At 42.8% G+C, this 144179-nt stretch overlaps 1 protein-coding gene across 4 annotated transcripts; it reads left to right on the plus strand.

The window, feature by feature from the left end:
- Window positions 1-11446: 11446 nt before the first annotated feature.
- On the plus strand, window positions 11447-105170 carry LRRC28 (leucine rich repeat containing 28). Of its 4 annotated transcripts, XM_075006975.1 has the most exons (11): window positions 12013-12091; window positions 19538-19764; window positions 24036-24076; window positions 27952-27989; window positions 28733-28870; window positions 70138-70344; window positions 85985-86087; window positions 93628-93803; window positions 96138-96297; window positions 96793-96859; window positions 104825-105170. In XM_075006975.1, the coding sequence occupies exons 2-10, from the start codon at window positions 19597-19599 to the stop codon at window positions 96812-96814; spliced, it is 1053 nt and encodes a 350-aa protein (XP_074863076.1). In that variant the 5' UTR covers window positions 12013-12091; window positions 19538-19596; the 3' UTR covers window positions 96815-96859; window positions 104825-105170. The 4 variants fall into 4 exon arrangements, with proteins under 4 accessions (XP_074863075.1, XP_074863076.1, XP_074863074.1 ...); XM_075006974.1 differs by lacking the exons at window positions 12013-12091; window positions 96793-96859 and adding an exon at window positions 11447-11684; XM_075006973.1 differs by lacking the exon at window positions 96793-96859.
- The last annotated feature ends 39009 nt before the right edge of the window (window positions 105171-144179 follow it).

The raw sequence follows: 144179 nt of genomic DNA on the forward strand, positions 1-144179 counted from the left end.
AGACCCAATAAATCAAACCCCAGAAGATCAACCTCTGGAGTGTCTAGACAAGCCCATAAATAAATAAGTTTTGATTTTATTGGCTCCAATGCACAAAGTGCTTAGATAGTCCTTTAAAACTACTAGCTGCATAAGTATTGCCACTTTCTGTAGGTAAAACGCAAAGCAACTGCAGTGAAGATAAAAGGGTAGCAGATCTTGGCCTAGGCAGAATGAAGAATAAAATTGGAGACAACCATTGTACAACTTCAATGACAGCAGAGGGCAGCAGTAAAAATATGACTGAGCTCATGTAAAAATAGCCCAAAGAATGTGTCCTGCCACTTGCAACCTGAAATTAACGAACCTCTCTCTATGTGTGATATAAACCTGCTGCTTAACTTGTGCTATTTCATGGATTAAAAGTGAAGGGGAAAGCTGAAGATAAAATTCTGAGTTGAGCACAACATAAATGGCCTTAATTCAGGGAAACCTGTAATATTTCAGGAGCTTCATAACCTAACATCTAAAAAGAAAGAAAAAAAATTCAATAAATGCACATGTGACAGGTAGCAAACTGCAGCAGTGCAGATTAGATAAGGAAAGATACTGGTTTATCTGAAACAAGTTTAGTGGCTTTAATTGACTTCCTAGTCAGCCAGTGTCCACATAGTAAAACCCCAGTCTCACTCTGAAGTGAGGCTAACAACTGGATAAGCCATGAAAACTGAGCCACTTTCCCCCCACCATAGCGATGGTCCCTTTTTGAGACACTCTGGCTGCAGTGAGTAAGAAGAGGGAGAAGGGAGCTTGTTCTGTCTTTCTTGCATTTGCTGTGTGTATTAACAATGGAATCTGGTCTCTAGGGATGTCAATCAGGCATCAATTCTTGCATACTTAATATGAATAATATCAATGGGAACTGGGATGAGTAGAGTGGAGTATGAAGCAGAAAATCTGCTCTTAGTAGATCATCTGCCAGGACTGTGTCTTTGGACTACTGCTAGTTTCTACCACTTCCTCAGGGAGTTCATACCATGGCCTATCTAAGCTCACTTTTGGGTAGTTGCAGTCAAATCATCAGCTCACCACAAATCTGGAGTGGACCTTGTTTTAAAAAGCTACTCTTTTTGAGTAATTTTTTTACTGAAACAAAAGGGCAAAATGTCCTTTTAGTTCAACCTAGAGTATTTCAGGTCTCTCATTCGAGCATGGAACTGACACAAATCAAAGTGAAAGAGAGTCAATTAAAGTGTAATAAATTTGAGGTAATTAAATAAAAGAACAATTTAAGCATAAAGGCAGATGTCACATAATCATTAACTACTAGACTATGGACACAAGGCATGCAAGGGCTCCATCTGCCTTCCAGTTCTGAGTACTGTTTGGAAGGTAACAGCTGATTTAGCAAAGGTTCAATGTAAACAGCACTGAAGCCATTAGCTGTAACAGTGTTATGCTCAGCTAAGTGGGTTCTTCTGCATCAACATTATTTGCTAATGAGATAAGCTGGACATTGGGAAACAATTCATAAATGATCTATGCTCTCAATTAAATGGATCCTTTTCTGCATCAGCAAAGACACAGATACTATAGGGAAGTCACACCTCTTTATTTTGGTGTATATTTCTAATATAAAGGAAACTGTAAAGGAGCAACATCTGCCAGAGGTCCAGAATGTAGTTTTGTTGGTTAATGCCAGCTGAGGATGTAATCTGTAGTGTATCTGAAATGAGTTCATAGCTGACAATTTCTCTGACAATACTACAGGTGCAAGAGCAAACTATTCTGAGGTGACAGAAAGACAGGAAGAATAGTAAGAGGTTAATACAGCTCAAAACAGCTCTTTAATGACCTGACAGATCAAAAAGAGATCCTACAAGAAGTGGAAATGTGGGCCACTTTTTACAGAGGGACAAAAACCAATACTACAAGCATGTAAGGGCAAAATCAGAAAGATTAAAGCACAAAACGAGTTACATGTAACACGGGATGAAAAAAAAAGGCAATAAGAAGTTTTATACATACATTAGGAGCAAGAGAAAGAGGGTGGTAGTTAATTGTTCTCCATGTCCAGACAAGACAAAAAGTAATGGGCTTAACCAGCAGCAAGGGAGATTTAGGTTTGATATTAAGAAAAATTTAGAATGATAGAAGATTAGGATTGGAAGGGATGTCAGGAGGTCATCTAGTCCAAACTTGGTCTTAAAAACCATTAAAAATGGAGATTCTACCACCTCCCATTCAAGTATTTAACCACCCTTCTAGTGAAATAGTTTTTTGTAATTTCATTTCTAACTGTAAGAGTGGTTAAACATTAGGATAGGCTTCCAAGGGGGGCTATAGCTACAGTAATCATAGCAGTCTATTGTGTAGCTAAAATTGACATCAGTAGTTGACAATAATGGCGGTCTATACGGAAGAAGGTCAATGGGAGGACCGCTCCTGATGACCTTCCTTAATCCTCACTGCTCACAAGGAGTTCCGGGGTCGACTATGACCACGAAAAGCTTTGTTTCATGCCTGCACAAAACAAAACCACAGAAGATCGACTCTGAGCAGGTCGATCTTCTGTGGCAATGTAAACATAGCTGGAGATTGTGAAATCCCTATCATAGGAGGCTTTTAAGAACACCTTTGTGAAAACTTCAGCAATTGCTCACATGGAAAATTAATATTAGGAAAATGTTAAAGGTATTTTTAGATTTATATAATTGAATTCAACAGTTGAAAAAAGAGAATTACATACTCTCTAGCCCGCCACAGACCACCATCAAGAATTTCCCCTCAAGGAAAGAGGCTCCACCCAATCCCTATGGGACCACCTCAGACCAAGGCTGACTACATGGGCTTGGTACTTGAGCAGTACTGCTGCCTTAAGGTACTTCTCAAAAGAGAAAGGTGTCCAAAAAACCCAGTTTTTGGTGTGAGCACAAGGTTAAATTAGTTAACAATATAATATTTCAATTACCACTAAAAGAGAAACCAATTCACTTTTCTGTGATATGTCACTAAAGCTAATGTTGTTGACTCCATTGCAGACAAGAGAGGCCTTTGCCTCTGGAGCGAACATTTTGGAATTTCAAAGCCTTATTTACAAAGTGCAATTAGTAAATGTGTTCCAACAGGAGTACTATCCACAATATTGAATGGAAAAGGTGTGTCCATCAAAACTAGTGATTGCAGAGTGGCAAAAGATTTAAATTGTGCAGGTTCAGCTCTAAACCAAAAGTTCAGATGAATTATCTGTGTTACTTGAATTCGCTAAACTGCGAGCTACAAATCTGGTGACAGTAACAACAAAACCCGAACGCTATTACGAGTACTTCTTGTTTCTATCTGATGCTATCGAAGCAAAACAACACATAATGACAACAAAAGGCTTTACTATTAGTGGTTTTGCTGTAAAAAAAGAGAAGCCAGTACTCAGCTGGCTCCTCACCCTCCCTGGGGTTCCTGCGGCTAGGGCTGCTGGTGGGGCTCAGTGCCCCAGCCAGCTCCCTGCTGCGGGGCTGCCGGGGATCCTTGCTCTGCACCCTTGATGTCTCTTAGCCCTGGTGCTGCCAGGGTTCCCTTCCTCCCCACCTGGGTCCGTACAGCTGGGGCTGCCAGCAGGGCTCCACACCCCAACTGGCTCACAGCCATGAGGCTGGTGGGTCCCCCATCCCCTAGATGGGGATCTTGTGACTGGGGCCACCGAGGTGCCTGTATAGAGTAATGGCCTGTACTGGCACAAAAAAAACACTGCTATTAGATTAGAGAAGCCACTACCTGCAACTTTCCAACCTTGTGCAACTAGTTGGGAAACATAGTACCACACATAATCCTTCAGGCATTTGAGTGGGGCCATATTTAGATTTGGCAAAAGAACATGCAATTCTAGTCAATGGAATTAAGCCAATTTATTCCATGAACAGAATTTAGCCCCAAGTCAATAACAGACTAGTTAGTGGAGCCTCTATGACTGGTATTCTCCTGCAAAGCTGCTGCACTTCAACGCAAACGTAATTGAAATGTGTGGCCACAAATAATATTATGCACTAGGAGGCATAGTGCTTTGAGTCAAGAAGTAATAAGTCTCAAGCTCCTTTGCTAGAACATAAGGTGAAAATGAAGCAGGGTGTGGGCAGCAAGATGATGATTACTTAGCAAGCCCTCCTCCGCCCCCTCCCTGTAGCTGGCCTTTTGCTATTAGGCAGCAGTAACAGCAGCTACAAAGCAGCACTTCCCTTAATGCAGGGTCAGGTTCCCAGCACTCCCTGTCCTGCTCACTACTTTTAACCTTTGCGGTTATAAAAGCAACATGCCACTTCTGTGGTATGTCTTGAGAGATCAGATGTCAAGCACAGATGTATGAATGCTGCGCAGAAAATCTGGTGACATACACTGAAGAGACCATGATAGTATCAAGGAAAAAAAACCCTGATATCATCTTTCAGTAGCATTACTACTGTAATCAAAACAACAGATAGAATAAGACCCAGGGTGAAATATCACAGAGCCTACAGGGCCCTCCAGCTAATGAATTCACGCTGCTGAGTCATTACTTTGCCAGGGCTTCTAGTGAAGAAGTAGTAGTAGACATCCTTCGATCCCCAGGGATCATGGGTTTGCGCCCCAGTTGGACTGATTCAAGCAGTGTCTTCTGTGGCTGTGCAATCCAATGCGGGAGTGGCAGTCCTTTCCGCACTGTGAGCAGCAGTAGGCAGATGTCACTCTGGTATCACGGGCATGGATCTTCCTGAGGGCTCTCCTGTCTTCCGCTTCCTTCACCAAGGTAGTTTTATACATAGCAAGAGCTTCCCTCACTCCCTGTTTCCAGGTATGCCTGTCTCAGGCGAGCGAATGGCAGGTGTTCACACTGATAGAGAGAGCGCTGAGGTCACGCTTGCACGTATCCTTGTAGCGCAATTTAGGTCGCCCTTTCGGCCTCTTTCCAGATGCCAGTTCGCCGAGGAGGAGGTCCTTCGATATTCGACCATCTGTCATGTGTGAGACATGGCCCAGCCAGCGCATACGCCTCTGTTTGAGAAGGGTGAACATGGAGGTGGTGCCTGCCCTCTCAAGCACTGCGCTATTGGGGACCTTGTCCTGCCACGAGATACCGACTATGCGCCTAAGGCAGCACATGTGGAATGTGTTGAGCCGCTGCTCTTGTTTTTAGCGCAAAGTCCATGTTCAACTGGCGTACAGCAGTGTGCTCAAAAGACAGGCTGTGTAGACCTGCACCTTGGTGTGTACAGTGAGCTTATTGTTAGCCCATACGCTCGTCATCAGCCTGTAGAACGTTGTGGCGGCTTTTCCAATGCGCTTGTTGATCTCGCTATCAAGTGACAAGTTGTCTGAGATCGTCGAGTCTAGGTACACGAACTCATGGATGACTTCCAGTTCGTAGTCCAGCATGTTGATAGATGGCTCGTTACCCACGTTTTGGCCCATCACCTGGGTCTTCTTTAAGCTGATTGTGAGGCCAAATTCCATACATGCATCCGCAAGGCGAGTTATGAGTGACTGCAGTTCTTGCTGAGTGTGAGCAGCAATAGCTGAATTGTCAGCAAAAAGGAACTCCCTTAGACACTTCGTAAGCACCCTGGTCTTCGCTCTAAGCCTCGACAGTTTGAAGAGGTTGCTGTCTGTTCTTGTGTGGAGAAAGATGCCCTCTGTAGCAGTTCCGAAGGCATATTTGAGCAAAACTGCAAAGAAGATTCAGAACAGTGTTGGAGCCAGCACACACCCCTGCTTCACTCCGCTGAGAATCTCAAAGGATTCGGATGTGGATCTGTCATATACAACTGTCCCCTTCATGCCTTCATGGAAGGCCCTAATAATGCTGAGCAGAATTGGGGGACAGCCGATCTTAGCCAGAATCGTGAACAGACCTTTTCTGCTGATGAGGTCGAATGCCTTGGTCAGGTTGATGAAGGCAATATACAGAGGTTTGTTCTGCTCCCCGCACTTTTCTTGTAGTTGCCTAACAGAGAAAACCATGTCTATGGTGGACTGTTCAGCTCTGAACCCACACTGAGACTCAGGGAAGACTCTCCGCAAGAACGTTGAGCCTCTTCAGAACAACAAATGCAAATAGCTTCCCCACGGGACTGAGAAGGGAGATGCCGCGATAGTTGTTACAATTGCTTTTGTCACCCTTGTTCTTGTAGACAGTAATGATGTTAACATCCTTCATATCTTGCGGTACGCTGCCTTCTCTCCAGCATTGGCAAAGTATTCCATGCAGCTCTGAAACTAGGGTGCTGTTGGCACATTTGAGGATTTCTGAGGGAATACCGTCTTTCCTTGGGGCTTTTCCAGAAAAGAGTGCTTTTAGTGCGTCACTGAGTTCCTCCAAGGTGGGCTCAGCATCGAGTTCAGTCATGGTGGGCAGAGGCTCGATGGCATTCAGAGCTCTCTCTGTAACTACGGTCTCTCTGGCGTACAACTGTGAGTAGTGTTCCACCAAGCATTCCATCTGCTTGGTTCTGTCCTTCAAGACCTCACCTGTGGCTGACTTAAGTGGGGCAGTCTTTCTTTGTGATGGACCGATGGCCTGCTTGATCCCATCGTACATTCCTCGCATGTTACCAGTGTCCGTGGCCTGCTGAATCTTGGAGCAGAGTTGGAGCCAGTAATCGTTGGCACACCGCTGAGCAACCTGCTGCACTTGACTCCAAGCAGACCAGAGCACCTGCAGGTTCATCTCACTGGGAGAGGACCTGTATGCAGCCAGTGCCTGTCTCTTCTTCTCAATCAGGGGCATCAGCACTTCAGTGTGGGCTTCAAACCAATCAGCAGACTTGACTGTCTTCTTCCCAAAGGTAGATATCGCAGTATTATAGATAGCGTCCCGTAGTTGTTCCCATCTCTTGCTGATATCAGCGTCGTCCGGGCGGGGCAAGGCCTCTTCAAGAACTTGGGCAAACTCGCATACTTTTGAAGGGTCATGAGTCTTGCCAGTGTCAATGCGTGGCCTCCCTTCCTTTTTGGAGCGAAAGAATCTTCGTGGCTGGATGTGCACCCTACTACACACGACCAAATGGTCAGTGTCACAGTCTGCACTGTGGTAGCTACATGTCACCCTGACATTACCTAAACAGCTGTGTTTGGTGAGGATGAGGTCAAGCTGGTGCCAATGTTTCGATTTTGGGTGTCGCCACGAAACTTTGTGCTGGGGTTTGACATTGAAGAAGGTATTGGTTAGGCAGAGGTCATGTTGGGAGCAGAGTTCAAGGAGGCGCTGTCCGTTTTCATTCATCTTCCCTGTTCCAAACTGTCCCAGACAGGATGGCCAGCTGTGGTGGTCACTGCCAATTCTGGTGTTGAAGTCGCCAAGGATGAATAGCGGCTCATGGGAAGGTACCTCACTGATGGCAACACTAAGTTCATCATAGAACTTGTCCTTAACTTCCTGGGCAGAAGTTAAAGTAGGCGCATAGGCGCTGAAGATGTTGACCATGCCCACTGGTGTTTGAAGCTGGATTTTCAGCATTCTCTCAGTTCCCACATTTGCTGGGTATGACTGAGCCAACTAGGCTGTTTCTGATTGTGAAGCTAACACCGTGTTCCCTGGTCTCTTCTGGAGGTTTCCCATGCTAGAAAAAGGAAAAGTCCTTCTCCCTGAGACAACCAGAGGATGATAGCCTTGTTTCCTGGAGGGCCACAATGTACATCCGCAGTCTTCTCAGGTCGTTGTTAATGATTGCTGTCTTCCGGGGGTTACTAATACTCTGTAGGTCTTCTCTAAGGCCCGGAGTCATGGTCCTTACATTCCATGTGCCCAGCCTAAAGGCTGGATTATTTTGTTGCTTGTTTGTTTTGACTGGTATAAGCATAATGATCCACCTGTCGGTGATTCCCTAAGCCCCACACAGCCAGTGGAGCAAGTGAACTGTGGCGAGGCAGCACCTACTTGGCTGGGGGCTGCCCAGCTTGAGGTGGGCAGTAGCTGCCCAATGAGATCCAAAGACCTCTCCCACCGTTGGAAGCAACCCCTGGAGCCTCACTCTACACCAATCGAGTGCAGTGGCTTAATACTGGTAACTGCTGCTTCCCGTGTTGTGTCACTGCTCAGAAAGCGATGCCGGAGTGTTCTCTCCAGGGCGCAGGCCTGGGCAAGTAAGTTTGAAGAACCAGCTGATGCCCAGCAGCAGGTTTCCCCTCTCCACGCCACTGATGTAATCCAAGGGAAAGGCAAAAGACAGTACAGCTTGGCACCAATGTCGTCGCAGGAGCTGCTAGAGTGAGATTGAGCACAACCTCAAGCTGCCTTAGGGGCTCCATCTCCGGATTTTTCCTCGGGGTTTACTCCCGAAGCCATTCCCATGACTAGGTATCGCCGCAAGGCAGCGGAGGTTTTAAATCAGAGTTTCCTTCTCCTAGGTGGGTGGCCTTCCCAGGCTGACGAGCCACATCTGCCTGAAGGAACTGGTTTTAAGGTGCCAGTCACCCGCCTTTGCCCCTTCTCCTGTCAGTGCAAACAGTTTCGCCGGGCTTAGAAACTAAGCCACATGTGAATGACAGGAGCTGGACTTCGATTGTCAGAGGCTATTAGAGACGCACACCATGGGAGCATTTTATAGATAGTGGGAGCTTATCCCCGCTACCACCCCCGGCTATGACAACCCTTGAAACCAGTGAAGAGGTAACTTCATCATAAACCTATGATTGATTGCTTAGGGAATACCATGAAAGTCCATTTAGGCTGAAGGGGACATCATAACATCATTGTAAAAAGGCATAAATAGTGGCAGGCCAGTGATATCGCTGTAGGCTGGGGCGGGGATTTCAAATCCTGGGATGGTCCTGTTTTGGCAAGAGAGGGTAGAACAGCTCACATCATTCCATAGTGACTGACACCTCCGCTAGCTAAGAAGCAGTATGTATGGTCTCCGAAGGAAGTCATATACTTTAATCTTTTCTTCCAAAGTGAAGAGTAAATTGTATAACTACTAGTAGCATTTCCCCTTAGTTAAAGTACAAGATGGTAGATTCATAAAACCACTTTCAAATCCCTTATTATGCACATATATCATTTATATTTTATTTATTATCTAAATTTCTTAGCTTTACATTGGATTGTTTAAAAAGTCTTTAACACAGAGATTCCCAATCTATGGGTTGGAATCCAAACATGGGTTGCAATTAGATTTGCTAAGGATCGCCAGCAGCTCGGAGCTCCATGTGACCCTCAAAGGAGCCATTTGCAGCTCCTTAATGCTGCCACATCCAGCAGTTATCTCTATCAATAGCGAAGCAATTACTCGTTACAAAGACAGCTTCTCCACCTTTGATATTCCTAGCCATCCCAGGCAAGCCACTTAACAGACTCTTGCAGTAAGTAATTTTTGCCCCCCCGCCCCTTCTCCATTCCCTGCTTTTGGCCCCCTTCTGCTCTATGTAGCTGATCTGTCAGTTTTCATTTTTTTGTTTGCATCTCCCCCCGCACCTGAGTGTGACTCACCCAGCCCCCCCCCCCAAGCCTGACTGTGACTCCTCTCAGTCTGAGTGTGATTCCTGCCCCCCCAGCCCCTCCAGCCTCAGAGTGTCGGGTTTAAGATGGGGGAGAGGGGAGGAGCAGTTTGGGGCTGAGGGTCTTTCCCCCTCCACAGCTCAGATCAACTATAATAAAAACATAATTAACTACAATAAAGATAGTGTTATTATTTTATCATTATTAATGTATTTTCCTTTTTTCTATGAAATAATTACTATGAATATATAAACATGAGTGGGCACATTTTTATATTGTTTCCTCAGGCACAAAATTAGCTAGTTACTGCACTGCTCCCTCATCCCAGTTTTTGAATTGCCTTGGGTCACCAAGTCATCCTGAATTGCCAAAATGGGTCCACGGGTGGAAAAGGTTGGGAACTGCTGCTTTAATAGAATCCAAAATTACTGTGCAAACAGCTCAGCTGGTGCTTTGATTTTCATCCATTTGTCCTGTGGCATGTGACCATTTTTTGTAGCCGCTCATCTGAAATTTGTGAGCTTTTATTAAATTTCTCTCTGAATCTTTTATTCTGAGTAGCATTAAAGATAACTGCACACATTTCATGTAGATTATTGAAAGAATTAGCATACTTTAAAGAATCTGGAAAAAGATACAGTACAATTTTGTGAATTAATTTCTGTAATGTGAGATGTTTCAAATTAAGAATTTCAAGTGTACTGCAGATATTTATGTTGGAAAAACAAATGCATTTGAGCATCCCGTGTGAAATATACAGACATCCATATGAACTCAAAACAACTTAAAAATTGACTCATAATGCAAGCCTTTCTAAAACTCTCATTGCGACTGCAAAAGTGTTAAAAGTGAGGTGTAGTCCCATATCTCTTATGCAGAGAGTGGACAAGAGAATTAGGATTCAAGAGTTCTGATTCCTACAATGTTTTGCCATACAACTTTATGTGACTTTTGAAAATAAACTGAATCAAACTGTCTTTTTACCCGTCAGATTGGTTGCTCAATCTAATAGTGTATTCTGAGGTTTAATTAAGGTCTAAAAAACCCCACTTTTATAATCAATAGAAATCTCAGTTCTGGATGAACAATCTGAGTTGTGTGTGTGGAGTTTTTTTCACTGCAGAGGCACCTGTATTCCTGACCATGACTGGGTATAAATGTTCTCTCATATCTTCGGTCTCCCTAGCTATTTTGTTCTTATAAAAAAGAGAACAGAAGTAAACAATTTTTTCTCAGGAAAGACCAGAGATTGGGAATCTTATCCACTTCCATACGTTATTGCTCACAACAGCGAGGAGAAGCATGGTATGAGAATTGTGTCTGAAGACAATACACTTGGCATCTTTGGCATGCTGTTGTTATGCTTAAAAGGAGTTAGCATATGCTCGCTCTCTCTCTCTCACACACACACACAGACCACACACTCACACAGACACACACACATGCACACACCAGTTTCAATTAGTTGGCCAAACTAATGAAATATGAGGATGGATTGGGATCACATTCTGATACATTTGTAGATACATACGATGTTTTCAGAGCTGTTACATCATTTCATTCATTCAGAATATTTAACATTGCTGGGTTAAGAAAGTTCTAAAAGCTGCCTTGTTTCTTCATGTCTTTGGAAGGGACATTCCTGTACCATAGCAAAATGCCCTTGAACTCCCAGTGATTACCAAAAAAAAACCCCAAGCAGTCCTGTAGCGCCTTAAAGACAAACAATTTTATTATTAGGTAATGAGCTGATGTGGGTCTCCTGTCGCGCCTTAAAGACAAACAATGTCATTAGACTAACGATTTTCATTGGTAAGACCTGTGGGGACTGCAACCCTGCTGCAGGGGACAGCGGGGGCAGCCGCGGCTCTCGGTTGCCCCATGGCTTGGGACACCGGGAACGCGGCTGCTGCCCTGCCAGCGAAGCTCCTGCCTTCTGCCCGCTGTGGGAAGCCGGCTGTGAGCCGCACCAATCTGGCTCCCGCCAGCCAGGGGTAGCCGGGTGACAGCCCTGCGGGTACGGCTCCCGGCTCGCCCAGCGGGGGGCAGCCACCTGCGCTGTAAAAAAGGGGAATACGGGGCAATTAGCCCCTTTGGCAAAATAAATCGGGATGGCGCCCGAAATACGGGGCTGTCCTGCCCCACACGGGACGGATGTCACCCCACTCAAGGGCCACAGGATGTGACTGCGAATGGTGACAGATGAACGGCGGCATCCAGCCCGCCATGCTAGCGGAGAAGGGTGAGCGACCGACCACTGACGCAGAGCGCAGGGAGGGTGGGGGCCGGGGCCGGGGGGGGTTGTATTGTGACGTCCGGTCCGTCCGGCCGGGACAGTGGCATCCCCAAGTGAGGGAGATCTCAGCCGGGGCATGGAGGGAGGGCTCGGGGCCTGGGCAGGCGCTGGGGGTCGGAGCCCCTGATAGGGGCGCGCCCAGCCCGGGATGAGGGGAGCAGGCCAGTCTCAGGCCTCGACAGAACCGGGAGCAACATTCCAAGTCACCGCGGCCGCCAGGCGCGGAGGGGGCGGGGGGAGGAGCCAGGACACGGAAGGGCCCCAGCGAAATCTCGCGATATCCTGGCCGAGGGTTGGAGTCGGAGTCTGTCCTGGGGCTGAGGGGAGGCCGCAGTGCCCGGGAGACAGCGCAGGTGAGTGAGTCGGACCTGGAGGGGGGTTGTCCGCTAGGCCGGAGGTCTGGGCAGCGCCGCTCCTGTCTCCGACCCCCATGAGCTCCTGGGGCTCCCCGCGCCTTCTGCAGCGCCCGACGCGGCGCGCCCCCTTCAGTTCCACGGCTCAGCCGCTGCCATAGTTACCGACGGGCTGCGACTCCTGCGGGGGAGGGGGCACCGGGTAACCGACAACGTCCTTTCTCCCTGCAGCCTCTCCCCCCGCAGAGCCTGCTGTCCCCCCTCGATTTGCGGCCCCTCCCCCCCGCAGAGCCTGCTATCCCCCCTCGATTTGCGGCCCCTCCCCCGACAGAGCCTGCTGCCCCCCTTGCCCTGCAGTCCTTCGCCCCCCCACAGAGCCTGCTGTCCCCCTCGCTCTGCGGCCCCTCCCCCCGCAGAGTCTGCTGTCCCCCTCGATTTGCGACCCCTCCCCACCGACAGAGCCTGATGCCCCCTTTGCCCTGGGGCCCCTCCCCCCACAGAGCCTGATGCCCCCCTTGCCCTGCAGTCCTTCGCCCCCCCCCCCGCAGAGCCTGCTGTCCCCCTCGCCCTGCGGCCCCTCCCCCCCGCGGAGCCTGCTGTCCCCCTCGCCCTGCGGCCCTCCCCCCCTGCACAGCCTGCTGTCCCCCCTCGATTTGTGGCCCCTCCCCCCCCGCAGAGCCTGCTATCCCCCCTCGATTTGCGGCCCCTCCCCTCCGCAGAGCCTGCTGACCCCCTTGCTCTGGGGCCCCTCCCCCCGCAGAGCCTGCTGCCCCCCCACAGAGCCTGCTGTCCCCCTCGATTTGCGGCCCCCTCCCGCCCCGCAGAGCCTGCTGTCCCCTCTCTCCTTGCAACCCCTCCCCAGGCTACTTGCCCCCCCGCCACCTGCAGCTTCTCCTCCTGCGCAGCCTGCTGTTCCCCCTCGTCCGCAGCCTCCCCCACACAGAATGTGCTGTTATGCAGAGGAGATATTGTTGTGGGGGGACAGCAGTTTATGAGGCTGTGCTGTATATTGTCAGGGTCAAGAAGTCATGTGGGGTGGAGAGATGCTGCACAGTGGGGGAACAACAGGCTGCTTATGTGTGTGTGTGGGCGGTGAGATGCAGTACAGAGGGAAAAACAGGAGGTTATATGGGGGGTGATGCTGTGTGGTTGTGGAAGGGAAGAGTAGGATATGCAGGGGTCGTTGTGCAGCAGGATATGCAGGGGTCGGTGCTCTCTGTAAGCTGAGCACTCTGGCAGCTGCCCAGGAGAGATTTGGGTGCCACCCAGTTGATGAGCAGAGCACTCTCAGTGGGCAGTATGTGTTTTGTACTAGTGGTGCACAGTCACACATGCTTTGGTGTGTATAACAAAATTTATTCTGCTTATGGATAGGAAAACTTAGAGAACATTGTAAGGGGGGGGATAGGAGGCTCTGCAATGGGGGAAGGGCTGCTCGGCAAAGGGGAACAGCAGGTTCTCTGGGAGGAGGAAAGGGCAGGAGGGGAACAGCAGGCTCTGTGGCAAAGAGCAGGTTCAGGGGAGGAGTGGGGCCTGCTGTCCAGACATGCCATACAGCACTTCCAGCTGCATAACCTGTCCCTCTGGCCACACACCATCTGCCACCTCCCATCTGTTCCCCTTTCTCCTGCATAACTGGTTCATATTCCATTCGCTCACATAGTTTGTTAACATCTTCCCCTCCCCATGGCCATATACCTCCTCCTCCATCAGCATATGATACGAAAAAAAGTCAGACTAAAAAATAAACAGCAACGTATAGAGCAAAAACAAAATGAAATAATATCATCAGCTATGATGGCAAGGAAGGCGTAACCTTGTATCTGGCTTTAATAATAGAAAATATGTATCATTAGTGTATGATATCAAAAATGTAAGGTGCTTGCAGCATACCTGCAAGTTGATCATGGAACACCAATGTTCTGTGGAACATAGACTAAGAAACATTGACCTATACAGCTTCTCTCCGATAGACTTTTGTCTACTCTACCGCTGATGCTTCTATGATGGGTTCAGTCACAGAGATCCCCTTGAGACTGTCACTCACATTGCTGAGCCTGCCTTCCTGCTATCTGAGGCACCTGACCACTCTGTTTTGCTGACCTAGAACCTTTGCCCTTCTTGAGCTCTGATACAAAGTTACACTCACATTCCATAGCAGAGTAACACAGGGGAGATCATCGCAGCTCTGGGAAGGCTCAGTCACGGGACTTGACACAGCATGCAGGTGTACAGCCCTAATGGGACCAGTACCCCAGATAAATCCATCATATTCTGTATAAAATTTATGCTAAGCAAGCTTGTGACTTGTTTGTCCCCTTTATCATTGGAAAAGCAATGTGCACAGCTGTTATCCCACACGTAACAATTATCTACATTGGGTTTCTTAAAAAAAGTGATTGTGTGAAAAGTAGGATTTAAATGTTTGCAAGTGATAGAAAGATCAAAGTAAGTTACTAAACGAAATAAAACATGCCAGCAAAACCTAATATGCTAAGAACACTTGTTACAAATCATAATTTGTCACTCTAGTTCTTATTTCAGGTAAAGTCCTTCTCAGACCAGAGAGATTTTTTCTGATCCAGATCCTGCAGTTCTCTACCATTGGCCTTACAGTCCTTTTATTTCCAGATGTCTTCATGTATCCACTCTGGTTGGGGAGGCAATCTATAAGATGACTGTAATTGTTTACTTCCCTTCCCTTGTATAGTATGTCCCCATGCTGGGAAGTGTTTGTTCGAGTCCATAAAACTTTGGCAAAGTACAAATTCATGGTGGATTCCAGCATCAGGTGACATGGACTCATGTTTGTAGAATGTCTTCAGGGAGACAGCTCTCATCCCACTTGCCTTTCTGTAGCTAATAGGCTATTAGCTCTGTGTGTGCCTTCTTCATTGTTCTCATTCATTCTCTCTGTTATTATTCTTCATTGTAGTTCCTGATGAGCTGGAGATAGGCTTTTCTTAATATGAAAATATTGGTAATGTGTCTACAGTCAGTATTCCTAATTTCAGATACAGAAATAGTACCTACATACAAACAGAACATATACATTCTGTGGCTTACAAGCTTTCCAGTGATGTTACATGAAAAATTTTGCAAAAAGCATATTCCTATTCATAAGCAGATTTCCATAAAGAATATGGGGTGCAATGTCACATACCTATTACTGCATCTTCCACCATTTCATTCACCTATTTGTTCTTGTCTCTTGGGCCATACAGCACTGTAACCATGCTTTCATGATCATAACTGAAAATGCCAGATTCATATCACGCTGCTGAAAAAAGGGTAAACCTGTCCCAAAATGTTGGTAGTTATTACCCATGAGATATACCAAACCAATTCCTTCTGCCCCTCCCCCCCCCACCAGTAACGTCTGTCTCAGCATATTGGCTTCTTAGTCATCGATCAGAGTAGTTCCTGAGTCATTCCAGTATTGTAACCCCATCAAAACTACTGATTTTAGAGATGAGTGATTCCTTATAACCAGTCCCATTTAGTACAGTAAAACCCCAATTAGCTGACACAAACAGGACTGATGGATGGTTGGATATCCCGAGATGTCAGGTGATTGGGGATGGGGTGGGGTGTGTGCATTGGATACAATGGACTGTTGGATTACTGGGTGTTGGATAATCGGGGTTGTGCTATAATAGGCCAATCTGATACACACCTAGGTAAATATACAGCTTAAGTCTTACCCAGAAATCATGTTGCCAGTCTTTCAGTATCTAAAATAGTATCTAAAATCGAAAGGTCTGTTTATAAAGAGAAGGAAAGGTGAGAGTTGAAATTGGTTGTACCAGTGCATTACCTAGACAGGTGGTAAGATCTCCATACCTAGAGGTTTTTACATCCCGACTTGATAAAGTCCTGGTTGGGATGATTTAGTTAAGGTTGGTTCTACTATGGGCATAGGGCTGGACTCCATGACCACCTGAGTTCTCTTCCAGCTCTAGGATTCTATGATTCTATGAATCACATACAGACATGAGTAAAGTTCTGCTGTCAGATTGGTAGTGTTATTGAGCTTTATAGTTGCAGACGGATCTTTCGGCATCAATCCCAATCTATGTCAATGTCTATTACAGGGGCACGTGGGCATCTGGGGATGTCATCCTAAATGGCTTGCAACTTGCCCTGTGAGCATCCAAGCAGATCTGAGGTGAAAAAGGATCTTATCCAAAAGACCCTTATACTTAATTTCTAGCAGCCTCTGAGCCTGGGATAACAATAGGCTTTTGTTGTAACCTTCTGTCTCCCAAACATTGAAGCAATTAGCATAGGATATCCATTAAACACTTCATATTCAGTTTACCACAGCCTTCAAAGACACAGAGACAATAATACTACTTCATCCAAGTTTCGCTGCAAATGTTCGGTATTCCCTTTTGAATTTGAATGAAGGCTGTCCTAATAGATGAGTTTTGCTTATTTATATAACAAGACTTGAGCAAACACCTACCATTCTAAAGCTCTAACCATGCAGATTTGCGTTTGAAGTTCTTCTCTAACTTAATGTAACAGCCCAACTCTCATTTACATATCTTCCTAACAAATCTTCCAAAGTAGACACAGAGTCATTCAGCCTGTGAGCTGGTTTATTCTTTCTGGCTGTGGCTACATGTCACATCTTCATTAGACATCTACCTTTTCGGTCAGATAATATGACAATCACCTGTTTACTGTCTAGCCATACAGAACCTCTTACACCTATTATTTCCCTTACACATACATATACAACCTTGTGTGCCTGCTTATACTCACATTTGGCTCTACCACACAGCAATACCTCCCACTTTCCATCATTCACCTTACCATGTAGCACTGTACATCCCTTCATATATCAGTTCATTCCTCACCTAGTCATAGAGCATGGCCTATCCTCTCACCTCCTCACTCAACCATTCATCCTCTCATCTAGCCTTAGTCACTTCCCAGTACTCCCTTGTACACTTCTTCATCTTCCCCGTATGGTGTTTCTGATTTCTCCATCACAGATCAAGTCATCCTCTTACCCAGCCATAGCGTACATCCTGTTCCCCCATCGAGCAGTTGAACACTTCTAACTCTCTCCACCACACATCTGTTCGCTGTCTCATGCAGCAATAAAGTACCTCCTACTCCCCCCATTCCATCCACTTATCTTCTCATTCCCCATCGATAGAGTTGTTTTTGGTGGGTTCCATTCATCTACTCCCCCACCCTGGGATACAGCAGCCTCCAGTTCCTCATTCCATTTGTTTTCTCCTTTCTCCAGTGATATAGCAGCTTGAGGTTTCCCAACCCTCTTCTCTCCCTCTTTCCTGGAACCTACATATATGTCTAGAATAGCCACCCTCTGTGGCCTGGGCTCTCATGCCCTCAGTTACTGTGCTTTGAAAGGAAGGTATTTTGTGATGAACAATTTGGAAGTTGGGAGTGGGAAAGGGTGGGAACCTCAAAACAGTGAGTTAAACTCCTGTCTGGTGTGAGTATACAAAACTGCTGAAATCCGTAATCATTATGCCATGGTTACATTTGATCCACTGTGGATATGGAGTCTGCTTTTCCACAAGTCCAGCATTTAGTAAAGAATATCCAGATGGCACACTGCAAAATATTTTAAGCTGTTTTTGGATGCTTTTGTGTGTTTGTTGCTTGTAAGAAAGACGTACACATTACAGACCAATTTATGCTTTCAGAAATATACACAATATAGAAGAAAAATAGAATCTACATGATTTATGATGTGAATAACCTATTTGTTCTGCACCAGACATAGTTACTTTTGATAGAGAGCTTTCTATGGCCCTGTCATCTAATTAAGAACATGTTATAGTGATGCTCAAATATATTCCTTCACTACATCAACTAAGTAACAGAGAGAAAGCTGTGCTAGTCTATACTATCAAAACAAAAAATCAGTCCAGTAGCATTTTAAAGACTAACAGAATAATTTATTAGGTGATGAGCTTTCGTGGGACAGACCCACTTCTTCAGATCATAGCCATACCATAACAGACTCAATATTTAAGGCACAGAGAACCAAAAATAGTAATCAAGGTTTAGGGGGAAAAGAGGCCTTGACCTGACCTGAAAGTTTGCATCTTACTGAAGAGGAATTTTCACATTACCACGAAGTAATGTGAAGTGTAAACAGAATTTGATGAGTTAACATTGTACAGCAGAAGTAAAATGGAGTCTGTGGTGTTCAGGCTTAGAGTGATTTTTAATTTTTGTTATCTTAGCACTTCTCGTTTTCTAGGGTTGTTTTCAAACATGAAAGCCCAGAGTTTTTTTAACTTTTCCTTAAGGTCAAATTTTCTAAACCGTTATTCTTGTTGCTGTCCTCTGAGCTCTCCAGTTTCTACGGCCATGTCTACACTATCCCGAAACTTCGAAATGGCCGTGCAAATGGCCATTTCGAAGTTTACTAATGAAGCACTGAAATACATATTCAGCGCCTCATTAAAATGCCGGCGGCCGCGGCACTTCAAAATCGCCACAGCTCGCCACTGGGTGGCTCATCCAGATAGAGCTCCTTTTTGAAAGGACCCTGGCAACTTCAAAATCCCCTTATTCCTATCTGCTGAATTGAATATTCTGTGCTTCATTAGCATTAGCACACTTCTGGACGCTGCACTTCGAAGGTGCCGCTTTCAAATGCTCGTGGCTTAGTGCGGCTACACGGGGGTTCTTTTCTAAAGGACCCCGTGCCTTTCAAATCCCCTTATTCCCCTTTGCTGAGAGGAATAAGGGGATTTTGAAAGGTGCGGGTACCTTTTGAAAAGAACTCTTGTGTTGCTGCAGCGAGCATTCAAAAGCGGTGCTTTTGAAGCGCTGTGGCCGGAAGTGTCCTAAGACTAATGAGGCGCTGAATATTCAATTCAGCACCTCATTAGTAATCTTCAAAATGGCCATTTGCATGGCCATTTCGAAGTTTCGGCCAAGTGTGGCCACAGCCTAAGTCAAAAGCCTTGTTAAAATGTAGTTATGTCACATCTGCTTTTTCCCCACGTTCAGTAGGCAGTAATAGTCTGTGCGGGCTACTGCTTTTAACTTTATCTCTTCAGTGCTTTCAAATTGATTGTTTAATAATTTTGGTATCTTTCCATGCTTAAAGATAGGCTTATGAGTCTAAAATTTCCCAGATCATCTTTGTTTCACTTTTCAAAAATTAGGTACAACTTTTGTCCTGCAGTTCTCTGGGACCTCAATCACACTTCATGAGTTCTTGAGGAAAAGTGCTAATGATTCTGAGATTGTTTCAGGTATTTCCTAAAGTATCCTAGGAAGAATTTCATCAGGACCTGCCAACTTGAATACATCTAATTTATGTGACTAGTCTTCAGCCTGTTCTTTCCCTGTTTTTTACTTTTGTTCCTTCCTCCATGTTGTTAATATTAATTAAATTGAGTATCTTGTTGCTACAATGTTTTCCTTCTTTTGCTTTATCTTTAGAAATGGGTATGCATTCTGAAGATGTAGAACTCTAACGTGGCACCTGGGACAAGTTCATAATGGCATCAGAGCTTTGTAAAACAATCTCAGAGGCAAAGCTGGAAAGGCACAAGAACTTGTTCTTAAATTACCGAAATCTGCATAATTTTCCTTTGGAATTATTGAAGGATGAAGGCCTACAGTACCTGGAGAGACTTTACATGAAAAGAAACTCCTTGACCACACTGGTATGATAAATTGTTTGTTGTATTACTTATTGTCCGTGTTTGTAGTTTGAAAATGTCTGATGTGAAAGGTGTGATGAAGTGCATTTTTGTAGCCTGTTATTTTCAGAAAGGCTTGTTTTGAGTGGTGCTAAACATCAATCAGGACCTAGCTCCATTGTGAAGATTTTAAACACAGATTTTGCCCACAAGTCGAATGCTCCATTTTCCTTTTTATTGTTTGGTAAAACTCTCCTGAGAGGCATCACACTTTGCAGATCTTCTTCGTTTGTCCAGCTGGATAGCGTTTTCTTTGCTATGTGTCTAATTGAAAATGCAGTAGGTGCTAGTCTTAGGCTGTGATCCTAAGCTGGCCTTTCAGACTGGTAGAACCCATGGCTATTGGCTACCCTATCCAAGGAATGTAGAAATGTCTGGGCTAACCTGAGGTTATATTTAAAATCTTCCTTAGAAAACAATTTAGTAAGGTTGTAGCTCTTCTTACTGCAAATCAGTGAATCAATACTTGGCAATTACTCAGTATGATTTGGTCTTTTCCCTGCAGAATACTGGCTATTGTGCACCTGCTTTGTGAAGCAAATTTCCTTTTTCCTAATTATTAACTCAAGTTATACTTATGTCACAGACTTTTAGTTGGTTCTTACTGAGTCAGCTGTGCAGTCTGTTTACAGTTACATCAAGTTTAGACGTTAAATGCTGTTTGTTGGAAGAGGCTGGAGTAATACCCTGTTGATGAGTATCGGAGAGGTAGCTGTGTTAGTCTGTAGCTTTGAGAACAACAACAAGTCTCGTGGCACCTGGTAGACTAACGGATATTTTGGAGCATAAGCTTTCGTGGGCAAAGGCCTGCTTCATCAGATGCAACCCTGTTGATGGTCATATACTCATTAATGTGCAAGATTTCTGCTCTGAGCTTTTAAAACTCAAATTGACTACCTCATTCCTTCTATTTTAGTGTAATCACACATTTTATTTTTTGAGCTGTTTCATGTTGTGAGGGAAAGATCAGTAATTTTTTATTGAGGGTGTAAACAGAATCTACTACAGGTTGAACCTCTCTCATCTGGCGCCTTCGGGACCTGACCTGTGCCGATGAGAGAATTTGCTGGATGATTGGAGGTCAATATTGTCTTGCACATTGCCAACATTTCCACTGCCTGCTGAACTCTTAGAAGACATTGGGGGTAAATTACAGCTAAGTAAGAGCCACGAGTTCTTGCTCTGTGTTTTGTGCTGTAAACAAACTTTATGGGACCATGGGAAACTTGGCCATATCCATGATAAATGGTCGTATGGCTAACTAAAATTGTGCTGGGCTTCCGAGTTTGACAGCGAAGAGATTTTCCAGTTAGAGAGGTTCAACCTGTACGCTAAAACAGACACATTGGAAGCATCTATTGGACTAATAAATAGTTTAGTGCAGGAATTCATTAGCATTGATCTAGAGATAAGTTAGACTGAAATGTTTTCCATGAGAATGCTTTAAAGCAAAAAACTTTTTTTTTACAGGTCAAGCTAGTTTCTGCATGTATTTAACATTGAGAAAAATATACAAGGAAAAGAATATTATGCAAAAACCTTTCTAGGTTACATTAGGGGACTGCATGCATATCATGTCGAAAATGGATGTAATACAGACTTTCCAGCAGGTGGCAATCACTGCTTAGCTTTTTCTTGTTTTCTTTTGTGACTTGAGTGAAACTTTCATTTAAAAAATTAACTCTGTTGTGGAGTTTCTGGTTACTACTTCATAGTTAAGGCTGAGCTGAGGTTTGTACTTAAGTATATGAGAAATATACCCATACTATCTGTTACATAATTTTTCCAATTATGAAGAAATAAGTGTGGGGAAGGAATATTGTTTAAATTTAGATGAAGAATGAACATGAAAATGAATCATGCTGTACATGATTATGTTGCCATACTGTGTGCTGTTAAATCTTCTTCATTAAAACTTATTTCCAGTTCTGCATATCTAAATTCTGCTTTCCATATAGTTAGTTATAACCAGATTTTTAAAATTAAAATGCAGTCACCCCTTTTAGAGTAGATTTCCTAAACAGTAACATTCTCTTAATCTTGAGTAAGCATTTTCAGTATGGAATCCAATGTAATACATTCTGTCCTCTAATACAATTCCCGTTAGTTGCTCTTTCCAAGAAAACGTATATCTGTCTTTATTGGCAAAATAGGGCATGTTTTTCAGTGTTAGCTTAACATGACTGAAAAGCCTTACTAAGCTTTAGGCTAACATGCTTCTCCAGTATGCTAAAATACACCCAGTTAATACAGATTCATACAAAATTCTGATGTCTCACTTGGCTCATTTGGCAGAGACCCACTTGGTCAGGTCTTTCCCCATGAAAGTTTACACTCCAAAATATCTGTTAGTCTACAAGGTGCCACAGGACTTCTTCTTGTTTTTGAAGATGCAGACTAACATGGCTACCTCTCTGATACATGGTTCCTTTGCACAACTCAGGCAATTCAAACATCCGATTTTGGCCACACTGGCCAGCTGAGATTTTTCTGTGTTACGAGAGGCCTTCAGATGGCATGAACCATTAGTTAGTTCCCACGCCAGTTTCCCTTCCCTCTGGGGCAGGGGTGCGCAAAATGGGCTCAGGGCATGAAATTTTGTAAAGGGGTGTAGCACGATTAGCTTCTGGGTCTCAGGCTCATCCAGCTCATTAAAAATGTTGAAATATGTTACTGTTCTTATGTATGTGTATTCACATTTATATACAGATTAATAACATTTTTACATTTTTATATACTTATTTTCTTACATGTGCTGAAAGTTTTTTCTTTTTTTTCTTCCTTTTTCTTTTTTTCAAATGACCGTAACCAAAATTTCTGTTGTTTGGATTACATTAGATGAATTTTGAGGGCAGGTCTGCTAATCACAGGGACAAAAAGTGGGGCCTGATGTAAAAAGTTTGCTCACCCCTGCTCTAGGGTACAGGGAATGTGTCAGGGGACAGAAGGGAACTGGTAAGAGTTCAAGCACCTTCTGTTTCGACTAGTTCAGAATCAAGGGCTATGTCTACACTGCAGGTTTATTTTGACATTTATTATTTTGATGTTTTTATCTCAAAGACCAAGTCTACACTTACCCCATACTTCAAAGGGGTTCTGGTAATCTGGCTCGTGGGAGATCACTAATGAAGTGCTGTGATGAATATTCAGCACTTAGTTAGGCTAATCCTCCTCCGCAGCAACTTTGAAGCGTCAAACTTTGAAGCATTAGCATGACATGTAACTGTGGGCACTTTCAAGTGCCTGCGCTACTTCGATGTGCCTTTACTCCCCAAAATTTTGGGCATAGCCTAAGTAAAATTGCATTGTGAAATGGAGTGTCCATTGTTCACAGCCCCAGCATTGCAAAAGGAGCCTTCACATGAGCTGATAATAGCAGTGTTTTGTTCACACACATTCCTTTTCTACCTTGAAAGGAAGGTGTGAGTCTGCAGAAGTCTTGCAGAGCTGGTGTAATTATTTCGAGGGAAAGCTCTCTTTACCTTGAACTTTCCTGCTAAGGCTCTGTGTTGTGGGCGGGAGGGAGGCGACATTGTAGACAAGCCCACAGAGTAGTAGCCATACCCCTTGCTAACCTTTGCTGTCTTGCACCAAATGGAGCTCAGACAGAGGTGAAACTCTAACCTGCTGTGCCTTAAAATGAAGATAGCCGTATTGATCTCAAAGCGTTGAGTGCAGTAATGTTGCTTACACTTAAAAAGGCTATTCAGAAACAAATGTGCACCTGGGCTTGAGTCAGATACAGGAAAGGACATGCACCTGACAGGTTTGATGTGAGTAGTACAAGTGGTGGCTGAATAACTATAGAGGATGCTAGTCTTACTGAGCAGTATTACAAAAAAAAAAAAAAGTATGTTTGTGATGCTCTTGCAAGCAAACATTTTCTTTCTATCTCATCCCCAACTCCTTAGCTTTAATTCCATTTCTAAAGCTGAGTATTGATAATCCATTCTTTCACCCTTGGAGGGTTGTAGTTAATTTGCTCTAGATACCAACAGCGTCATTTCTAGATGATCAAAGAATGTGTCACAAGATGCTCTATTAAAATTTCATCATTGGGTTCCCAGATTGGCCTGGTGAGATGTGCATGTGAGATGGGGGAATTACCTTTTGAGAACATTAGCAGAGGTTCTAAAACAAATGAGATCCCACATATGAGAAATCTTATTGGTGCGGTTATTAAATGAGTAGGGTGCATGTTAGTTTCTAAAATAACAATTTTTTTTTTCCCCCAGCCAGAAAACCTTGCACAGAAGCTTCCAAATCTTGTGGAATTGTGAGTTTGGGCCAATTTTATTTTGCTAATCGCTATCAATATTTTTTTAAAGAACAATATTGTGTTTATATACAATATTCCTTTTTAGAATAATGTAGTTTTTTTCTCAAGGGTAATAAAATGCGTTTTTTGGGTTTTGGCTACATTCAGGCCCACGCTGAAATTCCTTTCTGTGTCATAATTTCTTGTTAAAATTGCATGATGAGGGAATATTGATTTCCTCCTCCCCATGTGGTAAGAAAGTATGGTAATCTTCATACCAGACCTGTGTACCTTGACCCACCTGGGGGAGGCATGACATTTATTGTATTGTCCTTTGTAATTAGGCATACAGTGTACCTCATTTGATCAGGAGATGTATATTCTTAAACTCTACATTTGATGCAGTTTACCAAACAACCATTATGCATTAGAAATAAACTTTAAATATGCTTTGTTGTCTTACCTGCCTTCTATTTTATGATAGATACAACCTGATCTTAATGGAGAGTTTGGTAGTGTAATGTGTTTTTGAAGTACATACTGTGTACATTGAAACTTCAAGGAAACAGTCAGTGTTCTAGCAGTATAAGTTGTCTGTCTGAGCTTGTCTTCTCAATTTGGCTGTTGAAACTGCACCTTTTGTAGGATTTGTGTCCACAACATACTTTAACTGTTTTGTAGGTCATTGCAGTTTCTAGCTTGCTGAAGAGACAATCTTGCCCTGTATTTTGGGTTCACCTACACTGAAACAGCAAAACATCTTTTTTACTGGTTATGTTTACTGGTGTTTGATGATTTGCCACTGTGCATCAGGAACTTTTAGTATTATCTGATGATGCCTTTAGAAGAGCTGGCCTAAAAGTGCTTGAAGGAGGTTAATTTAAACAGCAACAAATAAGCAAAAGAACTCTAATGCATATTTATTGATTTAGTTATCACATGACCACCAAGCTTAGTTGTGTTACTATTATGACATTTATTTGGTACATAGATGATTGCAATTTTTCTGCAATTTCTGTAGTTGAAAGAACACAATTTAAATTGTAGCTGAAACAATATTTTTTTTTCAAATCTAGAAGAAGAAATGAAGTAAAAACAGATACTGTAATAAAATACACAGATTTTATTTTAAGAAGAATAATTTGCTATATTATTAAATGTATCTCCCTTATTTTAGAGCAGTGTTTCCTAAACTCTTGAAAGCTAAGCTGCCTTTAAGGAAAATAAAACATATCCCCTTTGCAGTACCACCAGGGCTGTGTCTATACTAGCAAGTTCTTAAGAATTTCTGAAAGAAGGGCGCTCTTTTGAAAATTCCCATGGAGCGTTTACACACAAAAAATGTTCTTTCGAAAGTAAATTAAAAAAATGTGGCGATCCTTTCAAAAGCACTCTTCCACTCCAGTTTCATGAAAGAAACTTGGAGATGCTCTACAGGGCCCTTCTTTTGAAAGAGCGGTCCTCCCGTCGATCCGTGGCCTGCTCTTTTGAAAGAACAGGGGCAGTGTGGATGCTCTCTTTTGAAAGAGCAGATTACTCTTTTGATACACTTTTTTGTGTGTGGACGCACTCTATCAAAAGAAGTTCTTTTGGAAGAGGTCTTCTGGAAGGCCTTATTTCAAAAGATCTCTGTAGTGTGAATATAGCCTAAGTGTTTTTTAAAGATCTACTCATCTTAATGCCTTCCCTATTTCCCACTGAGGTGCAACCCTCACATGGGAAACTTTTTATAGAGCTTTGCAATATGATATTCTTGCTTTTTTTTGCGCTTTGAGGAGTGAAATAGTTTGTATCAACATTAATGACATACTTAGCACCCTCTGAAATGAGTGGAGCAGTTTATAATTATGGTTATTGTTTCATTCTGCTCTGTCTTGCTGATCTGTCAGTTTTTTCTTTGCTTTTTTTTCCTATCTTTTTAAAATCCTTTCTCTCAGTTTATCAGTATTCTCCAGAAATGAAGAAGTTGCTCTGTTCCATGAAAACTCATCACTTAATAAATAATATAGTTAGTCTTTTAAGGTTCAACAGTACTGCTTTTTTAGTTACTATTTCAGGCTATCCTCAAACACAGGCAGATGTATCTGCATCACTTAAACACAGGTTCCATTCTTCACAACCATAAGGACTAAAGATCTACTATTAAACAACTGAGACTATGAAAAAAATTGAGAAGTCTGTGGTCACACTTCACTAGTTAGTTTTTTTTCATCTTCCCAGAGAGACATGACCCTGCTTTGGGAGTACTGTTTCACAGTAGAATGGAAGAATAGTTTGTTCGCTTTTTTTTTTTTCCCTCATATGCTTAAATTATCAGATTATTCATTATCCTTTGGGATTAGATAAGGTCGCAGTATTTTCAGGTAGTAATTGCTTGTCTACAAAGGGTATTTAGTCTTTCTGTTTTCAAGCAGAAATTACAGTTTAAAAGATGTAGGCTAAACTCTGGTTTTTAAATTTTAGCAATTGTGGGTTTTCACCACCAGGGTGTGCTAAACGCATGTAATCAATTTTAAAACAGCTACTGAAATTTGTCTGGACTTGTCACTATATTTACTTGTGAAATATTGCTTTTGTAAAATTTCATTTAGTATTTTACATTTTTAAAAATATCACATTATCATGACTGCTTTTTTTTTAAGAAAAGAAGGTGGCAGAATTCAAGCCCCAAACCTCCCCCAGGCTTAACCCTCCCCTGCAGCCCCAAACGGCCCCCGCCCCCTTTCCTTCTCTAAATGAATGCCCTCTGTCTCTCCCAGAGCCAGGCACCCCCAGAGCCCCTCCCAGCTCTTAAATCAGTGCCCTCACCCAGAATGAGGCACCCCAGTCCCTCCCCCTGGTTCTAAAGGAATGCTTCTCCCTTCCCCAGAGCCAGGCACCCCCAGCCTTCCTCTCAGCTTTGTCAATGCTCCCCAACCCCTGCTGCTGAACCAGGCAACCCCAGCCCACCCCACCCCACCCCTGTAATTTAACTCAACTCAGCGGAGCTGGGGATGAAGGCATCATGCTGGGCTTCCGGGGCAGCGCCAGGCCTCCTGGGCCAGGCTGAGCCACAAGTGAGGCACTGCACCCCAAGCCCTTGCTGGGCCCCAATGCCATGACCAGCTGCAGATGCTGAGGGAGTATGCACTGCACCGGGCTACAGCTGCTGCTGTGGCAGAAGGAGCTGCATGGCTCCCAGGCAGAGCGCAGTAGCTACACTGGGATCAGAAGATCTGTGTGGCTCCCAGCTGGAACTGTATGTGTGTAGAGCAGGGGGCAGGGGTGCTCAACATGTGTGGCTCTACTGAGCTGCATTTTGGGGCCCCCCCCCACTGCCCTCCGCTGCCCTGAGTGGGGAGCATAGCCCAGCTGTCTGCCAGAATGGCAGCTCTTGAAAAAAGGGTGCTGGAACGCTGTTCCACAGCGTTCCGGTGGGAAAAAAGCCCTGATAGTGACAAGTAGATTATGCATGCTTATGAAAGTGTAACTGTACCTAGTAGATTTGTTTGTTTGTTTAGTTTCCCCCTGTACATTTCAGGAGAGGGCGTATGGCAGAGTTCAGTGCAATCTGGTGGTGCCTGATTTATTTTTACTACCTTGGGAATTTTTTGTTGGTGTTAAGTAAAAACGGTATAGAATAGTTTGAAATGAAATGGTTGTAAGTGATCATATGCATCTCATCTGAGTGTTATAATAATTAGCGAAGGTATTGTTGACCTTAATATTTATTCATGATTTAATTTAATAGGTTATAAGTGAAACATTAATATGTTAATTAGTATTGTATGATTTACTGTGCTGTCTAATGTCATGGTCAGAAAGAGAAATGGCTGTGAGGGTGTTTGCCAGGTGATTGTCTAACCAAAGTCCTTTAGGGTAACAGGTGATATTGTTTGTTCTTTCTCCCCCAGGTACCTACATTCAAATAACATAGTTGTTGTACCTGAAGGTAAGTGCCCTATTAGTGTCAAAATAAGTGGGGAGAGATTATCAAATATTTAATTTTATTTGAAATTCTGAAGATTTCCTCTGAAATATACCATTTGAATTAGGGTGTTCATATCCTTGCTTGTACTATGTTAAATTATTAAACTTTCACATGAACCTAGGTAATGTTTGCTCTGTTCCAAATTACAGGAAGTAAAAAGACTAAATGGCACTTATCAGAAAAAAACTACTCTCCAGAATTGTTCCTGCTCTCTAAGTCAATTATTACATATAATACTTTTGTTTTCTCTCCATTGTGGTTCATAGCTTAAACCTAAAGAATCAATGACTGCATTGGCTTCTCTCTTCCTTTATGTTTTATTTTGAAACAAAATGTCATATCTTTGAAAAGAGAGCTTAAAATTCACAGTGTGGGGTGGGTAAATTGGACGCGGAATGGCAAACGAAACTAAAAAATAATTTCATGGGAGAATCATGGTTGGGAAAAATACCAGACTGTATAGTCTTTTATATGTGATTTATTTTTTCCTATTTCTATCCTCCCAAAACTGCGTGTTATGAACAGAAATGCTTAAAAATACTTAGTTCTCATAGCATTTGGTTATGAGACCAGTGGCTTTAATACCTCACAGTCTGCTCATCATCGGTATTAGATATTGAGTTATTTTATCATCTCATGGTCCTATTAAGGTTTTAACTTTACTGCTGGGTCACATTTATTTTTTGCCTCTATTCTCTCACTAGCTATTGGCTCCTTGGTTAAACTGCAGCTTCTGGACCTAAGTGACAATGCTCTTGAAATTGTGTGCCCAGAGATTGGCCGCCTGAGGTCTTTACGTCACCTTCGATTAGCCAACAACCAACTGAAATACTTACCTGCAGGTAAGGGGTTCAGAGCAGTGTCAGAACTGTCCTAAAACTAAATTTGTGCGTGTATGTACAATCACAAATTTCCCCCATGCTTCATGAAATTTGGCTTATAAATATGCATAACTTGAAAATGCTGTATGCAAAATGCCCCAGGTAACACATCAATTTCAAAGTTACAATTTGCTGAATGTGTATATGCTATCTTTATGCATGTATCATTCTTGTATGTGAAGTTAGCAATATGAAATGTGAATGTAGTTTTAATTCTAAATGTGCTAATGAGGGTGATTAGTGACACTTCAAGAACTTAAATGCCCAGTACTCAAACCAATTACTCATTAATTTTTTTTTCGTTTGTAAGACCTCAGTTTGGTTGATCGTAGAAAGACATGTGATCCTGCCACCTGGTACTCTAATCCATCTTGAATTATATCATTTCTATGAGGATGGAGAGATTGAACTAAGAGTTCCAGCTATTTAAGGAGTGGAAACCAATCGGGTCTTGGTTTTCAGCTGGCCTTTGGGATTGCCTTGCTACACTAAGGGCTTGTCTATACTCATGGGTTTTTTTTTGGCGGGGGGTGCGGTGAGGAAAAACAAAAAAAGATTTTTCAGAAAAAAACGTGGAGCATTTCCACTGCCATGTGCAGGAAGTCAAGATAAGAGGATCTTTCCCTTGAAATAATGGCAGCTCTGCGAACAACTTTCCCTGCTTTCAACTTTCAAGGTGGAAAATTAATTAGTATGAACAAAGCACAGCTATTATTGGCTTTATTAGCCTCTGGGTGGGTTCCCATGGTGTCCTCATAGGTAGCCAGTGTAGCTCATGCTGCAAGCCCTGCTGCTTTTTTCACAGATGAGCCAAAACTGTCCCATGGTGGACTTCAGGTGGAAAAACGTCTGAAGGGAAAATTTATTGAATTTCAGTTTTGGAGAATTTGAAGGATTTAGCTCTTCTCTTGCTCTCTCTTGTCCCAGCTCTCCCATGTCTGTGCTCCTGGAAGAGACACTACTCCTGTAGTTTTGTCTATATAGAGTTCATTAACCTTACTGTGGCATCAGTTAACAAATTTTGATATAACTACTTAATTAAAAAAGCAAGTATTACCCAAAAGAAATCTGACACCATCAGAAAAAGATTAACCTTTGCTAGTTTTTCAGTGGCTTTTATTTGTTTCTTGCTGATCTAAGTAAAAATAATTTTCTCAAAAATGAGGCTATTTTCTTGTTGAGGTTGTTTAAAAACTTGCTTTGCATTTTAATGTGTTAGTCTGTCCACAAGGTAGTCTAATATCAGCATTTCAAAAAATGCTTTACTTAAGCGAATAGAACTAGCTTTTGGCTGGAATTTTAACTCAAATTTGAAGATATTCTTCTTGTGCTTGCAAAACAAACAATCTTTCATTCTTTAGAAAGATATTTTAGCTGTTCCTTAAAGCTGTAAGCACAGAAATTTAGTTGTTGTTTTCCCTCTGTTTTTTTCAGCTGTAATAAGATAAACTTTGCAGCCTAATGCAAAAAGTGATGGTGATGAGAAATTAAAAATGTACATAACTTTGTAAATATCCTGGAATGAAATTACATAAACCTGTAAACATCATAAAACAAAACAAGTAAATCATCAGCTTTGAGATACATGTCTTTTGAGTTTGCATAAGGAAGCTTGTGTTTCTTATAGATAAATTACCTTGTGTCATATCATGAAAGACAGATTTGGTCAAAGAAAAATCAACACATTTCCTGCAAAATGTCACATACCAACTGAAAAAGGTTCAAAGACAGAGACTTTAATAATTTACATTGCTGGGGGTTGATTGTGTCTTCTACATTTGATTAGGAACTGAAATTATCATGTAGGCAAACTGCATTTATTTCCTTGTGAATGATATGAAATTTTGGATGTTAAGCTTCCTTATTCTTTGCACTCAAAACCTTGGCTACATGAAAATTTAAGATGCATGATATCCTGTTTGTACAGCAGAGGATCCAGCAGCATCTAGGTGTTGTGCTGATGTAAGGTCTGTGTATAAAAACAGCTTAATACCCTTACTAACCTCTTACTTTTCCAAATGCTGTCTCTGTGGCTGAAGGTATGCTGCTTGTGCATTATCACTCGGAGCAAAGTTAATCTTTCATTTCTGCAAAGAGTTTGCTACTCTATTTCACTGAATATTTCCTGTATGTAGTGCTACATGGTGAGGGGCATTGAACAACTTTTGTCTTGTGAATAACAAAGATTGTGAACACTTTGTTCAGAGCTCTGCAGGAAGGATTACTTTAATGAAATCTGTAGGCAATAAAATAAGGATTCTGAAGAAGATTGACAATGTTTTGATAGCTTGAAATGTTCTAGCCTCTTTAGTTACCTGTATCCTCAGTGTAGCATGTATGTGAACCTCATAGAGAGCTGTTGTATCATATTCATGCTGGAAAACTAGCAGAGTTAAATAAAATGGAGGAAGCTGAGGTCTAACGTCATGGTAACATAAAATGTTCTTTTACCAACTGCCTCTCTTTCTTTATTTCAATAGTATTCTATTGCTAGGCAAAGGCAGCTGCATTTCCCCTCTATTTTGTAAGTATAGGGAGTTGCATAATAACCATCCAAATTACTAGTTGCCGTGTGGATTGATTTAAATCATGTTACCAAAAAGCAAAGACTGACTGTTCTTACAGTGCACTAAATTTTGTAGTAAGCCCCACTGAACTCACTGGCAGTTCGGTTTTTTGAGAAAATAGGTATAGAGTGGGGTTCCCCTGGAAAAGCTGAGTTATGCTGAAGTAAATAGGGAATAGATTTATGGCTTCACCATTGTGGTCTGTTCCAAAATAAGGGCCGTGTATTATGTAATATAAAATCAGAAAATGACGGGGCGACTGGCACTTTTATTGCAATTTTCTGTATTGTATACTTGAGTGATAGATTCTAAACCTAGTTGACTAATAAAACAAGCAAAGCTAAACCGTTTTTTCTAGCAACATCCAACACAGTAAACAACTTGGGAATTTACTTCTTAAATCACACTACTAAAAGGCATAGAGAGAGTCTTGAAGAATTATGCTTTGCGAAGTGAATTATTTAAGTTACTAACCAGCTGATCCGCTCAACTATATCCGCCTCTTCATCCACATTATTTCCTCCCAATAAGCAGTTTTCCTTATGATATTTCATTCTTGCAACCTAACCTTGCATCTTCTGCTTACATTTACAATTTCTTCAAAACATTCCCTGGTAAGGTCTCTTATACTCAGAAGCCATGACAGTTTTTCTGTGGAAAATGTGTAGGAATGTAGGAAGCTGTGTGCATATTGAATAATGTCTTCCCTTTTTCTTTCTAGTCTGCTCTACTGTTCAATTCTCGGCTGCCTCTGTCCTTTCCTATATGTTGCCTCTGTCTTAAGACGTTATCTTAACTAACTATGCCACCACATAAGCACATAACAAAAACAATCTCATCCAGCTTGTGTCTGTCTCTGCACGTTACTTTTTCGTCTGCTGGGAAATAGAAATTGAATGCCCAGAACTTTCAAGAAGCAAAAGCTAGTATTTAGGCTGGACAGACTGGAGTCATGAAATCATATGACGAGACTATAAGTATATGCGTAGCATGTTTATAATAAGATTTAATTGTAATGGTTGTTTTTAAGAGAGGAATTCAGTGTATTGTTGATCATTTTAAAATGTAAAAATCAGATCCAAATAAAAAATCTATTTTATCCACCCTGCCTTAGTTGGTTAAATTGAAAACTCTGTGACTTAAAATACAGATTGTTAGAAACAAATGCACTACAAGTGCTTGAGATGGTAAAATGTTCACCTATCAGCTCTAGTGCCCATTTTCTTAAATTTGGCTTAGTGCTAAGTACAAGTAAGTTTGCTTGTCACTTATAGGCTACGTCTACACGTGAAGCCTACATCGAAGTAGCCTATTTCGATGAATAACATCTACATGTCCTCCAGGGCTGGCAACGTCGATGTTCAACATCGACGTTGCACAGCACCACATCGAAATAGGCGCAGCGAGGGAATGTTTACACGCCACAGTAGCACACATCGAAATAAGGTTGCCAGGCACAGCTGCAGACAGGGTCACAGGGCGGACTCAACAGCCAGCCGCTCCCTTAAAGGGCCCCTCCCAGACACACTTGCACTAAACAGCACAAGATACACAGAGCCGACAACGAGTTGCAGACCCTGTGCATGCAGCATGAATCCCCCGCTGCAGCAGCAGCAGCCAGAAGCCCTGGGCTAAGGGCTGCTGCACACGGTGACCATAGAGCCCTGCAGGGGCTGGAGAGACAGCGTCTCTCAACCCCCCAGCTGATGGCTGCCATGGAGGACCCCACAATTTCGATGTTGCGGGACGTGGATCGTCTGCACGGTCCCTACTTCGACATTGAACGTCGAAGTAGGGCGCTATTCCGATCCCCTCATGAGGTTAGCGACTTCGACGTCTCGCCGCCTAACGTCGAAGTTAACTTCGAAATAGCGCCCGACGCTATTCGAAGTAGCGTGCACGTGTAGACACAGCTATAGGCCATGTCTACACTAGCCCCAAACTTCGAAATGGCCATGCAAATGGCCTTTTCGAAGTTTAGTAATGAAGCGCTGAAATGCATATTCAGCGCTTCATTAGCATGCGGGCGGCCACGGCACTTCGAAATTGATGCGCCTCGCAGCCGCGCGGCTCATCCCGACGGGGCTCCTTTTCGAATGGACCCCGCCTACTTCGAAGTCCCCTTATTCCCATCAAGGGGACTTCGAAGTAGACGGGGTCCTTTCGAAAAGGAGCCCCATCGGGATGAGCTGCGCGGCTGCGAGGCGCGTCAATTTCGAAGTCCCCTTATTCCCATCAAGGGGACTTTGAAGTAGGCGGGGTCCTTTCGAAAAGGAGCCCCGTTGGGACAAGCCGCGCGGCTGCAAGGCGCATCAATTTCGAAGTGCCGCGGCCGCCCGCATGCTAATGAAGCGCTGAATATGCATTTCAGCGCTTCATTAGTAAACTTGGAAATGGCCATTTGCATGGCCATTTCGAAATTTGGGGCTAGTGTAGACGTAGCCGTATATAGCGCGCAAGCAACACACAACTGACAGTAAAGACTGTGACTAGAATAGCACAGCAGAAAATAAAGTAGGTCGCAGTGGAAGATCCAGGTAACTCAGGCAGCAATGATCAGCCATCCTGTAACCAAACAGGGTAACCTATTGCAAAATATCTGTATGCGGGGAGGCGGGGAAACAACTTTTGGCCTGACCTTCTAAGGTACCTAATGAAATTGTGAGCCCCTAAAGGAATCAAGTCCTATGCTTACTGATATTAATAATGAACTTAATGATATTGTCAGTTTTAATCGTGCCTTCAAGACAGGGTGACTGTAGTAATGTGCACACAGGTGACAGGTGGTAACACTCAAGAGATGCATTGACCCTTCCCACGCTCCTGTCAAGAATGTAGTTGCTAAATGGTGTTTCTTCACATTCCTCTTTCCTGCACCTCTGCCCCCTACGGGAGCCAGTTGCCCTTCCTGTGGATGATCAAATATTTACAGAAATATGCCAGCACAGTTAAACATTTTTGAGCAAAACTACATCCTCTTCCTTTGTTGTAGCTGATTAGGAGGTATACCATGCATTAAAATTCATCTAAATCTCAATAAAAAGTTGGCTGACTGTAATTTTTAAATACTGCTGTCACACTGACGCCCTTATTAAATGCTTATGCTTAGCTTTAGACATCTCTTACAAAACACAGAAAGCACTTCAGTTAAAAAAAACTTTCAGGGAAGAGATGAATATTATGGTGGCAAGGATTGTGTTTACATTGGGAAAGCATCTAGCCCATTTCAGCACTGCTCTCCTACACATAATCTTCCTTTTGATGCTTATTAAAGATTACGGTGTTATTCAGTGATTAGGTGATTTGGTTTGTTCTCACGATACTTTGGTTAAATTCAGACTCAGCTATTAAGTCAGTGTGACCTCTCTATATTCTTCTTTAAAATGTTATAAAACATTATGTGCCCCATAAATCAAGTGGTAGAACAGATAATAAAACATACCCTGGTATAAATAAAAGTGGTCAATTTTGAGGGGAGACAAAATTATCATAAATTTCTTGCAATATATTATGAATCTTTGTATCAGAAGGAAAATGTTGTATAAAAGCCATTTTAAGTGTTTGACTGTACTCTTGTTCGGGTTGGTGACTAGATGGATCTCTTTACATGAAAAAGCAGCCATCAGTATCTGGATCAGATTTCCACCACAGGCATTTTTACAAGGGCAAAACTGCTTCAAAGATTCACTGATCGTAAGCAATAAGAAGCAAATGTATTGTGAGACTTAGGCTACCTCTGCACTACAGTGCGCTTTCGATTGTGAACGTTTGGAAGCTCGCTTTTTGAAAAAGCACGTCTACATGCCAAAAGTGAATCGAGATTTCTATCCATTCTTTCAGAAGACTGGCCCACTCTTTCGAAAGAGAGCATGCACACAGCTCTGGGTACTCTTTCAAAGGAGCGGGCCAGGAAGTGTGGACACGGTTGCATGGCTGACAAGCCCTTCTAGGGCCTGCAGCCAGCTGCTGCTTTAAAGGACCCTTCCAAAGCACCCTTGCCCTGCACACGCTGAGGGGTGCTTTGCCACCCACAGCACTACAAACCCGGTGCAGGCATCAGATGCCACTGTAGAAACACACGGATCCCCAGCAACTCCCTGATGGGGAACTCCTTGAGGGTGTGGTCAGCCTGCTGACCACGTTGCTTGTGGCTGTTCTCCAGTGCCTCCAGGAGACCAGCTGCCTAGCCGCCATCTTGCAGTCTGTCTGTGTGGGGCCTAATACATACCCTAATGCTGCTTTTGTACATAGCCTACCTTGTCCTTCTTTTAGAGATTTATTTTTCTTTCGGAGGTTTCTTTACAAGTTCTAGTTTAGAATGGTTTCTCTTAGCTGTAGATTTTCCACTGTTTCGTTTATTTTGCAATCACACTAATTTGTCTGTGCAAATCTTCCAGTTCTAAATATTTCAGTTTGTAATAAAATATAGCTTCAAAAATATATACAGAAATCTTTCACTTTTTTAAAAAAGCTTAATAGATAAACTTAATTGCCATCACTGTTGTATACATGGTTATTGTTAGGGTTTAGTTTGACTAAAGTCACAAGGTTTTGAGCATAAATTGTTTCTGTTTGTAGGGATTAAATTTTGTTGGCACCGATGTAAACAAATCAAGGTTTTGGCACTAGTCATAATTAAAATGAGGGTGTGTTAATAAGCTCACTGTAGTTAGATTTATGGCTTCATGTATGACAACAGGTGTTTTTACTGCATGTTGTTTGAAATACATGTTGCTTGCTAGATACAAGTTGTAGCATCTTGCTCTGACTAAATGAAAAATGAGGTTATGTGTATTCAGCAAATGTTATAGTTAATTATAGATTTAGTCAATGAAAAGCTTAATGTTTTGCCAGATTTTGAAGGAAAGCGAAGTAATTAAACAAAGAGTTGTGCCTGGCTTATGCTCCCAACCCATATTTTGCCAAAATTCCCTCTCCATAAACATGTACATCTAAGAAAAATATTAGAAAATCAAGTTTTCCTGGTCATAGCCTTTCATACTTAAATTAACAATAAGAGTTGGATCCTCAGTCAGGGGAAAAAGTATGTTGTCTGTTAAGATAACTTTTTTACACAAAATGCATGATAATGACAGCAGTTTCTTCATGTGACTCATAAAGAGCAGTTGTGGCTTGATAATGGTTTAACACCACATGATGTGGTTGAAGAGAGGTGCAGAACTCCTTTGTGATTGTCAAATGTGGGATTAGCAAACACCCTTTCTTTTCCACATAAAGCAGTATCATGTGGTTTCCCTCTCAAATTGCTATTCCTTTGCTGCTTTAGAGACTTCTGCATTTTGTGTCCCCTAGATGCTATCTTACTTACTCTCTGTTACAATAAAAGTAAATGGTATTTATCTGCCCCTGGCATTTCTAAAGTACGTACCACCATAGTATCTAAATGCTTGGGATCCATCTTGGATCCATGCTAGATTCTGAGATTCACCTACTGTTTTCTCTGCTCCTTTGATATTTTTAAGGCAAATTGTTTTAGAAATAAAATATACTAAAATTAAATATTAAGGCTGCATCTACACTGGCAGCTTCTGTTGACAAAACTGGACTTTTGTTGACAAAACTTGCTGAGTGTCTGTGTGGTTAAGTATCGGAGGGGTAGCTGAGGTAGTCTGTATCTTCAAAAACAACAGGACGTCCTGTGGTGCCTTAGAGACTAAAAGATATTTTGGAGCATAAGTTTTCATTGGCAAAGGCCTGAATCCCGCCCCCCCCCCCAACCACCCCCACTCATGCATCTGATGAAGTGGGTCTTTGCCCACAAAGCTTATGCTCCAAAATATCTGTTAGTCTACAAGGTGCCACAGGACTTCTTGTTGTTGATGGTTAAAGCGCTCTGAGAGTTTGTTGACAAAACTCAAGTGTTCAGCCAGTAGTGTTATACCTCTCCTCGATCACATATAATGTCTCTGTCTGCAGTGTTTTGTCGACAGAGTGCCCGTGAAGACAATTCTGTCAACAGAGAGGGCTTCTGGTTCCGTGAGCAGCCCTGTTTGCAGAAGTTCCGGTTAGCCATTCTGTGAAGAGAGGTCAGGCTAGTCTGGCCGCTCTCTGTCGACAGACTGGTTTGTTCTTTCCATCTGTTTTTTGTGTATAGGCACTATCTGTCAACAGAGGTACTGCCAAGGTTTCTCTGTCGATAGTAGCTGCCTATGTAGAAGTGGCCTAAAATATTTATATAGATATAAAACTTTTTCTTCTTCGAAGATGAACTGACCTGAGACCATCCCCATGAAGTCGATAAGGGAGAGCTATTAACCTCGTTTTACATATGGAGAAATAGAATTTAATGTGATTTGCTGTAGGCTGTAGTGATGATTAATGTTAGAGCCAGGATTAGAGCTCTGGTGTTCTTGGCTTCCAGCCCCTTTGTTAAGTAGATACCCTTTTCAAGTTTATTAAATATTGGAAGAGAGATGTCTGCCTTTTCTGTATTGAAAGTGTACTATGTAAGTTCAGGTGCTTAGTTGATTTTTATGTAAATTTTTTTGCACGTCACGTAGTGATATGCACGTGTTTTGCTAAATTTTCTGGATTAAAGTGGATAATTTGTCTTTAAATATGTGAATCCATGACATTGCGGAGGCAGTGGTGAGAATGTGTGGAGAGTTGGGAATTTGGTTTTGAATGAGTAGAGGTACGAGAAAAGGAGATTCAATATCGCCAAGTATCTTCATCACGCACGTAGAGAGAGTGATGAACAAGATCAAAGAAGAGGTAGAAGGGATATTGGTACACAGGATCAGAATCAACAACTTGAGGTTTGCAGATGATATAGTTGCCATCAAAGAAGATGAAGAGAAGCTAGTGAGACCAGTAAAGGAGCTAAAGAAGAAAGGGAAGTGGTACGGACTGATTATGAACATCAGTAAAATGAAAACAATAGTATATGGAAATAAGGACATAGGAAGGAAGATCAGTGTAGACGAGATCGAACTAGCCAATGTGGAGAAGTTCACGTATTGGGGAGCAACATGATATACGATCTAGACTGTAAGAAGGAAAGAGTGACTAGTGAAAGCAAGATCGAGTTTGAAGGTAATGGGTAAGATCTGGAAAAGCAAAGCAATTAGCTTAGGAATGAAGCTGAGCATCTTGAAAACTTGTGTATTCAGCAGCATGTTTCAAAGAGAAGGATATTGGCATTCTATAGGAGTCATTATAGAAAGATCCTGAGAACAGGATGGATGCAGAAGGTCACCAATAAGGAATTGTAGAGGAAGATAGAGCTGAAAGAGAACCTACGGGAAAAGTAAACATTGAGTCTGTTCTGGTCTGGCTATGGTCTGAAGAAGTGGGTCTGTCCCATGAAAGGTCACCTAATAAACCATTTTGCTAGTCTTTAAAGTGCTACTTGACTGCTTTTTGTTTTGCTACGGGAAAAGGTTATACAATGGAAATTAAAGCTATTTGGACATATCTGCAGAATGAACGACAAACAAAAAGTCAAGACCTTGGTATTTGGCATAATGTACAGTTCGTGTGTAAGAGGCAGACCCCACAGAGAGAGAGTAGATGATACAGTAAATTGGTGTGGAACTAGTCTACAGATATTAAGCCACTCTACACTGGACAGGGAAAGATGGAAGGAAATAGTGAGGGAGGCATCAGACACCAACAGGGGCTGAGCCCCTGGTGGTGGTGGTTGATGATGATGATGGTGAAATGAGTAATGGGAAGCCTCAATGTAGCAGTAAGCTGAATAAAATGTTTTTCAGCTGAACCTACTCACTTTTGCAGAACGTTAAATGAGGGCATGAAGTTTAATGTCAAAATAACCACATACAACTAGCCATCAGAGGACCTCGCCCTGTACAAATAGACTCCTGTAGTAACAGATCAGAGGAGTTCACCATCCCGTGCCATGATTAAAAATATAAATTAAGCTGTAACTTTAGATCACCACTGTGCATTTATAAAATAACTCCAGGAATGTTAATTGATTACCACTGTGTCTCTTTTACTGCAGTTTGCTAAGTAAAGTTTTAAGACTGGAAAATTACATATTTGTCCCCATTTTTCATTTTAAGTTGCCACTGTACAATGTATGTATTTAGAATTCATATGGATAACATATTCTGCAATACATCTAAATATTTTCTAGTCAAGAAGTCTTGAATGCCCTACTTAGTATTCCTGAACAGAGCTCAATATTAGGTACTTGAATAAATCCCCATGAAGCAGTAGTTCTTAAATAACTTATTTTCCTTAAAAGAAATGGATTTCAACTGCTTGAAAGAGTATGACTTGCCACCATTCTATTCTCATTTTAGATCTTGGAACTAAATACACAGTCTGCCTAATTTTTGAATTAATTTTCAGTATCTTGATTTAGAATTGCAAAGAAGTATCTGAATTATCTTGAGGTTTTCCTCCTCATTTTCACTGCTCTTTGTGATTCTCCTTGTTAGGTTAAATTACTTGTATGCCTCTTATTAACAATTAAATATCTTATAATGATCCTGGCTTTAAATACAAGGCACAAACTGTACCCTTATCTGTGTTGGAGTGGGCATAGACTTTGTCCCCTCTAGTTTCCTAGTTTAATAATATATTGTATGCAAGACAGGGCAGATATGGTCTGTCAGAACAACTGTCCTTTAATAAAGTCATGCCTGATTTGGTTTTAGCACAATTTATATTGTATTGCTTCTATAAAAGTAGATTGGCATTTAATTTCAAATTTCAGTTAACAATGTTTATAAAAGGCTTGTTCTGTTTAGTAAGATTAGTTTCCAGCCAAACTATCATAGAAAACAAAGTCAACCCAACAGGATTTGTTGTGTTTTTAGCTCCTTTGGCTCTCTCCATCAAAATGGAACTTCAATTAGATATTTAAAGTTATCCATGGTGTGTGTTTGATGAATTATTGACAATTCTAACTAGTTTCTGTGAAAAGCAATGAAAAGGCTTAATGGTTGTGGCAGAGATTTTAGGTAATCAATTATAGACACACTGATTATCTTCAGAACTTTAGAATCTGGACTGGAAAGTGATGGTTAAGCTGTTTGATATTTTTATCATCTGTGAAGAGAGACCACTGAAATGCTACTTTGAAAAAACTCAAACTACTGGGGTGATACTTTGTTCACTTAAGTTTTTTCTTCCATAAAAATGTAGGAGGGACATCTGAATTTCTTAATACACTAATATTAATGTCAGTGAGAGTTTGGCACCTGCTCTCTGCATCTTTGAAAAATTTCTTGTCATGCAAAAAGTACACTAATGTAATATAACCCTTTATTTTGAAAACCTCATTTCTTAAAGTACTTTTCTCCAAGTGATTCAGCGTGAAAAGTGTAAGAATCATAGAGGGGGAAAAATAAGATTACTTTGTTCTATTTAAATAACTTTTCCCTGAATGCTGAAATTCAGGAAGTAATCAGTGAAAGTCAGCAACTACAATTATATTTCTCTAGCAACTGTGTAATATTGATCCACTTTTATATACTGTATAGCTGTTATTTTTCAATGCTTTGTTTATGAAACCTAAGGTTTTGTTGTTGTTTTAAACAATAAGGCAGACCTTATTCCAAGGTGCATACAAATGTGTTAAAAGGTTCCCATTTGAGAGAAATCTTTGGTTTTGGGTTTGTTGGAAGAAAAGAGAATAACTTTTTACGTATCTCTTAGTATAAATTTATCTGTCTCTTAAATCATACAGGAATGAGGATGGTGTGGTTTTTTTTTTTTTTTTTTAAATCTTAAATTCAAAAAGAGCATCTCTTCTTAAAAAAAGGTCAGTGAATGCCTGGTTATTCGGCACATGCAGTTAACCAGCATGCCCAGGTGGGCTACCAGTGTCCTGGCCCTGGCTGCTGCAGGGCTGGCAACCAGCTGCTCAGCTGGGGAGGCAGAGCAGGGGCAGCTACTTGGTGCACGGAGAGGGCACAGAGTGAGGCTTGCTGCCTGCTGCCCAGCTGCAGGCTCTAGTGAGTCTACTGCCAGGGCCAGCTCCAATAACACATTTTATTATCTGGCATCCCCGATTCCCCAGGAATGCCGGATAATAGAGATTTTCCTATATATTTCAAATACAAAATTGCAGATGGGTGCTTACTGTGGGAAGAATTTTGCCTTCCAGAACTAAACAAAGCAGAAAGCTGTACAGTAAAAGCCCTTTTATGCGTCACTTCTCTGACGAGCTCAATAAACTGGCACTTCTGATCTGCACAGAAAGTCTGGTTTATAGAACAGTTAATGTGGAGCTGGCAGGAGGCTGGGGTGCAGGAGGGGCTGTGGGGTGCACTCTGCAAGGGCCTTTGGTTTGGAGGAATGACCGGGAGCAGGGCTTGTTGTGTGGGAGTGACTTGGGGTTCTGGATGCGGGGGCCTCACACCTCTGTTGGTCCCACAAGAGGCTCCCTGTCTCTGCTGTTGCTGACGGAGGCATGGCCACATGACTCTTCAGGCAAACTACCTCTGTTTCCCTTCCCGAGCTCTGACTCTGCATTTCCCAGCCCATTGGCCTGAAACTACAGACAAAGGGAGCTGCAGGAGTGAGGGATAGTGCTGCAGATGGAGGCAGCATGCCTATTTGCAGCAAAGCTGCCAGGCCACATCTTTGCCAGGAGTAGTAGGGATGGGAACCTGTCAGAGATGAGCCCCCTCTCCCCTAGCATTCTGATCTGCCCCCATGTCCCAGCTCCCTGCCAGGCCCAAGCCCCTTCCAAGATCCTGTGCCTTGCAGCCCTTCCATGCCCGTCTTGCCTCCCCATCTCTGCTGCACTCCGTATCCTTCCCTCTTAGTTAACCAACATTTTTAATTTACCAGCATTCCCTTTTCCCCCACCATGCCAGTTAAAATGGCTTTTATAGTGATTTGAAAAATTTATTACAATGTAAAAAGTACACTAATGTCATACAACCTTGTATTTTGAAAACCTCATTTCTTAAAACACTTTTCTCCAAGTGATTCAGCATGAAAAGTGTAAGAATCATAGAGGAGAAAAAATAAGAATCAGTTTATCAGATTCTTTTTCCAGTTTGCTTCTGTCTAAAGCCCAACTGTAGTGGCAAGTATTTTATAAATTAATACTGAGAAACTGTATCAATTCATATAGTAATCTCTTTTTCTTATGGATTTTGTTTGAATTAAACTCTTATTAAACTTATTAAAACTACTAACACTTCTGACAGCCTATGGCTGTGACTACACTAGCAAGTTCTTTTGGAAGATTTTTCGAAAGAAGGGAGCTCTTTGGAAAGACCCAGCAGAGCATCTACACACAAAAAGTGTTCTTTTGAAAGTAAATAGAATGTGGTACTCCTTTCGAAATCGCTCTTCCTTTTTCATTTCAGGAAGAGTGCCCCCTTTTGAAGGAACCTCGTTTGGAAGAGATCTTCTGGAAGAATTTCTTTTGAAAGATCTCTGTAGTGTAGATGTAGCCTATGAATTTAAATTATCTAATGAGAACTGAAAACAATAACAAGAGATGCCAGTAAATTCTTGGAAATTTTACTTGAAACTAAAGTCTTTCTGTGTAGATTCTGACCTGTACAGTGTGTCAGAACGAGTCATCTCTGTATACAGAGCACTGTACTAGTCTGTTTGCCTGCTCACTGCTTTTTATGGTTATTTTCTTTCCACAGTTCTGTGCCACTTCCTGCTTGATGAGGAGCTTTTGAAAGCCTCTTTGTTAGTGTCATGCACTATTTCTTAGCACTGAGAAAAGGTGCATAATACCAGTGTACATGGGTAACAAAAATAGTAATATTGTAATATCTACAGTGAGAGAAGAAAATACAGCTCTGAGTCTGTGTTCAGTTAGTGTGTATATTTTTATTCCATCAATTTTCTTCGACAGGTTTCTGTAGGGCTTAATGGAGCTTAAACATCATTACCAACATGTATAACAGAATATATAAAAACCAATCCCACTTCCCGAAATACATCCTGATATTCCTATTTTTCAGGTTAATCATGATGGGTTTGCACAACAAGTTTTCAAAAATCTATTAAATATTTTTACTGTTGTAATTCAATATATCTGAAATGAGTAAGAACAAAAATATCAAAGATAATCAGAGTAACTGAATTTGAAAATCATAATTTTAACACTTTTTTAAAATTTAAAGCAATATTTTTGTCCAGTTTAGAAGAACTAAGTAGATTTTGCTATTTACATAGTATTTAAACATAAATCACTTAGCTTTTAAGTAATTAGTTAAGTCAGAAAACTATATAAATAAGAAGTTGTAGAACCCATTGTACTAGTCTAGCTAGCAAAGCATACATAATGTACTTTGATTTCTATAGTACATCTAATTCCAAATGTCACTCAAGGCTTTACAAACTGTGCATAGCAGTCATTTAATCTGCCACTGAAGACCACTTTAAAATCAATGTAGAAAGCTGTTCCTGTGCAAATGTAAGCTTCAGTTAAATTTGTGGGTATGTATCTGTAACTTATGGGTTGAAAATCTTGAGAACATTATAGTTAAAAATTTAATAAAAAGCTATATGTTGAACGTCTTTAGTCCGGCATCATTCATGGTCCAGCATTATTTTAATTGGCCAGATATCCACTTGTCAGAGGTGTGGCCAAGTTTCCCATGGTCCCATGAAGTTTGTTTACAGCCACCAGTTTTGCTGTTTACAGCCACCAGTTCTTCTCTAATTTACTCCTAAATGTCTTATATAAGTCAGCTAAGCAGTAGGAAGTGTTGGTAATGCTGCTAGACAATATTGACCTCCCATGATTCGGTGAATTATCTAGTTCGGTATCACCTGAGGGTGCCAGACTTGAGAGATTGAGTCTGTAGAAAGCCTGAAAAACGAGTCAAGACTAAATTGTAGTAGGAAAATTGTCACCTAAATAACCTTTACTGTACCTGTAAATGATGTTAACCTCTAATCTTCCTTTCTCTGCATTGTACTTTATAAAATGTTATTTTTGAATCGAGCACTTTGCTGACAGCTTTAAGTTGTACACAGCCCAGGTGTGCTGACATGTAAAACCTGGAAATGCTGCTGCTCTTGTTCAGCTTGTGGGAATTGTATCAAAAATGTGACTCATATCTCTATTTGTTTTATTAATGATTTCATACTTGTCCCTAAGACTAAGTAACGGTACTTCCTTCTAAATATTGCTCTTTTCATTTAAGAGCTATATTTTAATGGTTGAGGCCTAGGAATTGTGTGTGTATATATAGGTATATTAGTCCAGTATTTAATAATACTTAGAAAACTGTTGACAAGAGATCTTAATGGTGGCCTGGGACTGACCTAATCATGATTTTTAGATGTTTTTCTTTGTGGTCTTCCTTATCATAAAGAACGCCTTAGTCAGAATAACCACAGTACAGTTAGGTGTACGGCCTGTTAGCTTCTGTGGTTGCTGATTTGATGAACCTTTCTGTGGCGGACAAATCTCGGTATCTGATTTTTTTAATTTTTTTCCTCTAAATATGTTGTCCTTTATTTAGTAAATCATAGCTTCTGTATACTGCAATAAATTCTGTTTGTTTGTTTGTTTTTTTAATACTCCTGTTAATCCTGCGGAACCAACATGGTATGTGAGCTGGAGTCTGTTCATTGTGCATTATCAGCAGAATTTATTCCTACATGTTATAAGAACAGTTAAATGCAGCTTTACAGGTCTTGCAGGTTGAACCTCCCTAGGGTGGCACTGTCGGAAGCTGACAGGTCCTGAACAAGAGAATTGGCGGGACCAGGGGAGGTCCAATGCCACTGTCTCCCAAGCCTAGCTGTGGCTGGCTTCCTGGGTGGCCCAGCATTCCCTGCCTGTTGCTGCAGGGGCTCCGGCCCCCGCCAAGCATTCCCCGCCCGCTGCTGTGGGGGATTCAGCCCTGGCCTGGCATTCTGTGCCTGCTGCCATAGGGATTCTGGCTCTGGCTCTGCTTGCTGTAGGCTGTTGGGACCTGCCACAGGGCTCTGGCCCCAGTCATGCACTGACCCCAGCCAGGCTGCTTACTCTGTTACTTGGGGCTCCAGGCTGGCTATCCTGCCCTCGGTCTTTTGGACTCTGGTCCACGTGTATCCATGGTCCGCTGGCCCAGAGTGCACCAGTTTTTGGAGCTGCAACTTGTAGTGAGAGAAAAGGAGTTGCGTAGAGTTTATGGAAGACAAAATTTGGCAATTAATTTTGGGGATGGTGCACCAGAAGAAAAAAGCCCAGGTTTGCTTTCAATAGCCCATGTTGATTTTGCAGGACTTGCAGTTTGAAAAATAAATTGTGTTGACACAGTGTTCTGGTTTTCTTCCTGAGCAGTTGTCAGAGCAAATCTGCACTTCTGAGTTGTGCATGTCAATAACGAGATGATCATAATTGCTCTACTCTCCTTAAAATCAATTAATAAACTGTATTTTCATACTTCATAGTGTATCTTATTTAACCTTCATTTGCAATTTGTCTTACCTTTCATTACTAGTTTTTCTGATAAGTATTTTATGTAGGCTTGTGCTGCTGGTTACTAATAGATGATTTCTAGCTTAACAATATTTTTCTTTGGTAATTTACTTAATTTTTTTAAAAACCTTACTTAATAATTTTTCAGTAATAAGTGTCCTAGTGGGTGAAATCATAGATCCCAAGGTCAAAAGGAACCATTTTGTTCATCTGATCTGATCTCCCATATAATGCAGACCCCTGGGACTTCCTTCAAATTCCTAGAGCATATCTTATTTCCAGTCCAGTTCATCTTCCAGACATTTGATCATGTTACAGCTTTTTCTAGTAGATTTGAAGAGCTCGTTACTAAATATTTGTTTGCCATGTAGATACTTAAAGACTGAAGTCAGGTCACCACCCGTTAACATTGTCTTTGTTGAGCAAAATAAATAGGCTCAAGCAACTTGGTGATTATAATATAGGCAAGGCTTCTAAACCTATAATCATTCTCCTAATTCTGAACACTCTCCAGTTATCAGCATCTTTCTCCAATCATCATTCTCCATTGCCCAAGCTTTTACTCCAGCCTAGTTTCCTATGGAGTATTAGTGCCACGTGTTTGTGCTCCTCTGCAAGCTTGGCATTGCACAGGCCAGCATCAGAGCTGTTCCCCTTGCATCAGGGAGCACATGCGTTGGACCTGTTGGGAGCCATGGATGAGGGCTGCCCAACGCAGGCGGGTGTCTTAGCATCCTCTTCCCTGGACAAACTGGTCACAGGTTGTTCTGCTTCCTCATTCCTGGAAGATGTCCAGGCCCTCCAGCAGTGGCTATAATTGGTGGCCCAGGACCTTGGATTGCAGCCACAGGAGGTGAAGGGTGAGGGCAGCCCGATGGTGGATATTTTGTCCTCATTGGGTCCCACTAGAGTGGTGCTCCCTCTCATTAAAACCATAGCCCAGATGGCCAAGACCGTGTGGCAGACCCTGGCATTGGCCCAGCCCATGGAGAGGAAGAATGAAAGGAGATACGGGGCACAAACACCTCTTCACCCACTCCCTGGTCATGGATGTGGCCAACCACTGGGAGAGAGAGGGGTCTTAGGGTCCCTTGTCCAAAAATAGAGAGGCAAAACAGGTCTGAACTTGTATGGTAGGAAAGTTCATTCAACTGGAGGGCTACAGCTGTGCATAGCTAATCAGTAAGCCCATGTGAGTAGATCCTCATACAATACAGCTTCCTCCCTCTCCAGATTCACAGAGCTGATCCTCCCCAGATGCCAAACCCCAGAAGCAGTGGAAGAGAAAAAGCTGATCTCACATGTGGCTTTGCAGGCTGCTCTGGGTGCTGCTGACGTCCAGTATGGCCATGAGAAGTGATGCATGGCTCCAGGTCTCTGGCCTCCCCTATGGAGTGCAGCAGACTACTCAGGATTTTCCCTTTGAGAGGCTGACTCTCTTTTTAGAAAAAACTAATAAGAGGCTACAGAGCCTTAAAGACTCCAGGGCTACCGAGAGGTGGTTGGGCTACCATACCCCTGCAACACAGGTCAGGCATTTCAATCCCTGTCAAACAGGTGATGAGGTTGGAGCAGCAGACGGCGCTCCCACCAGCCCAGCCAAGGCCAAGGGCAGCAGAAGCCCCCACCTACCTCCAACTTTTGAAGGTGCAGTCAGGAGCTCCCAACCACTCCCTGTTATGGATCCAGCACCCCCTGTGTTTTTGTTCCACCTATCCCCATTCTACCCTGCCTGGTGAGGTATAACATCTGACTGGTGGGTCTTTCACATGGTAGAAAGGGAATATGCTATCCAGTTCAGTTCTTACCCGCTTTCAGCTCTCCTTCCCTGTCCCTCTTTAGGGACCCTTCTCACAAGAGTCTGCTCAGGCAGAGGATTCAGTCGCCCCTTGACCGGGGCACAATAGAGGAGGTTCCCCCACAATTCAGGAGCTGAGGTTTTACTCAAGTTATTTCCTAATCCTGAAATCAAAAGGGGGCTTGAGGCCCATAACAGACTTGCAAGGCCTGAACAAGTTTGTAAAAAAGGTCAGGATTTGCATGGTCTCTCTGGGGCTCATTATCCCATTGCTGGATCTGGGGGAGTGGTTGTGCTCTTGACTTACAGAATTCGAATTTTCACATAGCGCTTTATCCTCCCCACAGGAGGTTCCTAAGGTTTGTGGTGAGTGGAGGACACTGTTGGTTCACAGTTCTTCCATTTGGCTTGTTGATTGCTCCAAGGGTTTTCACCAAGTGCTTGGTGGTGGTTGTAGCCTTCCTCCCCAGGCAAGGTGTCCAGTTGTTCCTATACCTGGACAACTGGTTAGTTAAAGGGAGCTTATAGGTCCAGGTTAATCAACGCGTGAGGTTAATTCGTCAAACCTTTGACAGTCTCAGCTCCTGGTAAATGAGGCAAAGTTGACGCTTGTCCCCATTCAAAGAACAGAGTTTGTGGGCACTCTCGTGGACTCGGTGCTCACTAGGGCCTCCCCGCCAAAGAGCAGGTTTCAGGCTATGGCCAGCATCTTAAGCAATGTAGCTTGTATGTTCATGGTGCAACATGCCATATTTTGTCTACGTCCCCTCCAGTTGTGCCTCGCTTTGGTGTCTCACCCTGTGAGGGATGATATAGACAAACTAGTGACATGGATGCAGCAAGTGTTGTGGATCCTGCATTGGTGGCTGGATGCTCGGACAGTGTGTGCGGGCTACCTTTCAGGACTCCTAATCTTCCCCGTCCCTGGTAACCGAAGCATGAGGTTTAGGCTGGAGGGTGCATCTGGGGGAGAGCTGGACTTTGGCTTTATGGGGCGCTGCAGATCTTGAACTTCACATCAGTGTGAGGAAGCTCAGGGAAATCGGGCTGGCATGCAAGGTGTTTCAGGACAACCTAGCAAGACATTGAGTGTCAGTGAGCAAAGACAACATGACAATAATATATTATATCAACAAATGGGGGGGTGCAGACTCCTCTCCCCTGTGTCATGGGCCCTCAGGCTATGGGAATTCTGCATTCAGCATGAAATTCTCTTGCAGGTCCATTACTTACCTGGGGTCAACAATACCAAAGCTGACCACTTTAGCAGGTCCTTTGTGAACCATGAGTGGTCCATTCACTCAGACATGCTGCAATCAATTTTCCAAGTTGGGGTATCCCGAGGTGGACCTGTTTGCCATGCACCTCAATATGAAATGCCAAACATTTTGTTCTTATCAGAACTGGGGTCCTGGATGGTTGTGTTTGACATGTCCTGGACAGGCCCTCTGCTCTGTGTATTGCCTCTGGTTCTACTCTTCCACAAGGTCCTCCTCAAAATCTGAGTGGACTGAGCCTTGGTAATCTTGGTGGCTCCAGCGTAGGCCAGGCAGCACTGGTGCTTGGTTCTGTTGGACCTGTTAGTTTGCAAGCTGATAACACTTCTTTTGTTGACTCAGGAGGAGGGGTCGCTTCAGCACCCTAGGCTGTAGTTCCTTCACTTCTCAATTTGGAAGCTTTATGGTTGAGTGTAATGGAACTTCTTGCTCACACCCAGTGAGGGAGGTGGTTTTAAATAGTAGAAAACCTTCCACGAAGTCCACTTACTGGAAGAGGTTTGTGACTTGGGCATCCTAGAAGGGGTTGTCTCCTTTGAAGGCCACAGTTCCCTTCATTCTGGATTATTTGTGGCACCTAAGCCAGTTGAGGCAGTTCCTGTCCTCTATTAAAGTACACCTGGTGGCTATTTCCACCTTTGTTCCCAGTCCAGGCCTTTCGTGGGTGTTCAGAAAGAGATTCATGAAGGGTTTGGGGAGGGTTAGACCACCTATGGGAGACCCCTTACCCTCCTGGGGCCTCAATTTAATTTTGGCCAAGCTTATGGAGCCTCCTTTTGAGCCACTTTCTTCCTGCTCCCTGCTGTTTCCAAGTTACAAAACATCCTTTTTAGTGGCTATTGCATCGGCCAGAAGGGTGTCTGAGTTGAGGGTCCTTAAAGGGACCCAGCCTATATGGTGTTCCACAAGGACAGGGTTAGAAAGAGACCGTATCTGGCTTTCCTGCTGTAGGTGTTCTCCTCTTTTAGGATATTTCATTACCTGCTTTTTTTTTTTTTTAACCCTAAGCCTCATACTACCCCAAGGGAGCGGAGTTTGCATACCCTACATGTCCGAGGAGCCTTGGTATTTTACATAAACAGGAGCAAACCATTCAGAAGGTCCTGGCAGCTCTTTGTAGCTGTAGTGGACAGGAAGAAGGGACTTCCAGTTTGGTCCCAGAGTATTTCCTCTTGGATAGTGGCTTGTATTAAGGAATGCTACAGGTTAGCAGGGGTTCCCCCTCCTCCAATCAGGGTTCACTCTGTGAGGGCGCAGGTCTTTTTGCACAGCATTCCTAGCCTATGTCCCTATTCAGGAAATCTGTAGGGCTGCCACCTGGTGTTTGATTCACACATTTTCAGTCCATTACACTAGTATGCAGCATGTTAGGGAGGACACTGCAGTGGGCAGGGCTGTTCTACAGTCATTCCAGGGCTCCGACCCTGGCTCCTACTGTCAGCTTGCATTTACCAACATTGTAATACACACAAACAATTGCTTGAAGAAGAGAAGACAGTTACATGCCTCTGTAATTGGTGTTCTTCGAGGCGTGTTTTTCATGTCCGTTCCAAAACCCTCCCACCTTTCCCTACTGGCGGAGTAGCCGACAAGAAGGAACTGAGTGGGGGACAGGTTGTGTGGTGCCTGTGTTTAGCACTGTATTGGTGCCGCTCCAGAGAGGGTGCTGAACCTACTCGACAGCTACTGGCTTGGGGAAAAATTTTCTGGCAACTGAGCACACCTGTGTGTGCACCTACATTGGAATGGATATCAACAACACATTTTGAGGACACCAGTTATGGAGTTAAGTAACTGTCTTTTCTCTCCCCATCTCTTAGGGCTGATGTATACTATATAGATCTACAAAAGGCAGCTTAGATTGGCCTAGTTATGCCAGTGCCTACCTACAGCCTTCATCCTGCCAATGTAAGAGCCATCCTATACCAATGTAAGTCTACCTCAACAAGAAGTGTGAGGCTTATGCCAGTATACCTAGGTCTACCCAGTGCAAAAGGACACTGCATCCCCACCTTGTCCTTCTTGTTGATTTTATGGAAGGAGTTGTGAAAGGGACAAGAAACGACTGTCTCTCCTCCAGAGCTAGGGGAGAGTGCCTGCTCCTACCTGGGATCCAGGATGAGAAGAGCCCTGGATGATTTCCTCTGGCACCTCCTCCCATCCTATTCCTGGCAGGCAATGGAGAAGAGATGCCCTGGGCAACTTGCCCTGGCTCCCTGCCTGTTCTTCACCAGAAGCTGGAATGTTTGTCATTTTCACGTCTTGCAGCCATGAAATTAACTATGTTGTCCAGCTCCCAGAGGAGAGCAGGCACAGGGGCCAAGAAGCCCTTGGGTGTCTTTCCTGCTCTGAGCAGAGAACAGAATGGAGCAGCTGAGCTCTCCCCAAGGGAGCTGCAAAACAAGATCCTCAGATCCACCTACTGTCCCTCTTACATATACTGAAGTACTCCTGGTGAGAGGTAGTGTGGTCAATGCACTACCGCAATAACAACCATAAATTGACCTAAGATAGGTTGGCCCACCTTCCTAGTGCAGGTGTACCCTTAGACTGGGGTGGAGGAGGCAAGAACACTTAAACTCAGTAGGTGGAACTGAGGGGAAATGAGCCACCTGATTAACACCTATGGAGCTTTTAAGCATTGCGTGCTCCTGGCTTTGCAGGGCTCCACTTTGTTAAACTTTGCAGGAATGCGCAGGCTTTCTGAATTCTGCATGTTCCTCTGGCTCAGGGTCTCTACGTGTGTGGCTGTTAATAACCTCAAGGTGGATCCCATGTAGGCCAGGGCATCGTGCCAGGATGAGGAAGTTTGCATGCTGCTTCAGTGTTTTTAAGACCTTTGGGAGAAGTACTGCTTTACTGGGAGCATGGGAGGAAAGACTTTATAAAGCTTCTAAGTTACAAATTATTTCTTTACCTAGGTGGTTATACCATATACATCCCCACACTTTCTAGGCACCCAACAAAGCAACTTGCTGGAGTTTTTTCTGCCTTTTACCTTTGCTGCCCCAGCTGTGAACAAACATAGGCCATAAGTAGCTGGACCACTCACAGCAGGCCTAATTTTGCTGCCGTCCTTTCTCTTTGATTCTGTTATCTTTGGACTGGTGGATCACTGTAGCCCTCAGCTCTCCAGGGCCCCAGAGTCTTGCTCCTGTGGAGCTACCTCTACTCTTCCCCCAGGTCTGTGTTGGAGTGTTTTGAAGAAATATTGGGACACGGTAAGTGAGATGTTAATCTGAGGGTTTCAGAGCTCGTGTGGAAGAGGGCAGTTGTAGTTCCAGATGACCCTGAGTAAGTTTGCTGGATTCTGATATGTTTTTACCATTGAAACATTTAATTTAAATATTGTAAATTAAATGAGATGTTAAATCAAGTATTAACAATGAGGGGTCCTGTGGCACCTTATAGACTAACAGAAATGTATGAGCAGAAGCTTTTGTGGCCAAAAACCCACTTCGTCAGATGCAGGTGAAGTGGGTCATTGCCCACAAAAGCTTATGCTCATACATTTCGATTAGTCTATAAGGTGCCACAGGACCCCTTGTTGCTTTTGCAGATCCAGACTAACACGGCCACCCCTCTGATAAATTAAGCTTTGAAATACATTGCTCTTAAGTATCTCTAAATTGATTTTGTACACTCAATCTTATCAAGATTTTTCCAGGAAACATTGTTCGGGGTATTGCAGATGAACTATTATGTAGCTTACCTGTGGCAAAAGAGAGAATTTTCAGACTATATTGAACACTTTTTTTTTCCCTCCATCCCATATCCATAAAATGCCATGTCTGAATAACCTCAGCCATGAGTTAAAAATAAACTAATTGTCTGCCAGCCACAGACAGGGCAAATTCAGAATTGTATGAGTGGTTTAAATTTAGTACTTTAAAACAGGAAGAGGGCTGAGGACCCTTATTACGTTTATAATGAGAAGCAAGGCTCTTTAAATGTGGACCCTCTACTACCACATCCTAGAGAACTAATAGAAGAGTAGTACATATAATACCTTTGAAAGAAACTTTGCACTTTCAGGAAAGAATGTAAGTGGTTTTTCCTGTGTCGCGTGGGAGGTAAGGCAGATGGAAGTAAGCTACCCCTGCCTCTATACTCTAGCCTTTCCTATCCTTACAGCTGCCACTGAGTAATGGAGGGTTTCTAGAAGTCTCTTGACCTTTGAGAATACGCCCAATGACTTGCTGAGCCAGAGGCCACAAGACGAGAGTGGGAAGTTAGTTATGCAGTGATGCATAACTTCAAAGAACATGAAGTTGTCGTTGCTGCTTTGATCAGTTCTAGAGCTTGCTTTGATAACAATCTCATAAAGACCTCCAGGCTGTGCCGTCAAAACAGTGCATTGGTTTTTATTTTGAAAAATGTATTTCTACACAATATATGGCTTTTTTAAAAACAACTGACTCTGCTAGTATGAGCTGATGAGGTTTGGCACACAGACCTAAATAATGAAGCTCAAATGGGATTGTTTTTCACATACTAATGGTAAAGTATTGTGAATTTGCTTTTGAAAGTCATGGGAAGTACTTAGGTAAAATAGCGTGAAAGACAGAAATACAACTCAGTGTTTCCAGGAGTTTTTGAAATGAAGATTGTAATTGTTCCCTTAGCTTTTGTTGTTAACCATTGACAATGTTCCTGTGTCCCACTGTTGGTCACATAAAGCAGAAGTATCTTTAATTATTATTGTTTGGTGGTTATTCTTCCTATCTAGCTTGATAGGTGTGATCTAGAAAAGTAGATAACCAGGAATTAAAAGCTACATAACCAGTATTTTCATTTGTTCTAATTTTGCTTTGTCTCAGCAGCTGGAGTGGTGATTCATTTGTATAATCCTGTATAGATTTTCAAAACAAAGTTACCACAGTTTGTTTGCTTAGGTTCTTTAATTTCCAGATGTATTGTGAGAAAAGAGATGGTAGCCCTTTTTAAATTGTTCCAGATAATTTGGTAATTAAATACAGTTGTGCTAGTAACAGGTGTGGTTGTTTATTTTTGCATTCTAGGTGGGCCTGGTTGTGATGCCTATAGTTAAGGTAGCCTAACATTTTCCATTATAAGCTCCCATTTTCAGTTGCTCATAGTTTTGCCAAACTATAATTAGCTAGTCTGCACATTTTCAGTCTTCCTCTGTGCCTCAGGTTGAAGCTTTTTGGAAAGTTTCAGAATAAGTTAGGGTAAAAGAGCCATTTTTGCCAATATTATCTTTTTTTCATTTGTTTGTTTAAAAATTCTTAATACCTCCATAGTTGGGAACAAGAACTTAAAATTTGACAAGGGACTAGACAAGTGAGATACCATATACTAAATCCGTGAAATGCATTCGATTTTGATTGTTATAAACCTCTCAAAATTGGTTATTTGCTCGTGTGCTGTAGGGCTTGCTGCTAAAACCACTGAACATTCCGCTGAGTGATGGGAGTGCGTACCCCACACTGATCCTGAAAGACTTAATCTGGGCTTGAGAGGCCAGTGTACACACTAGACTGCACCTGGAAGGAGAGCCAAGCTTAGCTTAGACTAGAAACTGAGGAAGTGGAGAGCAGAAGAGTAACAGAGAGAGAGAGCTGTGCTAGCCTATATACTATGAAAACAAAAAAGCAGTCCAGTAGCACTTTAAAGACGAACAAAATAATTTATTAGGTGATGAAGGAATAATCTATGATCTGAAGAAGTGGGTCTGTCCCATGAAAGCTCATCACCTAATAAATTATTTTGTTCGTCTTTAAAGTGCTACTGGACTGCTTTTTTATTTTTGAGAGCAGGAGGAGAGTCTGTAGTTACTGAAAATAGAGAGGCTGTGAGAAGAGAGCCTGTGGCAGAAGGAGAGTTAGCCTTGGGTAGGGCTACCATAGGTCCTCATCCCAAATACTGGACAGCGAGATACGGGGGAAGGGGTGGCTCCTCCCAACTCCACCAAGCCCCAGGGCACTGGGAAGGAGGTGGCAGCCTCTGGCCCGCTTTGGGGCAGCAGCAGCTGCTGGCGCTCCCCTGGAGCCCCAGGGAAGCAGCAGCCGCCAGCCTGCCCCGGGGAAGCAGCAGCCACTAGTGCTCCCTCGGAGCCTCGGGGAAGCGGCAGCTGCTGGCCTGCCCCAGGGAAGCAGCAACCACTGCCCGCCCTCTCTGGGAGCCCCGGGAAGCAGCAGCTCCCAGCTGCCCTGGGGAAGCAGCAGGGCCATGGCAGCTGCCCATGTTCTCCCGCTTCCCCGAGGCTCAGGGAAGTGACTCTTGCCAGCAGCTGCACCTGCTGGAAGAAAAGTTCAGTGGGGGAGGGCGCAAATACAGGACAATTAGTCCCTTTTAAAGGCATCCCAAATACAGGACTGTCCTGCCTAATATGGGATGGACAGATGGTCACTCTAGCCCAGGGGTACTTGCTTGAGTAGGGAAGGCTGGCAAGCCGCCAAAAGAGACCGAGCAGCCACTGAGAACAGAGCTGGCTGCAGTGGTAAACCTTGATAGAAAGGCAGGATTTGTGCATTGGGTCTCAGAACTTAGGTCAGTAGATTTAAGCTCTCAGGATAGAGGTGCAGAGCTATACAGTTGCAGAGTAGATGTTAAATCTCAGGCTGGAACCCCGGCTCTGAAGCACTTCCCCTATGTGGGGTCCAAGAACGTGAGCTCCAGCCTAGCCCCAAACATTAGCACTGCAATTTTGTAGTTCTCACTCAAGCCTTCTGAGCTGGAGTCCACTGAGACAGGCCTGCTGTGGCCAGGATGCAGCTCTTCTGCTGCAATACAGACATGCACTCTGTGCTGTGTGTGAGTGCAAGATCATGTTTTCTTGCACAGATCATATAGGAACCAGAATCCTTGATTTCCTACATATTACTGCCATATAAGAAAGTAGAAGAGTCACTGGCAATGTGTGTGTTGTACCATGTAGTGCCATGGCAACAGAAGAGAACTACCTATTAGTGCTGCCAGCTATTTTTTAGTAGTAGAAGTTTGTGCTATGGATCTATAGTCCTGTGTTCAGAACCTCCTGATGACCCCTGGAGCTGTCAATATGGTTCCACAGGAAGTAATTTCCTATACAAAGTCAAGGAAATTACATACAGGTGAACACCAGCATTATGAACTCACCAGTCAACAGCACATTCCCTTTGGAATTGGAAGTATACAGTCAGGCACTGAAAGGGAGAGGAGGAAAAACAAGAAAATGCAGTACAGTGTTAAACATAGACTAATAAAAAGGGAAAGCAGCATTTGTGTTCTGCATAGTAAGGTTTCAAAGCTGCGTATGTGTTCTGTTCAGTTATGAACAACCTCCATTGTCAAGGTGTTCATAAGTCTTGTGGTTCTACTGTACAAAAATCTGTTATAGGAATACTATATTGCCTAGTTAGGCAGTGAAAAGTTGGGGAATAAATGGTATGCAAATATGTAATTAAAGGTGGTGATAACACAGAGAGTCCCAGTCTGTAGATTGGGAGTCTCTAAAAAGATTGCAAAGGGGTTTCATCGTGCTCTTCCTATCTTGCTAAACAAAATGGCTGTGGCCACACTTGGCCAAAACTTTGAAATGGACATGCAAACGGCCATTTAGAAGATTACTAATGAGCGCCTCATTAACATTAGGATGCTTCCGGTGGCGGTGCTTTGAAAGCTCCTCTTTCGAACGCGTGCAGCTCGGCATGGCTACATGGGGGTCCTTTTCGAAATGCGTGGGGTCCTTTTGAAAAGGGTCCCCATGTAGCCGTGCTGAGCAGCGCGTGTTAGCGCCATGGCCAATAGTGCCCTAATGCTAATAAGATACTGAATATTCAAACCAGCACCTCATTAGTAATCTTCAAAATGGCCATTAGCATGGCCATTTCGAAGTTTTGGCCAAGTGTGGCCACAGCCAGTGTGAATGGGATGGAGGTTGTCTTCCAGTAAGGGAAGAGATGAGAACCGCTGTCGAAACACAAATTCACATTGAAGCTGTATTAAGGTTACATGGGTAAAATTAAAACTGGGGCAAGACTACCTGAGAGGTTCCTTCTCTTTCCTCAAGCCATGCTGCCACAGCAGAGGCCTTTGAGGTGAATGCTTCTTGTTATAAAAGTGGGAGCTGCTGGCGTGGAGCACTCTACAATAGTTTGGAAATTCAGGTTCCAGATAGCCCTCAGGTGACTTGTGGCATACTGACTTGCAAAATGATGCACTGGTAGGTTGCTGGCTGGCTGAGTTCTTACAGAATGGATTTTAATGCTGCTGAGATTTAATTTACTTGTATGTACTGTATAGGTAATTGTATTAGAGGTTCTAGAGTCTTGAATAGGAATGTTACAATAAACCTAAGTAAATAAATAATTTTTGAGATTTTTTCAACTTGAACGTTTTGGGGTTTTGTATGTAATTATTTACTAAGCCACTGTATTTCTGTTTTTTCTCTCTTGAATCTTTTTCTCCTTCTGAGAGCACAGAAAGCACTCTTCTTTTGGAGATTATGCCCACATTCTTCCTTGTGGAGGCTGGCAGCAGTCAAACTCTGAGTAACATACCTTGGGGCTATAACACGGCAGTTTCTCCATCTATCTTTGACGCACCTTAGTTTTATGAAGGGTGAAGTTTGTTGTTTTGCTTTTCTATTTGAGTACTACATTTATAAAAATAACATTGATGGAGATAAGCTTTTCAATCTCGAATCCAGTGTTGCCTGATTTAAGGCCACCTTTTTTAGTGGCTTCTGAAGAACAACTGGATTTCAACCCATCATATAGGTTGTCTGCCAACACAAAATAATGTCATTGGTGAAAGTAAAAATCAGACTGCCTGGTTCCATATATTTGTGTGTTTACATGAGAAGTCCAGCGAAAAGGTAGTCAGTCGATTTCAAGGCAGGCTTACAGCAAACAACACAGAGAGCAGCTTACATGGCTAATTAGATGAAATACTTTGTATGTAAAAAATCTATGTTAAATACATGCTTAAATAGGAATGCCTTGCAGTGCCTTTGGTTTGTAATGAGAATTCCATTTAAGCCTGAACTTAGAATGTTTTGTGGTGGTACAGTCAAGATGAAATCTATAGAAGAAACCAACAATAGAAACATGCCTGCTGAGCTAGGACCTGTAGGAGAGCAGAGAGAGGGAAGTGATTGCTAAGAGATGAACCTTTATTCTTTTCAGCGCTTTGAAGAGAAGAACAGGGAGATAGAAATGTACCTGGAATTTGACTTGAATATTGAGTGAAGTTTATTGGTGTAACCTGGTTGTATTTGTTGGCGCTGTGTAGGTGGGCCGCTGCATGCACTGCCATCTGGGCTGGCCTTTGAGATTGGCCGCTAGATGAAATTCTAGTAGACCTATTTAGACAAATAAAGGGCTTAAAGTTGCTATTTCTGTGTCAGGTAAGAGTGGATGTAGTTAATATTAACACAGTTTTTTGTATTGTGATGTGTATATTTTGACACTGGGAAGAAATAGAAATGTAACATTTTTGGAATTAAAGTTTAAATTGGCAGATTTAAAAACACAGCAGAAATTTTGGAGACAGCCAGAAATCTTGGAGTCTGACATTTCATGCCTCTGTCTTTTTGATGTTCTTGTTTGAGCAGTTTGTTTCTTTAGGGAGGGAGTTGTTCTGGATTTGTTTTTGTGGGAGAGATTATATACAGGGTAAGGCTATTAATTGTGTAGGGTTGTGACATTAGCAGTCTCTTTTGTGCTACTTGACCTATTAGCAAACTGAAAAAAAAGTCCATGTGTGTGTGACAAGTCAGTGGTCATGAAAAATGACCACTCCTAGTTTCATAGCAGATTCTCTTCATTCTCTTTTGCCATCTCGTTTCAGTCTATTAAAACTGTTACCTAAGCTTCTCCTCACTCGCCAAAATTGGTCAAAGCAGAGTTAGAAGGCCAAGATCTCAGTATTGCCAATGTGCATGGCAATCCGTATGGGTAACAGTATGGGAAAATGTTGAGCTTTTCTTAAGTGTATGTAGAACTCAGGCCCTTAATTGAGGACAATGTCTTGGGGTTTTGGTTTATGTGTTTTGTTTTTGAGATGTTTCTTTATAAGGGTGGGTTATGATGTTCACTGTATATATTTACAGCAAGGGATCTCTTTGCACAGAAGAAGTTGAATTGATTTTTTTTAAACTTCCAGAAAAATCTTATCTTTGAGAAGAGACCAGGCATGAAAAATTTCAGAACAAAATATTATATGTGAAGTTGTAATTGTATGAAACTGGAGGAGAAACTACTTTACCAAAGTCATGTCTATAATAGGAAAGCTTCAACAATATAGGTATTCTTGTAAAGCTGTCTGGTACAGAGGCAACTTATGCTAGGAAAACTGCTCTTTTGTCAGCATAACTTATTCCATTCCACCTGACCCCTGAGCAAAAAAAGCAGTGTTGATAGTACAACTTCATCGATACAGTAGAACACTGAGATACACGCACAAGGGTTGCATATACCTCATTTTAACTTAAGTCTGAGTGGTGGGACACTGGCACCTGGCTCTGGACTGCCTGCTGCTCAGGGGAGTCAGAAACTGATCAGCGCAGCAATTGCCTGGCTCCTGCACATGGTGGGCAGCCCGGAGCCAGGTGCCAGCTCCCTGCCACTCAGCGGAGTGGGGAAACTGAGCAGTGCTACTGCGCTCCTCAGTTTCCCAGCTCCTGTCAGGGGCAGCAGCTGAGAGGCTGACTCTTGGCTGCCATCCCTGACAGGAGTGGGGAAATTGCTTCTGTCAGGGTGGCACCTGACTCTTGCCGCCCCTAGTTCTTGGCTGCCGCCACTGACAGGATCAGGAAAACTGACCAGTCAGGTGTCTACAGTACTAGAGGTTTTTGCTGTCACTGCTAAGTGAGTCATGGATCACACCCCTGACCAACATAACCAGGTTGGCAAAAGTTTGTAGTGTAGATCTGTTCTTAACATATGTTTGCAAACTTTATATCTGATAATCAAAATTAAATGGTAGCTAACTAATTTCTATCTAGAGATTATTTGGACACTATTTTTGGAAAGAAAAAGAATACGTGCACCTTTGGTCTTAATTTATGAAGATTCTTAGTTATTCATATGAAATCTATTCCTAATTTAAGAGCATAATGTATTCAATTATAATGTTTCTCTTACTAAACCACATTTGTTTTAAGAAACTGCTGTATGAATGGAACCAAGAGACATATGCTCCCATTTATAGCTTATGTGCTTGAATGAAGATGAGGCCTGGAGCCCTATTTTTTTTGCCATGTTATTTCATACCATTGCATTTCATAAGAACTGAATTATATGAGCTGATTTATAGAACCCTTTAGTCTTTATTTAAAAAAAAAAAACTGATTGAAGCAACTAGGGCCTTTGCAGTTTCTGGCATGTTACCAATGGGCCATAATTACTTAGGAAACTTAAAAAAACAAAGTTATTGGTCTGAACAAATATCATCAGTGTCACAACCAGAACACACCTTGTAGCTGGTGGTCTTAGTGTTAAAGAACTTGGAGTTCTTCAGTTAAACGTGTTTCTGTGAGGGATTTTAAAAACAAATTATTGGCATCCTTCTTCAACTAATCTAAGAAGTGACTTAAAGGACTTGTCTATGCTTGCCCCCAACTTCGAAGGAGGCACGGTAATCAGGGTGACTGGAGATTACTAATGAAGTGCTGCAGTGAATATGCAGCACTTCATTAGGCTAATTCTCCCCTGTGGCAATTTTGAAGTGTCAAACTTCAAAGTGCCAGCACTTACTTTGGGGAGTAAAGGCACTTTGAAGTAGTTCAGGCAGTTTGAAGTGCCCACGGCTATGTGCATGCCAGCACTTCGAAGTTTGATGCTTTGAAGTTGCCGCAGGGGAGAATTAGCCTAATGAAGTGCTGCATATTCACCATAGTGCTTCATTAGTAATCTCCTGTCACCATGATTACCATGCCCCCTTCGAAGTTGGGGGCAAGCATAGACCCAGCCAAAGCAAAATAGGCATTTGGGCTACATCTGCACTAGCCAAAAACTTCGAAATGGCCATGCAAATGGCCATTTCGAAGTTTACTAATGAAGCACTGAAATAAATATTCAGCGCCTCATTAGCATACAGGCCGCCATAGCTCTTTGAAATTGATGGGGCTCCTTTTCAAAAGGACCCCAGCAACTTCGAAATCCCCTTATTCCTATGAACAGATAGGAATAAGGGGACTTTGAAGTAGCCGGGGTCCTTTCGAAAAGGAGCCCCGTCTGGACAAGCCCCATCAATTTCGAAGTGCCACGGCTGCCGGTATGCTAGTGAGGCGCTGAATATGTATTTCAGTGCTTCATTGGTAAACTTTTAAATGGCCATTTGCATGGCCATTTCAAAGTTTTTGGCTAGTGTAGACATGGCCTTGATGCCACTAAATATAAGTGGAAAAGCCTGCAAAACAAATATATAAAAGTGTAGGCCTTAAGTGGTGACTTAACTCATTGCATGTATCACATACACCTGGAATTTAATGTGTGTTGGGGTTTCTTCATTCTATTGCAGCAATACTAAACATTAAGGATCTTGCTCTTTAAAAGTGGTCCATGTCTGCATTAAATTAACAGTCCTTACTTGTAATCATTAACATAATGCATGTTGAAGCAATATTTTCCAGCTGGTAATTATATTGTGTGTCTTTTAAATGTGTGAGTTTTGTCAGTTATGACTACACATTTATGTGCTTAGAGGAATGAAGTTCCAAATGACTGAAAAGGGAGCAATTCCTAATGGACAAGAAAGACTTTCTGGCTTAATTTTCAGACTGTGCTGATCAGCAGCAGCTCCCATTGATCTCAGTAAGAGCTGTGATTTCTCTCTGCCCCTCCGAAAATCAGGTCATATTGTCCTAAATGCATTGTCCGGGGGGGCCATCTATCTTTCTCTTGGTGGTTGATGTTAATTTCAAATATTCATTTAGGAAGTTCTGCACTTTTACAGCTTTTGGGAACATTCTTTGTGAATATTCGGCCACATCTCGTGTCTGACATTACAGTAGTGCTTATTGAGAGTTCAGGAACTCTCTTCTTTCAGTTAATCCAGTGGCAGAAGGTTTAATAGAAGAGTCATGCTTTCACTTTTTGTGTGTTTGTTTTAGAATCCTAGTTGTGAAAAGAAAGTATCCTCTAACAGTGTTTTTTAAACCATCTGGATGACCCTTTCCCCCTCGCACCCCACCCCCGAATATTACACTGAGCTTCTGAGCTGCAGAGCATTTTTTGACCTGCCACACTGCAGGCCTCATGACTGAGATATGACATGGAGGAAACATTTTCTTCCAGGGAAGTGTGAAAATTTGTCACTCTTAGTACTCCAGCTCTTAAAGTGACAGGCTGCCCTGAGAAGTAGAAGATTGTTAGTGTAACAGTAATGTCTATAGGCCATGCTCAGGATTGGGGTTCTCTTGTACTCAAGTCAAATATACAGGCACAAAATCAAGACAGTTTTTTGCTCTAGGAAGCTGACAAGTCAATGGTGGGGACTTGAGTAACCATGTTTCTCAATGGCCTCTCCTGCTTCTGTCTCTGGGAAAGAACTCTTCAAGGAAACACTTTGGTGTATATTGCTTGCCCACTCAGGAATCGTTCCATTTTAGATTCATTAAGGTAAATGGATGCCTAAATGATTTTTTGAATTGGGGCTGGAAGGGACCTTGAAAGGTCATTAAGTCCAGTCCTCTGCCCTCCCAGCAGGACCAAGCACCCTTGCTGATTAGATTTTTTTTTTTTTTAAATATATTTTCCTCAGACCCCTAAATGGCCGCCTTGAGGCTTGAACTCACAGCCCTCACTTTACAAGGCCCATACTCAAACCGCTTGAGCTATGTCTGTAGTTGTAGTTTTTGTGATGTCTGGATGACTTTGTGAGTTTATGCAGGGGCAGTTAACTATAGCAAGCACTATGTACTGTAAAAAGCGTTTCTGGGATTGCGGCTTCAAGTGGAATGCTTATCTGTGTGTGCTCAAAGGCTTTTGCTGGGTTGAGGCTCAGTAGCAAGACTGTGCTTTAGCAGCTGGCTTTTTCTCACCTTACTTTGAAGTGAGTCTGTCCCATGAATGCTCATCAACTAATAAATAATATTTAGTCTTTAAAGTGCTACAGGACTGCATTTTCTGTTTTGTGAAGATATACACTAACACGGTTACCTCTCTGAGACTATTACTTGTGTATAGTGTCATTCTGTAATCTGCTACCTTTGATGGGAAGTTGAACAAGATTTGATTTAGTGTTTGATGTCACATACAGGGACACTGACTCACAAGTGAGGGTGGACAACAGATGGAGCAAATACATGTATTATAAAGTAGCCTGTTTTTGTAACATGCATATAAAATTGTCTTGTCATTTTGCTTTCTTTTTTAATTTCTAACTGTTGAACATTTTTCTGTTCTGTGCTAAAAAGAGGGATGAAAGAAAGGGCTGAAGAGAGGGGCATGAAGGTATTACCTATCTTTATGCATATGCTAAATAGTAATTCATATGAGACAAACCTGTCCATGATAAATCTGATTTCTTTCAATTTCTTTGCCAGGTTCTGCCTTAAACTCCTGCTTTATTCTGTCTTCCTTCTGCTTCCCTCCCATGGTTGGCAAGTAGAGGTCTTCTCTGATATCACTAACTAAAAGCTGTCTTAAAAATCTGTCTGAGGCAGTCCAGTGTAATGTACATAGAGGTTTCAGTTATTTGCACTTTTATACATAATCTGCATTTTGTAGGCTGCATAAAAGTTTTAGTGGCAATAACTAAATGGGAATGACTAATAGTGTTCATAAATATAAAGGCCTTTAAGCAGCTGTTACGTATTGCAGTGTGGTTTGCTATAAGATGATGAATTTCTGCATTGTGCCAAGATAAGGACATGCATCTTGCAGTCATAGTGTGAAACACAGGCAGAAAATTTTCAGACATAAAATATTACATTTGCTGTTAAGCTTTTCTACATATTGAAGAATGAGTTCTGACTTAGTACTTAGACTGTCTCCCTTTGCAGTTACTTGTAACTTTCTCGTATTCTTTATGTATGAAACTTTGATCCAGGGCAATTGCAGAAAAATTAAATTGATTTTGAAGGGTTAAGCAAAACTTACATTAGTTATTTCCGATTTTGATAGGTGTGCGGACTCCTTCCCTACTGTGTTTCAAGAAACAACTTACCTTTGGCAAAACTTGCAAAGTCCCCAAGATAGTAATTACAGTTTTATTAAACGCTAAACACTGTCCTTAAAACTATTTGATTAAGCCAGCATATCCCAAACTAATTTGGCCACTGAACACTTTTGGGCTTGGAATATATTGATGGAACACATACATGCTGGTCTTGGGCATTGCTGTTTGGGCATGAATCACATAATAACTGTACTATTATGAAAGCATTATAATTATTAATATGCCTACAACCTAAATACTATTCAAATACCTTAGTATTTTTGCTACACACATCATTTCTTAATAGTTTAGAAGGAAAAATATCTCTAGCATAGAAATGTTTTCATGGAACGCCTGTTCATATCACCCGGAATACCAGTGGTCCATGGAATACAGTTTGGGAAATGCCGGACTAAGCAGTAAAACATTCAGGTTGGGAGGGGAAAGGGATAGTGCAACTCAATTCCTATATGTAAGTGTGTACATTCAGAGTAAGACACTCTGCAGGATGTAACAATTTTGCTAAAGAACTCTTAGCTTTAGATGTTCCTAGGGAGAGTTTCAAGGGCTTGATTTCTCATTTGCTAGATTACACGAACACTCATTGATTTTTTTCTTTTTTGTTTCTAATTCCCCTGCTGTGCTCACATAATAAAACTACTTCAGTGAGAGGCATAGGGCCTATGTCAGCATAATTCAAGTGGCATAGTGTATGTGTAGATGTTCTGTTCCTTACATGGGCTGTTGGCTGTCCTTGGAACAGTAAGGCCAACTGTCCCCTACTCTCCTGCAGAACTGGGTGCCTGGATCCAGCTCCCAGCTGGGAACTGAAGTGGGAATCCCCAGTAGCTGGAGTCTGCTCCTGGCTGGGAGCCTGTGTGGCAGATGGACAGCGGAGCTGAGGGACTGGGCTCTCGCTGTGAACACTGTTTCTCTTAGCTAGTTTCTACACTAGCAAAACTTTTGTTACTCAGGAATGAAGAAAACTGACAAATGCCAGTGTGGACAGTGCTAAGTTGGCAGGAGCTGTTTTTCTGCTGACATAGCAAATGCCACTTTTCAAGGCTGTTCCCCACTCTGACACTGAGTACAGAAAGTGGGGACCCAGGAGAGTCAGATTCCTTGCCCTTGGGAAGCTTTTAAGCAAAAGCCTATGGAGGCAAACTATGTTTGGGGTCTCTTGCGGACCCCCACCATCTACACTCAGCGTGTCAGAGGCCATGTCTACACTAGCCCCAACCTTCGAAATGGGCATGCAAATGGCCATTTCGAAGTTTACTAATGAAGCGCTGAAATACATATTCAGCGCTTCATTAGCATGCGGGCGGCCGCGGCACTTCGAAATTGACGCGCCTCGCCGCCGCGCGGCTCGTCCCAACGGGGCTCCTTTTCGAAAGGACCCCGCCTACTTCGAAGTCCCCTTATTCCCATCATGGGAATATACATGAGGGATTCCCATCATGGGAATAAGGGGACTTCGAAGTAGGCGAGGTCCTTTCGAAAAGGAGCCCCGTCGGGACGAGCCGCCTACTTCGAAGTCCCCTTATTCCCATCATGGGAATATACATGAGGGATTCCCATCATGGGAATAAGGGGACTTCGAAGTAGGCGAGGTCCTTTCGAAAAGGAGCCCCGTCGGGACGAGCCGCCTACTTCGAAGTCCCCTTATTCCCATCATGGGAATATACATGAGGGATTCCCATCATGGGAATAAGGGGACTTCGAAGTAGGCGAGGTCCTTTCGAAAAGGAGCCCTGTTGGGACGAGCCGCGCGGCAGCGAGGCGCGTCAATTTCGAAGTGCCGCGGCTGCCCGCATGCTAATGAAGCGCTGAATATGTATTTCAGCGCTTCATTAGTAAACTTCGAAATGGCCATTTGCATGGCCATTTCGAAGTTTGGGGCTAGTGTAGACATGGCCAGAGTGGAGAACAGCCTTGACAGGCCTGGTTTGCATAGTCTGCATCATGACAGTGGTTACAAATGAAACCTTAGAGTGGCTCAGCTGCAGCAGGATGGTTCTCACTATGGAACTGTAAGGTCCATAGTGTAGTCATAGCCTTAGAAAACTGTTCTTAGTAGTAGAGGAAAAAGTTAGTGCATGAAAATAATCAAGTCTGCTACTGAGTGGATGTGGTCAGTGGTTTGGCAGAATGTGGGCGGCTCACTTCCTGTCGCTGTTATAAAGCATAGGGCTTTGTGCACATGTGACGAGTGAGCGGAGGCCTGTTAAAAATATGACTCTTTATGATGAGTTTCTTTTGTGCACCTATTCAGCAGTCACTGTGCTTTAGCAATTCATTTTCAGTATGGACTTCAGGTATAGAAATGTAGTTAAAGCTATTGAGTATGGTTCGCATCAAAATGAGTAAACAAAAGGTTTTAAAGATTACTGTTACTTAGATTGTAGAAAATGTCCATGCTGATGCTACTGTTTGATAAAGGATGCCGTGAAGTATTTTTTTTTTTTTTTTTGTGAGGGGGGAAATGGGTGGATCTGTTGTCACCTCTTTACCACACATAACCGTAGAATTGTTTGTAGTTGGAGGAGAATATAGACTTTTTTTATCTTAATCTTTAAGGTTTAATTTCTTTTAAATTTTCATGCTTTCATAGAACAAATTGGAAAGCACAAAGCCATTTTACTTGTTTAAGTGCCCTCACGGAATCTTGAAAATAGCATTGTTCTTTACTAGTCTGTCTTTTCCCCCATTGTAGTTCTCCCTCTGTTCTTCCACATTATGTCTAGTAGAGCTTGAAATTAACACAGCTTTTTGTTTGTTTGTTTGTTTGTTTGTTTGCTAGGATCCAAGCATCAAAGAAAATGCCATCAGAGCTCTGGGAATAGTTACTTTTCTAGCTGTTGATGCAGTGGGAGTATAAGTGCACAAAGGATTCTTGTTTAACAGCTATAATACTTCCTTGACTGTAATTTCAGAAAATCTCTGACAGAGCAGTAGTTATTTTTTAAAATTTGCTTTACTGAAAGTTGTATTTAATCCTGGAAAACAAAAACAAAAACCTGGCTACTATCTTCAAATGACTGCATTCAGGAGTGGTCTAAGTAATCCCTCTCGGTGCACAAAACCCAGTTGTATAAGGTGTTGAATGCTTCTTGCCGTCAAAGTTGCTAGCACTGAGAACCTTTCAGAAAAGCAATTAACACCTCACAGGATTAGGCCTGCAATCTGGAAAGAGGATGGCATGCTTTGGGATGTTGGGATGAAGATAATTATATAAATTGGCAGGGTTATTTCCCCCATCCTTCCAAAAACAAGTGAATTTATAATATATTAATGAATATCTTACCATCAGTGGACCCAGAATAGACAGTTAGGTCCTAGTCCTGCAGATCCTAGTCCCAGAAAAGTCCTGTTGACAACAGTGATTCTACTTGTGTGAATATGGGTTGCAAGCTTTGTTAAGAATGTTTGTTACCCGCAAAAACAATTATACAACATTATTTGATGTATTAAATAGTTCAGTATGTATTCTTCAAGTTTTAAACAAAATCTTAATAATTGGTAATTATAAACTTGCAACTGCAAATTGCAGATTCAGAAGACTGAGTTAAGTTTCAGGCATGTGTAGACTTGGGAAATAGACTGTGTTGTAAAACATGTTAGTTAACATGTGTTAACAGATTACTAAGCACAACTTGTTTTCCCAGGCTAGCCTAGCCCTTTCATACTGCAAAACAAACAGTACTAATGACCAGTAATTATTTTTAAGAATATTTGGTGTTGGGTAAAGTTACGTGCGCTATTATGTATTTATGTGTGTGAATCCCACTGTGATTAAAAATAGCATGAGAATCTCATTAAGGAGGCTATTTGTGTTGTATCAGATGTTACAAAAGGTAAAAAGTACTTGCATTCAAACTCATATGTAACATTTTTTACTAAAAGCATTGCAACTGTGTGTTTATCTTACGAATTCATAATTTCCGCTGGATTTTAGTTTTGGTCCAAACATTTGTTTATTCTTATATTTATAGTAATAAAGGGAGTTCCACAAGAAAATGCAGATGATTGCATACTTAGTATAAGTATTCATATACTATAATTATTTTTTCATAGGTACTTATAAAAATTCCATCTGCTATGTAAGTAATAAAAATAATGTGAAATGTATTATGTGCCTATGTCCATAGGTTCAGTATATAATGATGCACAAAATTAATGTGGAAAGCAGAAATAATATGCATTTTTTAAAAAATTGTAATTCAGCATATAAAAAGTCTGAAAATAGGATCACACAATGTGTGTGCATGCAAACCTACAGACAACTATCATAACTGAGTTTTACTTTAAAGCACATATGATGAATGTAAAGGATAGGGTCTTTTGTGTGTAAATATGAAGTGTTTGATGTCTGGTGGCTATAGTTTTTTCACTTTGATTACCATACTTAGACACACAAAATTTGGTATTGTCCTTTATGCTTAGTAAATTTGCCTTAGAAACACTTTTTTCATATATTTAGCTATGTTGCCCAGCTGATACTTGCTCCCTACAATAAGGATGTGAGGGGAAGTGGTAAGAAGGAATTTCAGAGTGAAAGAAATAAAGTGCTCAGTCCTGAGCCCAAGTTCTCACATCACAATGCACAGCTATGTAGTCTGGTGTTTTTGATGGTACCAAAACAATGTGACAACAGTTAACTTAAACCTGGTTTGTTTTTAATTTGGTTTCTGTAGTATATTGAGGTAAGAAGAGTGGAACTAGGTGAATGCAGCAGATCTGAATACACTCGACAGGAAAACTAATCTCCCAGAATTTATCATTCATACTAACATCAAAGTCAATCTTCAAAGCTGAACCTTTGTATTTTTTTCCTTTTAAATGTAATTATAAATAAACAAAATTTAATTATATAAAATTGTGTAGCTTGGACTGTATTTTTCATATGACAGCCAGACAGGTATGTATAGAACTCCAGTTAGAAATTAAATAGTTTGGAGAGCTGTTTTTTTCTTAATAGGTTTGGATGACTCCAGTTTGCCTTATCTGTATCTCATGCAAACATGAAATGTGGAAACACCTTAATAGTTAAACAGTTTTGAATACATATTGGCACCTACCAAATTCACGTTCTATTTTGGTTAATTTCATGATCACAGGATTTCACAAATTGTAGATTTGATTATTTGAGCTTTTTAAATCTCTGAATTTTTATGATATTGAAATTGTAGGGGTCCTGGCCCAAAAAGGAGTTATGGGTGGGTGGGTGGTGGTGGTGGTGGTGGTGTGGGGTGGGAGCACAAGCTTATTGTAGGAAGGAATGAAATATAGCTATCCTTACTTCCGCTTCGCTGTTGGTAGCGGCACTGTCTTTTGATTTGGGCAGCTGAAGACCCGTGGCTGCTGATTGGCATTGCAGCACTGAAGTCAGTGCACAAGTAATGTATTTAACCTTCTACCCCTTCCCTGCAAAACCTGTTTGGGTCAGGCCCTCCTACATAAAATCTGTACAGTATTGTGTAAAAGCACATGAAAGACCAGGTTTCATGGGAGGAGGCCAGATTTCACGGACTGTGATGCATTTTTCATGGCCCTAAAGATATATCATTAAAGTGTTACAAATACATTTGGGAGAAGTATGCAGAAAATGATAGTTGTCAAATTCTGGTATTGGTGAAGAAGTGAACCAGTGATAGTGTAAGTAGGAGGAAGCATATGGGAAATTAGTGGTGATTTGGGGAAGATGAAGGGAGGCTGGCTGGCCAGAAGGATGGAGTTGGCTAACAAATTTAAGTAGAGATTGTCACCACTGTTCACTGTAAGTTGTGTTGTATCAGATGTTGCAAAAGGTAAAAAGTACTTGCTTTCAAATACCGTCCAGCTGATCATCAGAGCAGCCATAGCTTATAGCATGTGTTTCCACTGGTGGTGAACACCTGAATGTGTCTTGGTGCCCATAACAAAATTTATTCTGCATATGGATGGAAAAAATTAGAGTGAACATTAGCTGGCATGCTCATGTAAATACTTAAAGTTTTAACATGAAGTGTATGTTTGCTTTTTTGACTTCTTGTTGCAGAAATACAATGATTAATGCCATGTCTGAATATCTGATGATTTGATTACAGAGGTTGGTGACCTGAAGGAGCTGCAGACCTTGGACATTTCAACCAATCGTTTGATAGCTTTACCTGAAAGACTGCATATGTGCCTTTCCCTGCAGTACCTGAGTGCTGATGGGAATTATCTGTGGTGTGTCCCCCGCCACCTGTGTCAACTGCCTAGCCTCAATGAGCTGTCCATGGCTGGAAACTGTCTTGCATTTCTGCCACTTGGTGAGTGACTGTCTGATTTAGACTTCAGAGGAAAAAAAACAGAAAACTAGCATTGTGAAAGCCTCCATTCTAACAACTAGTGCTTTTGATATGTGCCGTTTATGTACAACCTCTGAATTAGGAGAGGTAATACAGTGATATAGTTCTTGGGAAACTTGTTAGTAAACGAAAAACTAATTAACTCTCAAGACTGGTTTCATGCTTGTTCAAAATGTTACGACAGAGCAGTTCAGTTTCCTATATTTTAGCTGACATAAATCAGAAGAAAACTTTGTCAACTAAAATAAATGTATGGTAAATTCTTTCATGTCCAGCATCCTGGAACCAGGAGGTTGCTGGATATTGAAATATTCTGGATAATAGAGAGGTACACCTGGCAATGCATAACACTAAAGAAGAACAAATTAGATATTAAGAAATGAACAAAAATGTAGGCAGAGTACTTGATTTACCAACAACAGTAGTATTGTACGCTGTAAACTCATACTGAACTTGCTCTATTTGTTTGTATTTACTTTCACTATACTGTAGTTACAGAAATTGTAACTAAAATTTACTTATGTTTAAAATATCAGTTATTTGAGAGGCCTGGATGATAGTGTCAGATATGAAAGTTTACTGATGTATGGAGTAATCTGAATTCCATTGCTTATTGTGATAACTTATCCCTTACCAGCTAGATCTGGGAAAAACACTGAATCCTCATTTAGAGGTTTAAACTTGCCAAGAAAACCCAGTAACCATGAGAGCTTTGTCGTGCTGGAAATGTTAGCACTGAATATATATCAAGAAATGTCAGTATTATGTATCTATATATCATAAGCTGTAATGGGTCTCCACCAAGTATAGCATCTATTTTGCTGTTGTACATAGGGACCTACCACATCATCAGCAGGAGCCAGAGAGGTGAAACTACAGGTGTTTGGCCTCCTGTTATGGGAAGTGGTCTACGTTGTACATGCTGCCTGAACATGTTCTCTGCAGACAGTCTTGTTCTCCTCTGTGTAGAAAATTTTTACTGTTAGTGGTCTCTGCATGGACCCATGGCTTCTAGAACATGCATATGTAATAATGCGGCCTTTTTATGTGCTTTAAGTATGGTGATATACCTTGACTTTAGCAAAGCTTTTGATACAGTCTCCCACAATATTCTTGGCCACAAGTAGAGGCAGTATGGATTGGATACATGGACTGTAAGATGGATAGAAAACTGGCTCAACAGACAGACCCAACAGGTAGTGGTCAATGGCTCAGTGTCTGGTTGGTGGACAGTTTCAAGTTGAGTGCCCTAAGCATCGGTTTTAGGACCAGTACTGTTCAACATCTTTATTAATGTCCTGAATGAGGGGTGGATTGCAACCTCAGCAAATATGCAGATGACACTATGGTAGGGAGTCAGGTAGATACATTGGAAGGTAGGGATAGGGTCCAGAGTGACCTAGACAAATTGGAGGCTTGGGCCAAAAAAAATTTGATGAGGTTCAACAAGGACAAGTGTAGAGTCCTGCACTTGGGATGGAAGAATCCCAAGCACTGTTACAGGCTGGGGACCGACTGGTCAAGTAGCAGTGCAGCAGAAAAGGACTCGGGGATTACAGTGGATGAGAGGCTGGCTAAGAGTCAAGAGTGTCCCCTTGTAGCCAGGAAGGCTAATGGCATATTGGGGTGCATTAGGAAAAACATGCAGCAGATCTAGAGAAGTTATTATTCCCTTCTACTCAGCTCTGGTGAGGCTTTATCTGGAGTATTGCATCCACTTCTGGGCTTCCCAGTATAGAAGGGATGTGGATGCATTGGAAAGGGTTCAGCAGAGGGCAATGAAAATGATTAGGGGTCTGGAGCACATGACCTATTAGGAGAGGCTGAGAGATTTGGGCTTATTTAGTTCACAGCAGAGAAGATTGAGGGGCAATTTGATAGCAGTCTTCAACTTTCTGGAAGGGGGCTCTAAAGAGGATGGAGAGAGACTGTTCTCAATGGTGACAGATGACAGAAGAAGGAGCAAAGGTCTGAAGTTAGAGGGAGAGGTGTAGGTTGGATATTAGGAAAAACTATTTCACTAGGAGGGTGGTGAAGGACTGGAATGCGTTACCAAGAGAGGTAGTGGAATCCCCAACCCTAGAGGTTTTTAAGTCCCAGCTTTGCATAGTCATGGCTAGGATGATTTAGATGGAGCTGATTCTGCTTTAGGCAGGGGACTGTACTAGATGACCTTCTGAGGTCCCTTTCAGCCCTAGAATTCTACGATTTTATGGTCTCTGGAAACAAGAGACGAAAAAGAAAAAGATTTGGGGTCCCCTGCTTGTGAATACACTTACATGAACCCACACTAAAATTAAATAAAAAATAAACTTGCTAAAAGTGATGTTTTTTTCTGAATGAATTACATAATATAAATGTAGTTGAAAATACAATGCAATAATTATGTTAAAGGATATGCATTATGTATTCTTTGAGTTTCAAGAAACACTTTTCAGCATTACAGCTAGGTGAGTATTATCTTCAGGAACAGCACTTCTTGAATTAGAGATACTGTAGAAATTATATGGAAATACCCTGTCAACCACATGGTACTATGAGTCAAAGAAAATAAACCCCATAATACTTTAGTCAAATCCCATTGTGCTAATTAATAAGCAAAATAACTCTTCCACCAACAAAATATTCCTCCCTCTACAGGAACCTCTTCAGAAAAGAGAGATGTGGGATTTTTTTAAGCTTTGAAGAAACCAAATGGTGTTTTAAGTTGAAATGTGAAACCCTGGTGGGGTCGAATTGTGTACATTTTTAATTCAGATGCTTTCCTTACTTGCTTAATAACCCATCTGTGAGAGAGAATTCTTAGAATAAGCCATAGATCTGTTAAAATGCTTGTGTCTTTAGTTCAAAAGAAGGTAATAGCCCTTTACAAAATGACACACCTCACATTTGCTTTATTTTTAGCCTAAAATTCAGAACATAGTCTGTTTTAAAAGAAGCATTTAAATTAATGGGAAACATCAAAGACAGTCAGTTGACCTTGCTCAGTAATTCTTAATAATAGGAACTCAATGTTGAACATTTGGAGACAATTTGGTATCTATGCACATGGAATGGAATAATATAATAAATCCCAGAATTCAGAGAAAAAGCCGCACAGAATAAAATGGGAATGTTTAATTCCCTCCTTGAGAATCAGATTTGCAAATTGTGAAGAAGTGGTGAAATACAGTGGAAAAGAGGATTGCGTCAGTGAAAAGAACAACATTCTGCCATTTTAGGAAAGACTTCCATTTTTGTGTCAATGTATTACATGTTTAATTATTTAAAGTTTACAGGCACAAGTTTGGCTGCTATTAACAACTGTTATCTGGTGGCTGTGTTCTGTGTGCAATCTTTCAGACCACTACAGTTGCACATTGAACATGTTGCTGATCTATAAGGGTGTTAAGTGCCTTAAAATACACAGAAGCAACTGGTTAATACATTTTAAAAATAAGGTCTTCAACATAACAATTATGTGGAAATCTGCAGGGTGATTGTGTTGACCCGCATGGGCATTTCATGGTGCTGAATACACAGACTCCTAGGAGTTGGACTCAGCATAAATTGCTTGCCAACTTGAAATGGTGGTTCAGTAATTCTCTTTTGTTAAACTGTTTTAGGTATGTATTTTATGTAAGGTAGCCAGTGCTAGTTAACCCCCGGACATTTTGAAGTATAAACTCTTAAAATGGGATACAACACAAAATCTGTACCTTTTAAATTATTTGACAGCTTGAAAATATATAGAGGATGTTCCTAACCATTCTTTAATCTAAATGTTTAGAAAATACCTATTTTTTAAGTTTAATGCATTAAAACTGAGTATAAGTTGCTTACAACAGGAGAATGTTTGTTTTTTCTCTATCATCTTTGAACCCGTCTTTTGTTTTAGCTGGGATACCACACAGTAGACAGCATGTATAAAGTATGGTGATTGTCTTGGCTTGTGGAGTCATTTGTGAGTGGTGATGCTCAATTTACTGCTTGAAGGGTGGCTTTTTGTTTGTTTACAGATAACTCCTTATCTTCCCTACTCAACCAACTGTGGTTTGTGTCCCGAACAATTTGTAGAACTGCTATTTTAAAGGTTTAATGTGCTACTTTTTCTGACTACTGGCTGTTCTATAATGATTAGAGAAGGAGGCAAGTTGTTCATTCCCCGGGGCAGGCTTTTTTACTAAGCATATCTGAAAGAAATGATTGTGTTTCTAAAATGTTACCACATTTTAACTAATGATTTGCAATTACTGTAGACAGTGCAGGTGTTGTCTAAAAATGTTAGCTGGTCATTGTCAACCTTTCCTGCTCTTGACATGTCCACTTTGGCTGCTTGTGAAACCCCCCATTCAGGCTGATCTACATGCCCTATGGGCTGACAATCCCAGATGTATCCTAGTAATAGACTTGAGCTTGTGTTGTAATGTAGGGTTAATAATCTGCAAAACAAGTCCAGTTGGATTTTTTCCCCTCATTTGGTTTTTAAAATTCACCCTTCTTAAGTGTGTGTCCATGCCCATTTAGAAAAATACAGAAGTTGGTGTGTTTGCTAAATGGATTCACCAAATATAAAAACTATGCCGCTCTCCACTTTTTCAAGCAGATGCCTATACAAACAGGGTTACTTAGTTTGATGTTGCAAAGGAAACTTAAATTTTTGTATGTGCCAGTATAACTCTTAAATTGGTCAGTTTTCTCAGTACTGACATTAAAAGTACACTATTTAGATTTATACTAATGAATAAAAGAATACCCATTCAGTGCTCTGGGAACCCTTCACAATTTTCTAAAAATACACTGAACTGTATGAGTCCAACTGTGTAACCCTATGTATCCTGATCAATCTCAGCACCTTCCTTTTGCTTGTGTGTGTGGACTCTCTGGTTTTGCATTCTGTTCCAAGAGGTGGCTTTAGAAATCGTGTTCTAGAATTGAAGATGAAACTACTCAGCTATATGTTTTTACAGGTTGCTGTTTGAAGAATTCTTCAAGAATCGAATGTACATGCTATAATTTCTGAAAACCAAAAATGCAAGAAATTGGGATTTGTTGTAATTAAAAACTATCATGAATCACAAAATGATTTAAATAAAGTAATTATGAACCATCATTTCCAGAGTGTGATGACAGTGGCTGCATATTGTAACGGTAAAATTCGTGTTGTATAATTTTGTGAGCAGTGAGGCGTTTGCATGTGCTTTTTTAAGCAGATGTTTATAGTAATTATTAGTGTACAGTGAACAGAGATCTTCTACACACAGGAGATGTTTTTATTGTGTGCTTGCTTTCACATTATCATTAAAAGAGCATCAGTGCAGACATAGGAGCTTTTGTTTGGTCTTTAGCCATGTGGAATGCTTATGCCAGGGCCTTGAGGTTAAATAAATAAATAAATAAAAATATAATTAGTGCTTGTTCAGGACTCTTGGTATTTGGTCACTTTTAGAAGAAAAGTCTTTGATCTCAGACCTTGGAAGTAGGAAAGTGGAAATGTTTTAGATACAGTGCAGTGCTTGCAAAAGCCTCAATGAAAACTTTCTTTGTAGCTGTAGCCTTTCCCTAGATGGACAGCTGCTTTATTTTATAAAGCTCAAAAGAAGAGCGTTTATCAAAAAGCTTTTAACTATATGTATTGCCCTGTATACTACATAAAAACTAATGGGAAGGGGATGCAAAGAGCTGCTTAAACTAGCGACTACTAAAATTAAAAAGTTGTTTGTGGTAGCGTTTGACCTTTTTTAAAAAAATCTTGTGAGGTTGGATTGAGATGCATGGTGGTAAAATATGTAAACTCATGCACTGTTGGGATTTGGAAGCTTAAAGTTGAGCAGCTTTGCCCAAAATGAGATGGAGATGTTTGTGCAGCATCCAGAAGTATTTTGTGTATGTGGGAAGTCCCAGTCCCTGTCTGGAAGAGTTTACTGTTTAAACATCATCTTCTAAACAGGAGGAGGGGAGGGGAGAAATTAAATTAGCTTCTTTTTAGGCTTCATTGTGAAAAAAGCACCTCTGGGTAACACAGTTTTTAAAAGATCAGAACCTACTTTTTGTCCTGTAGATGTCAATATATCAATAAATTAAAAACAACAATCTTTTGAATTTTCTTCTGTTTTCCCAAGACCGTTAGGATAAAATAGGACATTCAAATCCAGCAGCGCACTGTTTTCTATGCTTATTGGTATAACTGAAGTCTGCAACCCAAGACTGTATTTTTTCAGCAATTAGATGTGCTGCAGTAGTTGCTGCATACTTATTTTATTGGCTGCTTCTTGTGCTAGTGCTACACTATTTTACATTGTAGCCTACATTTATTTTGTTGGTTTCATGAAGAAGGAACCAAAAAGCTGTAACCGAGTATTTACAGCCAACCTATGCTCAACCAATGCCAACAGCTGTTTGAGGTGTTAGTTCTTTAGAAATACACAGCAGCACCATTGAGCATTTTAGGACAGGAAGTAAAAAGATTGTTGTGTACTGCGGAGGAATTGTGTGTGTCATGTAACTTTCCAATCAGGAATATTTAGGTTTTTAAGTCACAGCTTGACAAAGTCCTAGCCGGGATAATTTCGTTAGGGTTGATGCTCATTTAGGCAAGGAGCTAGATTCAATGACCTCCCAAGGTCCCTTTCAGCCCTAGGATTCTATGATTCTGTTTCATTACTACAGAAAGTGTCCTGTGATATGAAAGTACTTCGCTTCAAATGAAACAGGGGGAGAGCTCTGTTATCATCATCATCATCAATAACCGTGGGCTCAGCACCTCTTGGTGTCTTATGCCTCTCTCACTATTTTCTTCCATCTTTCCCTATCCAGTACAGAGTAGCTTAGTTTCTGTAGACTAGCTCCGCACCAATCTACTCTATCTGTCCATGGAATATCTGTCCATTCTGTGTGGGGTCTGCCTCTCCTATTCAAACCAACCATTATGCTGAATACTAGACTCTTGATTTTTCATTTGTCATTCATTCTGCAAATATGTCCAAATAGTTGTCGCTTCCATTTTATAACCTTCTGCAGCAGGTTCTCTTTTGGCTGTATCTTCCTATATAATTCCTCATTGGTGACCTTCTGCATCCATCCTATTTTCAGAATCTTTCTATAATGACTCCTTTTGATTGCCAATATTCTTTTCGAATCTTTCATTATCACCCATGTCTCACATCTGTACAACATTGTGATGGAGTGGGGGATACCTGTGTGTGTGTGAGTGGCTCACAGAGGGTGTGGGGCCCCTGCTGAGGGTAACCCTGACGACCAGGTAACACCTTTGTACTGCAGACAAAGGAGGAGGTGGGGCCTGAGGGGTTTGAATTGGAACTGGGAGTTGGAAGCAGTTAGTCTGGGCTGAGGAAGAGAGAGACAAAGGAGGGGGAAGGCCCCGGCTCTGGGGGCCCCTCAGGGCCTCCTCTCCCCAACATGGATGGAACTGGCTGTCTCTGCCTGCTGCACTGACTCCTCTGTACGATGCTGAGTCCTGTCGGCTAATAAACCCGCTGTTCTCCTGCTAAGTGAGAGACTCTCCTTCCTGCGGACAGGGTGCAAAGCGTGGGGGACCCTAGAACCCCATCACACTGGTGTCAGAAGTGGGATGTTCTGCACCCCGAGGATGGAGCATCCAGCAGTAAGTGACCGGGGCCCTGGAAGAAGGGGGGCCTGCGAGACCCAGGTGTGCTGAAGGGCAGTGAGGTGCAGCTCCCCAAGGCGGAGGGGCCTGCGGCCGAACCCAAGCAACTGCGGTCGTGGTCCTCGAGAGGGGGTGTCACACCCGAGGAGGGGTTACTCCTGGGAATCTGTTGGAGTCGGTCCCAGAAGGTGGAGGGGCCGAGAGCCCAACCCCCAGGAACAAGTGACCCCTGAGGAGGCTGACGCTGAATAAGTTCTTCCCAAGACAGTGTGCTCATGGTCCCTGACAGCGGGTGTCACACTGAAGAAGGGGTTCCGCTGGGAGTCTGTTGGAGTCGGTCCCAGAGGGCGGAGGGGCCTACGGCCTAACCCCGGGCAGCTTGTGACCCGCAAGGAGCCTGGCACACTGAAGGGATTCTTCCAGGAATCGTGGGGTGCAGAGGGCATCAGCCTAAGAGCCTGCAACCACGCTGAGCAACTCCGCTGTGAAGTGGCAGCACCTGGAAACCGATTCGAGATTAAAGAAGCTGGACAAGGCAGCGTGGATGTGCAGTGGCAGAGCTGAGGGTTAAGGAAAATCCTGCAGAGGTGAGCCCGGATCGGGGCAGGGAACCCTGGACTGCCTGGAGCTCTGAACTGAGTGGCCTGCCGCAGCTCAAGGAGGGAAGGAGCGATTCCAACCCATCATCTACTAGTGGCCAAGACAGACCTGCGAAAAGTTTTCCAGGCCTGGGCCGAGGAAGGTGCCTGTGTGTCTGTGCAGGAAAGCAGCTGATCCACTGGGAATGGCAAGTTGTCTGTGAGAGAAGCTGCTCCACCTTCTGTGTGTGTGTGGAGACCAGCCGGGGGGCTGGGACAAAGGAGAGAGTGTCTCCCATTGTCTGTCTGTGTTGAACAGCAGCAGCAGCCTTGGGAGAGAGCAGAGCCTGTGTTTGGAAAAGGTGCCAATGAGGAAACTAGCCCATTGTCTGAGGAAGACTTCCCCAGCCTGGGGTGGCTGGAGAAGGAACCATCAGGAAAGAGCATTCCAGGTGTGCCTAAACCCAGCCATGGGGGCTGGAGCAGAGGGAATGGCTCTGGGATGGGCAGTGGTATCCCTGCTAAGGACACTGGTCCTTGGTGCAAGAAAAGTGCTTCTGCTTCTGGGGAAGTGAATCCTTTGCCTGAGCCTGTGGGGGCTCGAGATGGAGCCAAGATCCCAGAGCTGGATCTGAGGGCAGCTGAAGCCCAGATGGGAAGTGGGCCTACCTCTGTGTCTCTCAGGGGGGATGATGCTTTAACTTGGTCTAATCCAGTTAGTATCATCAGGGAATCCCAGAGACCAGATGATTCTGGTACTTGTTCTGTGCCTGATGCTGAGGTGTTACTGGGAGGGGTGAGAGGACTCTGTCCTACCAGAGTCATCCTCTCGCCAGGACACAAGAACAGACGGGCAATGGAGTTATGCTGAGTGATAAAGATAAAGGAGCTGGTAGCAGAAGGGAGGAAAGGGACCCTAACCTTCTGTCCGGTGGTACTGGCTGTCTGCCTGGAGGGGGATTACGTGGGAATCTGCCTAATGGGTCAGAAGTGATCCTGGGTGTAGGTGAAACCCAGTAGCTGGTTGTGGCTCAAGGGAGCAGTGCCCCTATGGAGCCAGACAGGGGTAAGTTGTTGTTTGGGGGAGCTCTTGAGGAAGAGAATTTCCCTGAAACTTTTCCTGACCCGTCGGTGGGGACTGCAAAAAATGGGAGTGAGGTGAAGGAGAATGAACAGGAAAGGTGCATGTCTGTAAGAGCCAGAGCAGCCCTTTGCCTGGGGAGAAGTTTGTTTCAGCTCCTGATGGCCAGGACCTGCCTGAGTGTGAAACCACTGGCTGTGCTCTGGAAGGGTCCAAAGCAGGCAGGGTAAAAGTTTCTCAGGAATTGGAAGCTGGTGCAAGTAAAGTGAAAACTATCAGGTAGTGTGAGCAGCCCTGTGAGAACCAAGTAAAACAGCTGCACAGTCAGTCTCTGTAAAATGCAGGAGAGGTTCAGCAATTCCCCATCTCCAGATGGTGAAAACACTTATATTCTTATACTGAACTCCACTTCTAATTCCATGGGGAGGCAGTAGTTGGAGGGGGAAGGACAAAGGAGCTTTGGGCCTGGTGGGCCAGTAAGGGATAAACAGGAATTCCTTCATGTGGATTCTGCGTCTGGGACTCACAAAACAACTCTCAAAAAGCAGTTTGGTTTGCAAATTTCCAAACTGGCTGGAAGGGGGCCGTCTCCCTGAGATCATCAATGGCCCAGCTCTTGTTAAAAGGGAGGGCACAGCCAGAAAGATCAAATTTCCACCCCAGGGGGCAAGGGAGAAAATTAGAACTTAATGGTGCTAAAAAAGGCCTCAGCCATTTATCCCCAAAATACCAAATTCTCAAGGAGGTTACACATAAGTCGTGGTCTACCAAAGAGCAACGTAAATGTACAGTTGCAATGGGTTTGTTCTGTTACTCACGCTAACTGCTGTAACCAAGGGGTGCTGCTACCAAAAGCTGTAAAATTGTACCATGTACTAAATGTTTAAAAAGAGCCATTTAACATGATAACATTAATGTAGAAGCATAAATTGTATGTTAAAGGAGTCTGTAACTCTGAAATGTCACCATTGTTCCCTGTAACTAGTCTTGCAACCTCTCACATAAGGAGAAACATTCCAAACCTATTGTGTGGCATGGAAGGGGAAACTGAGGCACACAACCATTTTGGTGGTCTGGCTAAATGCCAAGGGTGGAAGCATTTGTACCTTCCTTTACTGGACTGTAACTGAATTCCAAACATTGGCTGAAGCAGCTGTATGGACTGGTGGTCAGACAGGGCAGGGCCCAGACAAGAAAAAAACTATTTAATCTGTTGGTGCTGCAGCATCTGTATGGGCTCTGCCTGCCTGACTTGAGAACGTGGCTAATGGACCAGAGACAGAAGCAGGGAGACCAACTAACCTGAGGGAACTAAAGGAACTTGCCTGGCTGCATCACATGAAAAGGGCCAATACCAACCTCCTAAGTTGGAGCCTCTCCCAGCAGGATTATGACATGGAGGTGGTGCACATCAAGGGGAGCACTAAGGGTGCAGCCGATGCCCAATCACGAGGGGAGGGCCCCAAACTTCCCCAGGTCACTGGCTGAGTAACCCCGCTCAGTTCGGTCTGAAAGGGGGAAAAGATGTGATGGAGTGGGGGATACCTGTGTGTGTGTGAGTGGCTCACAGAGGGTGTGGGGCCCCTGCTGAGGGTAACCCTGACGACCAGGTAACACCTTTGTACTGCAGACAAAGGAGGAGGTGGAGCCTGAGGGGTTTGAATTGGAACTGGGAGTTGGAAGCAGTTAGTCTGGGCTGAGGAAGAGAGAGACAAAGGAGGGGGCAAGGCCCCGGCTCTGGGGGCCCCTCAGGGCCTCCTCTCCCCAACATGGATGGAACTGGCTGTCTCTGCCTGCTGCACTGACTCCTCTGTACGATGCTGAGTCCTGTCGGCTAATAAACCCGCTGTTCTCCTGCTAAGTGAGAGACTCTCCTTCCTGCGGACAGGGTGCAAAGCGTGGGGGACCCTAGAACCCCATCACTGAATACACACATTTTCAAGATGCCCAGCTTTGTTCTTAAGCTAATTGCTTTGCTTTTCCAGATCTTATCCATTGCCTTCAAACTCGCTCTTGCTTTTGCTATTCTAGTGGCTATTTCCTTCTTACAGTCTAGATCATACGTTAAGTTGCTCCCCAGATATGCGAACTTCTCTACATTTTCTAGTTCAATATTGTTGACACTGATCTTCCTTCCTATTTCTTTATGTTCAAATACCATAGTTTTTGTTTTATCGATGGTCATAATCAGTCCGTACTGCTTTCCTTCTTCAACACCCGCACTGTTTTCACTAGGTTTTCCTCATCTTCCTCAATGATAACTATATCATCTGTGAACCTCAAGTTGTTAATTCTTTTCCCGTGCACAGATACCCCTTCTACCTCTTCCTTGATTTTGTCCATCGCTCTTTCCAGATGTGCGATGAAGACACTTGGCGATATTGGATCTCCTTGTCTCATACCTTTACTTGTTTTAAACCAACTCCCTGCATGCTCTCACCACTGCCTCTGCATTATCACCAATATCCTTCAACAACTCTGTCAGTCTGCTATCCACTCCGTATGACTCCAACACCGCCCAAGTCACTTTCTGATCTATACTGTCAAATGCCTTTTGAAAATCGATGAAGCAAGTGTATACATTTTTGTTCTTTTGTCGAGCTCTCTCCACTGTCAGTCTTAGTGCCAATATCTGCTGTATGGTACTTCTGTCTTTTCTGAACCCTGCTTTTTCTACTTCCTTCTTCGAAATATCGGTCTCGCTCTTGATGCTCTGGGAAGATATCTCTTTCAATTCTTCAACCAGTCTCTCTGAGACACTCGGGTCCAACTGTGCTTTGTATAGATCGGTGCAATATCTGGTCCATCGCTGCGCAATCTTCTCCCTGTTCATGAGCACTTCTTTGTTCTCATCTTTGATTGCCATCTGCTTTGGTTGCCATTTCCTATTAATATTCCTAATTGTCTTATACACCTCCCAAGCCTTACATTTGCCGTAATACCTCTCGAAATCTTCACATTGCTCTTCTAACCATTTCTCCTTATCCTTTCTGGCTGCTTTTCTTACCTCATTGCATTTCGTCCTATATTGCTGTTCTGCCATCTTAGAAGCCTCTCTTCTGATCTTCAACACTCTCTTCTCTTGAACCAACTTGAGTGTCTTCTGGGTAATCCACTTCTTATTGATCTTTTCTTCTTCTGGAACAGTTTGCTCAATTGCCTCTCCAGCATGCGTCTAGCCGTGATGCACCCATTCGTAACTGGAGTTAGGGGACTTCGAAGTTGCCCCAGCACTTTGAAGTACCGGTGGGTGCACCGCAGCTAGACACGTGCCGGTACTTCCAAGTTTAAAACTTCAGAGTTGCTACAGGGGGGAATTTGCTTAATGAAGTGCTTCCTATGCATGGCATCACTTCATTAGTAAACTCCCAACACCCTAATTACCATCCTTCCTTTGAAGGAAGGTGGTAGTGTAGACACAGCCGTAGAGAGTCTGATAGATTCAATTGTAAACCAACACTAACTGTTCATCCTTTAAATGATCCTTTTTCCTTGGAGAGAAGGCTTTAATATGACACCCCTTGGAGCCCTTCAGCACTGTCATTTAATGGAGCTCCTTTGGCAGTTTGAGATGGTTCTTTACCTTTTTTTTCTTATCCTATCATATCTGTACCTCAAATATTGTGCATTCTTTGCAGTGCTGCTTCTTGTTGCTGGCGTGCCATGATGCACCCCAGTCTCAACAGCATTGTGCTGTGGAGAGACCACCACCTAGCCCATGTTTTATGTCTTTGAAGGGGAATCACTCTCTTTAAAGTAATTTTGTAAAAATACCTCTGAGTAGTAATCAAATTGATTCTTACAAAGTAAGTGTGTTTTTGTGAAGATCCAGAAATCTTACCACTGTCTTCTCTGCTGCTGCTTGCTTCATATCGAGTACACGGGTTGTTTTCTGATAAAACTGTAGCCTTTTTCCCTTATTGAATTTTAGAACACCATTTTACCCCAGCTCTTGTTTTCATAGTATTGGATTGTCTGTGTAGTAGGTTAATCTTCTTTGTATGTCCATCTTGGGCTGCAATTCTTCAAGGTTCCTATTGTCTTTCTCTCTCTTTGAAATCAAGAGGATCTGGAAACACACACTACCTTGTGGGATCAGGAAAGCTGTAGTAGAAATAAGTAAAATGTGATTCTTCAGAGCTGAATGATGGCGAGAGACCTATGCATAAATAAATCATTACACATTTGTATAATATCCTGACTGTATATCGTAATGTCTGGTAAAAGTCTGACAATTTATTGCTCCTATTGCATGTAATAGAATGAGACATACTAGAGAATATTGGCACTTTGCATTCTGCCATATATGTTTTGAGTTTGCAAAATGGGCAGCAGTACCCACTCTCTGAGGTTTCCTTGCATATTTTCATGCCAATCAAAATTGAGGGTTGGTGACAATAAAAAGTCAGAATTAGTTTAGGACAGAGTAACTTTTTGGTTGTCTCATTCAGTGCGTTTTCAACTGCATGCTACTTTGCCATTCTTAACTTCTAAATCTGTTGGGCTTCAATCCATAATAAATCTGATAGTGTCACTCAGGTATATTCTGCAGCCTGTTCTGCAGAAATATTTTTGCAAGTGGTTAGGCCTTCATAAAAGAACCTTCTGTTGCTCAGAGTGTTCTTAAAATATTTTTACTACTTACATTTTCTAAAATGAAGTGCTTTTTACTTTAATTGGAATGTATACAGTTGAAAATAACTTAATATTTGGAAAGTCATCAGAGTTAGAGATGGGCTAGTCTACTTAAGATGTTCTGAGTCAGTTTTTCTTAAACTCTTAGAGAGCACGAAACACCACATTTTTTATGCAGAACACCTATGAAAAATTTCTTCAAAAATAATTGTTGTCAGACCAAAAAGAGAGAAAAAATCAGTTGGCAACATATACAGCAAAACCAAAATTAAGTCATTTAATCAGGTATCATAGCAATGAAGAAGTAACATTGTATGTGGTTTTAATAACAGAAAATATGTACCATCAGTGTACGATATCAAGAAAGTGTCAGACTCTTTTGGCACACTTGTGAGTTATTTGTGGAATATCAGTGTTCTGTGGAACATAGTTTAAGAAACGCTTTTCTAAATAATCAGTCTCACCTAGTTCAGGGCTGTTTTTTAGACTACACGTTTTTGTATTTTGTTCAGTCTGGATATGTCTGAAATTAATGAGTCTTTTGATACTTTCCTGTAGTGAACTGCTCCCTGAGTGACTACGTCTTGTTGACTGGATTTCTTCTCTCTCTCCTCCTTCTCCCCAGCAACCTGAATTTTCCATTTAACTACTTTCTTGGACTGCTATGTCCCTAACTAATCAAACCTCTCCATGCTTGTTCATACTTCTAGGTTCTTAGCATGTCTCTGTCCCATTTCTTATTGCTTAGCCATCCTTATACATATTTGGCTCTTCTAAACATCCCTCACCAACCAATCCCACCACCATCCTGACCGTTTTTATGAAAAGATGTAACAGTCAATGTTTGAAATGTATTGATAGCTTTCTAATATTTGTAGGAAATGGTGTTTTGCATTTTCTAAGCTGAAAACGTACATGTACACCTTCTGTAGTATCAGCAGCTTAATTCATTTTGTTTTGTAATTTTAGTGCAATATGCAAGCCAATTCATTTGACTGACCAAAACTCTGCTTCATTCATGCAATACCTTCCTTGTCATACATCTCACGCAGTTGGAGTGATCTTGCTGTGGTCTGACTATATAGTCAGTCAGCACTGAATTTAACCCAGTATGTACAGAAATACACAATTTCTGTTCTGTTAGCTGCCCAAAAGCTTGTCTCAGTAAACACCTGAAAGTTCAAAGGTGGCCGCTGGTGTGCACCACTTATACTGAATTTCATTAAATTATTATATTTTCTTGTATAGTCCCACACAGGCCACATTCTGTTTCTATGCATTGATGGAGCTCTGACATCAGTTGACAATACCAGGGGACTTGGCCTGCTATTTTAAAAAGGTCAGCAGGTCGGCTATAAATGTGCGACCAAGAGTTGTTTTGCCTTTTCAGAATTGACAGAATTAGTGAATTATTTCTTAAAATTATATTTCTTTCATAATGGGATTTACAGCACTTTTAGAAAGAAGTTGGGTATTTTTAAAGTAACTCTAGTGCATGCCAAATTCTTAAAAAAACCAACCAACCAAAAAAAAAAAAACCACTTTCTCCACAGATTTCATTTAGTTAGAATAAACTGACAAAGTAATGTTTCATGTTCACTTACTGAAAGTCCAGTGAGCTTATTTTGATTTTAATTGTTTCTTCTGGGAATTGTCATTACTTCATTTTTCTCCTTTCTGTTTTTGTTTTCTAAAACCTAGATTTAGGTCGTTCTCGAGAACTGCAATATGTGTATGTGGATAACAATATTCACCTGAAAGGGCTCCCTTCTTATCTGTATAATAAAGTCATTGGTTGCAGTGGGTAAGTATGAATTAACTTAAAGCCTCGCATACCTTTATTTCACAGTGCTCTCCATAAATACATGCCTGTGTGATACAACTCACTTTATTCATTCAGGATTGGTGTTATTGTGAAAGGATTAATTTGGCTGCCTGTTCTATTTTACTTTTATAATATTCTGCATTAATTTGCTCAACATGTAATATTTCAGTGCCAAGCCACGACAGCCAGAGGATTTGTAGATATTTGTAGGAAATATTTACTGATAACGTAGGGCATGAAGTGAAGACTGTGTTTAAATTTGTCCCAAATGTAGGCTGTATTGAAACCTGTCTTTACAAAATAAGACCAGTACGTGTAATATGTTTTTATGTTTCCATGATCTTTAATAAGTAAATATCTCTTGTAGTGTTTGCATCCGATACGTTATAGATCTGGACTATTCAGTGGATTTGCAGATCTTTGCCTAGAATGGACCATATCTGAATAGAATGTCACATGACTCTTTTTCCTCTCATTCATGTTTTCATAACATCCCTGTACCAACTCTTTACAATGCTTGGCATTCAGTGACTCATTTTCTACAATTTGTATGTATATTTAAATATAATCTAGTATCTTAATGTCTGTGATTATGAGCTGAGGAATCGCGCATGGCACGACTCATTGCATTGCCTCTGTTGCCCTCCCGCTGCTCCTTCGCCACAGCCGCATGGCTGCCCTCAGCTCTCTTACACCCTTCCCTCATGTGCAGCGTGGGCAGCTCCCTGCCCTGCCATGCTGAAATAATGGAACTCAGTTTAATGGCCGGATCCCTTCTGTCACCCTGCCAGACATTAAACCAGTTAAATAGAGTTCCATTATTTCAATGTGGTAGGGCCGGGAGCCAGAGGGCAAGTCAGTGGTTGCAGTGTCCGGAGCCACAAATGGCACCTTAAAAAGCCACATGCAGCTCCAGAGCCACAGATTACTGGCCCCGTGCCCCACAACAAGCTATCAAAATGGTGCTGCTGCTGGCTTTGTGGGCTGTATGAAAAGGCTCCAAGGGCCAGATTCTGGCCTGAGAGTCATGTGTTGGCCACCCCAATTTGGGGTATGTCTACAATATGAAATTAGGTTTAGATTGGCTTTTAGCACTCATTTTTGTAAAGTCAAAGGCATATGTTCCAACTAAATACATGCGATCGATGGAATGCATCTCTATAGCTGTGGCTAATATAAAACAGTGATGGACTGAGGGTGGTCATCCCACAGCTTCTGTTGACCATTTGAATTCCAGGTGAGGCTTGTAGTGCCTGATAGGAGAAAAACATAGTTGTAGGTGGTTCTGGTACATATTGTCAGTCTCCTGTGATGCACTCATCGCCTCCCTCCTTGCTTGAAAGCAATGGCGAACAATCATTTCACACATTTTTTTTTTCCCCTGGTTATATATATAAACACCATAGCACAGCAAGTATGGACTCCACTGAGCTGCAGACTGCTGCAGCAAGCATTGCTAACATCTTGTGCATTGTCCTGTGGTTTGTTCAGAGCTTAGTCAGGAGCTGCCTGTGAGAGGAAGAATATAAGGAGACCACATTCACAGATGTTGAGGAACCGATAGAATGGAGCATTTGGCATATACTGTCAGCAGTCACGCATACTGACACAGTGAAATGCCGATTCTGGTCCCAGGAAACGAGCACAGACTGGTTGTACCACATACTTATGCAGCTATGGGATAAGTGGCTGCAAAACATTTGAATGTATAAAGCCACTTTCACTGAACTTTTTGAATTTCTTTCCCTCACCCTGAAGAGCAGTAACACCAGAATGAGAGTCTCTCTAACAGTTGAGAAGCAAGTGGCAATAGCCTTGTGAAAGCTTGCAGTGCTACAGTGCTACTGGTTAGTTGATTTTGGAGTGGATAAATCCACAGTGGGGCCTGTTGTGATCCAAGTAGCCAAGGAAATCAATACCTTTCTGTTAGGCAGGATAGTGACTCTGGAGAATGTGCAGAACATGGTGGATGGCTTAGCTGCAGTGGGGTTTCCTAACAATGGTAGGATGATAAATGGCATCTAATTTGGCACCAGGCCACCCTGCCAAATAGAATGTAAACTGCCAGGGGTTCTTCGCAATGGTGGTGTAGGCGCTGGTGGATCACAAAGACCATTTGACTGACTTCAGTGTAGGAGGGTTGGAAAAGGTGCATGATGTGTATATTTAATAATTTCCATCTCTTCAGAAAACTGCACAATGGAAATTTCTTCCCAGACTGGAAAATCACTATTGGAGGTACTGAAATGCCAGTAAATATCCTTGGACACCCAGCCTTGCCGCTCCCTTCCATGGGTCATGAAACCATGCGCACACAGCCCAGACAGCAGTAATGAACAATTCATCTTCAGGCTGAGCAAATGCAGAATGGTGGCAGAATGTGCTTTTGGCCATTTAAAAGGATGCTTAAAAAGTTCATTGACTGTGTTAGACCTCTGAAATAATATTTCCATGGTTGTTGCTGTTTGCTGTGTGCTGCATAGTATCTGTGAAAGTAAGGGGGAAAAGTTTCTGGTGGGGTGGATTTGAGGTAGATCACCTGGCAACCAATTATGAACTGCCAGACACCATGGCAGTAAGGAGAGCTGGTCGAAGCACCCTGCACATTAGAGAGATACTGAAAACCAATTTCATGAATGCCCAGACAACAATGCAGTAGTTGTGTGTTGCTCCCATGCCTGTTATGCAGGTACTTCCTTGTACGCCCTCCCCCACAAATGCACTTGGCATGGTGAATAAAGACGCTGTTCTGATATAATGAATTCTCGTCCTTTTCCTCTTTCTCATCTACAGTGCCGTTGCCCATGGCTGCTTGAAAAGTCACTTGGTTGCTATCCACAGACCCTTTTGGACCAGTGGTTGGGTCCTCCCCTTAGAGCCCCATGCAGCTGCTTATAGAAGCTGCATGTCTGTGGCTCTGACCCAGACTGAATGTTTCTTCCTTTGTCTCATGGTATGCTTGCCTGAGTTCCCTTATTTCTATGCAGCACACCTTGGTGTCCCTGCTGTATTCTTTTACCACCATGCGATTTTCGGTGTAGATATCAGCATTTCTTTTGCAGCTTTGGCTTTCTGCCTGCATAGATTCTTTTTCTCACACAGCAATAAGATCTTGTATCTCTTTCATGCTCCATGCTGAGCTTATTTGCATCTCTGGGCATTCATGGTCAGGTATGCTGCTGGACTCCTCATGCTGACCAAACAAGAAATGAAATAGAAAATTTCATGGGGCTTTTCCTGTGTTACTGAGCATGCAGCAGAGTTTCAAGTGCTGGCCAGAGTGGTCACACAGGAAGACTCTGAAACCCCTCCCAGAGTCTAAGAACATCAAATTGTCTGCACTACCTCAAATGTGACCCTTGAAGCTCAAACTAAGTGCTATTCTTCTCATTAAGGTGGCGTACAGAAGTCAATTTTAAAAGCCCTTAAGGATGGTGGAAGGGGCTTGTGTGTAGGATGGTGTAGAAATGGTCATTATAAAAAAAATTTCCCTAATGCAACTAACTGTGACCTAACCTCATAGTGTAGCCCAGGCCTTAAACAAGCTTAAATGAGTAGTATCTGTGCTGAAATTAAAGTATCTATGTTGGTGTAAAAGCAGTAAGAGGAGTACATGCCCCATTATTCTCTAATTATAAAATTACTATATTATTCCTTTCAATTATACCTAAATTAATTATAAAGTCACCATTTGTAATCCTTGTCTTTTTACAGTACATCAGTGTATCTGAGAATTTTTAAGGTTTTCCTGATAGCCAGAGCCCATGTTCCTTTTTATTCTTGTGGTGTATAAGTATTCTGCAGTGTATCACAATTTTACTGCTGCCAGGTGCAGTCACTCTGTGCTCATCATGAATTTTATTGAAGTTATACAAGCACTTCATTTACTGAGGATATATAAGTTAAGGGTTAAAGAAAACTTTTTTTTTTGAGAACACATTAGTGGTATTACCTTGAAGGGCGCAAACAGCTTTGATCCAACACATTCAGCTCTTTTTAAACACAACTTTGCTTTTTCACTGTGTCTTTGCCATTAATTCTCCATTTTAGTCTATTAAAATGTTTGTATCTGGAACTAACTTTATGCTACCTTGTTCAGTGTCAGTTTTTCAGCTTATTTTACAACTTTCTGCATAAAGCAGATTTTCATTTGATTTAGTCCCCTTTAAAAGATGTCTGCTAGTGTTCCTCTTCCTGTTTATATAATACTCAGATTTTACGTTAGCCTTCATTATTTGAACAAAATTGAACACAACAGGGTCGGGCGGTGTGCGATGCTTCGACTTGGAGAGGCAGTAGCTCTCTTGCTGAGGCCCCATCCCCTGCCCAGCCCTGCCCTGTTCCCACTCTCTCCTCTCTTCCCTTCCCCTGCCTTTTCATGTCCCTGCTCGCTGCATGCTTGTCCCCTTCCAGGCAGATCCCTGAACCCAAGCAAATTATTTTTGAAAAAGTCCTCTTTTCGCCAGTCTCTTTCTCAACAAAATGCACCATGTTTTGTACCATGTGCCAGACATACAGGAGGTACCAAATTAAAAGCACTAAAATAGGGAATAAGAAATGTCAGACACAGGATTTTTATGTGCTGTACTGTGATAGCTGACATGCAGACGACTTGCAAATGCTCCATACCCTTCTCACTGATCCGGGGGAAACATATAATGGCTAAATGAGAAATTTCTGTCCTTTCTTCAAACAATCAATAAAACAAAGTGTCAGGCCTCACCATCTGCTGGTATTTGCCTCCTGACAGGACGAAAATGAGCGGAATCCAACTGCAAAATTTGCCATCTCATTCTCACTTCTCCATACAAAAAAGGTTGAACCCTTCCTACTTTTATTGTTTCAACATCAATAAGCACCTCAAACAATGAGTAAAAATTGACACGAATCGTTTCTGTAAAATACAGGCTGGCTGCTGCGTTAACAATAGCATTCATTCAGCTCACAGAACCAAGAAGGCAAAACGTGTCAACTTTATGAACCAGACCTGCAGACCGCACTCCTGTCTTCCCTTCCGCCCGGGAATCTGCCTGAACCATAACAAAAACATTAGAGGCATGAAACCACCAGAGGTTTCTGCTGCACTTGTGTGGGAAGGCAGACCCTCACTTCGCTTAAAGGACTTGTCCCCCATGATAGCAGATCTAGCTCAGATGGTGGTTAAAGTGGCAGCATCCAGTACTTCCTTGACTATATTGCTTCTGTTCCTGCCACTGGTGCAGCTATACTGACAATAGATACAATGGGAAATTTTACAAGTTTCACTTGTAAAGCTGTATATGTTCAAAGCACTGCATAGATAGTAATTCTCATAGCACTCAGGTAAGGCCTGTGGAAAAACCAATTCACATTTTGCTATGTGGTGATACCTGTACTTTGTTTAACGTATGGATAAAAATGAAATAACTATTTTTAAAATTATTACTAACAATAAAAAGAATCCAGCTGATCTGCTTAGAGAGAGGAGGCAGGTACAGCCCACATTTTAACAGTATATGGGCTGCCTTTGGATGCATTGATCTTCTGGCCTTCCCAATATTAGTCATAATAGAAGTGGTCTGTCCAAGCAATTTGATTTGATAAAATGCTTCGCTCTATCCCTTGGCCAGATTTAATCTTTTTAAATAAATTTCTGTCCCCCCGCCCCCAAACCAAGACAGCATTTGTATTTGCAAATTAGGAACAAAGCTATTGCTGAACTATCAGGGTTTTTCTAAAAAGAGGCTAAATTAACAGGAGCTGCATTTTTTTTCAGCTCCCGCATGTAATGATTTTGCAACAGAATTTGTTCCTTTTGTAAGCAAAAAATCTCTGTATGGCTTTGTACATTCTAATGAGACACCTCTACATACTCTGTAAAAACCCTTCATATAACTAAAAAGACACTTTTATTTAGAGAATTAAAATCTAATACAAGAGAAGGTCCATTTGCAGGTAGCACTCTTCTTTCCTGTAGAGTAACTGTTAACAGCATAAGGAATATCATGCTCAAATAGAGTTGATAATGTGCTCAATGGATTTTAAAATGGTATACTCATTATTTGCTAAAGCCTTTTTGTGTGAACATGGCGATAGTAAGCATTAATGGCTAGTATAAGTTCTTTATTGATCAAGTTTACAAGCCTAGAATGAAGGTTGTTTAATGCTTTGTCTAGTCACTATCTGGACAGTGAAAACTGAGTAGTTGTTGCTACTGTAAAGATAAGGTTCTGAATAAAACTGTAAATTACATTGATTAAGTAATAAATTAGTGAATCCTATTGTCAGGCTTGCTGAAATATCACTTTGATATATGTGATGGTCTCAGTGCATGACATTTTTGTTTTACCTTTCTGGGCATCAGATTTATTGGTCTTCCACTTGGACTGGTCAAATTACTGTTTTGAGCCTGTCATTCCATTTGTTACATGTGACCTCAACAGAGGTTGCTCTTTTGCTTCCAATTTTTGAGTTTGTTGTAAACAATACCAATTCTTTCACATTGTTCCAGGCTTCTTAACAGTCTGGATAGTCTGCAGCAGAAATCAAGAAGGGATGTTTTTTTTTTTTTTAGCCAACATATTAAACTTCTTGTTTGGATCCACTGATCCTGAGAGCTCTCCTTCTTCTGACCATGGGATAGAAAGGGCAGAGTTTGCTGTTTTTGCTCTGTTATCACTCTTTCAACAGGGCAGTCATTTCATGGGAACTCTGGGGCTGAGTCTACACTTGCCATGGAAAATTAAAGTTTACGTTCGATCTTCTGGGGTGCCATTTTGTGCATTCCAGGGTCATTGTCGACGCCAGAACTCCTTGCGAGCCACAAGGATTAAGGAATGCCAACGGGATGAGCATTCCCTTCGGCATTCTGCAGTGAGGACAGGGACAAACATTGATGGCTGCAAAATCGATTTTTGGTACACAATTGGCTTACCTAAAATTGCGTAGCAGCCACTGATATTCAAGGTAAGTGTAGACCCAGCGTGGGAGGGAGAAAGTAAAGTACAGCAGCATCCTGTGGCATTTAAAGCACTAATTGCCTCATTGCCGTATGTTACCTGACAGGTTGTGGGTGGGAAATCCATGATCATTCTGAGGTGATTGGTTCAAGGCAAAATACCCAGTTGTCAGGTAAGAGGGATCAGTAAACTATTTTGTAATAGTAACAACCAGTTTGTGCTGTTCAGTTAGTGTCTGGCTAAATGAGAGGGACTCTGAGGCAAAGCTAGGGACGCTAGACTTTTGTTAGCGTCCTTAGTTCACCTTGAGGCTCTTTTCTCATTTTTTTTCTATGTATTGGGTATTACTTGAACAGTAAAGACATCAAAATGGCCACAATCTAGCCTGTTGGTACAGGCAGTGAGACTGTGTGCTAAATTAAATCTGAAACACGCACTGTTTGTAAGAGTGAGCTTTTATTCTAAGAACACAGTGTTCTGTAAAACAGTGGAAAGTGCACTTTGAGTTGATTGCATGTTGTTTCCCCTTTGGTTACTTTTATTCTGACTAATTTCTTTTTGATGGGTTTGCATTCTTCCAGCTGTGGCTCCCCTATTCAGGTTTCAGAGGTGAAGCTGCTCTCCTTTTCATCAGGACAATTAACTGTGTTCCTCCCAGCAGAAGTGAAGTCCATAGGGACAGAGACAGATCATGTGCTGCCTTTGCAAGAGCTAGCCATCAGGACACTCTATAACACCTACTGCAGGTTTTTAAAAGGTATTTTAATTGTCTGTTCATATTGACATATTAGAGTTTGTCGAGACAGGAATGCCTCTCAGAGGTGATAGTTGCATTTATAGAGCTCTTCAAAGTGCTCTGTAAACATAAATGTTTTAAAATGGGTGTTCTGGCAAATTACATTTAAGCGATCAACCAAAATGTTGTGGCCCAAAAGACACTGCTAAATGTTGGGCTCCAGAGGGAAAGTGGTCTTTAGAAATTTTTTTCTTTTGTTTGTTTGTTTGTGTTAGCCACAGTGTAAAAGCATGTGGGCTTTTCACAGTCTGCAGTGGAGAAAAAGCCAACTTGAATGTGAGAGGAGAGGGAGAAATTATTATTCCTAAGGCAAGATTAGATGCATTCTCCAACAATGCAACTCCTTGCCAGGCAGCACACTCCTAAACTGGCAGACTTGTTATATATAAAGACATAGGAAATGTTAGTAGCCGTTGGCCATTTCAGTGTAGCCTAACAGCTGAGCTGCTTTAGTTCTGCTCCAGTTCAGGCTCTTTGTTGTAAACTGGCCTGTGGCTCCTCTGGTTGTGCAATATCACACAAGATACCAATGTTAGAGACTGATTTGGGGTTCAGGCTTGGGAGTGTTGTGGATCTGTTACGTTAAGTGCTTTGGGAATTTGTAAAACATGAGATATAATGTATGTAGAAAAGCTTAGAGTGGGCTTGTCATGAATCATAACCATAGAAGTACTTCCTTTTGCCAAGAAAAAGTGTGCAGTGATGATCTGGCATTCTGCTGCTTTGATTCTCTCTGCCCCAAACTTTGTTTTTATTAAGACCATTGATGGAAGCCCTGTATTAAGAATGGGCCATACCCATGAGACTATATTGGAGGAAACAACTCTGCACTGCTGGGGGAATGAATTAACAACCTATTGGAAGTTTTTGATATCTTTTATGTGGGTAAAAAATGAGAATTGTTCAGATACTAAGTTTATAACAGCATGATGTTCATATAGCACAAAGTGCCAATATCTCTGTGTGCAGAATTCTAATCTCTTTTTGAAGAGAGGCTGGGGGTTTTTGGTCCAAGTGTTATTAAGCTCTATCTGCTGGAAAAGCAGAACTCAGATCTTTAAATTACAGTTGATTATAATCCTCTCATTTCTCACCATGAGTTATCCATATCACAAAGTGTGGCAAGACTGTCACACAAGGAGGATTTAAGTTTGGAATAGTCAGGTAGTGTTGCGTGATCAGTATGAAGACTGTTGGTGGTAGGTCACAGGAAATTGTATTGCAGCAGTGACCAGACTGGCTTTCCTTAGTTTTTGCCTGATCAGAAAGCTGTGAAGTCTTCTATTTAGATGCGGACCCTGCTTGTACCTTTGTCACCTCAGACCACTGGATATGGGACTGCACTTCAGATTCCTGTGGAAACTAAGTTCAGTGCAAATTCCAGAAGCCTGTTGATCAAGTGCTGCACCTCACCTTGCTCAGTTAACACCTACAGTAGCGTGCAGTGCTGGCTGATTGTTTTCTGGGGGAGTTTCACAGGTTAAAGCCAATATCTGAAAGTCCTACATGGCCTGGAGTCTGCTTAACTGAGGAATCGCATTTCCCAGAGATTTGGAAATGGGAACGGGAGAATTCTGGAGCCTCTTCAATATAGAAGAGTGAATGAAACCTTTTGACTTGTTGGGCACGGTAAAAAGGCTCTGTATATTCTGGGCCTTTTGGAGACAGCTGTGGGTATTGGTTCAGGCAGACTAGATTATAGTTTGAAATTTTGAATTACTGGTTGATTAATTGTTTAGTGTTTGTATAAGCTGTGTTGTGCTGCAGGATGGTTATAATTACTGAATTATATAAATAAAAAGGTACTGATTTCCTTCCTAGAATCTTGTATTTTTGACTAGTGAATAGTTGCTGATTAGAACAGAGAACCTCAGATCCAATTTAATGACATGCACTTAGCTAAATCTTCCACATTTTAATTCTGAGTTTTGCTTGAGTCAGCCAATGCCTTTATTGAGAAATATTTTACTGCTTGAAGCATTCGCTGTTTTTTTTTATTTTTGTATTTGCTTGGGCAACAGCACCTTCATCTGGCTGTTTGGGTCTGATTAATCTATGCATGCAGTTTGTTAATTTTTCTTGCTTATTTACATTGGAAGTACCCTTATGGACTTCATCTAATTTGCAAATAGTTCGCTTTAGTTTACTACTTGTGACATGGCCGGATGTCACTGAGAGGATTAGTGAGCTATTTAGTACGCTGAGGTTGTGGAACACATTCACTATGTTGAACTGTATCATGATTTTGTTTTGTTATAATGCTGTTTCTTAACTTAGGTTTTGTTTCTTCCCTAGATTTCAGCTTCCTGACTCCAATCTCATTGCCCAAAAGTCTCTTGGAATTACTGCACTGCCCTCTGGGACACTGTCACCGTTGCAGCCAGCCCATGTTTACCATTGTCTACCCAAAGCTCTTTCCCTTGAGGGAGACTCCAATGTCAGGCCTGCACCAAGGGTAATTACAGAAGATTAGACTGGGTTTCAGACCTTACACAGGGGGTCCTGTTGGGAAGAAAAATATCTTTTTGGAGTTAGAAGATTTTGTTTTAGCACACCAGCCTTAATGGGGCAAAGTCTGCTTTTCTAAATCTCATATAAAAGGAGACACATTTATTGCTCTCATTTCTAAGGCACCCACCAGCATTTTATTGTGTATTTACTAACAAGAGAAACAGTTGTCACCAAGATGCACGCTGATAGTACTCAGGCTTGTGAGGCACCATGCTATTGCATGCCCAGAGTGTCATAAATCCTTCTCTGTGCCTGCCATATGTCAGCTCCACTGCAAACACTAGCACTCCTTTTGAGGCTTCACAGCCCCTGCTGTCACCTGACACGTTAGCAGTTGGCAAACCCCACCCCATGAGCCGTTCGAGAGCTTCTCTGGGGTGTCTGGTCTTTGGTCCACTGAATGCTTGCAGTACAGTAATCTCAGATTTGTTGCTTCCAGAAAAAAAGATGCCCAAGCTTAACAGTTCCACCTCAGGTCACTTCTCTGCTTAACATGCAACACTTAGGTATGTTTATGGAAAGTCAAGTATATGTTTATTTCATGAAGCTTAATAGTTAAATAGTAGCAAATATAAGTATTGGAAAAAGTGGTTATGTGTAAAATAAAATCATAAGGTACTTTCTAGACTTGATTAACACTCATGTCTGTCTAACATTGCTCTCCCCAAATCCTTATACCACTTTTCAGCCAGCTGGCTGTGACTCTCATGAGACAAGAATGTTGTCAGCTATCCTCTTTGGTGAAGGACCCACATGTCACTTTGTATTCAAAGCTATACCAGAACAATCCTTTTTTTATCGATACACAGAACATACACATCCAGCCTGTTTTCTTACTCCTGTGGATTCCTCTGTTGTAGAACTTGAAATCTTTCTTTCAACTGTGGCTCTGTATGCAAATAGGCTTCCATTATGAGACATCCCAGTATACAAGTGGCCAGACAGAGAGAGAGGTGTCTGCCACTTTCTGCCTGAACTGAACCCTTCTGAGGTATGTTATGTCCTGGTGACCTGCCTTATCAGCAAGATCCTAAAAGCACAATTTTTGGTATAATACAGAACTCCTTAAATATTATCTGTCCATAAGTTTTGTAATGATTGTGGCAACCAGTGAGCTGCAGCCTCTCAGCAGAGACCTCACATGCCATTCTCTGGTGAACCTAGGATGCATATATCTGACCTAGAGAATCTGTGTGAAACCCTGTGCCTCCTGTGAGTTTGCGCCAAGATGTCATACCTTCACCCTTACATTGATTCAGTAGGGTTAGTCCTTGACTACTTGATACATCTTGGTTCCTGCCCAGTTGACTCAACAATGTGTGTGCCACCATGATTTTTTACTCTTTATATATACAATTTCCATATCATATTCTTGGAGTACCCTCCTATGTAGCAGCCTGGAGTTGGTCCTTTTGTTCTGTGGCTTGTGATCTGTTAGGACTCTGGACTTCCTGTTAAATAGGTAAGCCTACCTACCTGACTGCCCACACAATTACAATACATTCTCTTTCTGTGACAGAGTAATTTTGTTCTGGGTGGAGATGGGTATCACCTTTTTTTTTAACCTAAGCCACAGGATGCTTTTTATTGCCTTGGTCTTCCTAAACTTACACAGCTACTCAGGCCAATATTTGATTTGTGTGCAGAATTCAGCCATCTTATCAAAGCTAGGACTGGCGTGAACCAGTTTGTCTAATGGAATTCTTTTCACTTCATGAAAGCCTTCTTGACAGGCTGCAGTCCAAACGGCCTTGTCAGGCTGTCTCATTTTGCAGAGGTCTGCAATCGTAGACACATGTTGCTGAAACCTTCCCCAAACCAGCATTAATAATTTGCAGAACATTTAAGACTGAGCTTGCTTTTTGGTTCAGGATACAGGCCACTGAACAACGAACTCTGCTTTTGAAGGATCCTGACATATCAGTCCCTCTTCCACCTAGTAACGTAAATCAGGGAATTTTGGCCTCCCCCATCTTATTTTTTGTCACTTTTACTGCAAGAGCATTATTTCTGAGTTTCTTCGCACAATTCCCACATCATCTTTAATATATTGCAAGGAATGGCTGAATATTGCAGTATTGTTTAGGTAGGCATGAGTTAAGCCCTGTAACCTGGCCAACACTTCATTAACGAGCCTCTGAAATGTGGGGTCCATATTAATTAACTTAAAAGGTAACACTTTAAGCTCACAAAGTTCTGAACTGGTTATGAGGGTGATTTTTTTTTTTCTTCTATGCTTCACTGTTTAAGGCAGTGGATCTCAAACTTTTTGGCATCACCTCCCCCCTTTTGATTTTTGAGAAACCCTCACGCCCCTCCACCTCTTTGTTACTATCATCCAACCTCCTTTTAACAAAAAGTTCAATTTGTAATTTGAAATAAACGCAAAAACTTGATATAAACATGTTATTTGAAATTTAAAAATAAGTACCAATAGTTTTCCTTGGCCCACTGCGGGTGCCTGGTGCAGCCCCAACTGGCCAGCTGCCAGAGCTGCCTGCGCCAGTGGGCCCACCTGAGCCCTGTGCTGCTTGAGCTGCCTGTCCAACCTGACTGAGCACCGCATTGCCGGGGCCAACCACCCGCCTGCCAGCCTGAGCCGCCGAAGCCTTGCAATGCTGGGGCCAGCTGCCCAAGCCCCTCCTCTAAAGCCAGGCACCCCAGTCCCTCAGTCACTCCATCCCCTTCTTGCAAGCCAGGCACCCCCTGCCCCATCCAACCCCATCCTTCTCCCCCTCCCGCCCCCCACAACCCACACCCACTCCCCTTTGCAAGAGGCAGCTAGCTCCATGTGGGTCTTCGCTGGCTGCCTACTTTTTATAGTGGCTGCGCTGGGTTGCCCGCGTAAAATGGCAGGGGCTGAGAGGTGAAACCAAAGGCCAGCTTTTTCTTTGGTTGGGGGGAATGATGGGGGAGCTGGGTCACCTTGCGCCTCGCCAGAATTTCTTCATGCGCCCCAGGGGGGCATGCCCCCGAGTTTGGGAAACCATGGTTTAAGGGGATTTGTCAATACCTTGTTGTTAAATTCAGGGTCCTTGGTAATTTTGCCCTGCTTGTAGGTCTAGTATGTCGATGATTCTGGGCATAGAGTAGACATCAGGAACTTGTGAGAGCATTAAATGTTTTTGGGCACCTTAACAAATGGAGAGTGTAGGGTCTGTTTTTTGAGCCTGTAACTATTTCTGCATCCATCATGCGTGCTTTCTCCTTGCAAATTTGCTCCTGCATTTTGCCATTTTTCTGGTATGTTCTGCTGGAAACTGGCTGTGGTCCTTCAGTATTAATCTTACCAACAATTTTTTGAGTCATGACTGGCCTGCTGGAAAATACCTGTCAGTGGCTTTACAGCATGGCCATAATTTGCCTTTTCAGGCAAACTCTTCATATAAATCAGTACTTTCCAGTTGGGTATCACTGTGGCAGTCAGTCACCAAACCAAGAAAAGGGTCTGCCTCGGAGTCCTTGTCTGCACAGCAAATCTTGCTTACAATGGCTTGTTGACTGAGTTGTGCTTTTAACTTGTTGCTTTGCATACTTTGAGGTGTAACCCAGCTCCTGTTTTATTTTGTATGTTTTACAAGGAGTAACATCACTACCAAATCAATCACAGTTATTGAAATCAAATAGATTTTCTGAGCTACCTGGGCTTAGTGTCGTAAAACCGCACTAATCCCCATCAGGGATTTTTAAATCTTTCCTGAACCTCAGCACATTCTCAGACACTATTTTTCCATCTGCCTCAGTGCCACTTAACCAGGAATCTCTAAGGAATCTCTCATGTGTCTTCTCTGTAGAAGGTCCAGTGGGTCAAACCTTGTGGGCTCTTGCGCTACCTCCTGCTAAGCAAATAGCAGGGTAACATTACGTCCTCCTCACTTGTCCTCTTGTTTCATACATACTCAGCATGGGTTTTTGGGACGCTAAACAAGCCATTTGTTTCCATGGGTTTTTGGGACGCTAAACAAGCCATTTATTCTGCTTTAATCTTTGGGGTGTAAAATACATTTATAGTGAAATCAAATATAAGTTTATCTAAATGCTTACATGGAGCAGTGATCTGAGGTTGAGCTGTAAAATTTTGGTTTATTTGGTTTTCAGGAAGCCGTGAATACTGTGAGTAGACCAGCAGCTGGATACTTTATGGTGACATACAGAGAACTTTGAGCTGGGGTATGCCAGTTGCTCAGCTGCAGATGGACAGCAAGGCCTGCAAGCCATAGAGAGCAGTGCTTGTGTTGCCTGTGGCCAGTTGAGTTACGGAGCTGACCCCCGTGAGGCAAAGAGAAGGACATATTACCTAACAGCAATCCTTTGCCTGGTGCCTTCTCCCTGTACATGAGGCAAATGCAACCACCAAAGGCATATTGATTTCTTATGCTAAAGGCAGTAATGAAAGCCTTGGGAGAGAAACAATGCAGCCATTATTTGAATATATTTCAAATAATCTGCAACTAAAATGCTCTTCTTCAATATGAGCGGATAAGGGGTATGCAGTGGAAAGGTGCTGTGCTGAAGAAAGTAGTTGCTGGTGAAACTTGATTACAAACAGTTCGGTTTCTATGGTCACAGCAAATGTGAACGTGCATGCAAGGCAGTGTAGTAAAACAGCCAGATCTATACAGTTGTCTTTGCTTGCCTAGTAACATAATCAAAATCAAATGAGATTAAAACTGTGGAGTAATGTTCCTCTAGCAAGAGCAGATGTGAAGTAACTTAATGGTGAACGTGGGTAGTGCTTTTCCACTCCCATATACTGGCTTGAGCTGGTGTTTGGTGCCCAACACGTTGGCTGGTGGGATACAGGTTTTAGAAAGAGGTGTGTGAAACTTTCTGTCCTCACAGGCCTATTTGTTTAAAACTTGAGTTGTGCACACAGAGAATTCTGTTTCCTTGAGCCTCCACAAGGAAACTGAAGTAGGTGGGGAGTGTGTTCATTTTCAGCCTCCAGTTAGTCATCCTGGTCAATCAATGCACCCATAATTATAAGCCAGAGAGAGCTTGAGTCTGTTACCAAGAAGGAGGGGTAGGAACACCCTACCTAGGAGCCTGTTTTCTGTCTATTGTCAAGAGGTATTTACAGTCAGTGAGGAGAATCAGCAGCAACATCCTAGCTTAGGCCTCCAGAGCTTTCTCCAGGGTTCTTTTTGTGGTGAGTTTCTTCCCTTCCTTGTGTCTGAAAGGCGTTTCCACTACAGAAAACTCGCTGTAGCTGAGCACCTGGGAACAGATAAAGCCCAGAAAAAGAGCAGGCGTGCACTCTATCCCTCCCCTACAAGTGTGTGTTTCTCTTGCCCAGATGACAGTGACACATTTATATAAGTAGTGGAGAGAAATGTGTAGGAATTTTTCTCCACAGAACAGGGCTAATAGCTAAATCATAAGGACATAGGCCCCTACAGAAAAGGAGCATGAGAACCAGTTAATGCAGTTTGTTTTCTGAAATCTAGTTTGCCGTCCAGAAATAGTTAAATTTTGTTGGACAAAAACCCCAAAAAGCTAAGTTCTCCTTAGAAAAGTACTTCAGCAATTCTTTAGCCTCTGCTTAAACATGGAAAAGAAAAGGTAGGCCACTGAGATGTCTTTGATGAAAATGATGTTTTAGCAATATGCATGGCAGTAATACTAGACTCAGTTTTGCACCACTGAAAAATCTTGTAATTTTGTACTAATTCTTCCGTAGCAGCAAAAGGAAAGAAGTTGTTTAAAGAAGACTTTAAAAAGAGAATAGAGAAGTCTGATTGTTGATTCAAACAGATGGCATAATTTCTTCAAGTTATATGACAGCCTCTTGTGCTGAAGGAGGGTTTGTGGCATAATGCTGCACTGATTTATGAGCAATAAAGCTCTATGAAGTGAAAACAACTTGTGCATCTTAAATTTGGGCAACAGCCAGAAAGCAACGTAACAGTTACTTTAGAAGAGCCATCGCCTTTCTTAGAAAGCTCTTTCAGTGAAGACAGTGCTGTTTAACTTTTCTTCTGTTGCAGTTCTGTCAGATGTTTAAACTTGAGCATTACAAGAGGTTATACCAAGACATGATGGGATGAAAAGGACATTTTTCCAAAGAGCAAATATGTTAGTGTGTTGTATAGTTTCCAGGCCTGTTGTTGGGGTGGAGGGGAAAGAGACAATTGCCATTGGGCCCAGCAATTCAAAAGGGCTCAGGGCTCCAGCAGCCACTACAACCATTGCAGCAGCTACCAGAATCCTGGCCCATTTTCAGTTGCTGCCAGAGCGCTACCAGGGTGTGCCCTAGGTGGCTATGAGGGATGCCTAGGGTTTTGGGCGCACAGTGCACTCTATGTGGCACTGAGGATTGGCTACTCCCAGTCCTGCTCCTTCAATCTGAGGCCCTACCCCTTCTGGTAGAGCAGAGTCAGCCCACCCCTTCCCCCCCCTTTTCCAGGTGCCTGGCAAAACTGTCAGCTCCCCTAACAGTATCCAAATAAAATGATCAACATTTCTTTGCTTGGAACACAAAAAAGAGTGCAAACTGCTGATATTTATATTATATGTAGTGATGCTACATTGACAGGGGATGCCTAGATTCCTAAAGATATGGAAGAGACCTACTGTTATGGTTGTTTAAAAAAAATCTATGGTTAAAAATCAATGAATACAATACAAACACTTTCAGTGTAGGGATTATTAGAATTCTTACTGTGCTGAAACTTGCCATGCAGAGTCTATTCCAGGAAGAAATTATTGTTGCAAATATTAAAAACAGTACCATATTTCCCCCCAAATTATATTTTGCTGTGATTCATTGTACTAATACAGGAGGGTCTCAACAGTCACGAGGGCTCTGTGTTGAGAACCCTCATGAATGTTGAATGTCATGAATACTGTATGGCCGGCGCTCCGTGCCGGCAGCCCCAGGGGAAGCGGCGGCTGCCGGCACTCCATGCCCGGGGTCCTGGGGGAAACTGCGGCTGCCGGCACTCTGTGCCCCAGCGCCTCGGAGAAGCAGCTGCTCACGAATAATTGGACTTGTGAATGTTAGGTTTGCGAGTGGTGAGACCCTTCTGTACTTATGTTGCCTTGCTGAAACTCTGAAATACCAGATTTGTTTAAAATGTATGGCACTACCCATTTTTCACTTTTAGCTAAAATCTCAAAGTATTTTTGCATATATAGTTAACATGTACACCCATCACTTTCTTGGGTCCAGAATGTGTTGTCATAGAGTAGCCAACCATACAACTTTCAGCTCCAGTAAAATTGTGGTGTAAATTCACAGAAATTCTGAATTAATGGTGCCCTGGTGGTCTTAACTTTGCAGCACACATTCTTGGCATAATAATATTATTTATGTAATGCCATAAGTGCATTGTAATTTAATGCCAATGGTATGGTTAAGTCCTTTAGAGAGAAACAGAAGGACAAGATTCTTACTCTTTTTAACCATGTCTATGCACAATGTCGAAATGTAGTGTGGACAAGCTGAGTATTTGAACAGTTTCGCACATCAGATTAGTTCCACAGTTTTTGTTCTGGTCATCTATAGTAGGGTCTCAACATTCATGAGGGTTCTGTGTTGACAACCCTCGTGAATGTTCAGTTTCACATATACAGTACTGTACAGTACTGTATGGTAGCCACTCCCTCCTGGAGCCCGGCTGCTGGTGTCCCTCCCCGGGGAAAACGGTGGCTGCTGGCGCTCCATGCCGCAGAGCCCCGAGGAAGCAGCTGCTTGCGGCTTCTTGCAAATACTTGAAATCACAAACCTAAGGGTCGCAAATATTGAGACCCTACTGTGTATTATTTTGCTTTGCCAGGAAGACTAGCCTTTACTTGCTCCTGTGGCATAATGTATTGGAGGAGTTGGGGAAGAGAGTACTGAGAAAAGACAGACTGGATTTCTAGATTAAGAGGCTGTGTTAAATCTTTTCTCACAATAATATGGGCAAGGTGTCAGTCTTGGCTTTGTAAAATGAAAAACAGACATTGGTGTTACGTAAGCAAAAGGACAAGTTGTTAGTGAGTTATGGGGGGAGAGAGTTTCAGTTGAAGACAGTGAACTCGCCCCTTCATTTGGATTTTTACATTACATGTCACCTAGCAGAACACAACAGCAAATATCCTCCTTGCAGTTCTGGGCTTCACTTTTTCATTCTGATTTCTTATAGACGTGGTGAAACCCACTGTTGGCTGTCAGATTTCAGTTGTTTTGTGCCTCCGAGCAGTAGTTTAAACACACAAAAGAAACTGAATCACAGGATTCTGTAGATATTTTCCTCTTAGCCATTAAACCTCCTGGCAGTAACGCTCATCAAACCACTGTGCAGGAAGCAAAACCTCTTGCTGGTTTCACATACAAAAATTAAAAATCTTCTGTTTAGATAGTTGGCCAGGGTTCATCCTGTATTTTTACAGTCCAGAAAATGATATGTTGTGTAAAGAAGCCTGTTATTTTAATCCTGAACTGACAACTGTTTTTTTCTATCTTTTTTTTTTTTATTTTTTTCCAGGCGGAGAGCTGTTAGTTTTGTGGCATACTGCTGCTCCACCCAGTGTCTGCAGACTTTTGACCTACTGAGTTGATAAATACTTAAAGCTGCTCAGGAGTGTTGCCAGCTTAAAGCTGCATTAGACTGTGTATCCCGTTGATACTGGAATACTGTATGTTTGTGTACATGTGTGAGTACTCCAAAATAGCAGAAATGCTCAGTCAGAAACAGTAAGAGGCACTTAAATCCTGCCCTGTAATTTTGGAGGAGCTGCAAAAACTTCTTGAAATGTAATGATCAAGCTTTTACAAGTATCAACACCTTTACTCTCCTCCAAGACAATGTATAAATGAAACTAATTCAAGGAGCTCTGTCTCCAGTTTTTTTTTTCCTTTAGTGTTTTTTACATGTGGGTCAACTTAGGCTGATACCTAGTTTCAGTGAAAGATCTTTTAGTTCCTTGAGCTATGTTTGGATAGACATGTCATTTACAAAATACATGTCCATTATGGGAGCCCAGTTTTCACTTGTTAATTGTATTTTTCTCCCATTAGAAGAAGGATTGGGGTATACAACCACAAGAGGATAGCAACAATTTAAGTATCCCAGTCTAATTTGTGTGCCAGTTTCTCTTCCTTTACCCAATCCCCTCAGTAGTTTCCCCATCCAACTGCTTGTATGACAGTAGTCTGAGCCTTTGCATTTGTCTGAAATGTTCTAATCCATCTAGTTAAAAGCAGTACTGTCTTCCAGACATCACTGAAGAAACAGTCTCTACTGGAATACTGGGGTGAGTAGGGAGAACACAGCCTTCTTTTGAAATGAAGGCCTGCATAGATCTGCTCCAGCAGGTTCTAAAAGATCAGTATCTTTCTTTGTAACATGGATTTATTTTTAGAATAGCTTTCATCTTGCATGAAAAAATCTGAGGGATACACACACGCTTATCCATATTTATTTTCTATCTGCTGACAAAAATCATGGGGTAATTTGAGAGGTGAACAGTGAGTCCTATAATTTTGCTGAGAGCTGGTCCTCATGTCTCTGGGTTCAAAAATTAACTGACTTGGAAAACAGTTTCAGTCAAGTATCTGAACATCAGAGGAATATGAGAAAAACATGCACACATACTCATATAACATTACAAAGAGGTCCATAATGTGCTTTTTAGCATGTTGGTGGCTAGTCTCACTCAAAACCCTCTTTATTGCTATCTTTGTGGGTGGTCATTTGATGTTGGAATATGCTCATTACAACTACAGTGCAAAGGGTAGAAGCAGACCCAAAACGTCTGTGATTTATATTTTTAATTTTAAAGTACAATAGCATAAAATGTAACCCTTCTGGTTAATTAATACATTGTGTTCATGATTATTTTTTTTTACTATCACTTACTTGGGGACTTACCACAATGTTCTTGGTTGTACAGTAGTTATAGGCTAAAATAGAACTGAATGGAACAGTTTGATTTAAAAATAGCAAGATAAAGAAACTTACTTGGTAATGTGTTAGTATATGCAGTGGAGAGAAGGATGTGTAGTTGGAATGAATGGAGCATTCTACATGTTTAAAACTTTACTAGAAGAGCAATATTTTAAGGGAAGACTAAAAGGACTTATAGGTAGATTGTACCTATTACTTAAGATGTATGGCTTCTCTTGGAGTTGAAGTTGCTGCCACAAATCAGAAAGTTTGTGCTTTAAGAAGTGAAAATATCACTCACAGGTCCTTTTAAATGGAACTTTCTATAATAAAGCTCTTTTGACAGTTCCACATTGCAGTCGGAAATGAGCCCAGGTCCAAACATCATCTGTGCTGTTGCATTTCTTCTTCTCTGTCCTTTCATTAGTTTGTCTTGTAAATCTCAGTTCTGGGATTTCAAACATGTTACCCCATCACTGGGGATCAGTACCAAGGCAGCAAAATGGGGGTTGAGCTTTTCTTCCATTTTGCAGGACAGTGCCAGTTTAAGTTGTAAGTTGCCCAAGTTCAGAATATGTGTGGGTCAGAAAATCCGAGTGTGAAAATATGAAGCCTGGCATAGATTCTTGTGTGTTTAATGGCTGGCACTTTAGTGTATATGTAGACATATTGCACTATTTAATTGGCCACTTAGTGGTGTCTGAGGTATTCTGTAGCTTCAAAATAGATCTCAAATATATCAATCTCAGCATAAAAGAAATTCCTGTGTGGAAGGCAATGCATGTAACATGTTCATTTGAAATTCAGACTGGTTTCCAAGCACTCACTTTGCATAAAGTACTAGTGGACTGAAAGACAACATTGAGCAATATTGAGCAGTACAACCATGGTGGAATTGGAAATTATTGTTACTTGTTCCATGCTTTGATAGATATATATATATTTTTTTTTTTTTTTTTTGCATTTTCCTTTATGCTGGAGATTTTATATTGGGTTGACTGGTTGGTATTTTTCTTCTCAGTGTTAGAAACACATAAATTGGGTAGTACCTTTTTAAGTGAAGTTAGCATTGTTCTGATCAAGCGTATATCACATAAGAAGAGTTTATTGTTCTCATAACTTACTGCTTAGTGTGAATTATGAAGTGTTTTATTGATTTCATCCCCCTTAGCAAGTGCACTTCAGCACAACGCAAGCATATTCTGTAAGAAGCTGACGCTTTAGCTAATGTTTTATTAAGTAAGGGTATCAGTCTTCAGTGAACAAAATACATTTATTTTGTGTAGCCAAAATTTTTGTTTTATTTGTAATACTGGAGGAGAATCATGCTATGGACTGGAAAAATAGCTTTATTGATGTTCACATTTGTGTGTCATATCCATGGTTTCAAATAATTATCATCCATAATTTGTCCAGTTTTTTTCTGACTTTGTTTTTAGTGGTGTTTCAAACTGAAAAGTGTGAAGAACAAGCTATGCAAACCTAGAGGGCACACTTACATTGCTGGTTGGATAGGAGTCCACCAACTTTGCAGTAGAAATTCCCACTTTTTTGGGATCTCTCCAGAATGACATAGGTTTTCTAGCTCAGCTTCAGTTGCATGGTGTTTCTAGATTGAGCTATACTGAGGTTACTTTCCACTTGATCTTTACACATCCTGATTTTGTCAATAGTTTTCCCGATATAATTCTTCTATGACTGCTTCTAAGATTGCATTTGTAGGATTTCCCCTTTTTCTATATGGGTGAGGGGTAGGGGAGGCTTGTCTGTCAAGATGACTGTAGTAAAATATGCTAATACCTTGAAAAAGTGGGGAATAATAGTTTTTCAGTTAATAGTACTTTAAAAGTGGTTGGTTGTTTTGTGATGTAAAATACAGAATACTTGAAGTTATTCTGACACATGACAAGTGTCAGAATATAAACAAAGATGCCATCTAGCAAAGGTGACGTGAAGTGCAGCTATTGACTTTGCAAGTCTGCAGATGCTGGATAGTTGTCTGTCAATAAAGCCACTTCTTCAAACACTGAGCAAATGGGGCGGATCCATTGCTTTTGATAAAACATTCCAGTCACCTCTTGATAGACCAGCATGCACAGTTTGAGGAGTTGTATACTGAATGATGTGTTCTTCCAATCCTTTACACTCAGTTCTGCTCTCCTGATCACCTCTACCATGAATTTATATCAACATGTAAATAAATATCCTTTATGGAAAGGAAGAAAAGAAATAAATATGAATATCAAGCAAGGATTGAACATGATTCTCTGTGAGTCTGATACTCATCTCATTGAAGTGAATTACAAAATTTCCACTAACTTGAATGCGAGCCGCATCAGGGCTTCACAGAGAAGACCTGTTCTTTGGTACTAAACTGGGCTTCAGATTTTGTGTTACCCTCCACTAGCGTTGTAGAGGGAGAGAGGAAAACTTGTGATTTTTTTTTTTTCCCCCAGTGGTAGTAACAGTATGTGCAGATTTTACTGGCAATCCAATATCGGTTAGTTTGATAGCTGCAAGTAGTTGTCCAGGAAACAAAATGACATGATAAATAATTACAACTGAGGACTTGAGCTAGATGCTGTTGAAGTGAATACAAATCTTTCCCCGATGTCAGTGGGAGTTGGATCAAGTTGTAATTGTCCTGAGAGAGAAGACTGTTTTACCCACCATTATATTGCTTGAGAGAACCAGAGCCTGTATTTTCTTCTTTCCTGATCTTAATATTGATAGAGTATCACCACTCAAGTCATTGCAGAATTTAAGGTTATAATTGATTTGTGTTTGAAACTGCTGAGTAGCTTGAACACCAGAGTTTTACCATATTGTATTTCAAGTATAATGTATAGCTTCTGCATTGTCTGATCCAAATGGCAACTTGTGGGAATATGAGTTTTGATAGATGTTTCAAGTCAGCGGTGAAATTTATTGTACATGTTGGCTAATAAATTATATTTTTGATAGTATTACAGTTTACTAAAACTAACGATACTGCTGTTACTGTGACTATTGTATTAGAACAGTGTGAAATAATTATACTCTAGTTCATGTGAATAGTGATGAGTTACAAAGTCTCCAATTCCCAGACTTACGGGGGAAAACATGAAAAATATTTTTAATAAGCCAGACACAACTTTTTCCGTTAACCTCTTGACTCAGCCGATAACAATTTCTGTAGTTCAATGACATCTGCAGTTCAAGTACCAAAATTAAGCCTGGGCACTAAGTTGCTAATCTGAAATGTTTTTTTCTGGTCAGCTGAAGAAAAATAACTTTTCAAAGGTCTTCATTATGGGTCATCACAGCCAGGCCATAGATATATTTTCTCTGGTTTATAACGCTTTTCAAACAATGTGCAGCAGCTTCCTTTCCTGCTGAAGAACAAGTGGATGTTAAGAATCTATAATTCCAATTACTTCAGTCTTTACTGTGTTCTGCAGAATTTCATTTCTATATGTGATGCTGCCTCCAAATCTTCTACGACGAATTATTAAAGTTGAATATTGACTGAATTGTTGCACTGTGCGTTATGTCAGCACTAGCATATCTGCTGAGATGTTAAAACCTACTTCACTAGAGGTGACTGCTTATGTTGATTAATTGAATAATATGGTATGATCCACTCATTATATTAATTGGGTAATAAGTTTGATATAGAAATTTATATTTTCAGAGTGCTTTCAAATAAATATCTACTTCTTATTGGCTACGTTTACACAAGAGGATTTTTCTGGCAAAACTGGTCTTTTGTCGTAATAAACTGTGGAGCATCTACACACAAAATGTGCTTTCTTGACAGTCTGTTGACAAAACTGGGCAAATCTTCCTGCAGTATTATACCTCTCCCTGTTCAGGTATAACACCTTTCTCAGCAGTTTTCTGTTGACAGAAAAGCTGTGTAGAGGCTCCAGTGGCCCTCTGTCAATAGACAGGGCTTCCAGTTCACCGGGCAGCCCTGTTTGCAGAGCTTCTGATTGGCTGTTCTGTCAAGAGAGGGCCAGGCAGTCTCTTTGCTCCTTGTTGACAGAGCAGATTGCTTTTGCAATCTGTTTTTATGTGTAGATGCAATCTGTTGAAGGAAGTTTTGCTGGGAAATCCCTTCCGACAGTCACTTCTGTCGACAGATGCTTCTCATGTCAACGTTGCCGTTGAGTCTTGTAATGCAGGTAAGTGTACTGAGCTGTGTGCCCAAAGCCTCATGTATCAGAGGGGTAGCCGTGTTAGTCTGGATCTGTAGCAGCAACGAAGGATCCTGTGGCACCTTATAGGCTAACAGAAAAGTTTAGAGCATGAGCTTTCGTGAGTTAACTCACTTCTTCAGATGCTTCAAAGCCTCATGGTCTCTGAGTCCCTTGCCAAATCAACAAAAAACTTGAAAATCATAATTTGCTAAGGGATATGTCCCAGATTGAACTGAAATGGAACAATATGAGAGAACCGAATATCCCTCACCTTTGCAATGAAAAATCACTAGGTATAAATACAAATTTTAAGTGTAAACAACATACTTGCTGTGGCTAAATGGTGCTAGCTTGTGCTGTGGGGACAATTTCAGGCCCTCACTTGCAAAAGCACTGGCTATCTCCTAATGGTTGTGTTGGTCAGTATTTAGTGGGACTCTGTAGCGATTCTGGGAGTTAGAGCGCCTCAGGCAATTACAGTGTGTGTGTGTCAGTCTCAAGGAATTCCTTTTATATTTAATGGAATCCTGTCTTTTTCTTCTGCAAGAGACCTATTCATCGTCTCATGATTCTCCCTAGGAATGGTCAACTGTGTCATTTCTGTCACTCTCCGCTGCTGCAACAAGGAAACAGCAACAAGCCACCCATCGAATAGGACAGGTGCTATGTTGTTTAAAACATTTGAGTATCCTAAAATTGAAGTCTTAAAATGTGCTCAGTGGGCATCTGTTGCTTGGTGCGGTCATCTCCTACGCAGCGACAGACCCCTGAGCTTTTGCAAGACGTTTCATGATTCACAAACTAAGCAGTTTCTTGGTCTGTATATACAAGCAAAGTGATGGACTTTCTTGGAGTGCTTTCTAGGTAGCTGTAGAGGACTTGCATCATCTCAAGCACCCTAAGGTTATATTTCATAGTAATGAGGAGTGTCAATATTGACAGATTGTTGCAAGGTTGTCTGTCAATCATGCCTGTCATCTGCTATAAGAGGTTACCAGACAGCATGTGGAGAAGGCTGAGAGGAAATCAAAAGGTGAAACATCTGGGACAGGAGATGAGAAAATATTCTAGGAAATGTCATATTGGTGCTTTCAGCAAAATGACCCTTTTGAAGCATTCGCCCAATGTGATTTAGTTGGATAGTTTGAGCAAAAGTCAGAATGTTCCATAAGAGTGAAATGAGATATTGAAGGGGAGCTTGACTCTTGACTATCTTAAAGTGCGTATCTTACATGGAGTACAGTGTGATTAATGGGGATGGGTGCGCACACACCCACACCCCATATTTGTAAGATGCACCCAAGAATGTCATTTTTAAGAAAATACAGTATCTATAAATAGCTTCCCCAAACCACAGCTGATGCCCTGAGGAGTCAAACTTAGGTTGAAGTCAGTGGAAGCTACCTGTGATCAGCACCTTCGCAAAATTGAGCTAGATAATGCAACAGATGTGAGACGTCAAACACACAAAAATGTCAGAAAGCTAATCTGCTGAGATGTCAGATACAGTATGCACCAAGATTTTTCATAAACTTTTGTCTATTAGTATTTGTGAGTTAGGGATAGTATTCTGGTTCAGGGTGTGGGTGTTATTTTTCTACAGCAACAATAGGAACGTGATTACTGCAAATCCTGGGTCAGGAAAATAACTGCAGAGAAGTACCACCTGCTGGCGAGAATTGCAGACAGTCAAACAAAGCTGATGTGGTGCAACAGACCAGGGATGGGGGCATGGTATAAAGGGTTAGTGTAAACTGACATAGCATCCCTCATTCTGACATGATACAAGATTAAGCAGGAGCACAAAACCTTGTAGGAAAGGTGTGAAGGATTGGGATCTGCCTGGGTCTTCACCTGGGAGAAGGACCACACTTGGTAAGCATTGCAAACATGAAGAAGGCTGCTCTTTTATGTTGATTCTTCTCAGTATTGTTTTTGTCCTGAAATAAATGTGGTGTGCTTTGTGAAAGCTGAGTGGAGGCTGATCAAAACTGGCATAGCACCTGGGAGAGAGCCATACGGCAGGTGCTGGACAGGGACAAACTTGCTGTGATAGTCCCAGTGAATTACAGGGAGATTGTGGGTCTAGATTCCCAGTCTGGGCCTAGAGGGATGGAGAGAGATAATGCTCAAAGGCCTGAGACCTAAAGAGATGCTCTTGAGCAAACAGTAGAGGGGGCAGCAATCCAAATAAAGCAGATGTAGTCCACAGATACTGTGCAAAGTGCAATTAATGTCAGCCAATGAGGCCCTTGTTGGACCTAATGGGGAAGCGAATTCTATAGTGGAAACCACTCACATAGTGAACACATGGCCAGGCCCAGCTGTTCACAATTAAGCCTGATAACCTGTTAATAATCCTTTTACGGGGGAGTGGGAGTTTGACACCAAGGTGATCTGAAAATCCTACTAGGTGCCTATAGGTATAGATAAATGTTTAAAGACCTCATAACAGTCAGTCCTAAGTGCCTTGGTCAAGGGTACTCAGTAAGTCAATGATAGATCTGGGAATAAATCTAGGAGTAGTGACATTAAAGGTGACATTCTTTCTAAAGTTCAGTTTGAGGTTTGAGTGAGTCTGAGCTTGTTCTTACTTCAGTACACTGGCCTGCTTGCTCCATACTTGACAATTTCATAGTATTCATCTTTTCTGACACACAAATATAGTTCTGTGTTACAGCACAACTTCTGTAGTACATGGCTTCTTTGAGATCACTGTCATGTTTTATCCCTCAGTTTCATTCGCTCACGATTCTGACTCTGCTTACAGAGAAGTACAGCACTATTTTTATAGTTTTTTTTACAAAACTAATATTTCAAACACTGGGTTATGGGAAGAGTATTGAAAATGTTTCAGTGCCATTTCAGTGGACTTTGTCAGGTTGTATAACAATGTTTCTTTCAAGTTATGTGACTGTTCTCCTGAAGGAAAATAGACCACTTTCTTGCAGTACTTTTTGATATTGTTGTCAGGTGAGATTGATGGAACTTCTGTAAACTCACCCATTTCCTTATAGATTCTGTAAATGACACCAGAGTCAAATTCTTCATCATTTAAAAACAGAGAGGTAGCTGTGTTAGTTTGTATTCTAACAAAGCAAACCAGTAGTCATGTAGCATTTTAAAGACTAACAAAATAATTTATTAGGTGATGAAGAAGTGGGTCTATCCCATGAAAGCTCATCACCTAATAAATTATTTTGTCAGCCTTTAAAGTGCTACATGATTGCTGGTTTGTTTTGTCTAAAAACAAATACAGAATTAAATCCCACTCTGGCAAAATTATCCCCACAATGTGCTCCTAGTGGCCAGAAATGAAGTTGCAACAACTGTATTTGCTTTTCTTGGGTCATCTTTGTCCTGTTTCAGCTGTTGATATGATGATGCCTGTGGTCAAACCAGTTATGAGTCCAACCCTTTGCAGAGCCTCCATGTCCTTCACAAAAAGTCCAGCCAGATACAGCAAAACAACTGAACCTTCAGGCCCCCTGATTGCTGCCTTCTTTGCAGGCTCAGCCCAGTTTCAAGCCTTACTAACACCAATTCAGGTTTCTGGGCTTGCCCCCATTTCTGGGGGGCTCTCACACTCCATTTACCATGGGTTCAAACAGCCTGCATTCTCTGCTTAACTCTTTCCTCCAGTCAGGTTTCCAGATCAGCATTCAACCTCCTAGGCTTCCTTCAGCCCAAAAAAGAAAATTCCTGTCTCTCACCTACATCTGCTCCCTGGCCCTTCCTCTGGCACCTCTTTAATTCTTCCTTCATGAATACCCAACCTTTCCCTACATGGGTTTAACCACCATTTATGCCTGGCACCCTTTCAATGCATCCCAGTAGGGCTATGTCTAGAATACAGGGATTTGTTGATGGAAGTTTTTGTCAGAAGATATCTTATGACAAAACTTCCCTTGCCAGATCACAGCCAAACTGCCAACCAGATTGCAAGAGCAATACACTTTGTTGACAGCGTCCAGGCTGCCTGGCTGCTTTATCAGCAAAGCAGCCAACCAGAAACACAGCAGATAGGGCTGCCCAGTGTCCTGGAAGCCCTGTGTGTCAACAGAGGGCCTCAAAGCATCCACACTGTCTTTCTGTCGACAGATCTGTTATTCCTCATGGGAACCTGTTGACAAAAATGTTGCATTCTGTCAACTTACTGTTGATGAGCAGCTTGGGAATCTGGACGCTCCATTTTGCTGGCAAACCCCCTCGTGTAGACATAGCCTAGGTGAAATGGCTTCAGGTCACTATAATGCCTTTGTCCCCTCTGAGGATATTATACCCCTAGAGATGGTTTTCACATACATATCCACTATCTTCTATTTAGTCTAGTACAGTGTTTCCAGTTTTTAGGTTAACCTGACTGTGATATGTGATACATCTTCTCAAACTTGACTCTTCAATTCTCAGCTCTGTCTCAGAGCTGTCCAGAAAGGAGGTTGGTTAGTTGTTTTTTCCTTCTTGCCAGATAAAGAGCCATCCTCATGCTATCTATATGGTGTTTGGTGATAAGAATCCCAGAACACTGCCCTTTTCATAATATCTAGTAGGTGTCAGAACACAAAATGCAAGGGACTTGTTTATCCTCTTCGCTTTGCATGTGCTATGAGTAGCTACAGGAGATCTTCTGTGTATTTGGTCATATTAAATAGTGATCAGATTTAAACTAATCTCAAGGTCTGGAGAAATTTGGCCCTAGAGCTGGGCTTTTTGGCTTGAGTATCAGAGCAGCTGTTCTTAAGATCAACTGCAGTGCACCATTTAAGTAGATGTGAAGTGACATTCCTGCATCAGACACACAACTGTTAGGGAGTAGGTTCAGTGCAATATATTGCAGTGACTTTGAGCACTGACTACCTTTTAAGAATGTGAGTGATGGCTTGTTAGTGGCACAATCAAAAGTTCCTCCCAAACTTATTTACAGGAAGAGACAGGACAGGTATATACTAGCGCCAGTTGCATAAGCATAAGCCTCTGCTGTAGATTCACTTTAGGGTTTTTAACCTACTCACCTGTGGCTGTTAAATAAATCAGCCTCTTAATACAGTTTTAAAATGTTCAAGGTTCTATACCTAAATACATAGTTTTGGAGCAATTGGAAAACTCAGTGTTCCTGAGACAGTCTCAGCTAATTGTGGTGATTGCTTTACTGGCAGTGAAGTTTCTATTGCAGTCTGTCCACGAGGAGGGATTGGCTGCCTTTGCACTCACATTGGGAGCAAAAGTAAATGTAATGATACAAGACAAGAACTGTGAATAAAAAAAGTTTGAGAAGAGGGTGGATATGTGCCTGGCACTGGTTCACTGTGACCTGCTAACAAAAATTTAATCTTTATGAGAAGTCTAACTCCGAAAAGGCGTGGCAAGGTCCCTTTGTGTGAAATCCTATTAAATGCCCTTCCTAAACTAGGACAAAGGTGGGTGTGAAATCCCACATAGGCCAGGACCCTAGATTTCCTCATGGGGGATTTGATGCAAGTATATTTTCCAACTGACATTAGCTTGAGTCTTTGACAGTTACTGAAGAGTAAGACTCCCCCATGTATCCAGCTTATTATTCACCTTTATTTCTACAAGTTTGGGAGCTGCCGTTAGAATTCTCATTAATTTGCATCTGATCTCCTTGAAGGAAGAGAAGATTAATGCCTCAATTTTTATGCTTTAGCTGTTCTTTTCTTTGCCTTAAAGATCCATTGACTTTTATTGTCTTAGTGCATACGAGACAGTCTTCAAAATGCCACATTCCAAAATGTCCTTGATGTTCCTTCCTCTTCCATCTCCCAATCCTCCTGTGAATAAATGTTCATCTCTCTCTCTCTCCATACACAAAGTCAATGATCCACTTTGATTCAGTCTACACCCTCTGCCTTTGAACTCATCAGATCGCCGGCAACAAGCTGGGCCAGGCCTTGCATCAGAAATCCCATCTCCCCAAACAAAATGCAGGTGCTTTTGGAAGTGATGCTGCTTATGCAGTAGCTGACAGTAGTCTCCCACGTCTGTCTTGAACCAGGGCCTTTACTCTGTAGTAGTGTTGGTGGCTCTTCAAACGTTGCTGTGCTTCAAGTTGCTGCTTGTCTTGCAGAGGTGAGCCCAAGCTGCTAGGATCAGATCAGAAATACTGGTTTTCTAATGCTGCCTTGCTATTTGCATGGGATGCTATTGAACAAGCTTGCACTGGGACCCTTAGGGCTGTTCTTAGATTTCCTGCGATGAGATCTTGATCATTTAAAATGCTGCTTCCCCCGCCCCGAGGACAGAAAAGTAGGTGTCTCATCCAAAGCAGACTACTGAGAACTGGCTGGACAAAGGGAACTTTAATTTGGGGAGAATTGAACATTTGGATGGCGGTTGTCTTGGTCAAACCATTGACATATTGAACAGTTCTGGCAAATGTTGACATGGGATCACAGCAGTGAAAACCATCTCCGTTTCTCAATGAAATCCTAGGTAATAGAACTGGAAGGAAACTCAAAAGATCTTCAAGTCCAGTCCCATGCACTCATGGCAGGACCAAGCATCATCAATAGCAGGCGCAGGCAAAATATGGCCTTTGGGAAAGATCTGGCCCACAGCCCAGTGTTCCCTCTAATTTTTTCCATCCTTCAGCAGGATAAATTTTATGTGCACCAAGGCAGATGCGCACCACCTATAGAATCCCATCCCTTTGGACAGTTCCCGGCCAATGGGTGCTGGTTGTTTGCAGGACAGGCAGTGCACAAAGTGTGCCTCCTCGTCTGGGCTGGCGGTGTTCAGAGCTGCATAGGTGGGCTCACATGGCCCCTGCTGACAGCCACTCTGAGCAGTGTGGGGGCATGGAAGGTGGGGGGCCTGGTTGAGGAACCTGCTGGTCGGATTCGCCCTAGTAAGTGCCTCTCAGCCAGACCCTCTTCTGGAACCCCAGCCCCTCCTTCCAACCCTCTGCTCAGCTGCTGCACCCCTACTCCTGGACCCCACATCCCAATTCACTGCATCCCTTCCTGTACCCGTGTCCCAGGTCACAAACGCCTCCCAGACCTTACACCCCAATCCCTTACTGCTGGTCACACCCCAGATTCCTGTGCCCCATTCTGCACTCTGCCCCCAGTCACAGGCCCTTTCCGAGACCCTGAATTCCCTCTCGCACCCCTCTTCCAGATCAGAGTCCTCTCCTGCACCCTTCCCCCATCTTGTACTCTGCACGCCAGTCTTTTACCCCAGGTCTCAACTCCCTCCAACCAACCACCATCACAGACCCCACATGCCCTCCCTCAATATCATGGAAGAGCACAGCCCTTGACCACTTATCAAATTCTTGGAGTTTCCCAATCAAAAATTATTGCCCACCCTTAATCTAGGCCATCCCTCACAGGTGCGTCTAACCTGCTATTAAAAATTTTGAATTATGGAGATTCCACTACATGCAATTTTATTCCAGTACCTGACCACCCTGGCAGTAAGGAAGTTTTTCCAAATGTCCATCCTAAACCTTTCTTGGTGCAACTTAAAACCACTGCTTCTTGTCCTGTCATCAAAGATGAGGACAATAACTTTTCTCTGTCCTCCTTGTAGCAACCTTTTAGATTCTTGAAAGCTGTTATGTCCCCTCATTCTTCTCTTTTCTGGAATAAGCCCCATTCGTTTCGTCTTCCCTCATGGATTGTGCTTTGTGGATCTTTAATCTGCACCTTCTCTAATTTGTCTACATCTTTCCCAAAATGCAGCACCTGAAACTGGATGTGATACTCCAGTTGAAGCCTAATTAATACAGAGTAGAGCAGAACGACTGCTTGTGTCTTGCTTGCAACGGTTTTGTTAATACGTCCCAGAATGTCCCCCTGCCCCGTGCAGCAATGTCACACTGCTGACTGTGCGATCCACTGTGATTCTTACAGCTCTTTCTGTAAGACTCCTTCCTGGATAGGAGTTTTCCATTTTTGTTTGTGTGCAACTGAGTGGAGTACTGTGCTTTGGTCCAGGCTGAATTTCATCCTGTTCACCTCTGGCTGTTTCTCCACTTTGTCTAGAATCTACATAATTTTTGAATTAAATAAGATATGGAGGTATACCAATCTCATAGAGTTGGAAGGGATGTTGAGAGGTCATCAAGTCCAGTCCCCTGTACTCACAGGAGGACCTATTCACCATCCCAGCTGGATTTTTTTTTTAAGTCTATTTTGTCTCAGATCCCTAAATGGCCCCTCTCAAGGAGCAAACTCACAACCCTCAGTTTAGCAGGCTAGTGTTCAAACCCCTGAGCTATCTCTCTGCTGGGAGCAAAGCATGTGCCAGGCGTGTCCTAGGAGTATCATATCCAAAGGCAGCTGGTGAGGAAGGAAGGAGGAGGGAACCTACTGACCACATACTGACCCCTTGGCCACTGGACTGTCTCTGGCCATGACTCCTCTCTGCACCACCCCTAGCTTGGGGAAGGACCAATACAACGCCCCCTCCATCACAGGTCCTGCCCCCACCGTGCCCATACAAGGCCTCCTCCACACCCTTGCTCCACCCTGCACCACCTCCTCCTGCCCTGCCTCTTGCCCTTGCAAGCTGCCCCCACCGAGCAATGTGGCCTATGGGACCACCAGGGGCTTGGCACTGGCGTCAGAGGTCAGACTCTCCTGCATTCACCAGCAGTGGTGGACAGAAGTAGAGCAATGTGGTGCTATCTCATTCTTCTCCCCCAGATCCGAGCCACATTACTCTGCCTCCCACTGGTGTTGGGGAGAGGGGGGTTGGTTGGTTCTGCCCCTCAGCTGTGTGACGTGGCCAGGAGCTGGGGGTGGGGAGAGCTGAGCCCTGTTGCTCAGCTCCCCTCAAACTGCTGCTGGTGAGTGAGGGGACCTCTTGCCTAAGTTCCCTGGGCTGCCCAGAGGCTCCGGCCCCTTGCTCCTCCAGCTCATGATGTTTGGGGGTATCAAATGCCCTCCTCCCCCACATTGCTCCTCTGATCTTATTCTCCAGTGCACTTACAACCCCTCCTTGCAGTTTCATTTTGAGCAGTCATGGAGCACCCTGCTGCAGCCCTTTCACTCTAAACCATCGTGTTCCCTTCACACCAGTATCCTTGTCTATGAGCCTGCCCTCCATCCCCTCCGTGTAACTCTGTATTTATTACAAAGCTCTAACTTGATGCTACCTGTGGGATTCCACATTCAGGTCTGTTCTTTGATGGAAGAAGGAAATACACTCACCCAGCATGTGTAGGGCAGAATGTGTAGGATGTAAGTTCATGCAAGAGCTTCTTGGAGATGTATTACTAAGCTTTTTATAGCTTAATGCCTTCTTGAAGGGTAAAGGAAGGCATAAGCTGCTTAATGGGTTAAAAAGATCCATGGTTGTGTCCTTCAGGCAGTTGAAGGCCAGAGGAAAGACCCAAGTAGGCCACCCAGTCTGTGTTCAGGTACCCCGCTCACCCTGTTTTTCTACTAGGCAGAGTCCCTGGGCCAACTTTAGGGGAGGATCCACTGTTTGGAAGCTTGTTGCTACTGGACAAGCAGGTGGTTATAGTTCAGTGAGTAGGGTTATAACCAAAGCCATCACCATGTATTAATAAGATCAAAACCACTGGAATGACACCAGCCAATCTGCTTGCCATAGCATAATCTATCAGCTTTACCTGTTGGACAATTCAATGCCAGCTCATAGCGCATTCGCACCATGGCCATTGGGCAAGGTGTCACTTAGCCATAGAAGGTCAGACTGAGACAGCTTCTCCTTCTGCTCTTCCCTATGTGAGGGAGATGAACAGTGGATGCTCCCTTCCCTTGTGGAACTGGGAGGGCTTGGGTTCTGGTGGCTCCCTGGTTACCTCTTCCCCCACCAAAAAAGCCTTTATTGTTTGGTGTGAGGAGTCTGGTCCTTCCCATTTCTTCTGGGATCAACGTACTTCTCCCAGGCCAGCAGCTACTATATATTTGTCACTGACTCACCTAGCTCTGCTTATCCCCCATCTGTGTGTTGCCCAGACTCCAAGGAATGCTGAGGGCTTTAGCTAATCACTTTTGGGGAGCAGAGGGTGAGGGTGATCAGTTTCCTCTGTGTCAGTCCCGCAGCCTGGTTTTCAGTTGTGTCATGTTGCAGGATTCCAATGTCCTACCATCAGGAGTTTAAGAACTTGAGGAACTCACTGCTCATTTAGGTTGGGGTGGTTCTGGGGCTTGGTCTGTTTGGCAAAGATTGTGTCTCAAAGATCTAATATCAACAAACCATTGGTAAGACTCACAGAGCCCAGGTCCTTTAACATCCAAGGACTTTATCCTTAGACATCTATCTTGTTTAGGTGCATAAAGAGCTCCAGTCTGATGAGAGCTCTTCTTAGCCTGTGTTAGAAACAGAGACTTTGCATTTCATGCTGTTCACATCATCCATTTACCTTGGCTTGTCCAAACGGTGCACTTGGTACTTAAATCATGAGCACTCTTGGCCTCATCTGGCTCCCACTGGTTCCCACTGGAACTTTGCCATTGAATTCAGCAAGGCCTACAGTGGTCCGTGAAGTGCTGGAAATGGGCTATTTTATTGTGAAATAAAAGCAATCACGTCCTCTTAAAAGCTTTGTTTTAGCAGAAGCAAGGAGTTGTTCACAAACTGGTTGAGGGTGGAAAGACAGGAGACCACCTGAGTCCAGAAAAGAGATGGCATTGTTCAGTGGCATGAGAAAGCGACTGGCCCTGTCACTCTGACTCCCCCAGCTGGCCACATTGCCATCTCATGTTACCTTGTCACATATACCATCACTACGAACTTCCCTCACCTAATGAGCAGTGATAGAGAGTTGAATTGTCTGCCAAGGGAGCGTGCAGACCAGGTAATTTCAGCCTGAGCTGGCTAGAAGCTTTAATAGGATAGTTTATTCTGTGGTTTTTATGCAGCATAAAAAGTTATCAAAGCCCAGTGCTGGAATAACGTAGAGCAGAGACTGCTTATAGGTAGTGTTGATTACGGCTGGCAATGGTGAGCTGTTTTCTCATTTCATCTGTATTTGTCCCTGGGCGGGGTGAGAAAAGCATCAAAGGAAAACAGGACTTTAATCAATGTACAAGTCCAAGTTGGAGTAGATAGTCATACAGTATGCAGCAGCTGTTGCTCGATACTGCACCAGTGCTCTGCTTGCAATCTGTGTTCAAGTTCACTACAACAGTCTCCTCTAAATATTGAATTGCTCTAAGACGAAGTTTTTTTGCACCGAATTTTGTTTGCTGTATTTGGCTGTATAGTGCTTTGCAGGTCCAGGAGACAAGGACAGTGGGCAGGATTGTATCCTATTGACATGTACTTTTGCATGTTCACAGGAAACTTCTAGGAGAGCTGTTTAAACATTTTGTCTTTCTTCCTTCCCAGCCCCAGAGCTTGAAACACTGTTAATTCAGCAGTGCGTTTTGTACAGCGAGGGGCATGTCTGAGTTAGAGCACAATGGAGTCAGGACTCCCAAGGTTCTGGTTCTGTCTGTCACTGTGGGCATGTCTGAACTGATTCAGACCTCAGTTCAGTCCTCAAAAATTTACACCCCTCCTTAGGAATTTGGTGTAAACCTCTGGATATTGGGGTGAGTTTGTTTTCAGAAAGGAATCAAGTGGTCCTTAGCAAGTCTGACTAACAGCAAGTTGAGTGAACTCGGCATAGTCATATTTTTATGCCCTGTTCCAGACTAACAGCAGTGCGGATAATCCCCTGGCATGCTCTCACATCTGTTCGGCAGCTTCTTTTCAGTCCAGTCCAAGAATCTGTTACACGCACGCTAATGCTGCGCTGCAGCACCAGCTGGAGGTGCCAGCTCGGAGAGCCAGTCCAGGAATAGCTTCTTCAGGCTGCAGCCAGCAATCCTAGACATGTAGCAGGCACTGCCCAGCCTCAGAGGCAGAAAACGAACTCTGCTGCTGCATGGGAAAGCAGTGGCATGTCTATTCTTGACTTCAGTTAGAGACCAGGGAGAGAGCAGGGGCCTCGACCCTATAGCTGCTGGTTTCCAAGAGCTGTTCCGAGAGTCGAAAGGCTGGATTTAGCCTGACTTACTTTTCCTGACTCACGAGTCTACTGGTGTACGTGAGATCAGAGTCAGCACTCTGGGAGCTGTGCTTGGGCAGTCAGTGTGAAAGGAGAGACTCCAGTCAGTTGCACGGCAACAAGCTAGCTCTGTTATCTTGCGGAGATGGCTTTCTGGAGACGTGTTGGGTGGATGGAAAACTTAATGAAATGCAGAGACTCTCTCCAGGTGCAATACGAACATGTCCCCATAAGCTCCCAGCACTGGTTGTGGAGCAGTAGCACAGGCTGGCTCCATGGACAGAGCTGATTGCAGATTAACCTCTCCGGGATGTGTGGAAGGATCGTTTCTTCAGCAGGCAGAGAGATTGCTTCCTGAAGTCACCGCTACCCTTTGGGGTGCGGGAGGAGTTACCCTCTGTAAAAGGCATGCCTGGAACTCGAGGTGCTGCCACACACTGGCTCGAGGTGGTAGTAATAACCCAAATGTGTGGTTTCTGCCTTCAACAATGAGTATTGTTCCAACACGACTGTGCACAAGATCACACTGCCCATTGGTATTGTAAAGCTCATTTAGCATGTTACACTTAACAAGCAGTGCAGCATAAATAACAACTAGCCAGAGCCTAGTGGCACAACCACCACCTTCGCCAGAAGAACGGCTGCAATGATCACTGCTATTTCGGCAGGACCTTTTCCCCAACAGCAGAAATGAGCCAGGGGCCACAAGGATTACGGCAAATTATTTGCATTGCCTAAAAGGTCTAATCAGGGACCATGTGAAGTGCAGTACCAACAGGGATGAAAAGGTGCCTCCTAGCCCCAAACCACGTACAGTCCTAAGAATCCTGTCTTAATTCCTCTCCTCCCCCTGTAAACCTGTTGGCCTCACTGTTACGGAGACAAAAGAGGCTTGCCGTTTGCGTGGGTTGATGCACAATTGCTTCTTATTGGAATAGACTGACCGTGCAACCAGTCCAGATGTTAGTGCAGCTTCAGACTGCGTAAGTCTTTTGCTTGGGCTGTAGGTCATTGGCTTAGATACATCAGGCCTGCTAATGGGGGAGGGCAAAAGGGGGCAGTTGCTGTGGGCCCAAGCACTTCAAAAAGGCACAGAGTTCCTGGACGCCACTGCTGCTATTGCAGGAGCAGCGGCAGCTAGAGCCCAGGCCCTTTAAATTACAGCTAGAGTACTGTGGGAGTGCCCAGTGTGGTGCATTCCTGGCTGGCTGCTCGAGCTCCACCCCCTCCTCCCAAGGCCTCACCCCTTCCAGGAGTACAGCGCCTTCCCCCGCGTCCTGTCCAGGGGCCCAGCAAGTCTCGCGGCTCCCCTGAGATAGATGGTGCATTTTGTGCCGAAATGGACCAGGGGATCATTCTTGCAGGTGCTGAGTATTGGCTGGAGCATACTGCCTTGTGGCAGGAGGTTTCTCTGTTTCCATGTAGATCAACATAAAAACGTTGGTTCTCAAGTAGAGATTGTATCAGTTGTTGGAAGAAGTGGTTTTCCTTCCACGCTGTGAAGACCATTGAGTGATTTACTGTGGTGCTTGCTGCAGGTAGGCCAGCAAACACAGCTGTTGTTCCTACATCCTTCCGAAAGCAATGTTCAGCATTGGCCAGGTGTATGACTTGCCTGGGCAGAGTCCAGTGTGCTCTGGGATTAAATGCTTTTCAACAAGTAGGGCTAAGTGATGTAAGATGGGTTGCTCACTCAGGCTGCTTCTACACATGCCAACTCCTGTTGGAGGTGTCCTGGTAATGAGGCACTTCGAAGCAGGCTAGTGAGGCGTTAATGTGCGTATTCAGAGCCTCATTAGCATAATGGCGGATGCACGAATTTCAAAGTGCAGACCTGGAGTTGCAGATTGACAGTGAAGTGGGGGCAGCTTTGAAATAAGTGTCCCACTTCGACACTGCCTTACTCCCACAAAACTAGGTCAGAGTAAAGGACTGTCGAAGTGGGGTGCTTATTTCGAAGCTGCCCCCATCTTCACTGTCAACCTGCAATTCGAAGTCTGCACTTGGAAGTTTGCATGGCTGCCATTATGCTAATGAGGCACTGAATATGCGTGTTAGCGCCTGCTTAGCCTGGTTCGAATTGCCTCCTTACCACAGCACTTCTGACGGGAGGTGGCACGTGTAGAAGCAGCCACAGTGTGCAGTCGGTGACAGTTGTGACACAGACCTGCAAGTTCTTTCATTCCACTCTGTGTCCCTCAGGAAGTGTGACAGTCCATGCTCTTATTGCCACATCTTGGACATGTCCTATGTCGCTGAACATATATTAAACAATGTGTCGTAGCCTATTCTTTGTTGCTGTTCCGCACTGGTTTGTTCAGCCATCTAGACTGGCTTTGCCATTCGCAAGGGAGTTGATTCTGGAAGTGAATTCTTTCATCATACACTGTGTCCTGGCATGCGGGTGAGCAAACTTCTTACATCAGGTCCCACTTTTCATCCCTCCAATTAGCAGGGGCTCCCAACCTGTCTAATGTAATCCCAATCAATGGAAATTTCGGTTATGTTCATATGAAAGAGAACCCCTTTTGGCACATGTAAGAGAGTAAGTCTGTCGAAATGTAAAATCTTTATGAATCGGTATATAAATCTGAATACGCAGACAGAAAAACGGGAACATATTTCAATACTTTTAATGAGATGTGTGAGCCTGAGACCCAGCAGCTGATCATGCTGTGCCCCCATTGTGAAATTTCATGCCCCCTGAGGGTACCTGCCCCCCCAGTTGTGCATCCCTGTCCCAGAATTATAAACCTCCTGGTCTTGCCCCTACAGCCCTACCCTGGATAGATTTGTTCAGTGCCCTGCTGTGCTCTTGAAGTTGGGATGAAACGTGCTCTGGCCCATTACTTGTATCACAGTAGTTCCTACAGGCCTGAGATGAGATTACAGCCAACAAATGCTAGCTGCTGTACGTGCACGTTACACACAGTTAGAGACAGACCCTGGCCCAAACACCCAACCTAGACTAGGGAAGTATGATCCCTGTGTTAGAGTGGACTGGTATACAGAGGTGTAAATGCTTCCCGCAAGTTACACAGCAAATCTGGGTCCAGAGCCATGAATGCAACCCACATCTCCTGATTCCCAGCCCACTCCATTTGCACAGCCCCATTTCTTCATTTAAACTCCTACTTTCAGGTGTCTTCCTCACCTGCCTGACTTCTTGCTCCCAGCATCTGGCCAATGTGTGTGTGTCTGGCTTTTCAGCCTGACAAAGACCTTTTCCTCTTTAGGTTTACCCCAGAGCAGAGCTCTTTAGCTAACTGGGCACTATGAGATACACACTCCTGGCCCTTGCTTTTGGAACCACAGCCCTGGAGAGATGTGGTTCAAAGTGCTCATCAGTCCAACACTTGTTTTAAACCTGATTACGCTTACAGAGTAGCAAACCCTTGAAACACTGTCAAGCCTGGAGCAACATGAGAGCTCAAGCTGGAGCTCACCCTAGCCTTTGCATCTCAGGTATTTTCCATGGTTCCCAGAACAGCTGTCCAAAGAACTCCCTACCCCCCACCCCCGGCGTTGCTGAAATCTGCTGCTAGAAAGAAACATGCCTCTCCTGAGTAAGGGCTGGCACTTTTGGCTGTCACACCCGGAGCTCAGTCCGCCACAGCTTCTCCTGTTATTGCGGCTGGGTCTGAAGTGAGGGCTCTGTGACGCCGGCAGAGTTGGCATGTTCTCAGCTCATCTATCAGTGCTGGCCTTGTGCCAGGAACCCACAGTGCTATGAGGTAATATATTTGCATTTTAATTCCATGGTGGTCAGTTTATCCCTTCAATTTCTATGAATGTGATGGAAGGCATCCACAGTCACCTTTTGAGAGGACAAAACTAAGCCAGACGCAGACAATAACACTCCAGGGCATAAGTTCAGCACTATCTGCTTGGGGTTAGGCTGTCCTTTCTACTGGTGCCCATTAGAAGGGGTTTAAACCTTCCTCTGAAGCAATTATCAGAGACTGGATACTGCTCAAAACAGACTGTTGGTCTGATCCCATCTGCCAGTTCTAGCTGTCTAATCTCCACTGCCTGGCACCACAGGAGCGGGGTTACATTCTTGTATCCTGTTAGGCTATTCTGTTTAAATGGATACAGCAGTCGTCGGGGCTGGCCTTAGATTTCCCAAAGCCCAGTCGAGAGGAGTCAGGGAGACTTCTGGCTGCTTCAAATGCAGGCAGCTTAAAGGTTCTCCTGTCCTAATCAGTGTGTGGTGTTGGAAGGAAAACCAAGCATCCTCTCTCAATTGAACCAGAGAGGGGCCACAAAGTCTCCGTTCTCGGTGCTGTGTTTTGTTGGGCTTGACGTGCTCTCAACTGCCTGAAACATAACGTGTTTGTGGTAGTTCACAAATTAAAAATAAAGCTATGTTTGTTTGCATCGGCTGAGGGGTCCTTTTCTCCCAGCTGTTAGAAAAGCCAGCTCTGCCAGCCAAGCAAAACAGGGTTTAATGTTTCAGCGTGTGCTGTGAAGGGCAAAACTGGTAATTAGCTTGCAAGGAGTTAAGACACTGGCACAATAGGAACCCAGTTAAAGGGTAGGAAGCTAACTGAAGGCTATGTCAGATATAGGACTCAGTGGAAGGGGGAGTTAGGGTTTAGGAAGGCAGCTCCTTAGAATTCATGTGAATGTGGAGAGATCTAAAGGGGCTGCCTTTAAGGAAACTGTAGCCAGGAACTGTCACTGACACATTAGCTAAATGTCATGATCTGCTTCCAGCCTCCCACTCTTGGGAAAGCTGGTTGTGATGATGGCAGCTCTGGTGCCCCGGGGAGTCCTCGGTTTCCCCCTCGCTCCTGTCTAAGTTCCAGGCACTGGTGAGCATCAGTCAATGTACTTATAGCATTAAATAAGGAGAAGGGATCCCGCTGATCTTTCCACTGGGATCGTCCTTTTGGGATTGCTGACCTCTGGGCATTGCAGACTTCACTGCGTTTTCTATCAGGGTTGGACTGTGACCCTATAAGTGGCTCTGCTTTTTGTGTGTGAGAGATCTCAGTGGTAACGATAGTTTGGGGCAAATGGCTGAGGAGGTTTTTATCTTGATACCCTGTTCGGTGTCTGGGGTGAAAGTTTGTGGAGCATCACTGGTGTCATGTTCTCAGTAGGCTGGTGGCACCCTGCTCTGTCTCTGTCTAATACCGTGGTAATGATGCAATGTCTTAATTGGTGGTATTTGAGTTATGGTGGCACAGGCATTGTCAGCCATTGCATATACTTGTTTCAACAGTCTCTGCCCTCAAGAGTTTACCTTGTAAATAGACAAGCTGAAAGTGTGAGAAAGGAAATGTTGTTCTCATTTTTAAAGATGGAGGAGCAGAGGCATGGAGAGACTAAGTGACTTGACCAAGGTCTTTCAAGGAATCTGTTGTGGAGCCTGGAACCAGAAGCCAGCTCTCCTGAGTCCTGACTTACTTACAAGACCATCCTCTCTTAAATGAGAATGAGACTTGCAGGAGATTGGCTGAGGTTCAGCTCAACCACAGCAGAGATGATGTTGGGGATGTGCAGAAACAACTAGAAGAACAAGGGAGGATTATCTGAAAGTGCCTAACTGGGGAAAGCGCATCTGCCGTAGAAACCTTGTAAAATCTTCGGGTACCGCGCCCAGTAGTGGTTTAAGGCACTCTCCTCCTGGGGCCAATGGAGCTAGTGCGGAACAGAGCTGGTCACTTTGATGAGCAGCGCCTCAGGCATGGAATGCCTGGACCTGCCCTGGCTGTGTATATCCTCCCAGGTGGAGTTTAAGGGGACGGTTTAAGCCATTGAACCCTATATGTGTTTGTGAGGTGACAACCTCAGTGTGTCTCTCATTCCCTGTAATTGGATCTCCTGGTGATCTGGAGAGGTGCTCAAAATCCGGATGATTCTGTAATGCCTAAAAGGGAGTTACAAGGAGGAGGAGGGAGAAAAATTGTTCTCCATGTCCTCTGACTGTAGGGCAAGACACAAAGGGCTTAAACTGCAGCAAGGTAGGTTTAGGTTGGACATTATGAAAAACTTCCTAACTGTCAGGGTGATTAAACATTGGAATAAATTGCCTAGGGCGGTCGTGGAATCATTGTCGATAATTAAGAGCAGGTTAGACAGACATCTGTCCAGGATGAACTAGATGGTGCTCAGTCCTGCTGTGAAGGCCGGGGACTGGACTTGAAAACCTCTCAAGGTCCCTTCCAGTTGTAGTATCCTATGATTCAAATAGGCACAAATTGTTAGCAGTGTCATTTTCTCATAGGCTCCTCTACTCCCTTTAATTCTGGTTTAGAAAGTCTCAGCCTCCTTCACCCACTGAGCTGCAAAGCTCCTCCCTCTCCCTTGGGGAGTGGAAGCTTGAGATAAGTGAAGGGACAGATGTGGGGCCATTGATGGGGGGTGTGTTATGTCAATACTGTGGGTGCAGTCCATTGCTGGTGTTGTGTTCTATGTTGTGCCTTCTAAAAAATGTCATTTATTTGTATTTTCTGTAGCATCTGTAAATCCCAGTCCTGCACTGGAACTTCATGGCGCCAGGTGCTGAACAGACTTGGAATAGAAAAAATAGTTCCTACTTCAAAGAGTGCAAGTGCCTACAGCTGGGAATAGGCCCTTAATGGAAAATGAAAGATGTTAAGGGTGTATTTCTATTGCTGGACAAATCCCAAGAGGTTCTGTGTTTGGGTTCATTTAACATCCACCAGTTCAGATTGGGATCTAACCTTTGTCAGATACCCCAAGTCCATGAGGCAGAATTACATTAAAACTCATTTGTATCTCAAGATTTCCAGGGCTTGGCATATTGCAAGTTTGCTTTTCTTGTGTCAGCTTTGTCTGAAAATGTCTGGTTTTACAGAGATGGGCCAAATTTATTTGGATTAAGATCCTTTTTTTTTTGAAGTTGTTCAGAGCTAGAATTTTGGTGCAGGGCAGTTTCCTAGCAAAGACTTTTTTGTTTACCAGACTTTTGCGAGACTCTGTTAATGATATATTATATCTATATAATAGATATGGTATATATAATAGGGAGAAACTATGTGTGTGTGGGATTGATGGCTTGTCCATAATATTGCTACAGTAGGCAAAGAAAGGCCTAAACATGGAAAAGTTAAAAAGGTTAAAAAAACTTTAGCCTTCTCCAAGGAGGTTTGAAATAATGAAAAGAACTGAAGTGGAAAGTGATTATTAAGAGATCTTTGAGGATCAAAGCCTTATTTCAGTTTTGCCAATAGGGGAAAAAACTTTTCATCTGGTCATATGTGGAGCTTAAAGTAGGGCAGAATATTGTGGTTTTTAAATTATTTCATTTTACAATTTACTTTGGACAGGAGGAAGGGGTTCTTTCTGTTTTGTTCTTTCTCTTGTCATTCTGTGTCCTTAACACAAAAGGCAAGGCTGGCTCTGAAATGAGGAAGAGGGTCATTCTGTGAACTGATGGTTCATTAGTGTCCTTTTGATATAACAGAACAGTCAGAGACTTCTATTTTTCCCTGCCATCTAGTGAGGTCTCTGTTCTTAAATCAAGACATCTTCCCTCATCATGTTGCTGTGGCTGAGTCGTCCTCCAGCTTTGTCTTGAACAATTACACCGATAACAATCATGCTGATTGTCTGGAATAGATAGTTCAAAGTAAAAACTGAACTAAGCATCCAATTTTCATGATTTCCACAGTGTACATCTGATAACCCAACTCCATGTATTACATTGGTGGCTTCTCAGTGAAATGCACATTGTGTGTGTGTGTGCTGGAACATCAGAGATGTGAGTCCAGTGAAAGCTGCATGGGATTGCATACAATATTCACAAGTCAGAGCCCCAAAATCATGGTGTTGACTTGAAAATGGACGTAGGTGGGATTTGAATGGACAGGCTACTGATGAGCTGTAGCAGTTGTATGGTGGCTTGAGCAGAGTACAGGGACTAGGGGATGTGTAACTAACTATCTTTACCTAACTGAGAACAGTCCTATTACTGTGAGCATAGGGAAGACCCCCCTTCCAGTTCCAATCTACTTTGGGTGGATGTGGACAGACACTTCCTCCAAGACTGCAGAGTGGCTCTCTGACTGCTGCTGTAGCATCAGAGAAGTGGTGGGATTTACACCAAAGTCTCTGAGTATGAAGATCCCACAGACCTTCTCAAAACAGTCCTCTGCCCTGGGAGCCCCTGCAGAGTTGGCCTCTGCAGCACACAACTGGCATGGAACTGCTCAATGGGCTCCCCAGAAGCTGTCCCACCAGAGTATGTTTGGAGTACACACTGTGCGTATACCCCTAACATGGGTGTAAATAGCAGTGTAGATGGTGAGGTGCTGCTTAGGGGAGCACAAATGGATCTGCAGCCTGCATGGCTCCATAGGTGGCTAGGCAACGCATCCGCTATCCGCAGTGCGGTGTCCCATTGCGTCATCACTGCTGAAAGCCTTTCTTCACCACAGGGAAAGATTCTGTTGGTGGGGAGAGGGTCTGGCAGCTGTGAAGCAGCAGGTAAAGACTCTGGCAGCTGCTTAATGCTGGAGCCTTTCACTGGCACATGGAGTCACACCATGTGGACCCAGTGTACTTTTCACTGTGGTGTATAACTACGCTTACCCTTCATGCTGCTGCCAGTACAGGTTGAACCTCTCTAATCCGGACGTCTCTCGCCTGGCAACATCCGTAGTCCGGCAGGATTTTAATTAGCCGGATGTCCACTTATCATGGGTGTGGCCAAGTTTCCTGGGGTCCCTTAAAGTTTGTTCACAGCCACCAATCCTGGCTCTGTGTTCTGTGCTGTTATTTAGCTCTAATTTACCCCTAAAGGTCATCTAAGAGCCCAGTGAACCATGGGAGTGTTGGTAATGCTGCTAGGCAATACTGATCTCCTGTGGCCTAGCAAATTCTCTCATCCGGTGCTGGTCAGGTCCTGAGGGTGGCAGACTAGAGAGGTTCCGCGTGTAGTATGAATTGTGGACATAGCCACTACACACAAACTGCAGCAAGAGAGGTCTAGATTAGATATTAGGAAAAACTTCCTGTCAGCGTGGTTAAACACTGGAATAAGTTAACTATGGAGGTTGTGAAATCTCCATCGCTGGAGATATTTAAGGGCAGGTTAGACAGACACCTATCAGGGATGATGTAGATGGTGTTTGGTCCTGCCAAGAGGGCAGGGAACTGGACTCAGTGACCTCTTGAGGTCCCTTCCAGTTCTAGTGTTCTATAATTCTACGATTCACACAACTTTTTTTTTTTTTTAAAAAAAAGATGCTCTTGTGCTTTGATGCTTGAGGCAACCCAGTCTTCCCACCTCCACATTTCTTCAATGCAATGTTATACACCAGTGTAGCTGCTCTGCCAGCATTGTTACCTGGTCTGCAGGATTTGTCTCTAGTGAACAAAAGAAAACCTCCTGGTTCTTCTTCATCACAGGAAGCACCACTGGCATCAGAGAGAACCCATGTTTCCTTTACTTTCTTGTTCATCTATAGATTTTATCCAATGGACACCCTGTGCTACAAAGCTGTTTGCTGTGACCTGGTACTTTCTGATTGGCTTAAGCAAATGTTATGTTTTGTATTATTTCCTGACCTTTCGATCTTGGTCCTATGTAGATCAAGAGGTTGTTAGGGACTCTTGGGTGGAAGGGTATAAGCTACATCATACAATTTTAAGTGTCCCAGGAAAAAGATATTTTATTCTCATCCTTTTGTTAAGCTTTCTTTGTGCACCCACTCGTAGATTAGCTTTGCTTAACGTCAGCTAGTACATTAATGTTTGTACAAATGGCAGAGTCAGATAGTCCTCTCTCTGCTTGAGAGTAAATCTGTTGATTCGAATGGAACTGGGTCAAGTGTAACTGAGAACTGAAATTAGTCCCAAATGTCTAACATGAGGTGTGTGGGTAGGGATGATACACTGCTGGGCTCACATCCTACTTTCTGATGGGCTGCGTCTACACTGTGTTCCCCTTTCAGAAGGGGAATGCAAATGTGGCTGAGCAGAAATGCAAATGAGGTGCTAATTTGCATATTTTGTGCCTCATTAGCATAATGGCGGTCACTTGCTGTTCTGGAAGTGCTGTTTTCGGGGGAAAAAAGCAAGCAGTGTAGATGGGGTTCATTCAAAAACAAGCCTCATTTTCAAAAGCACTGTTCTTCCTCATATTTTTCAGGAAGGATTACTTTGAAAACTGCTTGGTTTTTTTCCGAAAACAGCATTTCTAGAACAGCAAGTGCTGGGCGTTATGCAAATGAGGCACATGAGTTGCAAATTAGCACCTCATTTGCATTTCCAATCTACCATATTTGCATTCCCCTTCCAAAAGGAAAATGTAGTGTAGATGCAGCCATAGTGAGTTCTCCATTGGTAATCCCTTAAATGAAAGTTATTTTTAGAAAGCTCAGACACTTCCTATAATTGTTTTAAAAGCATCAGAGTGCCTGCTGCTCCAAATCCTGTGATTCATGGGTTTGCTTTACATTTTTTTAGAGCTAAGCTTAAATCCCAGGTTCACTGAAACCTTTGGAAACTTGGGATTATTCCAAACTAGAGAAAAGGGAGGGGGAGATGGTGCTTGGCCAAGATCAGCCGTGATTCATTCCCATATTTTATGCTTTGCTTTCGCTGAAGGGCAGAGACAGGGAATGTTATAAGGAGACATACTGAGAGGTTCTCTTGTTTTAGGGTAATCTTACCTGCTTGAGTTCTATTGAAAAAGGAGCACTGCATAATCCTTATGTTGCTAGATAAAGTTCTTCTATTTAAAAAGTTACTGAGCCAAATTCTGCTCACTTGCTTCCCTCCTATTATCTCTTCCAACTACTGAGTATTCAAGAGAACCCCAAATAGCCTAAGGCAGCATTGCACAAAGTGGGGGGTGGGCCCTCTTGGGGGGATGTGAAATTTCATGATTGGCTGCTGGGTCTCAGGCTCATCCATCTCATTGAAAATGTTGAACCATGTTACTGTTTTTATGTCTGTGTATTCACATTTATGTGCATGTAACACCAATGGACCTGGTCATCCGCAGAAGGGATTGAATCTCTAACCTCAGGGGCTAAAGCTCAGTGCTCTACCATGTGAGCTAAGAGGCAGCTGGCCATTATCTCATGTGGTAGGGCAGTGGGGCTTTAGCTCCTAAGGCTGCTGGTTCAATTTCTCCTGCTGGCAACCTGGGGTCTGTTGGCCTGACGTGCAGATTAATAAAGATTTTTACGCTCTATATATTTATTTTCTTACACATGCCAAAAAGATGTGTTTCTTTTCCTTCAGATGATCATAACCAAAATTTTCACTGGTGTGGGTTACATTACAAAAGCCGGAGGGGCTCCTGCTAGCTGCAGGGACGAAAAGTGGGGCCCAACGTATAAAGTTTGCTCACCCTTGCTCTAAGGTACCACTGAAATACCTAGATGCTATCTGTCATGATAAAGGCGCTAACAACGATAGGGAAAAGGTTGAAAGCATCATGTCAATAATCCGAATGTTCACATCCCTTACAAAGCCATTCTTCAGTAATTGTCCAACACACAGTAGCTGGCACTGCTATGGGAGATTTACTTCTACTGTCCAGGTCTACAACTGGCTCCTGGACACTACTACAATATAAGTAATAAGCAGTAATCAACTTGGCTTGTGTTATGCTTTTACTGCAATTTGTTTGTGATACTTAGTAACAGGTCACTCAGGAATTGACTTGCTTGTGAGAGTTGCATCACTGTCAATTCCAGCGTAGCACAAGAAATAGCACAAGAATAGACTTTCTGAGGCCATTTCAGTTGCTGTGGTCCAGTCAGGAACCCAAAAATATAAAGGTTTCAGGAAACAAATGGAGCCAAACATTCCAACACCAGTCCAATTCTAGAAATAGGAAGAGGGAATTTTTGGAGTCTCAGGGGAAACTTCTGGAACTTCTCTCCTGAACTAATTTCCCCCCTCATTGTTGTTTAGAATTCTCAGAGGCTCTGATGGCACCATTGTAGTAGTGGAGATGAAAACAAGCAAATCAGGAAATGACTTTTCTCTCTGGCGGTGCTGTTGAGGTGGATATGTACAATGAGTCAAATGAGAATTGACTTAAACACAAGAAATAAACTCTTGCTTTGGTATTTCTCATGGCATGTGGAGAGGGCCTGGATTTCGGCACAATCATGGTGTTTGTGGCAATTCCTATTCTTAATATAGGAACAAACAAAACATGATAGATGTTGGCTGCTTTTTGGTGCAACCACTGTAGCATGTGTGAAACAAGATAGAGTCATCCCCCTTTTAGTACAGTGGAGATACCTGGAATGGAAAAAAAATAAACAGGACTGAAAAGGATTTTTTGTGAGGATTCTGTGGTGCTTGAAAGATGCTCATTGTGCACAATCAGTTCTGCAGGAAGACCAAAATTCTAGATCTTAAAAGAAGTTGAATGGTTTCAAAAGCTGTCACTGAAAATATTGTTTTATCAGCAATCACTCAAATATATTTGGGAATAAAGGTTTAAGGTGAGTGTCGGTTATGACCCAATAACCCAGCTTTCAGAAAGCTTGGTCTTTATGGTAGATTAAAATGTAGATGGGATTGTTTTGATTGTTAATTGCAAAAATATTAGCCACCATATTTTTTTCTTTACTGTTCAAAGCATATATGAATTTGTAAGCTTCTGGCACGGCACTCCAAATGTTATTTGAGACAAGACAGGAATGTAACCAGTGTCACCAGAAAACAACTGTATAGCAGTTAAAATACTTGAGCCCAAACTCATTCTAAATACAAATGGAGACTAGGAACTCCTGGGTGCTGGTCAGGTCATCCTTTCGACAACAGCCATAGTACTTGGATACTGTTAGATGAGCAAGGATTTTAAGAGGGAGAATTGATGCTGAAATCCTACATGTGGAGTACAATTCTCCAGTGGGTTATAGAGCTGTGCAGCAGGGGGCTCAGTTGAGGCCTAGTAAGTGCATCTGTGACCACATAGAACTACGGATTATTACTTATTCCATGGGCAAGGGAAACAGATCCACTTGCCAAAGTAGGGTGGGAAGGGGAAAGTGCATTTGATTTATTATTTTAAACTGTGTGGATTTTTGAACCAAGTCACAGCCCATAGAGGGTTTTATGCTCCATCCATATGCACTTTTATTTTGGCCTTTTTGTGGGTGTGCTTTGACGCCCCTCCTGTCCAGAATGACTGATGAACTCTGTCTCCCCCCACATTGCTCTCTAACTCAGCCCTCACTTTTCCCAAGAAGAACATGGATTTCAAAGCAGGCCTGTTGAAAGAACCAAGCTTTACTTCCCCTTCTGGATTTGGTCAGGTGGTTTGGGACTCAGAAGTCATGGTGCTGCTACCCACAGCAAACAGCATGCTTGCCCCCACTGGCAATGTTAACTCAGGGAAATATAGGGGAGCATAAAAGGTGTCCATGGTATGTATGATTGGTAGGGTAGAGGGGGAGGGTTGGGGGTTGGAGGGGTGTCCATGGTATGTATGGTTGGTAGGGTAGAGGGGGAGGGTTGGGGGTGGGAGGAGCTCATTTGGAGACCCATTTCAGCTTGTGGTTTTTGAAGCATCTGGCAACCCTCTGAGTTGGTTGGCAGTCATTCCGTTGCCATGGGAGCAGCCCTGCTCTTCCTACAGGTCCAGCGGGTTGTCCCGTTTCACAAGTGCTCTATTCTGGCTGTGTGTGGGGAGGGAGATGTGCACCATGGGGAAGATGAACCCTTTTCAAACAACAATGCTAGCTGAGGCCTAAGCCCTTTCTTTCTGCACTTAAATGGAAAACTGGCCTAAAAATAGCTGTAGTTTCAAGATTGCTGCCATCCTTGAGTGAAGGAGCAGGATCCTGCCTCTGCTAGCACTTAGCTTCAAGGCCTTTGTGGGGTAGAATTCTTCTTTCTCCTCCCACTCTCTTGGGGCCTCAACCTCCCTTGCGGCTTGAATGTTTCTCAAGTAACCGCTGTATTATGGGTTACCAGCACCTGATGTGATATTGTCTCAGACCCCTGTCCTGGATTTATATTCACTTCCCTTTCTGCTCACCCTGGCTTGCTCGACTCTGCCCCACCCCATACCCGCATCCCTACCAGTGTGCCTACCATCTCCTGGGAAAGTTTGCTGCCTTCTGAAGTAAGCCTAAGTAATCAGAAATACATTAGGCAACTTCTTATTACGGAAATTTTCATTAGCAGCTGAAGAGTGGCCTTAAGCAATGGCCTGACTCAAATGTCCCTTACCCTAGAACCATTGGGACTGTTTCCAACCGTCTCTATATTGAAACTCCTTAGCCAAATTCACAATGCTTATGATTAGTGAACATAAGGCCTCTGAGTCCTTATATAGTCACCCAAATAAACACTTGACTACCAGGGGTGCGGAGCACCTGCCACTCCTGTGCCTGTCCCTGGAGCTGCAGGTTCCTGGCACCTCTGAAAATCAAGCTGCTGTTCTACCATCCACATCTGGATTTTGGTACCTGGCTTTAGGCTTCCAAAGTTGGAAATGCTGGTTGCTAGCTTAACAGCAGGAAAATTCTGGGTGGCAGGATGGAAGGAGGGGTTAATTTTGCATAGGGATCAGAATCGGAATGTGCACTGCACTTTGTTTTCAAAGACTCAGTAGAGGAAGCTGTTAAAGAACTATAAACTGGCATAGCAACTGGCAGGACTTGAACTCTTTTAAGTTGGTCTTGAAAATGAAACAAAATGTGACAATGCTCATTACTTACATCCAAGCATGATATTAAGTGTCATCAGCATCTGTATCATTCTTGTACTTACAAAGAGAGGTTAATGCTTCACCTGTTGAACCACAGGAATGTTTTGCTGTTGCCTGCAATGGAAGCCAGTTTCAGAGAGGTAGCTGTGTTAGTCTATTTCCAGTGGGGACTACCACCGGCCCTGGGCAAGGTGTGTGGTGACAGGATCTGTGCCCCTAGAAGGGGTGGGGCTTGGGTTGAAGGGACAGGGCTGAGGACAGTCAACACTTAGCACCACCCAGGCCTGGATGTGCTCCTTAGAGCTGTGTGGAGTAGTGCTCTGGTGGCAATTCAAAAATGACAGGGGCTCCAGCCACTGCAGCGGTAGCAGCGGTGTTGGCCAGGAGCTCTTCACTCCTTTGAATTGCCAGACCTTGGTGTAATTGTCCCATTTCCCTTGCCCCGTCAGTGGGTCTGTGTTTCAGCAAAAATGAGTCCCCTGGCATCCTAAAGACTAACCAATTTATTAGGGTATAAGCTTTCATGAGCTGCATTGATTTCAATGGGAACATGATAGAGCCTTTAAACCCTATTCTTGTGGGGAACGGAGTGTCTCCTAGCTTGTGCTGAACACCCTTAACAGCCGGATGGTTTGGTCCTTATTTAGATAACACAATTCACATATGCATTGAACCAGAGGCCTGGAAGACAGTAGATTTTCCAGTAGTTCAGCGGTTGCTCTTGTGGTAATGTTTTACACTTCAGATTAGCAAAGAGATGGAGCGAAGATGCTTGACAGAAGTAGTGTGAATGCTAATAAAATCTTATAGGGAAAAATCAGGGAACTTGGCCATCTGAATATATTAGAGCAGGTGGAAACGTGATAAAATCAAGAGGAAGTGCTCCCCGTCTCCGTAAATGATTCCACTATCACAATAACTGACAAATGTGTGTGCAATTTTTGTAAAGACAAAAATCAGTTAATTCAAATTATTAATGTGTGGTCCCATAACTGTTGAATCTGATAGAAGAGGAATATACAACTTCTTAAAGTATTTTAGATAAAGCCCACATCAGTGGTATTAACTCCTTTTTTCTCAAACATATTTCCATCCCTTTTGAGCCCTACATTTTTGATATTATATTACATGCACTAGTCTTTTGAAATATTTCTTTACTTGCATACAAATTGACAGGAGGAAGTTTCCCTGTAAATACCACGCTAATGTATTACAATTTATTCCATGGCTCATCAGAATTCTCAGTTCTAACTGGTTAGGAGATTGCATATAACTCAGAGTAACCTGATTTAGAGCCATAGAAATTGTTGAATCTACATAATGAAGAAAACGTGATGAAAAAGGAACGCATACCTAGTTGATATGTGTGTGTTATCATTGTCATCAAGGTCAGAGAATATTTTTCTTGCCAGATCTACATATTCATAAAGCCTTTTGCACAATTAATGAGATGGAAGATTAAATGGTTGTGAATTAAGAACAAACCCTACTGTTCTCCTAATTAGACTGAAAGTTACTTAGTTCATATGATTAGAATTCCAAATTGCAACTAGCTAACACAAGCATAACGTTCCCCCTCCTCCCCAACTCTCCTCTGCATCTCTGGACCAATGTCTTTGACAAATATGAATGCAAGAATGGCCATGGGAGAGACAAATGGTGCATTTCCTTCTTCCCCATGTCAGAAAATGGCTTATACATAAGAGGGAAAAATGAAATCTTGCATAATATTGGGTGAAATTCACTTGCAGCTGAGGGCATGTGCTAAAGGGTGTGTGAGGCTAATACACAGGGCATTTGTTCAGCCCTTCAGGCCAGGATGAAGTCATCCCTAATTTTGTAATGCCACTGTGAGGAGGCTTCTTCTGATGTCATATTACCCAAGGCATGACAATTGAGGAAAGCTCTTGCAATTTTATCCTTACTGCTGCAGCTGACATTCATACCAACATTATTCCTTTTAAAATCTGACTACCACACTCATGTAGTTAGCAGAGAGAGGCTCCAACCGAGCTTCCTGGTGTGAGAGACCCACAGCCAACTTTGCCACTGGTGCTGTAATGTAGGCCCAGGCCAAAACCCTGTCTCCAAATGTCTGCAGACTTATAGGACCAATCCTCAGTTCAGATGGCCGTCTCTATTAACAGTCAGTTTCTGAGCAAGCTATTAGGTGGGCTGCTTGTTTGGGGGAGTAAGTCTTTACTAAAGGTCTGTGTATAACATCCCTGCCTCCACCAAAATGCTCACATATGGGTTACATTCTAGAGCTGGGCTGGGCTTCCCTTCCAAGCCTTGCTGAGGCTGTACAGCTGGTACTGTTCCAACTGTCACCGTGGGAGGACCTGTGATGTCTGTCAGAGCTCCCTCACAAGAAGGTCTTTCACACCAAGCATCGTGGAGTGAATGACACCCTTCAGCTTCCTGCGAACATTTGGCCTTCTAGTTTGATCTTCAGAATTGTAGGATCCTTGGCTTGTGTTTTACCTCTTTTCCTTTTTTGTTTTGTTCAGGTGGAGAAGAGGCAGTCAGAGGCATGTGACAGAGGATCTGTTCAAGTACAATAGATTTGGGGCACATTGTCCTACTTCTTTTTGTTTCCTCCTTCTGGCTGGTATATATTATCTAAAAGAAAAAGGGAGTTAAAGTGGTAGAAGTTCAAGAAATTTTCACTGGAGTGTTGATGTTAAAATAGCAGCAGTCTCTATGCTTCCCTTTTCTATAAGGAGCAGCTTGTATCCTTCAGCAGTGGACATGAAACAAAATTTGCTGAGAAACAGCTAAAGCTCAAAGGAATGAGAAGGGAACCTATCATTGCTAAAAGGTTAAAACCCTCCCCGTTGGCTTAGGAACCATTACAATTATCCCATAGAAATTCCATTCACTGAATCCTCTTTTGGCTTTAAAGCTGAATTATTCATCCTGGTTGAAAACCACTTGTACTCACTGTCCTACCTGAAAATCACCTTAATGAGGGGAGATTACAAAAATGCATTTTAAAATGATTCAGCTAAGAGGCTGTAAGGTCTCGGCTGCAGCTAGCCCTGTCTTGCCACTGCTGCTGAGAACATAGCGACTGTGTTGCTGTGATTGGATGTGACCTAGATTTCAGGTCTCTATAGCCTCAGCTCTCCCTCATCTTGTTTAGGCCTAAATGAGAGTTGAATATCATCATTTCTGGTTCCTTTCAGGGAAGAGATCCACACTTGTCTCCTACCTGCTTTCTTCAGTCCATCAAACTGCTGAACATTTTTCTTTTGTCTCTTTCTTTCCTTTTTGCCACTGGACAGCTTCTGGACCAAAGACAGGGCTTAGGACAGCTTTATTATTGTTAATTACAGGTGGGGGAATCTGGTGATCTGGCTATTCATCCAGATGTGTCACTGTGTTATGTGATGAAAAGCTGTAGCTAAAATACAAAAGACAGAAGAGTCAGAGACTATGGAGGGGCAAAATAAAGGATCTGGAAGTTGGAGAGCCAGGCCGGGGGTTGGGAAACCCTGAATTCTCATCCCAGCTCTGATGTTGCTTCTCTCAGTAGCTGTGCAAGTCACTTAATTCAGAGACTTTGGTTTAAGGCACTGAATTTCTGGCTCTGCCACAGACAATCCTGGACAAGTCACATAAACTCTCTCCATCTCAGTTTCTCTGTCTGTAACATGGGGGTAAGGTGGTTTACTTTCCTCCACATTATAGTGGTTTTGAGGTATTTAAGATTGGCAACTCCTCCAGCTAGGAGGTAAGTCTTGTTCTAAGCATGCATACAGCACCTAGCGCACACAGGCCCTCGACTTGGCTGGGAGATCTTGCTACTTAGTAGCGCAAGTAATAATAAAGCGTAAGTAATTATCTGCCTCAATTCACATGTAAAGTGGAAATCATAATGAGCTTGTTAGGCACTCTGCAGGAAAACTGCAAGGATAGATTCTTTGTAGTGTGGCATAATGTTCTGGAGCTGTTCTGTCAGTGCAGATTGAAATGGTAGAGGGTGGGCGGCATGGGAGTTTCTTCCAAGATGTTACTTAACTCCAGAATTGCCTGTCAACGTGATTGACTTGACACATACATTCAAAACAATCTGAGCTTCTTTCCTAGTATGTGGTAGCAACCTGCATATGAAAATGACACATGCCAGTGTGAGCTGATAGTTCTCTGTTGCTGGGGGGAGTTGCTGTTGCTGTTTACTCAGTTTGGCACTTGGCAAGCATCTCATTCCACTTTAAAGCTCTCGCTTCTGCCTGCCAAAGAATGAGAGACACCTTCCCCAAACTATCCACTCAAAGTGAACCTTTGCTGTGACTTAACCATTGGATGCAAGGGAGCCTGGAACCAAAGTATGTTTTTCCAAGGTCTGCTCCTTTCCCTGGCCATGCTTTTATTCTAAAGCAGTATTTCCTACACCACTGTAAACACAAGAATGGCTTCTGTCTTGTGACTCAGCAACACTTTGCCCTAATGTTGCTTTCAGAGCACATTGGTGAGAGGGTTGGGCACACCCAGGCTTATCAGAGAGTTTATACCAAGAGTGTGTAGATAATGCCAGGATGGGTGATTGAAATGTGCATGAGGCACAACTGTTTCACTACTGGCTTCCTGTTGTGTTACTTACACAAAACAGACCAGATGTGTCAGAAACCTCACTGTAGCACATGAAACTTTTGAGGGGTCTTGGGCTCAGTCTTGAGCAAACAGGGCCCAACCCATCTGAGCTGTGTGAAACAGTAGTTTAACGTGTTCTCCATGTGAACCCTCCCTTGTTTCCACGAAACGTTTGTTGTGCCTTTTACTCTTCACACACCAGTAACAATACGGAGGAACCAAGTGAGAAGCAGCTAGGCCCCAAAGAGCAGTATCTGCTAAGTATACACAAACACAGTGGGCTAAGCTGCAAACAAACTGCTGCTCTGACTGGTTTCTGGTGACTTCCAAAATGCAGACCACAGTGAGCACTCTGAAGAGGACTCATGAGTTACTTGAAGAGATATTATCTCTTTCCTAAAGACTACAGCAGTGTCTACCAAGTGGTGTTCCCCAGAACCCTGGGTTCCGCTAAGTGAAAATAAGGTTCCATGAGAAAATTCCTCTGCAGCTCCCTGCCCTGGGGCTGCTGAAGTAGTAGAACTAAATTTAATTGGTTTAATGGCCAGCAGTTCCATTATTTCAGCAGGGCAGGGAGCTGTGGAGTGTGGAATGGCCACACCCCTCCAGTGGGCATGGCTCAGCTCACATTCTCCAGTGGAACATCTCCACACCAGCCTTCTTTCTGTTGGGTGCACATGGCCGCCTGGTGTAGGCTCCCCAGCCAGCTCTGTGGGTGGGTTAGTTCTGGGGGCCAATTGTGGCTGGTTAATCCTGGGGACGTGAGGGAAGGGTCTGAGGCTGAGAGAGGTTAAACTTTGAGATGGGGGGGTAGGTTTGGGGCTGAGAGGGATTAAGCCTGGGGATGCAGGAGCAGGTTTAGGGCTGAGAGGGGTTAACCCTGGGGATGGGGGGATTTATGGGATGGGGAAAGATTTTGAGATGGGGGGCAGAGTTGGGGGCTGTGGGCTGATGCAGGTACAGCCTGGAGATGGGGGGTGGCTTTGTGGGAGGGGGCTAAAACTTGGGGATGGGGGGCAGAATTGGGGGTTGAGGCCGTACAGCCTGGAGATGGCAGGTGGGTTTGTGGGATGGGGTAAAACTTGGGAATGGGGGGGGGCAGATTTGGGGGCTGAGGCAGTACAGCCTGGAGATGGGGAGGAGATGGGTTTGGGGGCCAAGAGAGGTAGAGCCTGGGAATGGGCTTCCGCAAAATTGTTTAGAATTTAAAGGGGTTCTGTGCCCAAATAAAATTGGGAAACACGGCACTAGAATTTGTCGGCGATTTGGCAGTTGTTTGTGAAATTTGAAGTAAAACACAGGCTGGAAGGGAGAAATGTCCACTCCATGTGGATGGGTGCAAAACAAATAATCACATGGTGTGAACCTGCTTCATTTGTTCTCTGTGTCCAGTGGTGTAAACACGTGGGAGGTGCTGAAAAAGCAAGGAAGGGGCCGCTATTAGTGAAATCAAAATTAAGTGCCTGTGGTCCAAATCTCAGCCCCACTGGGATCAAAGAGGTTCTCTCCATTGCTTCAAAGAGACCAGTAGTGTCTTAAATACGAAAACTAACTGGGACGAAGAAGAGCATTCATCTCTCATTATACTCGCTCCTTGTCGGAAGTTGACAGCAGCTGCAATTAGCAAGTGTCATCATTTGGTATTGTGAGGGGAGCTGCAGGTGATGGAAAATTAAATTGGTCCCAGTGGGCAACATGATTTGATTAGATCCACCTCTTAGCAAGGAGTCTGGTGCACTTTGAACTGTAGGTTGGGTGGCAGTGATAGTACCTGGAAAACTGGTACATAACAGCCAGTGCAAATCTGCTTGTGGCATGGGTAGGTAGGGTTGCTGGGTAGGTAGCGTTGCTAGATGGCAGTGTAGCTGAGGGGGAGAGACAGCATCCCTGTCTCAAATCTATGCCTTGAAATTGTCATGTTTCGTCTTGGGATGCCAATTGCGTAGCCAAGAAGAAAAGAAATCAGCTGACACTATTCTATCTATCTAATTTTAAGGTCCCTTGTTACTATGGTAACACAGGCCAAGAAATTGAATGTGGGTCTGCTTATGCCCAAGATCACACCTTAACCACTGGATCACCCTTCCTGACTGTTTATTTTCAACCAAAGACTCAGTACATAGTCCTGCAAAGTGAACAGCTTTTATAACTTACTATATAACTGTGGTTGGCCTAGCTTTGGATTGCACTGTCATGTGGGCATGTCTTCCATAACATGTCTTCCAAAGGAATCTCTGGTAAGCAGTGTCCAACCTATAACTGGGAAGCTTCAAGAATAACAAGCTAATAACCTTCCTTTCTCTTTGGCTGTAATACTGTTAGTCAGACGTGCTGCGCAATGATCATTAGCCCGATGTCCGGCGTCCTTGCTTTGCCAGGTAGTTTATTCGGCAGCTTTTCTTGGGGCACTGGACTGGAAAAGGCTTTTTAGGCATATGGATGTGGGCAAAAACCATCTAGTCTTATTCACTTGTGCATTGCTCCCCTTCTGACTTATTTTGCCTAAAATACTAAAGCCATGGCAAT

Source organism: Carettochelys insculpta, chromosome 12 (assembly GCF_033958435.1).
Source record: "Carettochelys insculpta isolate YL-2023 chromosome 12, ASM3395843v1, whole genome shotgun sequence".
Classification (NCBI taxonomy): Eukaryota; Metazoa; Chordata; order Testudines; family Carettochelyidae; genus Carettochelys; species Carettochelys insculpta.

Coding starts and splice junctions, on each gene's coding strand:
- LRRC28 (XM_075006974.1), top strand. CDS start 19,597: ATGGCATCAGAGCTTTGTAAAACAATCTCAGAGGCAAAGCTGGAAAGG. Junction 19,765..24,035: donor GAAACTCCTTGACCACACTG/GTATGATAAATT, acceptor TTTTTCCCCCAG/CCAGAAAACCTTGCACAGAA. Junction 93,804..96,137: donor CTACTGCAGGTTTTTAAAAG/GTATTTTAATTG, acceptor TTTCTTCCCTAG/ATTTCAGCTTCCTGACTCCA.